General features: G+C 43.8%; 3 protein-coding genes across 3 annotated transcripts; all 3 read left to right on the top strand.

The window, feature by feature from the left end:
* The first annotated feature begins 32,355 nt into the window (after nucleotides 1–32,355).
* Nucleotides 32,356–58,720, top strand: LOC123728744 (RIMS-binding protein 2-like). The gene is given in 24 exon segments (XM_045701428.1): nucleotides 32,356–32,447; nucleotides 36,647–36,767; nucleotides 39,101–39,205; nucleotides 40,412–40,462; nucleotides 42,573–42,777; nucleotides 43,808–43,959; nucleotides 44,246–44,325; nucleotides 44,565–44,674; nucleotides 46,541–47,356; nucleotides 48,531–48,682; nucleotides 49,121–49,321; nucleotides 49,353–49,913; nucleotides 50,018–50,122; nucleotides 50,124–50,174; nucleotides 50,331–50,477; nucleotides 50,766–50,789; nucleotides 50,791–50,872; nucleotides 51,316–51,447; nucleotides 54,363–54,532; nucleotides 54,757–54,934; nucleotides 55,491–55,591; nucleotides 55,716–55,787; nucleotides 56,050–56,187; nucleotides 58,523–58,720. Coding segments are annotated over 22 exon segments (3,828 nt in total). The 5' UTR covers nucleotides 32,356–32,447; nucleotides 36,647–36,767; nucleotides 39,101–39,103.
* A 5,612-nt stretch (nucleotides 58,721–64,332) lies between these two features.
* LOC123726113 (F-box only protein 15) lies at nucleotides 64,333–70,612 on the top strand. Its single transcript, XM_045692581.1, has 12 exons — nucleotides 64,333–64,716; nucleotides 64,870–65,028; nucleotides 65,193–65,297; nucleotides 65,514–65,586; nucleotides 65,742–65,908; nucleotides 66,126–66,326; nucleotides 66,400–66,529; nucleotides 66,651–66,733; nucleotides 68,290–68,435; nucleotides 68,541–68,665; nucleotides 69,408–69,563; nucleotides 69,834–70,612. The coding sequence occupies exons 1-12, from the start codon at nucleotides 64,571–64,573 to the stop codon at nucleotides 69,942–69,944; spliced, it is 1,602 nt and encodes a 533-aa protein (XP_045548537.1). The 5' UTR covers nucleotides 64,333–64,570; the 3' UTR covers nucleotides 69,945–70,612.
* An 8,613-nt stretch (nucleotides 70,613–79,225) lies between these two features.
* LOC106566402 (transmembrane protein 132D-like) lies at nucleotides 79,226–139,139 on the top strand. The gene is made up of 10 exons (XM_045701402.1): nucleotides 79,226–79,362; nucleotides 85,173–86,079; nucleotides 127,030–127,173; nucleotides 129,634–129,805; nucleotides 131,092–131,235; nucleotides 133,976–134,184; nucleotides 134,972–135,031; nucleotides 135,097–135,268; nucleotides 135,348–135,539; nucleotides 136,705–139,139. Exons 1-10 carry the CDS (start codon nucleotides 79,296–79,298, stop codon nucleotides 138,160–138,162), a joined length of 3,525 nt encoding a protein of 1,174 aa, XP_045557358.1. The 5' UTR covers nucleotides 79,226–79,295; the 3' UTR covers nucleotides 138,163–139,139.
* Nucleotides 139,140–144,179: the final 5,040 nt, after the last annotated feature.

Genomic DNA, 144,179 nt, shown 5'->3' with positions numbered 1-144,179 from the left:
GGAACGTTGGCATCCATTGACGGTGCCATGTTGAAAGTCACTGAACTCTTTAGTAAGGCCATTCTACTGACAATGTTTGTCTATGGAGATTGCATGGATGTGTGCTTGATTTATACACCTGTTAGCAACGGGTGTGGCTGAAATAGCCAAATCCACAAATTTGAAGGGGTGTCCACATACTTTTGTATATATACAAACACTCAGTGTACAAACATTAAGAACACCTTCCTAATATTGGGTTGCACCCCCCCTTTTTTTGTCCTCGGAACGGCTTCAATTCGTCGGGTCGTGGACTCTACAATGCTTCAAAGCGTTCCACAGGGATGCTGGCCCATGTTGACTCCCACAGTTGTGTCAAGTTGGCTGGATGTCCTTTGGGGAGTGGACAATTCTTGATACACACAGGAAACTGTTGAGCGTGAAAAACCCAGCAGCGGTGCACTTCTTGACACAAACCGGTGTGCCTGGCACCTGCTACTATACCCTGTTCAAAGGCACTTAAATATTTTTGGAAAAAGAAGTGTCCTTAAGGTTTTGTACACTCAGTGTATGTAATTGTGAATAATGGTGTGTGAGAAAGTTAGACGCACAAATATCATACCCCCAAGATATGCTAACCTCTCATCATTATAATAACGGAAGGTTAGCATGTTATTGGGGGGGTGATATTTATGCCTCTAACTTTCTCACTCACCATTATTCAATATTCATTCAGGATTATCCGTAAGCATGGTAGCATCCACATTAATGTCGAAGTGTTTAGAAACATTCTATTCTTATTTACAATGAGAGTGACTCTAAAATGACACAATACATTATTTACCATTCATTTCTATTCAGCACAAACTAATCTGAAACACAACCAAACAGCAAATGCATACAATAAGTTTGCAGAGTCACAAGCTTGATGTAATTATTGCATGCCAAGAATATGGGACCAAATACTAAACGTTTGACTACTTTAATACACATATAAGTGAATTTGTCCCAATACTTTAGGTCCCCTAAAATGTAGGGACTATGTACAAAAAGTGCAGTAATTTCTAAACTGTTCATTAGATATAGATGAAAATACTCTCAAATTAAAGCTGACAGTCTGCACTTTAACCTCATAGTCATTGTATCTTTTCAAATACAAAGTGTTGGAGTACAGAGTACTGTCCCAATACTTTTGGAGCTCACTGTAGTTCAGTATTTTAATTATTTATTTTATACAGTCATTATTGCTCTTCTTTATCAAAGGTGGCAATGTCGGACCACACTGTATATGGATTGAATTTATATAGCAACTTTTTACCTGTCACGGGTGTCATAGAGTTTAGACCAAGACGCAGCGGGAAAATGTATACTCATCTTCTTTTATTAAGGAGATGTTTATCTTTCAAAGGGTGTAAAATAGTTGTATGTTTGAAAAATTTGAATTTTGCCATTTATTTGGATTCAAATTTGTCGCTCTTGAAATGCACCTGCTGTTGATGGAGTGCACCACGGGTGGGACGCTTGCGTCCCACCTAGCCCATAGAGGTTAAAGGACAAAGAATGAAAAAGCAAAACAAAGACGTATACAAAAAACACGACGACAAAGAACAGGCCGGTAAGGCACAAAGCTATATACAGCAACAATCTCCCACAAAATCCCATGACAAAAACACTCCTAAATATAGGACCTTCGGACAGAGGCAACGATAGACAGCTGCCTCCAATTGAAGGCCCCAATCCCCATTACCAAAACATAGAAATACAAACACCTAGAAAGAACATAGAAAAACTAACATAGAACAATAACCAAAACCCTGGACTAATAAATCAAATACCCCTCTACCTAAATACATAGACAAACACACCCTGAACCACATAAAACAAATACCCCCTGCCACGTCCTGACCAAACTATAATAACAAATAACCCCTATTACTGGTCAGGACGTGACACTACCTACTAACAGACTCAAAGTACTTTACATAGTAAGGGGCAAACTCACCTCATCCACCAATATGTGGCACTCACTTGGGTGATGCACAGCGACCATTTTGTGCCAGAACGCTCACCACACATCAGCTAACACAGTAGAGAGGTAAGGCGTGATATACAGTATATCTGTCTGTCTGTCTGTCTGTCTGTCTGTCTGTCTGTCTGTCTGTCTGTCTGTCTGTCTGTCTGTCTGTCTGTCTGTCTGTCTGTCTGTCTGTCTGTCTGTCTGTCTGTCTGTCTGTCTGTCTGTCTGTCTGTCTGTCTGTCTGTCTGTCTGTCTGTCTGTCTGTCTGTCTGTCTGTCTGTCTGTCTGTCTGTCTGTCTGTCTGTCTGTCTGTCTGTCTGTCTGTCTGTCTGTCTGTCTGTCTGTCTGTCTGTCTGTCTGTCTGTGTCGCGACGGACAGGGCATAGCAGGAAGAGACCCTGCATGAGGAATGACCTGTGTGTCTTTAAGGAGGGTCTCACTCCCGCTAGAAGGCTACAGCTGTCTCCCAGACACAGTCCCCATGGCAACCCCTCTTCTGTGCGAGCCCCGGCACAGCCCCCTCAATGATGGTCCTCATGGTGATAATAATAATATGGATGCTTACTGGAAAAACTGCAAATTAATAATAAAGTCTTATAACAGTGTAGTGCCAGGGTCATAATTAGTGTCAATAATGTGTGTTATTCATATGCATAAAGACATAATCACTGGTTTAACATATCCCAATAAAAAACCTTATATTGCAATTCTATTGAATCCAATCGCCCCCAGGAAATTAACATTGTTTTGGTGAATGCTTCCTAAAGTGATTTCGGTAGGGTCTGCATTGGCTGAGGTCTCCATCCTCCCTAATTGAATTTGACCCAGACAGAGCAGAGCTCTTTTAGCTCTCTCTCTCTCTCTCTCTCTCTCTCTCTCTCTCGCTCTCTCTCTCTCTCTCTCTCTCAGGCTGCCTTCATAACGCCATTATCCTCTCCAGGAGACTGCTAAAAGCACAGCACCATTTTCATAGAGGAAAAAATGTATAGGACCAACACGATTCCTCTATTCCACAATGAGATATACAGTAGCTGTATCGTGACAGAAAGGAACAGAAAAGGGGGTAACCCATGAATTATTGGGATATTTAAGCAATGGATTGAGTGCCTCCGAAGGCCCACCACTCTTCTACCAAGTCCTATGCAGTCTGGGTGTAGCCAGCCTGGGCACTGAGTTCAGCTAGATGCATGGTTTGTGTTGGCATTAATCAAAGCGGACTTGATCCAGATCTGAACGGGCTGAGCCAGCCCATAATCAAATCAGAGGCAGAGCAGAGAGCTCATTGCTGACACATAGGCTAAGTAATTGAAAGGTCAGTTGAAATATATAACCACCTACTTACTGTACCGACCTACTTGTGTGTGTTTGTGTGTGTGTGAATGTTTGTGTGTGCGTGCGTGCACATGTGCGTGTTCCTGTAATTAATACTATTTTGAAATAATTGATTTATATCTGATAAAAATGTTGTCCCGATTCACTTGCACCTGTCCAATAGCTTTCCCGGGTTTCCACTGTAAAGCCTGTCTTTTCCATATAAGTGTTTTATCTTCCATTTGTAAAATGGTTTAACCAACATATTGAAGTAGTTTCTAGGCTTTTTGAATGAAGACAGCTTTTAATAATGTAACTGATTTGGACAAGATCGTTTAGTGTTCCTCCAAAACTTTGGGGATGGAAAAATGCTTTCAGTGCAAACTTAAAATACTAAAACCAGATATATAGTATGTACAAAAAGTATGTAGATATTTGACCGATATTTGACCGATAGATTTTAAATTAATATAACCTTTGGGAACTAACAATCACCAAAATAAAGCCAGGGAGAGTAGAACATTCCCAAAACAATGAATTTAGCAGTAATTATGTTATTATTATGTTTGAGCAAAAGAACAGTATTAGCCATGGCAAAATGCAAAGAATTATAGGAAATTCGCTTTCAAACTGAAACGTGCTCTTAACTACATGGCAAAATGTGTAGAATAGCAGGAAATTAGCTTTAAAACTGCTCAAATGTATTTCTGCTACATAGAGAAATGTGCCGGGAATTGGCTTAAAAATGCTAACATTTCTCTACACCACTAAGATAGGGGCATCTACATTGTTCTCTAAAGTTTAGCCACGCCGACGGGCCAACCGCACACATCGCCACACCCCTGCCATGCCCACCACCTAAGCCCTTTTTGATCCAGAAAAAACCTGGCTTTTTAGCAAAGAAGTGGTAAATATCCCTAGCTTGATAAAGCAGAGAAAATTGAGGGTTGGGGGGGGTCGTTATGCTTTTCAGTGTATTACTTATGATAGTCAAATAATCCTTCTCTGTTGAGGTTTAAATAAATCAAAAGACAATGCACGTGCTGAGAGTTGTTTATCATTATGAAGCAAAATGATCTGGAAAACTGTAGATCTTTCATTTCCAAACGGATATACTGTAATTTTCTTATTGTGGAGTCTTGTTGTTATTGAGAAGTGAAAGGGTAAAATACTGTAGGCCTATGCAACACTGTATATATTACTCAGTGTCTAAGTCAATGAGAGCGAAATAACATTCTCAAAACAAGAAGTCACAGATTTTGCCCAGTAGCAATGCAAGGGTGACTAGTCAGTATACCCACATGGATGATGACGTCCATAGAAGGTTCAAAGGCCACAGCTAGCCAAATGAAGGGGCTATCCGAATTTAGAAAGCCTTTACTACTGCTTGTCCAAATAGCTGTGTTACACGGCCCACAAATCAACACAACTTAGGAAGTGTTGAGCTATTAATGACTGAAATGACCCCTCGAAGTGAGAGAGCTAGAAAAGCAGACCCATTTCAGTAATACCACCTGTTCTTTCAGTCAAATTCAGTAATACAAATGTCTTGTCTATTTTCTATAGAATCTCAGCTATATGAATCTTATAAGCCAGATCTAAAGCAAGGAGCAATATGTGCAAAATAAAATATGACACCATTGAAATGTAGGGCCTTCCTGGATTATTTCAAATCTGACTAACCAGATTAAGTCGTTTTGGACCCAACAGCACTGGGCACACACGCACACTGATTAAGGCATAGAATTATGAGAAGAAGAAGGTGTGTGTGTGTGTGTGTGTGTGTGTGTGTGTGTGTGTGTGTGTGTGTGTGTGTGTGTTTTTGCTCCAATTCAATTTGTGTTAAAACTGAGAAGATTACTAATTCAATTTGCCATCAGCAAGCATCAAAAAGCACAGCAAATTACTCAACTGATCCAGTATGTTTTAGGTTCGGGGTGCATCATAGCCATTGGTTCTTATATCATACTCTCTTATGACTTCATATTCTTTCTTATTTTCTTCCTCTCATTCCATCGTTCTCCTCCTTTGCCCCTCAGGATCTGGCTCAATGTTCAGGTGTGTGTTATCAGCATTTTTCACATTTCAAAAAAAGTAGTTTGTCTTGCGCGCACACACACACACACACACACACACACACACACACACACACACACACACACACACACACACACACACACACACACACACACACACACAGTGTATGCAGAGGAACGTAATCTGCATACACACAGACCCCAGCGTCAGAGCCCTGACAGACAGAGAACTGCAGTATGTGTCTACAATCAAACAGCCCATTCTGCAGTCACCGACAGCATACACTTTTAGCATTCTAGCAGTTAGCATTGTGTGCTTGCTTGCTTGTGTGTGTGACAGAGAGAGCAGCATCAATTAGCCCCACCCCATACACTATTCTGCTCCACAGGGAGCGGAGGAGGGGAGGAGGGGATCGGAGGAGGGGTCTATCCACCCTCAGACAAACCCCTCAGCAACTATCTCCAGCTTTCAGACAGTCAGTCAGGTAGTGAGGCAGTCAGTCAGGCAGCCCACTGGAAGCCCAGCCCCAGCAGACTGGCAAGCAGGGCAGCTTCCTCCTCGTAGGACTACTCCCGATGTTGCAGTACAGCCCTCTGGAACTCTACTGCTGCTGGTAGGAGATTAATTCAGCAAATAGGATTCTGGAGCTAGTTGCACAACCAGAGAAGCTGAGAGAGAGAGGAGGCAGAGAGAGAAAGACAGACAGAGAGAAGAGAGAGGAAGGCAGAGAGATAGAAAGACAGGAGAAAAAGGGGGACAGAGAGTCAGGGGTGGAGGAATGAGAGAGGAGGAAGAAGGGTGGAGAGACGTAGGCCCAGGCACCGCTGCTATTGCAGCCACCTGACATTTAGCCACCCAAGACAATAGGAAGGAAGGAACACTGGCAACATCTCAGTCACATTGCTACAATGCTACTGTAGCTAGCCAGCAGACACGGTAAATACTGCTCCTTATCACCACTTGGCCTCCCCCAACAACTGCATAGTATCTATCTTTCTCTCTCTTCTCATCTTCTCATCTCCTTCCCTCCCTCTCTCTATCCTCTGGGTGTCTGCCTGTGTTTGGTGCATGTGTGTGTGGCTATGCCTGTATGGCAGCCATGTGTGTAGGCTGCATGGTTTGTGGTTTTAATGTGGCGCATGCAGCTCTGTGGCTGGCTGAGGGAAGCTTCTCCCGTGTACTGTGCCGGAGGAGAGCTGGGAGATGGAGTGCAATCGTACATTAGAGACGCTGGGCACTCCAGCATTGTCAGCTCTGCCTCACTGTACGCTGCCACCTGTTTCTCATAGCTGTGTATGGTCTGTGTGGTCATTTAGGCCTGATGTCACCTACACTCAATTCAGTTCAATTCAAGGGGCTTTGTTGGCATGGGAAACATATGTTAATGTGAAACATTGCCAAAGCAAGTGAGGTAGATAAGCAAGGAGGGGAGCAGAGGAGGGGAGATTGGGTGGGGGGAAATGCAAATGAGAAAGTACTATAGAGACAATGGTGTCTTTTCCTGATTTTGGAGGTTGGTTGTGTGACATGAACCTCTCCCTTTTCCTGGCTGATGGGTTGGAGATGATGGGAATCTCCTCAGCAGAAATGTGCTCTTTGATCCTAGTACTGTGTCATAGATTTAGCTACAGGGTGTAGATTCCGCTTCTACAACATAGACTGATTGAATTCCTTGTAGAGGAAGAAGAAATCTGTGCAGCCCTGTGTAAGTCTATTTTTGGTGATAGGGAGGAGGCTTTTTGGAAATAGCCTAGCTCCACTTACTACATCATAGCTGCATTGATATGGGTCTCGACTACTGCTCTCTTCTCATGGTGAAGTTAGGTTCTAGAAACAAAGCTGAAACTAAATCACTTAGATCCACTGATTTTTATACTCTAGTTACAATTATATTGATAAAGAATGCGTGTGCAACTGTGTGTGTCTTCAGGCCTGAGTGTACCCTGTACATATATATGCCTATGTGTGGTTTGTGTGGGTGTGTGAAAGGGAGCAAGGGAAGACGAGAGTGTAGATGGGAAAGGAGGGAGGGAGGGGTATACAGCCTAAACTCCCACTCTGCAGTATTTCGACAGGCATGCTTCTCTGTCTGTCTGTCTGTCTGTCTGTCTGTCTGTCTGTCTGTCTGTCTGTCTGTCTGTCTGTCTGTCTTTCTCTCTTTCTAATTCTGTGGGTGTGAAACCTCAAACAGTAGAAGAAGCTGCAGCAGTGACAGGAGTGGCTCATGGGCACCCCTCGCCTCCTCTTCCTCATTATGTGCTTACTCCCTCTCTTCCTACTCCCTCTATTCTCTGCGCAGACTGGCAGCCAGTACCAGCTGAGCTCAGCCGGATGCCAGGGGATGAGAGGGGAGACAGGAGGGATGGAGGGAGAGAGGAGTGGGGAGGGGGTACCAAACTTCTATTTTGAATCCCCTGTCTGGCTGATTTACCTCCTCTTGCCTTGAGATTAGCGATGGAATAAGACAGCCTTAACTAATCTCAATGTTCCTGAGGACATAGAGCCAGGGGGAAGGCTCAGAGTAGTCACATACATGCGCAAAAAACATGCATGTTTGCATTCACTTACATGTGCAAACACATACACATACAGAGTCACATACATACACGTACACACACAGATTCACATACATACACACACACACACACACACACACACACACACACACTGAATCCCATCCATGATGCATTTGCGTGTCAGCGGAGCATGTACATGTGTTTTTGTGTGCGCACACATGCAGTGTGTGGCCACAGTACAGTACAGTGTGTAAGTGAGGTGTAAGTGTAACAGTGTAGATTCCGTCCCTCTCTTCGCCCCAACCCGGGCTCGAACCAGGGACCCTTGCACACATCAACAACTGACACCCCACGAAGCATCGTTACCCATCGCGCCACAAAAGCCACGGCCCTTGCAACGCAAGGGGCAACCCTACTTCAAGTCTCAGAGCGGGTGACGTCACCGATTGAAACACTATTAGCGCGCACCACCGCTAACTAACTAGCCATTTCACATCGGTTACACTCACCCCCCCTTTGACCTCCTCCTTTTCCGCAGCAACCAACAATCCGGGTCAACAGCATCAATGTAACAGTGTAGGTTCCGTCCCTCTCTTCACCCCAACCCGGGCTCGAACCAGGGACCCTTGCACGCATCAACAACTGACACCCACCGAAGCATCGTTACCCATCGCGCCACAAGATCCATGGCCCTAGCAACGCAAGGGGCAACCCTACTTCAAGTCTCAGAGCGGGTGACGTCACCGATTGAAACGCTATTAGCGCGCACCACCGCTAACTAACTAGCCATTTCACATCGGTTACATAAGCACAAGAAAACATCTCGTCTCTTCCCTCAGACCCTGTAGTGTGTATCTGTATCAGTGTTTGCAGGTGGGTCAGACCAGGTGACTCAATGTTCCCATGTAGACTGTGCGTCTTTGATGGATTCATTTGCTAATTTAATTCTGCCTGCCTGTTTGAATAACAGATTAAGTAAGGAGCCTTTGCTTACACTACTGTTCTGCTGGTTTAGAATACACATCTGACCTCCTGGGATTTGATAACGCTGACAGTGTAATATGGTGCAAATGAGGTTAGTATTTTACCTGGAATAGAGGGTTTCTATAGCAACCCCACAGACCCCCTCCCCCACCTCACATATGTGTGTGAGCATGTGTGTGTGCCGCATTGACTGGTCGCAAACGCACCATAAGCGTTAGTGTCATTAAGCCAGTGGGGCTGAAGAGAGTGGGGAGAGTTTCAGCCCCATGCATGGTAGTAGTACTACAGGTATTGAGCAGTTGCATTTTATAGTAGAAAGCTACAGTAGCTTCTTAGTCTAGGTTTGTTTGTAGTTTTTTGATCATTTGTAGTCTTTTGGTTGCTTTGACTTGAGCCTGGGCTTTTTATTTGATGTTTTACCTGCTGTCTTTTCAGTATCTACCCATCCCCCCCCTCTCTTCCCCTCATCCATCCTCTCACTCACTCTTATCTCCCATGAATCATTAGTCAGTGGAGGACTGAGCCACAGCAGGACTAAAGCCTGAGGCTGAGGAGAGCAGGCCATGTGGACAGCAGGGAGACTGTTTATGGTCCTGTTCAAACACAGCCAACATGACAGCCACTTCTACATAGGGCTGATCCAGTCACATGTGCCACCAAGCCAGGCTCTCTAGAGGAGGATGGTCCACAAGCCCAACTGACTGTACTGTAGAGTCAAACATATAGGCCTACAGGACCTAGTGGGATCCTCTTTTATGTGCATTACAGTACCATCACCATGGAAACAGTGGGCTAAGCAACGTGGCAGGGATGAAGGTTGAGGCTGTGCCGTTCAGTGTATTTCTAGCATGCATTTTAACTGTGCAATTGGGTCACCTTGAATTATTTAGCTGTTCTTCAGTCATATGTTTTGCTAGAGATTTGGATATTGTGTCACGTCCTGACCATAGTAAGTGGTTATTTTCTATGGTAGAGTAGGTCAGGGGCGTGACAGGGGTGTTTGTCTATGTTTTGTATTTCTATGTTCAGTTTCTAATTTTGTATTTCTAAGTTGGTTTTGTTTGGTATGATCTCCAATTAGAGGCAGCTGGTCGTCGTTGTCTCTAATTGTTTTTGTGGGTGATTATTTGTGAGTAGTGTTTGTTTCTCCTCTGCGTCACGGTTTGTTATTTTGTAGATTTCAGTTATTTGATGTATTGCATAGTTTTCACGGATTAAATAAATATGTGGAACGAAACACGCGCTGCACTTTGGTCCGATCCTTTCAACAGCCGTGACATATTGTGTGTTGTGTTGTGGGGGGAGTCCTAGTCAGACATGTGTAAGTCCCTGCCATGGGGATTCTTAGTCACCTTAAAGCTCTTATCCACCTAAGTGATATAAAAACCTTGGGAGGGATTTATTTGTATTTTTTCCTTTTGATATTCTCCAGTGTGACGAATAGGAACAATAGGTCCCAGTGATGTCAAATGTGATATGTCATCTGTTTGACTGGAAGCTCTTTTAGTCACGTCATCTGATGCGTGCTCTGCTCTCCCCTGACCCCTCTTTGCCAGAGTGGAACAGCCCACTTCCCTCACAGCCCCGGGGCCCGTTTGTTCTCGAGGGGCCAACGCATTTCACCCTGGCCCCAGCTGGATCCCTTCCATTATACACACAAAAATACACACACAACACAACCTAGGGAGGTTATGCACGGGAGAGGAGGATGTGGAGGAGGTGTATTATACAGTGGAGAAGTTAATTCTTCTTGACTAGGGCTGGCCTTTCTCTTGGCAGTGCTCTGCCCTGTCTCCTTAGTGAAAGCCTGGCTGAGACTCGTCCTGCTTTGTGGAGGCAGGTGATGGGGGTCTTTCCCTGTGCCTTCCACAAGCAGCCAGCTCAGGAGTAACAACCTTAGACGCAAGGTTTGTTCCTTAGACTGTCTGGTTGAGAGGCTGGCAATCTGCAGAAATATATAGATACACCGCACACAGTACCATCCCAATCCCCAAACTATGTTGCTTACATGTGTCCGATCCTCTCACCGCCTCATATATATATATATATAGAGGCTAGGAGGAGTTGTTCATTTCTAATTGGGCGTAAAACAAAACTAACACCACAAACCTCTCTGAGAATGTGTCCCCTAAAAGCAGTCTCTCTGGCCACCCCTTTTACATGTTGTTTCTCCGCTCATACATCTCCAGTAAAATATATTAACAATTCAGGAGCTGGGCATGATCACTTTACCCCGTCAAACCAGCCTCCTCCATTTGGACAGGACAAGGACAAACTCTAAAGTCTGGCCTGTGTTATGTTGGTGATTTAGAGGCTCATGCTGATTTTGTCATTTGGTCAAATAGCAAAGATGACAATGATGCGTAGCATGTATTTTTTTATAGCAAAGGTCCATTAATACATTTTTTTTCTTCTCTCGCACACCTCACACAGTGCAGGAGCGAGATGAATACATAGTACACACCCTAGACATGTCAGAGGCAAAAGACTGCTGTAGCATAGAGGTTGTGTCCCACCTGACACCCATTCCCTTTATACTGTGTTACTTTTGACCAGGGCCCATGGTCAAAAGTAGTGAACTATGTAGGGAATAAGATGCCATTCAGGATGTATCGATAGAGATTTCATGGCTGATGTTGGTTGAGATAGAAGTTGCCCTTCACCACAAGACTGGGTCATATTGTTTGTCTTATTGTTTAAATAGGTTAAGACTACGGTTGTAGAGACTGTTCCTGGACCAGAGCTTAGGGGCAGCCCCTCCCTAAAGCTGCTGGTTATGCACTGAGCCAGCTGTGTCCTGGCAGCAGAGTCCTTTTTTCAACCTGGCATTGTTTTAGAGATGCCCCACAGGCCTGCAACCACCCACATACACACACACTTACAAACACAGAGTTCATACACTCATGGCACGCAGTCATGCATGCTCGCAAGCACACACAAACACACAAAAACTGTATTAGCCCCACTCACTTGTGTTTCATGAATGAGCTACCTGTAGAGCACAAACAGAGAGAGGTGCGAGGAACATTGTTAAATAGAATCAGCTGAAAGCCCTATCATAGTACGACTGAAGGCACATGGCCTCCATCTCTGTTGCTGGGAGCTGGCTGGGAGTGACTCTTCCAGACCTCAGATGGTGCTGAAGAGACAGCTGATCTTTACATTTAGGTTATGGGCCATGTCATGTTCCCTTTGCCCTTTCGCTGTCCTACATCACCTACACCACACTGGACTAGCACAAAGTGGTAGTGTGGCTGGAGGGAATGGGGGTCAGAGTTACAAAAGATGGGCTATGTTCCAACATCCACCCTAGCGTATGACTTAAAGTGCATGCCCAATACATTGCTTCATTGTAAGTTGTGTGCTAGACTGGTGTTGACATTTAATCTAAACTGAACGTATTGACACGTTTAACATGCTTCAGAAAATACTGCAAGGCTCTCTATAAGGATATCTTCTACATTTGTTTTACATGGTGTCAGGTTGGTGGGTGTAGCTGGTGTATAAAGTCAGGCGTAGGAGAGCAGAGATGAGTGAAAATAACGCACTTTACTCGACAGCACAAAGTAAACAATTTACAAAGTGTAAAAAGAACGGTTGCCACAAAGCATGGGGGATAAACAGCACCCGGTACAAACCAGCCGGAACATACCGACCTGAACAAATAACAATCACACACAAAGACATGGGGGAAACAGAGGGTTAAATACATGACCAGTAACTGAGAAATGAAAACCAGGTGTGTGGGAAAACGAGACAAAACAAATGGAAAATGACAAATGGATCGGCGATGGCTAGATGACCGGTGACGTCGACCGCCGAACACCACCCGAACAAGGAGAGGCATCAACTTCGGCCAAAGTCATGACACATGGACTCTGATGCCCCTGATGATATAATGTTGTGCTATGGTATAGCTCCACCACTGCAGCGGTGTATCTCAGTGTGACCTGCCTGCCAGTAATCCCATCAGATACAGTATAGAGACACCTTAATAGAGGCATCCAGTCTCTCCCTACTGTTCCCAGGAACAAAGCTGCTCCCACATGACGTCTCATTAACGTAGGATATCCCCCCGGACGTTAAAGGGACCAGCGGGAAGCCACGGGCTCGAGATAAATTGATTTAGTCTGAAGAAACACACACACAGACACTCCTTAGTGCATGTCTAAGACATTTAGGAAAATAGCTGAATACATTTACACTGCACCCTCACCAAGACATCGCTACTGACGAAATAAGATGGGATTGGTAGACTGGCATTTATAGGCCTAGGAGATATTCAGTATGCTTTGTTTTTGTCATTGTATGGAATGATTGGATGCCTAGTCATTGTCTTTAATATCAGGTAACATTAGCATGGCACAGGAATGATGCCATGTCAGAAGACTGAACTTATCCATACATTGTTCTGACAGGTGCACAGCATCACACACCAAGCATAGGATGATGACATCATCACTGCAGCTGCCAAAGCACTGATGTTACCCTGAGAGGCTGAAGGGATTATGATACTCTGCATTCTGTGGCTGCAGGCAAGGGGAAACGCTGTCATAGCAACCACCTGGTGAAAAGAACACAAAAACAAGGAAAGAGAGAGCGAGAGATGAGAGAGAGAGAGAGAGAGAGACAGTGCTGAGGACATGTATAGATGTGCTTCTCTACTTGTGATTTACACATTGACTAAGGACTTCAAAGAGAGACTGGTTATACTTTATTTGGATAGTCCCATATACAGTCAGGTACAGAACAATTGCTTAGATAAAGTTTTAAAAAAAATATTATCCAAAAGATAGTGGTCAAAATTATTTGATCTAAATCTGAAATGTCATAGACTACAAATTGCAAGAACAGATAACTCAGGAGTAAAATTTTAACATAATGTGTAATTTAGACTATTAAACACAAAAACTATGTTTCAAGTGAGAATTAGGCAGGTCTGATGCTGAAAAAGAACGGAAATCTTGCCTACTTTACCCATATTTTCTGTTCTTTTTGCAAAGAAAAGTATAGGGTAGTTCCGGTAGTTAGCTACACCGCTACATGGCAACATACTCGTCACCAAACCCACTGGCTCCAGGTCATCTACAAGACCCTGCTAGGTAAAGTCCCCCCTTATCTCAGCTCACTGGTCACCATAGCAGCACCAACCTGTAGCACGTGCTCCAGCAGGTATATCTCTCTGGTCACCCCCAAAGCCAATTCCTCCTTTGGCCGTTTCTCCTTCCAGTTCTCTGCTGCCAATGACTGGAACGAACTACAAAAATCTCTGAAACTCGAAACACTTATCTCCCTCACTAACTTTAAGCACCAGCTGTCAGAGCAGCTCACAGATCACTGCACCTGTACATAGCCCTTCTATAATTTAGCCCATACAACTACCCCTTCCCCTACTGTATTTATTTATTTATTTATTTTGCTCCTTTGCACCCCATTACTTCTATTTCTACTTTGCACTTTCTTCCACTACAAATCTACCATTCCAGTGTTTGACTTGCTATATTGTATTTACTTTGCCACCATGGCCTTTTTTGCCTTTACCTCCCTTATCTCACCTCATTTGCTCACATTGTATATAGACTTATTTTTCTACTATTTTATTGACTTTGCCTAAGTTTGTTTTACTCCATGTGTAACTCTGTGTTGTTTTATGTGTCGAACTGCTTTGCTTTATCTTGGCCAGGTCGCAATTGTAAATGAGAACTTGTTCTCAATTTGCCTACCTGGTTAAATAAAGGTGAAATAAATAAATAAATCACTGGTGCTTGGGGTTTTTGTCTTGCTGGAAGATCTGACTTGGGGCCAAGCTTCAGCCTCCTGGCAGAGGCAACCAGGTTATTGCCTAAAATGTCTTTGTACTGGATACATTTCACGATGCCGTTAACCTTAATTAACAAAGTCCCCAGGAAAGTGGAAGCAAAATAGCCCCAGAACATCAAAGATCCACAACCATATTTGACAGTTGGTATGGGGTCCTTTTCTGCATAGTGCATTCAGTGCATTCTGAAAATATTCAGACCCATTGACTTTTTCCACATTTTGTTACGTTACAGCCATATTCTAAAATGCATTAAATAATTCTTTCCCTCATCAATCTACACACAATGCCCCATAATGACAAAGCAAAAACTTTACAAATTTTAGCAAAATGTATTAAATATGAAAAACAGAAATATCACATTTACAAAAGTATTCAGACCCTTTAGTCAGTACTTTGATGAAGCACCTTTGGCAGCAATTACAGCCTCAAGTCCTCTTGGGCATGACGCTACAAGATTGACACACCTGTATTTGGGGAGTTTTTCCCATTCTTCTCTGCAGATCCTATCAAGCTCTGTCAGGTTGGATGGGGAGCGTCGCTGTACAGCTATTTTCAGGTCTCTCCAGAGATGTTCGATCGGGTTCAAGTCCGGGCTCTGACTGGGCCACTGAAGGACATTCAGAGACGTGTCCTGAAGCCACTCATGCGTTGTCTTAGCTGTGTGCTTAGGGTCGTTGTCCTTCACCCCAGTCTGAGGTCCTGACCGCTCTGGAGCAGGTTTTCATCAAGGATCTCTCTGTACTTTGCTCTGTTCATGTTTCCTTTAATTCTGACTAGTCTCCCATTCCCTGCCACTGAAAAACATCCCCACAGTATGATGCTGTCACCACCATGCTTCACCGTAGGGATGGTGCCGGGTTTCCTCCAGACGTGACGCTTGAAGGTTCTCCCATCTCCACAGAGGACCTCTGGAGCTCTGTCAGAGTGACCATCAGGTTCTTGGTCACCTCCCTGACCAAGGCCCTTCTCCCCTGCATGCTCAGTTTGGCCAGCGGCCAGCTATAGGAAGAATGGTTCTAAACTTCTTCCATTTAAGAATGATGGAGGCCACTGTGTTCTTGGGGAACTTCAACGCTGCAGACATTTTTTGACACCCTTCCCCAGATCTGTGCCTCGACACAATCCTGTCTCGGAGCTCTACGGATAATTCCTTCTGTCTCATGGCTTGGTTTTTGCTCTGACATGCCTTTCCAAATCATGTCCAATCAATTCAATTTACCACAGGTGGACTCCGATCAAGTTGTAGAAACATCTTAACCTCTATGGGCTAGGTGGGACGCTTGCGTCCCACCTACGTAACAGCCACTGCCAGCCTGTGGCGCGATTTTCAAAACCTTAAAAATCCTATTACTTCAATTTCTCAAACATATGACTATTTTACAGCCATTTAAAGACAAGACTCTCGTTAATCTAACCACACTGTCCGATTTCAAAAAGGCTTTACAACGAAAGCAAAACATTAGATTATGTCAGCAGAGTACCAAGCCAGAAATAATCAGACACCCATTTTTCAAGCCAGCATATAATGTCACCAAAACCCAGAAGACAGCTAAATGCAGCACTCACCTTTGATGATCTTCATCAGATGACAACCCTAGGACATTATGTTATACAATACATGCATGTTTTGTTCAATCAAGTTCATATTTATATCAAAAACCAGCTTTTTACATTAGCATGTGACGTTCAGAACTAGCATACCCCCGCAAACTTCCGGGGAATTCGCTAACATTTTACTAAATTACTCACGATAAACGTTCACAAAAAGCATAACAATTATTTTAAGAATTATAGATACAGACCTCCTCTATGCACTCGATATGTCCGATTTTAAAATAGCTTTTTGGTGAAAGCACATTTTGCAATATTCTAAGTACATAGCCCAGGCATCACGGGCTCGCTATTTAGACACCCGGCAAGTTTAGCACTCACCATAATCATATTTACTATTATAAAAGTTTGATTACCTTTTGTTGTCTTCGTCAGAATGCACACCCAGGACTGCTACTTCAATAACAAATGTTGGTTTGGTCCAAAATAATCCATCGTTATATCCGAATAGCGGCGTTTTGTTCGTGCGTTCCAGACACTATCCGAAATAGTAAAGAAGTGTCGCGCGCATGGCGCAATTCGTGACAATAAAATTCTAAATATTCCATTACCGTACTTCGAACATTACCGTACATGTCAACCGCTGTTTAAAATCCATTTTTACGACATTTTTCTCGTAGAAAAGCGATAATATTCCGACAGGGAATCTCCTTTTCGGCAAACAGAGGAAAAAATCCCAAAGGCGGGGGCGGTCGGGGTCACGCGCATAAGCCCAGTGTCCCTTGATCGGCCACTTGAGAAAGGCGATAATGTGTTTCAGCCTGGGGCTGGAATGACGACATTCTGTTTTTTCCCGGGCTCTGAGCGCCTATGGACGACGTGGGAAGTGTCACGTTAGAGCAGAGATCCTTAGTAAATGATAGAGATGGAAAAGAAGTTCAAGAAATGGTCAGACAGGCCACTTCCTGTAAAGGAATCTCTCAGGTTTTGACCTGCCATTTGAGTTCTGTTATACTCACAGACACCATTCAAACAGTTTTAGAAAATTTAGGGTGTTTTCTATCCATATGTAATAAGTATATGCATATTCTAGTTACTGGGTAGGAGTGGTAACCAGATTAAATCGGGTATGTTTTTTATCCAGCCGTGTCAATACTGCCCCCCTAGCCCTAACAGGTTTTAAGGATGATCAATGGAAACAGGATGCAACTGCGCTCAATATCGAGTCTCATAGCAAAGGTTCTGAATACTTATGTAAGTAAGGTATTTCAGTTTTTAATTTTTAATACATTTGCTAAAATGTCTAAACCTGTTTTATCTTTGTCATTGTGGGATATTGTGTAACTCTGCCAAGCCTACAAGCAAAGATGAAATGGTGAAGGCCATTAAGATGTTTTGGCTTTAGAAACTGACGATACAACAACGCAGCAAATGCATTGATCATCTCAGCAAGATTTTACCCGTGGTTGTGGTGCTGGGTGTAAGTGCAACTAAAATGTAGCTGAGATGTACAGTAGGTGAAATAAACATCTACATTTTGAACGTATTTTTTTCATTATTTTATTAATGAAAGCATAAAGATGTTGATGAAGAAATACTGTATGCTTTATCCAACATTTTGCGGTCGCATGAGTTTTGGAGTTAGACATTTAAAACTTTAGGGTTCAAATACAGTGGGGCAAAAAAGTATTTAGTCAGCCACCAATTGTGCAAGTTCTCCCACTTAAAAAGATGAGAGAGGCCTGTAATTTTCATCATAGGTACACTTCAACTATGACAGACAAAATGAGAAAAAAAATCCAGAAAATCACATTGTAGGATTTTTAATGAAATTATTTACACGTTTTCACAAACTGCAAACATCTTACAAGGTAAGCTTCGATGTGGTCTGTGTTTGAGCTATAGCTACACTGGGTGGTATGAAATTAATCTTTACGTTGGTAGGAACAAATATTGCCTATTGCCACTGTTATCTGATGATATATGACTTAATGGCAACATCGAATGTCCACCGACTATATCTTTGCGCATCAAAAATATGATGTTGCCTGCTTACGCGCTGTAGGCATCCATTACACAGGGGATTGGCTACTATAGTCTTGTAGACAATGGGATAAGCTTTCCAGGGATATGCAGTTGATCTGGGTGGGACAAAGCATGGCCTAGAATCTTATATGTGTAATGCGAACGATTGCTACATGGCTCAGAGACTTGGAAACGTCCTGTGACCACACCTGACAGCACTTACTAAAACATCTTCCCATGTCTAGTTGTTAGGTCTATCAATCCTATATAATTTTTTCTGATATTGTTCACATGTTGTGGAATCCATCTGATGTGTTTCCAGCTCTAATCATCAATAATTAACTTATAGCTTGTCAATGAAAGATGAAAACAGTTATTTTGTGTGTTCTTGATCTTGGGCATATTGAACTATGTAACTCCTATCTCTCTTCTGATCATTTCCTCACAATCTCCCCAGATGTCTTCTTTCCAAATATACCACGTTTTTGCATGTCCGAAACATGCAATTACACATGAATAGCAGTTACTTTTGGGTATGTTGGTTTAGGTTGGAAATCTACATTTTGCCATTATATTTATGAGGTTAATGGAGGTATGAAGAGTCTATTTTCCTCCTAATAGCCCATCATTGAAACATTATTTGCAGAGTTCGAAACCTGCTACATTTGTGATGAACAAGTGTTTGAAAACATGTTTTCAAAATGCCTCCAGCTGTCCATCACTACTGTAAATAAAAACACGGCATCTGCAGTGGTACAAATATATTATTGAATTCAAAAAAAGAAAGCTACATTTGCCTCGGGATCCATCCCAGTTGGTATTCTGTGTCCACTCATGGTATCTCTCTTCGGTTACACATCCTTGGAATAGTAGAACAGTTTTGACTTACATTTGGTCAAGAATGCACAAATATCCCTGCAAATGAAAACAGTCTGATCTCCACTAAAGCATACCGAACTGAGAAATAAGTTTAGTTTTTATACTAACAAGTGGTTGCCATGGTGAATAATCCAATAATAATTGTTATGACACATAAAAGGAAACATCAAAGACTTTACTGGAATCTCTAAATTAACATAGTGGCAGATCAATAAAATGATATAAATTAATATCTAAGGGGCTTTTATACAATTATTAAGCAGGGTTAATAATACATGTATATGTTTTTAGGGTTTGATGTATTTTTGGTTAGGGCAAGTCTGGTCTGTGATATTGAGTTAGAAACCTTAGAGAGAAAAATATATACAGTACCTATTCTTAATTGATGGCATGGTTCCTTTTCAGCCAAATGTTGAATAGATATGCAGACAAATTAATTGATGCATGGAGGAAAAGAGGGATAATAGCCTACTGTATGTAGTCATTAAAACAATTAGGCTAAATAAATGTATATTCTTTTGTTGGGTAACCAATCGGCTCTCGGAACTCGTTAAGAGGCGGCTACTATATGAAAATACTGGCAGATCAATAAAATGTCCTTGTAGATCTAATTAAATCTAGAGGATTTGAGAATTCTAAATTAATATCTAAGGGGCTTTTACACAATTATAATGCAGGGTTAATAATAAATTAATATATTTGCAGGGGTTGATGCATTTTTTGTTAGGGAAAATCTGGTCTGTGATACTGAGTTAGAAATGTAAAACCTTAGTGTACTTAGATTTACATTGTGGTAATTTAATAGAATTTTTTTTAGGAATAATAGCCTACCGTCTGTAGTCATAAAAACATTTAGGCTAAATAAATTGATATTATTTTGTTGTGTAACGGATCGGCTCTTGGAACTCATTAAAAGGCGGCTTCTATCTTCAATATGATCATCATTCAGAAGGTTAAACCCATAGATTTTTAGGCCTGCAGTAAATTTAACCCTTGTGTTGTCTTAAGGGTCAAAAATTACCTGCCACTATGTTTAACAGCAAAGAAAACCTCCTAAATTATATTTTTTCGACTTGAAATTTGGACTTTTCCTAGAGTGACCCCAACATTAGAAAAAGTTAAACATCGCCTTTGTTCATATTTCCATGAAAGCTGTACACTACCAGGGTACAAAGATTGTCTTAGGGTCATTTTTGACCCTGCAGATATAAAATTATTTACACACCACAAAAACCACAAAGAACACACACACACACACACACACACACACACACACACACACACACACACACACACACACACACACACAATGAGACATTTAGATTATGTGTGCTACTGATTGAACTCAGACAAAACTAAAACTTTCTTGTGCATGTGCAGCATCTCCCCTCCACTACCCCACATATGACTCAACTTCACAGACAAAATAAACAGCATTTCAGACAAAATAAACCAAATTTCAGACAAAATAAACATTTCTTGAAAGCATTGTTTACAAATGCGGAATGCAGTCAGAGGCTATAAAGGTGCTGCAGATGACAGTCCCCCCAGTTCTCTCTTTGCTGAAGCTATGAGTGCACGTTTCAGTGCCCAACAGGTCGTAGATCAGATTTTTTCAGATGTCCAGGAGGAACAAGAGAACAGTGATTTAGAAGAGGAGGAGGTATCTGAAGAAGAAGATGGGAAAGAATACAACCCAGAGCATGATGCATCATCTTCAGATGAAGAAGAAATCGCCAAATCTGAAAGAGAGACATTTTTGTCAAAGAACAGTAAAATAATATACAGTGCCTTGCAAAGTATTCATCCCCCTTCGCATTTTTCCTATTTGGTTGCATCACCACCTGTAATTTAAATTGATTTTTATTTCAATTTCATGTAATGGACATAAATAGTCCAAATTGGTGAAGTGAAATGAAAAATATTACTTGTTTAAAAAAAATTCAAAACAGGAAAGTGGTGCATGCATATGTATTCACCCCCTTTGATATGAAGCCCCTAAATAAGATCTGGTGAAACCAATTACCTTCAGAAGTCACACAATTACGTAAATAAAGTCCACCTGTGTGCAATCTAAGTGTCACATGATCTCAGTATATATACACCTGTTCTGAAAGTCCCCAGAGTCTGCAACACCACTAAGCAAGGTGCACCACCAAGCAAGCGGCACCATGAAGACCAAGGAGCTCTCCAAACAGGTCACGGACAAAGTTGTGGAGAAGTACAGATCAGGGTTGGGTTATAAAAAATATCCGAAACTTTGAACATCCCAAGGAGCACCATTAAATCCATTATAAAAAATTGAAAGAATATGCCACTACAACAAACCTGCCAAGAGAGGGCCGCCCACCAAAACTCACGGATCAGGCAAGGAGGGCATTAATCAGAGAGGCAACAAAGAGGCCAAAGATAACCCTGAAGGAGCTGCAAAGCTCCACAGCGGAGATTGGAGTATCTGTCTATAGGACCACTTTAAGCTGTACACTCCACAGAGCTGGGCTTTACGGAAGAGTGGCCAGAAAAAGCTATTGCTTAAAGAAAAAAGAAACAAACACTTTTGGTGTTCGCCAAATGACACGTGGGAGACTCCCCAAACATATGGAAGAAGGTACTCTGCTCAGATGAGACTAAAATTTAGCTTTTTGGCCATCAAGGAAAATGCTATGTCTGGCGCAAACCCAACACCTCTCATCACCCCGAGGACACCATCCCCACAGTGAAGCATGGTGGTGGCAGCATCAGGGACTGGGAAACTGTTCAGAATGGAAGGAATGATGGATTGTGCTAAGTACAGGGAAATTCTTGAGGGAAGCCTGTTTCAGTCTTCCAGAGAATTGAGACTGGGACGGAGGTTCAACTTCCAGCAGGACAATGACTGTAAGCATACTGCTGAAGCAACACTTGAGTGGTTTAAGGGGAAACATTTAAATGTCTTGGAATGGCCTAGTCAAAAGCCCAGACCTCAATCCAATTAAGAATCTGTGGTATGACTTAAAGTTTGCTGTACACCAGCAGGAACCCATCCAACTTGAAGGAGTTGGAGCAGTTTTGCCTTGAAGAATGGGCAAAAATCCCAGTGGATAGATGTGCTAAGCTTATAGAGACAAACCCCAAGAGACTTGCAGCTGTAATTTCTGCAAAAGGTGGTGTCATGACGTTGGCCTCTTTGGGTACAGGAAGGACAGTTGACCCCGTCCCCTTCGTACCATCACCCAACCTACCTTCCCCCCAACCCAGGGTTGTAAAAAACCCTCTGAGGAGAATCTCCTACCCCATGTTTCATAGAGAGACAAAGGAAATTCTTCTAACTCATAGAATTGAAGAATCCAGCTACGAACTCATCCGCTTGGTACAATTTTGTGATACTCAGAAGAGACAATATAGCCATATTACCATAAAACTGTTTATATAATAGACTCAGTTTAAGACTTGCCTCATATGGGTGTATGGAATGTATTGATAAGGATAAAGCTTTTGTAAGACATTGAGATGCTATGTACTGATGTAATGTGATAGAATTGTATTTCTGTAACCAAATCTAACTCAGTCATAGGCACGCCCCAGGGACATATACAGGACCAGGCGTCATTTGACCAGCCTGTTCGATGGGCACTATAAAACACTCCCTGATTTACATTTCTCCAGACCAGGCCTACACTCCGTTGGCACATAGGTTCTACCTTCCAATTCCTCTACTGAAAGTGAACCATACCACGTGGTTAACTTTTAGACTATTGATACCGACAGAATAAGAACAAGTCTTTGATATTAATTATTAGTCTGCAGCTAAGTAAATTATATCATCGAACGCGAAGACCAACGAAACCACCATTCTATGACGACATTAATGAATGTCGCTCTGAAAGATTCATTCTAACCGAGAGAGAGAGAGAGAGAACGCGGACAAAACTCCCCAACAGAACTACTCTCCAACAAGAATCAGAACGACACACTGAGCGTAAATATATATATTGATTGCAATTGTTCCCGAATGAGTGAGCCTTCAATTGTCAATTGTTAATGAACTCTGTGTAAACTTCTCAGCTGACCATTTATGACCCATTGTTCAACAGGCCGACCAGGCTGTTTAGCCCACAAGGGCACATTCCGATACCAATCCTTTGTTGACGATAATTACTGTTTGTATGTTTTTCTGTTAATTACTTAGTGTAGTAAATAAATGATTTTAAGACAATTGATGTATGGATGATTTTAGTAAAGACTGGGTTCGTGCAGATACAACAATTTACGACGTTTTGGAATGAGACTGGACTAGAGGTAAATACACCATTTAAACTTAGAAGATAATCGACCTATACTATAATAGAATAGAATATTATAGTAAAGGAAAGTTATATTAGGAAAATTATAGCTTTGTAATCTGAATATTCTCCTTGGTGCCCCGACCTCCTAGTTAATTACAATTAAACGATTAATCAGTTTAATCGCGTGATAATAATTACAGGGAGCTAATTGATAAACATATCTTCAGTTTAATGGTACCCCCAAAGACACGACAGTGGCTATACAAAGTAATGTCTTTGGGGGGATGAATAGTTATGCATGCTAAAATTTTCTGTTTTTTTGTCTTATTTCTTGTTTGTTTCACATTAAAACATATTTTGCATCTTCAAAGAGGTAGGCATGTTGTGTGAATCAAATGATACAACCCCCCATGAATCCATTTTAATTCCAGGTTGTAAGGCAACAAAATAGGACAAATGCCAAGAGGGGTGAATACTTTCAAGCCACTGTACATAAATACAGTTGAAGTCGGAAGTGTACATACACCTTAGACAAAAACATTTAAACTCAGTTTTTCACAATTCCTGACATTTAATCCTAGTAAAAATTCCCTGTCTTAGGTCAGTTAGGATCACCACTTTATTTTTAAGAATATGAAATGCCAGAATAATAGTAGAGAGAATGATTTATTTCAGGTTTTATTTCTTTCATCACATTCCCAGTGGGTCAGAAGTTTACATACACTCAATTAGTATTTGGTAGCATTGCCTTTAAATTGTTTAACTTGGGTCAAACGTTTCGGGTAGCCTTCCACAAGCTTCCCACAATAAGTTGGGTGAATTTTGGCCCATTCCTCCTGTCAGAGCTGGTATAACTGAATCAAGTTTGTAGGCCTCCTTGCTCGCACATGCTTTTTCAGTTCTGCCCACACATTTTCTATAGGGTTGAGGTCAGGGCTTTGTGATGGCCACTCCAATACCTTGACTTTGTTGTCCTTAAGCCATTTTGCCACAACTTTGGAAGTCTGCTTGGGGTCATTGTCCATTTGCAACCAAGCTTTAACTTCCTGACTGATGTCTTGGGATGTTGCTTCAATATATCCCCATCCTTTTTCTACCTCATGATGCCATCTATTTTGTGAAGTGCACCAGTCCCTCCTGCAGCAAAGCACCCCCACAACATGATGCTGCCACCCCCGTGCTCCACGGTTGGGATGGTGTTCTTCGGCTTGCAATCCTCCCCATTTTTCCTCCAAACATAACGATGGTCATTATGGCCAAGCAGTTCTATTTTTGTTTCATCAGACCAGAGGACATTTCTCCAAAAAGTACGATCTTTGTCCCCATGTGCAGTTGCAAACCTATATATGGCGGTTTTGGAGCAGTGGCTTCTTCCTTACTGAGCGGCCTTTCAGGTTATGTTGATATAGGACTCGTTTTACTGTGGATATACAGTGGGCCAAAAAAGTATTTAGTCAGCCACCAATTGTGCAAGTTCTCCCACTTAAAAAGATGAGAGAGGCCTGTAATTTTCATCATAGGTACACGTCAACTATGACAGACAAAATGAGAAAAAAATCCAGAAAATCACATTGTAGGATTTTTTATGAATTTATTTGCAAATTATGGTGGAAAATAAGTATTTGGTCACCTACAAACAAGTAAGATTTCTGGCTCTCACAGACCTGTAACTTCTTCTTTAAGAGGCTCCTCTGTCCTCCACTCGTTACCTGTATTAATGGCACCTGTTTGAACTTGTTATCAGTATAAAAGACACCTGTCAACAACCTCAAACAGTCACACTCCAAACTCCACTATGGCCAAGACCAAAGAGCTGTCAAAGGACACCAGAAACAAAATTGTAGACCTGCACCAGGCTGGGAAGACTGAATCTGCAATAGGTAAGCAGCTTGGTTTGAAGAAATCAACTGTGGGAGCAATTATTAGGAAATGGAAGACATACAAGACCACTGATAATCTCCCTCGATCTGGGGCTCCACGCAATTCTCTCACCCCGTGGGGTCAAAATGATCACAAGAACGGTGAGTAAAAATCCCAGAACCACACGGGGGACCTAGTGAATGACCTGCAGAGAGCTGGGACCAAAGTAACAAAGCCTACTATCAGTAACACACTACGCCACCAGGGACTCAAATCCTGCAGTGCCAGACGTGTCCCCCTGCTTAAGCCAGTACATGTCCAGGCCCATCGGAAGTTTGCTAGAGAGCATTTGGATGATCCAGAAGAGGATTGGGAGAATGTCATATGGTCAGATGAAACCAAAATATAACTTTTTGGTAAAAACTCAACTCGTCGTGTTTGGAGAACAAAGAATGCTGAGTTGCATCCAAAGAACACCATACCTACTGTGAAGCATGGGGGTGGAAACATCATGCTTTGGGGCTGTTTTTCTGCAAAGGGACCAGGACGACTGATCCGTGTAAAGGAAAGAATGAATGGGGCCATGTATCGTGAGATTTTGAGTGAAAACCTCCTTCCATCAGCAAGGGCATTGAAGATGAAACGTGGCTGGGTCTTTCAGCATGACAATGATCCCAAACACACCGCCCGGGCAATGAAGGAGTGGCTTCGTAAGAAGCATTTCAAGGTCCTGGAGTGGCCTAGCCAGTCTCCAGATCTCAACCCCATAGAAAATCTTTGGAGGGGAGTTGAAAGTCCGTGTTGCCCAGCAACAGCCCCAAAACATCACTGCTCTAGAGGAGATCTGCATGGAGGAATGGGCGAAATACCAGCAACAGTGTGTGAAAACCTTGTGAAGACTTATAGAAAATGTTTGACCTGTGTCATTGCCAACAAAGGGTATATAACAAAGTATTGAGATAAACTTTTGTTCTTGACCAAATACTTATTTTCCACCATAATTTGCTAATAAATTCATTAAAAATCCTACAATGTGATTTTCTGGATTTTTTTTCCTCATTTTGTCTGTAATAGTTGAAGTGTACCTATGATGAAAATTACAGGCTTCTCTCATCTTTTTAAGTGGGAGAACTTGCACAATTGGTGGCTGACTAAATACTTTTTTGCCCCTCTGTAGATACTTTTGCACCTGTTTCCTCCAGCATCTTCACAAGGTCCTTTGCTGTTCTGGGATTGATTTTCACTTTTCGCACCAAAGTACTGTCACGTCCTGACCATAGTAAGTGGTTATTTTCTATGGTAGAGTAGGTCAGGGCGTGACAGGGGGTGTTTGTCTATGTTTTGTATTTCTATGTTCAGTTTCTAGTTTTGTATTTCTATGTTGGTTTTGTTTGGTATGATCTCCAATTAGAGGCAGCTGGTCGTCGTTGTCTCTAATTGGAGGTCATATTTAAGTTGATGTTTGTCCCACCTGTTTTTGTGGGTGATTATATTTTGAGTAGTGTCACCCACCAAAAAAGGATCAAGCAGCATGTTAAGGAGTATCTGGAGGAATGGACTTCGGAGGAGATTTTGGATGGTAAAGGACCCTGGAGGCAGGCTGGGGAGTATCGTCGCCCGAGGGAGGAAATCGAAGCAGCAAAAAGGGAGCGACGATACTACGAGGCTCTATATGCACCGAGAGGCAAGGCTGAGAGGCAGCCCCAAAAAATGTTTTGGGGGGGCACACGGGGAGTTTGGCGATGTCAGGGGGAGACCTGATCTAACTTCCCGTGCTTATTGGAGAGAGCTGTGGAGGGAACCGGAGGCAGTCAAGGAGTCAAGCATGGAGCTCGACGCAAGATTCCGGAGAGAGGTACTGGCATCGAGAGCACTGAGGAGCGGGCGTGCTGAGGAGAGAGTGGATGAACCAGCAATGGGTTATGGTGTGATGCGCACTATATCGCCCATACGCACTCACAGCCCGGTGCGGTCGGTGCAAGCTCCTCACCGGTGTTGGGCGAAGATGGTCATTCAGCCAGGAAGGAGTAGGCCTGCTCAGCATGCCTGGTCTCCAGTTCGCCTCCATAGTCCGGTACGTCCTGAGCCTCCTTCCCACACTTGCCCTGAGGTGCGTGTTACCAGTCTGGCGCCACCTAGGCCAGTCCTAGGCATCAGACCTCCAGTGCGCATGCCCAGTCCGGAGTGTCCTGTTCCTGCTCCCTGCACTCGTCCTGAGGTGGGGGTTACTAGTCTGGCACCACCCATGCCAATACCACGCATCAGGATTCCAGTGCACATTCCCAGTCCAGAGCTTCCGGCAACAGTTCCCCGTCCAGAGCTTCTGGCGACAGTTCCCCGTCCAGAGCTTCTGGCGACAGTTCCCCGTCCAGAGCTTCTGGCGACAGTTCCCCGTCCAGAGCTTCTGGCGACAGTTCCCCGTCCAGAGCTTCCGGCAACAGTTCCCAGTCCAGAGCTTCCGGCGATGTTTTTCAGTCCGGAACCTACTGAGACAGCCTACAGTCCGGAACCTTCTGAGACAGCCTACAGTCCGGAACCTTCTGAGACGGCCTACAGTCCGGAACCTTCTGAGACGGCCTACAGTCCGGAACCTTCTGAGACGGCCTACAGTCCGGAACCTTCTGAGACGGCCTACAGTCCGGAACCTACTGAGACGGCCTACATTTTACATGACATTTTAGTCATTTAGCAGACACTCTTATCCAGAGCGACTTACAGTAGTGAATGCATAGATACATTTTTTTCTGTACTGGTCCCCCGTGGGAATCGAACCCACAACCCTGCCGTTGCAAACACCATGCTCTACCAACTGAGCCACACGGGACCACAGTCCTACAGTCCGGAACCTACTGAGACGGCCTACAGTCCGGAACCTACTGAGACGGCCTACAGTCCGGAACCTAATGAGACGGCCTACAGTCCGGAACATACTGAGACGGCCTACAGTCCGGAACCTATTGAGAAGGATCTTAGCCCGGAACCTCCAGCGACGCTCCCTAGTCCAGAGCCTCCAGCGACGCCTCCCAGTCCGGAGCCTCCAGCGACGCTCCCTAGTCCGGAGCCTCCAGCGACGCCTCCCAGTCCGGAGCCTCCAGCGACGCTCCCCAGTCCGGAGCCTCCAGCGACGCCTCCCAGTCCGGAGCCTCCAGCGACGCCTCCCAGTCCGGAGCCTCCAGCGACGCCTCCCCAGTCCAGAGCCTTCAGCAGCGCTCCCGAGTCCGGAGCCTTCAGCAGCGGACCGCAGCCCGGAGCCTTCAGCGGCGGTCTGCAGCCCAGAACCTTCAGCGGCGGCCTGCAGCCCAGAGCCTCCAGTGGCGGCCTACAGCCCAGAACCTCTAGCAATGATCTACAGTCCGGTTCTTTCGACGATGATCCACGGTCAGGTAGTAAAGAAGCAGAGGGATCAGTGGGTGGAGTGGGGGTTACGCCCGAACCCGAGCCGCTGGATAAGAAGGTTCTGGGTACTGCATATGAGCCGCCATAGACATTAGTCGCCCACCCTACTCTCCCTTTGTGTTTTGTTGTTGGGGGTTTGTTGTGTGGGGGGGTTGTTGTTGGGGGGGTTATTTTTATTTTTTAGGTGCGGTCGGATTCTGCACCTTTGGGGGGGTATGGTCACGTCCTGACCATAGTAAGTGGTTATTTTCTATGGTAGAGTAGGTCAGGGCATGACAGGGGGTGTTTGTCTATGTTTTGTATTTCTATGTTCAGTTTCTAGTTTTGTATTTCTATGTTGGTTTTGTTTGGTATGATCTCCAATTAGAGGCAGCTGGTCTTCGTTGTCTCTAATTGGAGATGATATTTAAGTTGATGTTTGTTCCACCTGTTTTTGTGGGTGATTATATTTTGAGTAGTGTGTTTTCTCCTCTGCGTCACGGTTTGTTGTTTTTGTTAGTTCAAGTATTTAATGTATTGCATTACGTTTCACAAATAAATAAAGATGTGGAACTACAAACACGCAGAATTTTGGTCCGATCCTTCAAACAGCCGTGACAAGTACATTCATCTCTAGGAGACAGAACGCGTCTCCTTCCTGAGCGGTATGACGGCTGCGTGGTCCCATAGTGTTTATACTTGTGTACTATTGTTTGTACAGATGAACGTGGTACCTTCAGGCATTTGGAAATTGCTCCCAAGGATGAACCAGACTTGTGGAGGTCTACAATTTTTTTCTGAGGTCTTGGCTGATTTCTTTTGATTTTCCCATGATGTCAAGCAAAGAGGCACTGAGTTTGAAGGTAGGCCTTGAAATACATCCACAGGTACACCTCCAATTGACTCAAATAATGTCAATTAGCATATCAGAAGCTTCTAAAGCCATTACATAATTTTCTGGAATTTTCCAAGCTGTTTAAAGGCATAGTCAACTTACTGTATGTAAACATTTGACCCACTGGAATTGTGATACAGTGAAATAATCTGTCTAAACAATTGTTGGAAAAATTACTTGTGTCATGCACAAAGTAGATGTCCTAACCGACTTGCCAAAACTATAGTTTGATCAATTTGTGGAGTGGTTGAAAAACGAGTTTTAATAATCTTAGGGATAGGCGTCCCGCTAATGGGACACCAGCCGACAACATCCATTGAAATTCAAATAAATAATCGTAACATTAAACATTCATGAACATACAAGTATCTTATATCATTTAAAAGCTTAAATTCTTGTTAATCTAACTGCGTTGTCTGGTTTACAATAGGCTTTACGGCGAAAGCATAACATGCGATTGTTTGAGGACGGCGCCCCAAATCAACATGTTTTTCAACCAGCACAGGCTTCATAAAATCACAAATAGCGATTAAATAAATCACTTACTTTTGAAGATCTTCCTCTGTTTGCAATCCTAATGGTCCCAGCTACAACATGAATGGTTGTTTTGTTAGATAAAATCCTTATATCCCATATTTATATATATTTATATCCCAAAAAGTCAGTTTAGTTGGCGCCATCGATTTCAGTAATCCACTCGTTCAACATGCAGACAAAGGAGTCCAAAAAGCTACCTCTAAACTTCCTCCAAACAAGTCAAACGATGTTTCTATTTAATCCTCAGGTACTCTAAAATGTACATAAACTATAATATTTCAGACGGAAAGTAGTACGTTCAATAGGAAAGCTAAATTAGTTAGCGAGCGCCCTCTCTCTCACTCTATGAAAGACTGATATTGTTCCGGTGCTCTCCTAACCAAAACTCAACATTTTTCAAAAAACAAGCCGGAAACCTTTAATAAAGACTGTTGACATCTAGTGGAAACCATCGGAATTGCAATCTGGGAGACGGAATTACATAACAACAATAGGTTTCCATTATAAGAGCCTGGGACCTAAAAAAAAAAAATTATGTTTGGTTTTTCTTCGGATTTTCACCTGCCATATCAAATCTGTTATAGTCTCAGACATTAGTGTAACAGTTTTAGAAACTTCAAAGTGTTTTCTATCCAATGCTACCACTTATATGCATATCTTGGCTTCTGGTCCTGAGTAACAGGCAGTTTACTTTGGGCACGTCAGTCAGGCAGAAATTCAGGAAACTAGACCCTATCCCAAACAAGATTTATTTTAATGACTCCAACCTAAGTGTATGTAAACTTCCGACTTCAACTGTATATATATTTCTATCACTCTCCCCTCCCTCCCTCTCTTCTCTAGTCTCTCCCCCCTAAATTCTGTCTGTGTGTGACAAACAGTGGTGTTGACACAGAGGCCGTGTTCAGTCCTCAAAGTGGATCTGTCACCTGAAGTGCGCTAACATCAGGATTAGTGTGTGACAAACAGTGGTGTTGACACAGAGGCCGTGTTCAGTCCTCAAAGTGGATCTGTCACCTGAAGTGCGCTAACATCAGGATTAGCTACGTAGGAGAGGTATCTCCACAGCCAGTGTGTGGTACAGTACAGTAGATTACAATGTAGGGAGAGAGGAAGGGATGGGGAGAATGTGTTACACAATCAGATTATAAATGCACCCCTCATACACACCGCTCTAAGCCGGCACCTTAACATCTACAAAAACACTCCGGCGCGCGCACACACACGCTTACGCACTCACAGTGGCAGTCTATTGTTTATTTGATGATAGGGAGCCTGCTGAGGCTTTACCCTCCCCACAAACCCTCCATCCACCCTGGGTCAAGAGCTGGCATCCACCCTCACGGCACTCTCTGTCTCTTCGTCTCTCTCTCACACTCTCAGTCTCTCTCTCTCTCTCTGTCTTCCTCTCTCACTGTCTCTCTCTCCTCTCTCTCGCTGTATCTCTGTTCAGGACTTAAGCCTGTTACATAATTGTATTAAAGCATGAGTCACTTCACACCTCTTTCACTGTGTGAGATTTGGCATTATCCTCCCCAGATCTGGCAGAGGGAAGACCGCCTCTCAACTCCTTTTTGACAAATGGCACCCCATTCCCAATGTAGTGCACTAATTTTGACCAGGGCCATAGAGTCATTTGGGATGCACACATTGAGCAGAGTTGATCATCAACATGAGGTTGACTACTCTATCATATGCTGATTAATCTCCTGGATCATTGGAGAACTCAAGGCGGCACTGTTAATGGTGTTGGCCTCACTAAATAGAGGGTGGCAACGTGCAGCTGTGTATTCTGCCTTCTAGATCAGTGGTTCTCAATCCTGGTCCCGGGGACACATTTTACTTTTGCCCTAGCTCTACACACCTGATTCAAACCATCAAAGCCTGCTTTTTGTCAGCGGTGTAGTGCTAGGGCTAAAATAATAATGTGCACCCCCTTGGGTCTCCAGGATTGAGAACCACTGATGTATATAAGGGGGGGGTTTGTGTGCTGGTGAACCACTTCGGCCCACACAAGGTACGACAACCTGAGACGAATGTCTCTCTGTTGTATAACTACATATTTGCAGGTGGAGTTACTGTACAACGTGCATTGTAGCTCATTGCAGCCTATTGCTGTCCTGTACACACTATTACAATGCACCAATATCACCATTCAATGAATGTACTGTCACATTGAGACTAATTATCTATTCCCCCCCTCTTTCTGTCTATCTATCTGTCTCTCTCTCTCTTTCTCTCTCTCTGTGTCTCTGTGTCTCTCTCCTGCATCTATTCTGCCCCCATCCTCTCTTTCCCTCCACAGAAGACTCAGCCTTTGGATGCGTTGCAGGAGAAAGATCGCCTGATCCTTGAGTTGTCCAGCAACAACCTGAAGGCATCCAAATATGACCAGGTAGGTAAAAGACCCAGTCTGCATCCCAAATAGCACCCTATTCCCTACACAGTGTACTACTGTGTAGAGAATAGGGTACCATTTGGGACCTAGCCTCAACCTCATCATATAGCTCAGCCCAGTACTGTGCTTATATCACTTGATCAATGGGCAGATATCATATTGGCCTGTCATGGCCCCAGGGGTGTCTCTCACAGAGGAGGCTCTACATTACACTAACTGATGGAATCTGTGATCCATCTCTGATAGATCGATAGCTACTGAAAGCCCCTTGCACAATTTCACTCTGTCTCCATAAGGAGATGATGCTTGTTGTGGTTAAGTGGAATTGTATACATTAGATGAGGAGTGTATTGTGTATCATGGATGCTGGGACATTTGTTAGCTGTAACAGAATGTGCTGGACAGTGATAACAGACAGGCTACCATATGGACGTTGTAGAGTTTTGGAGTTGAAGTGCATTCCCGATGGAGGTGGAGAGGCCATGCTCATAGCACATAGGCCAGTCATAATGTCAATGCCCACACTAAAGGCTTTACTATTCTCTAAACACTGTTATCTGGGAAACAAAACCAACACACCAGAATGGCACAAACATCACAGCATCACTTCCCAGCCTCTGTGTGTAAATCTATCTCTATCTCATCCCTATCCCTATCCAGCAGGCCCCACAGACACAGACGGACGCGCGCACACATAAACACACACACAGACTGGGAGTGTGAGTGAGCGACCGTCTGCAGCAGGGGGGCGGCTACCGCTAATGGTGTCACTTTCCCGGGGCCAGCTTTGACACGTGTCCAGAGAACAGAACAGCTCGGCACTTTGCTCCATCCTAATCCCCTATCCGGCTCCTCACGCATGCCGCCCGCATGCCATGGCCAACAGAAAGGAGCCATCTGTCAGCCTTTGAAATGAAAGAGGGGAGGGGGGGGGCAGAGTAGTGCGGTGCCCAGGTACCTGAGCCTGGGTTTGACGCTACTACCTGAGAGGACATGGTTAGCGTTAGCATCAGAGGCAGTGATCAAAGGAAGAGTTAGCGTAGCGCCGGGCTCTAGCCGAGGTGCTTGCCTCTCACTTTCTGGGTGTGAATGAGATTGTGGAGACTCAGTAAATAACATGGGAGAGAGAAAGGCGCCTCTGTCTACCCCTCGCATCAGAGGGACGATTTCTCAAAGCAGATGACGTAAGATCGATGGGAGATGCGAGCAGAGCGGCCTTCCAATATCAGAGGCGGGGGGGGCATATAGACAAGAGGAGAGGGGGGAGTGAATGAGTGCTGAGAGGAATGTGCCAGGGCTGTCTGGTTGATGGGAGGGAAGGCGAGGGACTCGTTGCTGTGGGTGATTTAAGCCAATCAGTCTGGTGTTTGTCGTTATCATTTTCTCTTCATGGTCGATCCCCTCATGATCCCCAGATGAACAGTAACTGACCCCTGTGTAGAGAAAGGATTTTATCACATCTAGGTGCAGTTGTCAGAATACTGGAATTATGTGGAGATATATAATAGATTAAATTTCATATCAGAACAGAGGATCTTGTCACAATCTTTACCCACAACCCAAAATTATCATGGATTATTTCAGTTGAGGGTATGGCTGAAATAATTTGTTTCAGCAAACAAGTACAACATTGTGAATAACTGGTGCGGTACGATTTCATGGGGTCCACAAGTTACCTTGAACGAGCTGATCTAATTATATTAATTAATTAGAGACTTAAGCGGTTGGAAGGTGAACCTTCGCCCCAGTCTGAGTTCCTGAGCACTCTGGAGCAAGTTTTCATCAAAGATCTCTCTGTACTTTGCTCCGTTCATCTTTGCCTCTCCTAGTCCCTGCCGCTAAAAAACATCCCCACAGCATGATTCTGCCACCACCATGCTTTTGCCATGTTTCCTCCAGACGTGACTATTGGCATTCAGGCCAAACAGTTCAATCTTGCTTTCATCAGACAAGACAATCTTGTTTCTCATGGTCTGAGAGTCTTTAGGCAAACTCCAAGCGGGCTGTCATTTGCCTTTTACTAAGGATTGGCTTCTGTCTGGCCACTCTACCATAAATGCCTGATTGGTGGAGAGCTGCAGAGATGGTTGTCCTTCTGGAAGGTTCTCCCATCTCCACAGAGGAACTCTAGAGCTCTATCAGAATGACTATCAGGTTATTGGTCACCTCCCTGACCAAGGCCCTTCTCCCTCAATTGCTGAGTTTGGCTTGGTGGCCAGCTCTAGGAAGAGTCTTGGTGGTTCCCAACTTCTTCCATTTTTTTTAACTAGGCAAGTCAGTTAAGAACAAATTCTTATTTTCAATGAAGGCCTAGGAACAGTGGGTTAACTGTCTTGTTCAGGGGCAGAACGACAAATGTTTACCTTGTCAGCTCTGGGATTTGATCTTGCAACCTTTCAGTTACAAGTCCAACGCTCTAACCACTAGGCTACCTGCCGCCCCAAGCATTAAGAAATTAAGAATGATGGAGGCCACTGTGGCCAATTCTGCTGAAATGTTTTGGTACCCTTCCCCAGATCTGTGCCTCGACCTTATACAGACAGGTGTGTGCCTTTCCAAATAATGTCCAATCAATTGAATTTACCACAAGTGGACTCCAATTAAGTTGTAGAAACATCTCAAGGATGAACAATGGAAACAGAATGCATCTGAGCTCAATTTCAAGTCTCATAGCAAAGGGTCTGAATACCTACTATGTAAGTAAGATATTTCTGTTTTTTATTTTTAATACATTTGCAAACATTTCTAAAAACATGTTTTATCTTTGTCATTATGGGGTATTGTGTGTAGATTGCTGAGGAGTTTCTTTTATTCAATCAATTTGTAATGTAACAAGATGTGGAAAAAGTCAAGGGGTCTGAATACTTTCTGAAGGCAATGTAAATTAAAAAGGACAGGTAAATTGATGGAAGAACAAAATTATATTTTTTCTCTTCTCACTCACTCCATATATACTTCATGGCCAAAAGTATGTGGACACCTGCTAGTCGAACATCTCATTCCAACATCATGGTCATTAATATGTAGTTGGTCACACGTTTGCTGCTATAACAGTCTCCACTCTTCTGGGAAGGCATTCCACTAGATGGAACATTGCTGCGGGGCTTGATTCCATTCAGCCACAAGAGCATTAGTGAGGTCAGGCACTGATGTTGGGCGATTAGGCCTGGTTCGCAGTCCGTGTTACACTTCATCCCAAAGGTGTTCAATGGGGTTGAGGTCAGGGCTCTGTGCAAGCCTGTCAAGTTCTTCCACATCGATCTCGACAAACCATTTCTGTATGGACCTCGCATTGTGCACAGGGGCATTGTCGTGCTGAAACAGGAAAGGAACTTGACTGGCCTGCACAGAGCCCTCAAGAGCCACAAAGTTGGAAGCACAGAATCATCTAAATCAAATTTTATTTGTCACAAACACATGGTTAGCAGATGTTAATGCGAGTGTAGCAAAATGTTTGTTCTTCTAGTTCCGAAAGTGCAGCAATATCTAACATGTTAATGACATTTAGCATGTTATTGTATGCTGTAGTGTTGATATTTCCCTTCACTGGATCTAAGAAGCCTTTACCACGAACCATGAAAAACAGCTCCAGACCATTATTTCTCCTCCACCAAACTTTACAGTTGGCACTAGGCATTAGGGCTGGTAGCGTTATCCTGGCATCCGCCAAACCCAGATATGTCCGTCGGACTGCCAACTGGTGAAGTGTGATTCATCACTCCAAAGAACGCGTTTCCACTGCTCCAGAGTCCTATGGCAACGAGATTTACACCCCTCCAGCCGACTCTTGGCATTGCACATGGTGATCTTGGGCTTGTGTGCGGCTGCGTGGCCATGCAAACCCATTTCATGAAGCTCTCGACGAACAGTTCCTGTGCTGACGTTGCTTCCAGAAGCAGTTTGGAACTCGGTAGTGAGTGTTTTTACGAGCCGTTGTTGCTCCTAGACATTTCAGCATCACAAACTCAAACTTCTATGACAGTGCCAAGTTGATAGTCACTGAGCGCTTCAGTACGGGCCATTCTACTGCCAATGTTTTCCTATGGAGATTTCATGGCTGTGTGCTCAATTTTAAATAGCTGAATCCACTAATTTGATGGGGTGTCCACATACTTTTGGCCTTGTAGTGTATATTTCTTCACCCTGACTCACTCTTCCCCTAACTTGATTTCTGTCTTTATTTTATTTTTCTCTAGGTAAGGTCAGACTATGAGCAGCTCAGACACACCTACAGTGCTGTGAGTTAGGAGAGAGACAGCCCAACAGGAGAGGAAACGGCTCCAAGGCAAACTGGAGAACCTCGAGCAGGTCCTCAAGGTGAGAATTCATCCGTCCGTCCATCCATCCATCAGTCCTAGCTCTCCTACATTCACTGCTACTGTTTTTTCAACTCAACAGTAAGCTCTGTCAGCCAATCATGAGATATGGATTAAACTTCAGAGACAGGGTTCTATAAGACCTTTGCAATCTGATTGGGTTAGGTTAAGGTAAGGCTAGATCACTAGATCAATATTTTCTGAAAACCCGATTGGACAATTGCATATATCTACAAAGTCTATCCTATGAGTTATAGAATACATCTTACTTCCCAATAAAAGTGTGTGAGTTTTGTCATTTGTTTTACAGGAAACGCTTTTTCATTAGACTCTTGTATGCCAATAGCAATCAGCAGCAGTCTCATAGCAGTGTGAAATATGCTCTCATTACAAATCACTGCTTCCCTCCATTCAATATTGATTGTCTGTTTGTAAGGAGTGGCTATATTTGAGAGAGAAATGTACCCATCTGAGGAAATTGACTCCTGCTCCTAAAAAATAAAAGAAGTGCATGTTACTTTCTCATTGCCTATTGATTTGTACGGATGTGGAGATTGCATGTTGGAGAATATTATGGAGAGAGATGAGGATGGAGAAAGCAGAGAAAGACTGAAAAGGGAGAAGGAAAAAAATATAAGTGAGAGATTTCCTGAAGTGGAGCACTCTCCTTCGTTTCCAGTGTGCTCAATTTTTCAGGGATAATAGTTGGTACTTTTTCACCATTGCATAACCATGTTACCAAGATTGTGCTATACCTCAGCAATTTCAGAGAGAGATATTCACTGACATAATATTGCCATAAAGTTGGCTAATCTGAATAAGTGGAGTCTCAAACTGAGAAGTTGCATCTTTGTTGCTGTGGATGAGGATGATGATGATGACGATAACGATACCGATGACGACGATTATAAGAATCAGTTAGCTGTAGGCTAGCGTCTGATCACTGTGTATGAGAGCCAGAGGTCTATCGGGCCAGTCCATTTTGGAGCTTTGAATGACCACAACCACATCTGACAGAGTGAGCCAAGTGACAGTCCCTCAGTCACTGGAGTCTCCTGCGTCTCCAGTAGAGCTTAAGACTCCTTTGTGATTATGCAAAGCAGTGCCAGCTCAGGACACCTCTGAGCATCTCTGGAGCTTTCCTTCTCCCAGAGAGAAAAAGATGAATGTCAAGAGTTTATAAGCTGCTTTATGTTTTTAAGCTCCAAGAAACATCTTATGTCCCTAACTCCAAGTCCTACCGGTGGCAGCTGCTCTTAACTCTGGAGATACAGTCATAATAACTCATTTGGGAGTGGGTGACTATACACTGAGTGTACAAAACGTTAGGAACATTTTCCTAATATTGAGTTGCACCACCTTTTGCCCTCAGAATATGCTCAATTCATCTGGGCATGGACTCTACAAGTTGTCGAAAGTATTCCACAGGGATGCTGGCCCATGTGGACTCCAATGCTTCCCACAGTTGTTTCAAGTTGGCTGGATGTCTTTTGGGTGGTGGTGGAGCATTCTTGATACACACAGGAATCTGTTGAGCGTGAAAAACCCAGCAGCGTTGCAGTTCTTGACAAACTCAAACTGATGCGCCTGATGCAGGTGTTCCTAATATTTTGTACACTAAGTGTATGTGATTGATCATAAGAATCAGTGAGTCGGACTAGATATGGCGTCAACAGAGGTAGACAAACTTCATACCATTTGAATGGAAAATGACAGCATTCTTGTTTCTTTTGCCTTTGACTTTTTATGTATTAATCTGGTATTATGGGTGCTGTAAAAGTGTTTGGACTGTGTTGTAACCATTCAAGGCATAGTTACCACACTATGACCATGTATTGACCATGTTGTGACCTGGTCTCCCCAGCATATGAACATGTGTTGACTGCGTTGTTTGTGACCTGGTCTCCCCAGCATATGAACATGTGTTGACTGCGTTGTTTGTGACCTGGTCTCCCCAGCATATGAACATGTATTGACTGCGTTGTTTGTGACCTGGTCTCCCCAGCATATGAACATGTATTGACTGCGTTGTTTGTGACCTGGTCTCCCCAGCATATGAACATGTATTGACTGCGTTGTTTGTGACCTGGTCTCCCCAGCATATGAACATGTATTGACTGCGTTGTTTGTGACCTGGTCTCCCCAGCATATGAACATGTATTGACTGCGTTGTTTGTGACCTGGTCTCCCCAGCATATGAACATGTATTGACTGCGTTGTTTGTGACCTGGTCTCCGCAGCATATGAACATGTATTGACTGCGTTGTTTGTGACCTGGTCTCCGCAGCATATGAACATGTATTGACTGCGTTGTTTGTGACCTGGTCTCCCCAGCATATGCGAGAGGCTGCTGAGAGGAGGCAGCAGTTGGATGAAGAGCATGAGCAGGCCCTGGCTGCCCTCACCACCAAGCAGCAGAAGATCCACCTTCTGCATAAGGTAAGCCCATAACACCCCACCTCGCCTCCGCCCTAGACTCCAACCATCACCACAGTGGTCACTAAAGACAATGCATCATGATAACAGTGGTCAAGTATGTGTGCATTGATTAGAGAGACTGGTATTGTGCAACTATTATGCAATGTTCCCCCAAACACTGTAACTCATGACTCATGAAAAACAACAACATTCTACCATAGTGAGGGTTCTGCGTGTGTCTGCTCTAGCACTAACAGTTCCTCTTGAGTTGTTGTTCAACTCAGACTGTGGATATGAAATATGATGGGAATGTAAAAGGGGCCATATAATCAGTAGTCTCCTGTGATTGTGTGTCTGTCTGCATTGGCAGCAGTCATCTGAGCTCCTAGAGAGCTGTGTGAATCCCTGTGTGTTCTGTTTAGAGAGGAGCCATGACAGACACATAGCAATTAGAGCAGACCACAAGCACAGCACAGATCAGACTCCCCAGAGACACTGCCTAAAGTTAACCAAGCACGTCACTTTAGGGAGACGGGAATGAGTGTGTGATTGTGTGTGTGTGTGTGTTATTGAGAGTTGAATGAGGATGTTTGCTTTTGAGTATTGGTGTGTGTTTGTCAGTGTGCACGCCTATCTGCGTTTCAATCGGTGTGCTTGTATGCATCTGCCTCAGCGTGCTCCTTTGAGGCCTCGTCCTTTGTCTGTTTTGTCCTTTACCTAATTTATTGCGCTGCGATTCCATTTAATTAGCAATCGCACAGATTATATATCACTGGAGTAGAACAGCATTTCGTCCTTCAGATATCAAAGCCAATCTAGATGAAACAGCTTGATATTATGAGGCTTTTCTGATGCACCTTAGTTGCAGGTTTTTAAATTGGAAGTCATAGCACCCATTCCGTTTCGCCTAGTCTCCCCTGTCCTCAGATACCCCACAGCTGTGAGGCATTCATTGCCTTTGTACTGTAGTCCGTAAACTTGTCTCTTTAAGACTATTTCTCCTGCTCATGCTGTGCAGAGCTGACACCACTGAGGGTTCTGCATGTGTCTGCTCTTGCACTGACAGTTCCTCTTGAGTTGTTGTTCAGCTCAGACTGTCTCTTCTATGTGTGCAGTGTACCAAGAGCTGTGCCAAGTGTATGCTTGATGTATTACTGACAGAGAGAGAATGTGCAGTGCTCACTGTGTCACCTGCAGGTCCTATATAACTGTGTTTGTGTTCTCCAGGCTCAGGTTGAAGCTGAGAGAGAGCATGAGGGAGCGGTCCACCTGTTAGAGGTAAGTGGACATGGAGGTCCGGTGGGCAATGTGAGGATGGCTTCCGTGGCTGTTTTCAAAATGTTTGTGTATGCAAGACACATTGATGCATAAGAAAAATACCTTGTTTTAAATCCACCAAATCTGTATTGCCTTTCATTAAGAGCTAGAGTTTTGAGGTAAACCTGGTTAATCCCAGGTGATACTCTATACTGTATTTGTATTGCTTTTGGAGGCTTTTGTTGAGTGGGGAGCTGAGCACTGATGAGCCTGGAATACCCAGAGAGTTGGGTCCGCAAAACCTCAACCTGCCCATAACTCTCTCTTTTACGACTCAGTTAGACCGCTGAACTCTGCCGTTGCTCAGGCTAAGTTCAGAAGCTCTTATCCCAGCCACGGCACTAATGGCTCTCGAGAAACCTCTTTTACAGAAAAATCAACAGGAGTTCAGGGGGAAACCATCCAGATGATGAAATATCTACAGTGCAGAGGAGCTGCATTAGGACTGGCACTGTGCACAGAGAACTCCAACAGCATGTTCAGTTAACCCAGAGATGAGATGGCTCTAAGATGAACTAGGCATAATGTTCATTTCCCTCATTTCTGGTTTTCAGCACTGTCGTGGTTATGATTTGGGGTGTTTTCTTTTGGAATATTAATTGTACATGATATTCCCCATAGGGGACTCGTCGTACCTACTTGTTTTGTAATGGTTCTCTTTTCTAATTTATTGACATGATTTTGCACGGATTACTGTATTACATATACATTGATTGCATACGGTGTAACAGTTTGATTTGGGTGTTTGTTTTCTTTCATCTTTATTCAATGTCATTGTGTGTTTCTATATGTTTCTTCTGTGTCTGAACAGAACCATTTGGACAGAATGCAGATAATTATGTTTCTCACCCTGAAACATCTAGTTACCCAGTGTTCATCATCTCCATGGTCACTTCCTTCCTATAGCCTTTAAAAAGTCTCAGTGAATCACTTGGGCTCTAATTCACATCAGTGCATATGTTATGGTAATTAGGCAATCATACATATGCTAATATTGAACTAGATTGAATTATATCAGTTGAACAGAGCCTGTGTTGGTACTGGATCACACTATAGATCCTCTTCTGCCTCTGTACTGTAGTCCAAAATTGTGTCCCAAATGGCACCCTATTCCCTATATAGTGCACTACTTATGACCAGGACCTTTAGGGCTCTGGTCAATGGTAGTGCACTGTATGGTAGTAGTGCACTATATAGGGAATAGGGTGCCATTTGGTACACCTCCCAGATGTTCTGTAACATCAAAATACACTTGATTTCCTTGTTTCCATTTGAAAACGATGGCTGTTCATTCATCCTCAGTTATTGTATCTCAGCCCATCTTGCAGCCCAGTGTTCTGACTCTGAAACATCTAGTTTTATTGCTGGGTAAAACCAACTTTCCCCTTGGCTAGGACCCTGGCTTGTCTTATCTCTTACCCAGCAAGCCATGGGGTTTGAGCCTTCTAGCTTTCAGAGAAAACCCAACGGTTGTTAACTCAAGGCTCTAATTATCGTCTCGGAGCTGCTTAGATAATGTCTTTAATGTAAATACTTTTATAAGCCTCTTAACTCTTCACAGTCCTTGGCTTTGGTTATCAAAGTGTATCAGCGTTGCACAGCCTCTTCTTCCATATACTGTACATTGATTACTTGGCAGGCAGTGTTTTTGATATGAAATGGCTCTTTTGGGATCCCGTGCCGTAATTGGTTTGGCTTGATATCTGCAGCACCAGAAAAGGATTTAAGCCATTGATAAGTTGAACTCATAGTCATGTAGAGGTATTACGTACATGTTATTAACATAAAACATGCATTGCTTTGTAATAGATCCCTTGTGGCTCAGTTGGTAGAGCATGGCGCTTGCAACGCCAGGGTTGTGGGTTTGATTCCTACGGGGGACCAGTATGAAAATGTATGTAAGTTGCTCTGGATAAGAGCGTCTGATAAATGACTAAAATATGAATGTAATACAGTGTATCCCCTTCTAAAGATTTGCTACATAAGAACACAGAAACCTTCCTTCCATTGATTGATTCTGTCTCTCTCTCTCTCTCTCCTCCCCTCTATGTCAAATCCTTGTCCATGGAAGGCCAAGGTTCGCGACCTGGAGCAGAAATGCAGGTCACAGACTAAACAGTTTGGCCAGTTGTCCAAGAGCCTGGAAGATTTCAGTCTGGAGGCAGATACTGTGGACATCTTCAGCACTGAGCCTTTCTCCAAACAAAAAATTCCCCTTTCCCTGGAAAATAAACTCTCCCAAATCCTCAACGGACTGGCAGTGCAGGCAGGGAAAGGTGAGAGCTCCCAACCCTGCCCTCTGTAAGAGCATTGTGCAGTCAGAAGACATACATATGAAGCAGAAAAGAGCCTAGCCTTAGAGAGTCATAGTACATGCATCATATCTGGCATTTGTTTCAAACTGTGTATCTCATCCATCAAAACCAGTGGACGGTTCTGAAAGTCTATGTATACAATCTTGTTTGTGCTCCAGATGAGGCTCTGTCAGTCATTATGCGTGGGTAATTAATTTATTCAAAATGGAACAAGACAGTAATTTAATCTAGTTATCACAACAGTGACCTTTACTAGAAGCCGGCTGGAGTGAGGTTGGGAGAGTGGCAGATAGAGAAGGTAAATTGGCAGATAAACTGTCTGGTGTGAGTCAGAGTAAGGTCCTGCTTCTCTCTTCAGCCCATCTCAACGGTAGGCTACAAGGAAGATTTGGACCACTGTGGAAATGGGCGAAATGCTGCTATATTCATGATCAATAACACAGCTCATTGATCAGAGGGTTGATATATGACATCTGCTAATGAGAGCCAACACATTAGTATTCTAACCCCACATACTGTAACCTGCCAGCTAATACATACAGCAGAATCAGCAATGCAGATACCATAGATTAGAAGGCTCTGAGATATTGCTCTAGATATCCTCTACTGTCACTTTACTGCAGTGAAAATGCTACTGTATGGTTGTAACTGGTGGTGTGATGAAACAAATCCAACCACCAATAATTTTAATTCCATCTTTTTGTTTAAAATGTGAAATTACCTAGGTTTGGTGTTGTGTAGGGGTGTGTTGACGAGAACTCTGTGATGGCTGTGTCCTGGTCCCTGTCATCTGTGTCTTTCAAGAGTGTTAAGCATCAGGGAAATGCATTGCAGATGCATCAGGCAGAAAGAGCACAGCCAGGTCCTGGCCATATACTGTAGAGTGTTTGCTGTGTACTCCCCTGAACAGGAAATCAATAGCTGTACCATGAATGAAAGCAGAAGGAATGACAGATGCTCTTTACTTGGTGTGGAAATCAATGTTTCCCAGGCAATGAGAGCTCGGCAAACACTCCACTGATATCGAAGTTCCTCCGCTCACTGCAGATCGGAGACAGAGACAGGCCAGAGCTGCTATCTGTCAATCCCACCACCGTGACAACGAGCTGCCCCAGCAGCCCACAACGGGCGACCCTCTCAGAGGTGGGTACCGCCCCTCTTCTCTTCCCATTCAGAGACAGTCTCAAGGCAAAAGCATGAGGGTGCTTTATCTCTGCTCTTACCAAGAGATGGGCTATTCTTGGAACAGCTGTATAATAGCACATGACAGCAGTCAACTGAGATATAGCTGTATAACCTATGGGTTTAACACCGGACAGAAACATGACTCTCCAGTGACAACTGTCAGAGAAGTAGAACTAGAGAGTATAAGGGTGGAAGTATTTAGATGCAACTCTATGATTGCTCCTCTGCCCCTGTGTTCCTGCAGATGGAGGATGAGGTCAGCCCTGCGCCCCGGTCCAAGCCTTGCTACACTGGCACGGTCCGTCTCTGCACCGCCCGCTACAGGTGGGACTGTTCAGTTTGTCACACAACACCTGGGACAGCTGGATCAGATAGGACTCTGGTCCAGGGCGTTATGTCAGTGTGAGCAAGCCGCATGTTACACCCTGGACCAGAGTTAGATTAACAAGTACATCAACCTGCAGATCGGAAGCACTCTTTTCACCATAAAAATCTTGCAGTATATCTTGTGGTCAGGAGCACATCAATATGTTGAACTCCCCCTCCTCTCTCTTGTTGTGTAGTTACAACCCTTACGATGGGCCAAACGAGCACCCAGAGGCAGAGCTCCCCCTGGTGGCTGGGAAGTACCTATACGTGTACGGCACCATGGACGACGACGGTTTCTACCAAGGTGAGAGTGAATCCAGGGCTACTACTTTGACTTTGCTGCTAACTTCTTTATTGAGGAAAAATGTACTTACTCCAACTGTGATATATGTTTGTCTCACCAAGCTATCTTAAGATGAATGCACTGACTAAGTCGCTCTGGATAAGAGCATCTGCTAAATGGCTAAAATGTAAATGTACTACTACACACATTCCACACACACACTTCACCATTGGCATCAGTATCAACAGGGCCCGCGTCACATCTAATCTCATAAGACTTATGAAGGCTTTTTCATCCATGGCTACGCTAATCCTCCTAGCATCCCTGGCCCAGACTTCAGCCTGCATCAGCAGCTCTGGTGAGTCATCACTTGCAGCCATGGGCGGTGGTGTTGGTGGTGGTGGGTGATAATGCCTAGATTTAGCCTAGCTACTGCCTGCCTGGCTGGCTGCATGGAGGAGGAAGTGGTTTGTATTTACCACAGGGATACTGGTGCTCAGAACAAGCTGTTGTCAAGATGCAGCCTGAGCCATGTAGCTCGACGGCTAATCCAGCAAGGCTCTGATTAATCACAGACATATCCCTCTGCAGAAGGAGAGCTAGGGCCTCCCAGCCTCACTACTGTACTGACTGGAATGATGAGATAGAGAGGGAGAGGACAGTCAGGATCTCTGTCACGTCCTGACCAGTAAAAGGGGTTGTTTGTTATTGTAGTTTGGTCAGGGCATGGCAGGGGGTGTTTGTTTAGTGTGTTTCGGGGTTTTTGGGCAATGTTCTATGTTAGTATATTTCTATGGCTGTGTCTATTTAGTCTATTTCTATGTTCAGAGTTTTGGTTTGGCCTTCAATTAGAAGCAACTGTTCTTCGTTGCTTCTAATTGGAGGTCATATTTAAGTAGGGGTTTTTGTCACTGTGTTTGTGGGTAGTTGTTTCCTGTTCCGTGTATAGCGTTTAGCCTTACAGGACTGTCGTCGTCGTCGTCGTCGTCGTCGTTGTTTATTTTGTATAAGTATTTTGTTTGTGTTTTTTCCTTCTAATAAAGAAGATGAGTATACACGTTCCCGCTGCGTTTTGGTCCACTCAATAAGATGAACGTTACAATCTCTTTGAAAAGCAAGTACAGTACTGATGAGAGAAAGAGGTTGGTGGTCACTAAGTCACTATAGTGAATTGGGTGCCATTTCAGACACACCCTTAGTTCCATCCACTGTGCAGGAATAGGTTTTTAACCCACCGTACATCTTGGAGAAAGTGATGATGGCATCATAGCCCTATCCTTCCTTCTCTGTCAGATCCGAGAGAACAGTCCCTACCTTGAGGATGAGCACCACAGGGTCATGTTGGCCTGGGAAAATAGTGCTCAAAACACGAGAGTCACAAGGGCTCTCGTTATTATTTTCCTTTCTCTTTTTACACTGATGAGATGGTCTATTTTTTAGCTGATGTTAACATTTGCAGCAGGCATCATTAAAGGCTTGAGCATGCCATAGATTCCCCCTGAGACGGCCGTGTGTGAATGGTATCTATCATCAGGCTACTGTGTGTCAGAACAGAACAGGGTTCCTGGAAGGTGTTACTGTGTCTGACTGAATAATCGCTCTAATTAAATCTTCACAGCCAAAAAATCCTGGGTGATACTACATGTTACTCCCAACAGAAATATCCATATTCTGCTCAACTCTTTTGATCCATTCTTTACATACCAGATTCCCATATAAATATTAATTCCTTTATACATTCTAAAGGTCCTTTTTCATGGAATTGTTTGGAATAACGTGTTTGGGGACAAGATTTGTAGAGGAATTTGCAGAAGAGAGATGGTTGTGGGTTTATATTTTGTTGATAATAAGCATCTCTCTCTCTCTGTCTGTCTCTGTGTGCTCCAGGTGAGCTGCTGGACGGCCAGCGAGGGCTGGTCCCGTCCAACTTTGTGGAGTTTGTCCAAGACAAGGAGAAACCATCCATCCAACTAGGGGACGGAGAGGAGGACCTGGGCTCTCTGGACCATATCACCCTTGGCCTGATGGGGGTGGATGGAGGGGCCCCTCAGGATGGGCTACTGGGTTCCAGCAACCCCCTGGGCCCCTGCAGCAACGGCACAGGGCCCCTGGACCCTGAGGATCTGGTCGATGACATTGTGCCTTACCCCCGGAGGATCACCCTGATCAAGCAGTTGGCCCGTAGCGTCATTGTGGCCTGGGAGCCCCCCATGGTGCCCCTGGGATGGGGAAAAATCAGCTGCTACAACGTGCTGGTGGATGGCGAGGTGCGTGCCAGCATACCCTACGGCGACAGGACCAAGTCGTTGTTGGAGAAGCTGGATCTGGACACGTATACGCACCGCGTGTCCGTGCAGAGTGTGACAGACAGGGGCCTGTCGGATGAGCTGCGCTGCACCCTGATGGTGGGAGCCAACGTGGTGGTGGCACCGTATGGACTGCGTGTGGACGACATCCTGCGCGACTCAGCCGAGCTCTCATGGTTGCCCAGCAACAGTAACTATGGGCACACAGTGTTCCTGGACGGGGCAGAGCATGCAGTGGTGAAGCCTGGGTGGTACAGGCTGCGCTTTGTTAACCTCAAGGCCATGACGGTATACAAGGTGAGGGTGGTGGCCCGGCCACACCAGGTGCCATGGCAACTGCTCATGGAACAGAGGGAGAAGAAGGAGGCTGCTGTGGAGTTCTGTACACAAGCTGCTGGTGAGGCCGGTTTGATCTTTTCTTAAGTCTAAGTGTTTTATGTACATATATTTGTTCATATGTCATCTATGTTTTCTAGAAAGTTTGGATAAACGTCCATAGATATATAGATGACTCACGTCCTTACGTGTGCTATGTATGTCTGTTATGTTTTGTCCAGGTCCAGGACCATATTCCAGATCAGGTCAGAATGAAGACCAGTTGGGTTATGGTGGTTATGGGAAAAGTAGGAAGTAGCTTTTGATTGGCATGTGCAACTGACACATCGAATGGAAACAAGCTAACAGCACTTAAAAACCTAGGAAACAACTATGAGTAACTTCCTCAGCTTTTCCCTCCCTTTGGCTCAATGCTAATATACCTCATAGATTAAAGTTATGTCCCAAATGGCACCATATTCCTTATATAGCGCACTATGTGGGATGCAACCTAAATCTGCTTAAGTAACTCTCTCCCACTCTATCCTTCACTGAAATGACCACATCAGGATCTGTTTGCATTTCCCTCTGCCTGAGCTGTGACATCACTGTGATGTCCTGCATGGTGTACCTAGTGAACCAGGAAAGAACAGGCTGTACTCATTCAACCCACACTGACGCCTTTCACACACAAGAGACACACAGACACACGGACACACAGACAGACAAACATAGACAGACTATACGGACACACACACACACACACACACACACACACACACACACACACACACACACACACACACACACACACCTCCCTTTGTTCCTTTCAGCCTTCTACTTTCACTTTTTCATCATACAATACATTGCTAGAACATTCCAAATTGCTTTTAAATACTATATTGATAAATACATATCTGTTTGAGTGTGATTAGACTGATTACAAAGCTAAAGAGTTGGATGTTAATCAGATAAGATGTTTAGGATGCATTTAGGATTCACATTTAAAATAATCCCCCCAAAATTGCCTGGATATTACATAACATTTACATCGTGATTCCTTAGGTCTATGCAACCAACATTGGAAAAGGGAAAGGGGATTTGTGTATCACGTAATTTCACAACAAAAAGAGATAGGATGAAACAAGTAACAGCATGAATGCTCTACTCATGAATGCTCCACTCACCTCCACTCCCTCACCGTTTGTGTGTGTAAAACCTATGTAGATAGTATCTCATGTGTCATCCCCCTCCAGGCCCCCCATTACCACCTCAGGAGGTGCAGGTGCAGTGTGGCCAGGCACCAGGGGTCCTGCAGGTGCGCTGGAAGCCCCCTATCCTCTCATCCAGTGGAACCTCCAATGGAGCCTGCGTCATCGGATACGCAGTCTGCACTAAAGGACAAAAGGTGAGTCAGTAACTGTGTGCCAAAGGACAGAAGGTGAGTAAGGGTATACCCCAAGTGACAGCGAAGTATGTGAGAGTGAGTGAAATACCGAGTGTTAGAGTATGTGATATGTGTGTGTAATTGTGTCATTACATCACTGCTGGCTTTAGTGCTCAGCAGTGCTACCTAGACTGCTCTCACTGTCAGTGCTAGTATTCTCTGTATACAAGGGCCTGTGAAAACCCTAGAAAGCACTCTCACTCTCTCTGCTGGTGAACATTAAATATGGACATCCTCCCTTTGTAGAGTTGCACAGGGTCTGTATTAGGCAAACTGTCTATACTAGTGGACGTTGCTCTGAATTTAAGAGCAAATCAGTTGAAAAGCAGTTGAAAGGAATGCAACAATGAACTGAATGTCAACTGTGTCCAACCCGAGGTGTGTGTTGTTTCCTGTCAGATAGCAGAGGTGTTGTACCCTCTGGCTGACTATGTGACAGTGGAGCTGAACAGGATCCAGTGTCTGGAGGCCAGGGAGGTCATCGTCAGGACGTTATCAGCACAGGGAGAGTCCCAGGACTCCCACGTTGCCCCCATTCCAAACAACCTACTGTTGCCGCCTCCTCACCCTGCCCCTGTGCCCCCTCAGCAACCACACGCAGTGCCCCTCTACCTCACTCCCACGCCCCCCACCCCACCTCCAGTCACCTCACCTCCACCACCCCCAACTACCCCTGCCTCACCTCCAGCCTCCCTCACCCCTGCCTCACAGACAACCCTTCCCTAACCACAGTCCTCAAACCCAGCCACACCTCCAACCCCTGCCCCCTCATCTTGTTCCCCAGCCTCACCGACAGCCTCAACCCGCTCACCCTGGTGGTCCTCCACAGCCCTTGCACCTCCAGTCTCATCCTCCCCATACAATTTCCCAGCACCGCCTACCCCTGCTGCCCCACCCACCCCCCCAGCTCCACCAGAGACCAGTAAGTGCCAGAGACCTGGAAGCCAAAGAGCAGGTGGTCCAGCATGGGGGCGTCCCAAGCCAGCCCTGGGACCCTACCCACTCCCCCTCCGCCCAGCCTCCTCCTGCCCCCATGTACGGGCACACCCTGGAGGCGCCCCTTTCTGCCAACCACCGCTCGCCCTCTCCCCAAAGGATCCTGCCACAGCCCAGGGGCACCCCCATCCCAGACCAAATGGCCAAAGCCATCGCCCGCGAGGCAGCACAGAGGGTGGCTGCAGAGAGTGGCAGAGTGAGTCATTCATACATAAAGCCAATCAATGTTGCCCTGGTTAAAGCTCTAGTCTGATCATTTGTTTGTTGAAGTTACATATATCTGCCTATGGATTGTGTTAGATGGAGAGGAGAGTCGTCTACAATGAGCAGGGCCAGGCCTTCCACCAACAGAACTCAGACGAGGAAGAGGAGGATGAGGAAGGGTATGGTCACGGCCGCAGGAGACAGGGGGGCCTCAGTAGATGAATTCCTCAGAGGGTCCGAGCTGGGCAGGCCGGTAAAGACAGAATTTAATAGGGTACATATTCACATCCAATGGTTTTGTCCAGGTGCTGGATATCCTAGTATGATTTCACACGTGTGTGTGTGTGTGTGTGTGTGTGTGTGTGTGTGTGTGTGTGTGTGTGTGTGTGTGTGTGTGTGTGTGTGTCAGGCCCACTACAGCCACAGTGAGGAGTACCACAGTGATAGCAGCCGGGGCTCTGACCTTTCTGACATCATGGAAGAGGATGAGGAGGAGCTCTACTCTGAAATGCAGCTGGAGGAGGGACGACGACGCAACTCCCATAATGCACTCAAGGTAGGAATACCACTCGTGTAGTCTCTCATCAAAGCTTAACATTGAAATATTAAAATCGAGTAAACTGATTTGGTTCTGATTACCACTTGTACAATGGAAAAAATCAAGTACGCAAACCACTTTATCGCAGTTGGATGATATGGCCCCTGTGTCCAGCAATGTGTCTACAGTAGAATACTTCCTCTATCTTGTTTGATTGGTTGACCTTTTATTTGAAGCAATAGTCATTGGAAGTAATTTTGCTAGTTGTGGGGAGATTTAGATATTTTTATGTGTGATCTTTTTAAGACTGGGAACACCCCCTCTGGGGGGTCGGCTGGATCGGGAGACGGGGAGAAGAATGCCTCGGGACGGCCCGCAGCCCCAGAGACACCCTCTTATGGTGCCCTCCATTGGTCAGTCGGGTCACATTAGCCCAGAGAGGAGTCTGGGAGTTGTATTGTTTTTGTGCATTGATGTTCTCTGTACCCTAGTAGATGTTCTGCTTCCTGTTTTAATCGTCCATGAGCTTCTCTGTGTACAGATCACCTCTGTGTCTTTGAACCATGCTCATGCCTTCACAGTACTGACAGCTTACTTACAGTCAATGTACAGTATTATCAGTTACTAGAACGTTCCCTGGCTGCTACGGTGACAAGGTACACAGACACATATTTCACCATAACAAATGTAGCTGAATATTTCAGTTATTAAGAACTGCTTTTGAGCTCTCTGTTTATGGCCAGCGATATGTTAGGATTATCAAAGGTTATGCCAGGAAGAGACCTCCGAACCAACCAACCAATGAGTAGCATGCGCACTTTATTAACCACCACCGTCTGATTGGTGTTTCCTGTAGAGATAACCACAGAGAGTAACAGTGATGGGAACCTCTCCCCCGTCACGGAAGATGTTTACTATGGCAGTGTAGCACGGCACAGGACGTGGTCGTCCAGCCGACGCCCCACAGGCGCCAAGCCTTCCTATAATGGTACGTGCTGTGGTTTATCCCTCGCTCCTTCACCAAAGCACAGCCAAAAGCCACCAGCCCTAGTTGAGAGGAGAGTAGTGATGCCAACGACTGCCTTAATATGTCTCAGAACACCTAGCATGATCCACTGCACTGCACCAATATGGAAGCTTGCTGAGCCACACTGGGCCCAAGATGGCCGCCCACTGTTGCGGATTGGAATGACTGCTGCTCAAATTATGCTTCTCCCTCCCTCCCTTGCACTGAACTCCATCAGATGCCTGCTAAACCCTTCCCCCTCTCAATTTAACCCCACTCACCACACCTTTACTGGGGTTACTATGCATGACTGATTGGAAGGAGTCAGGGTTTTTTAAGAATTATATAGCATCGCTGTCCTTGCTGAGAACTCAATGACTGTTATAGAAAGTTCTACTAAAATGTTCCTATTACATCTTACATATAAATACATATTTATCAGTTTGTTTGGGTTTTCATATGTTCACTATGCTGATGGTCTGATCTTATTTTATCGTTTCTAAGCAAGGAGTCAACTAAAGGACAGACAGAGTTTTCTTTGGCCCACTGTACTTTAGTGGAGCCTAATACAATAGTCAGATCAGTACCACTACGTCAGGGTTCAGCAGTATGCATGTTTAACTCGTGTGTGTGTGTGTGTGTGTGTGTGTGTGTGTGTGTTGTGTGTGTGTGTGTGTGTGTGTGTGTGTGTGTGTGTGTGTGTGTGTGTGTGTGTGTGTGTGTGTGTGTGTGTGTGTGTGTCAACCATGTTCGTGTAACCCATCATGTCTGGTTTGCTCTCCAATCTCTATCCATCTGTAACCTGGCCATAAGTTCATATGTGGTGTCAAATTGATGTACATTACATTATTACATTATTTACTCTTGTCTCTGTGCTGATACTGGGACCAATTGATGGATTGACCACAGAATTCTGCTTGCACGGTACAAAATTAAGTGTTGGTTTGATGAGCAAGCTCAATCCATTATATACAGTAGTACTGCACAGTCACCTACATGGTTTGGCTCTCTCACTTGTAAATCACTTGTAAACAACACACCTGTTTATATATGCCTCCTCCCTTCTTTCGTCCATGCATAATAGCATGCGCAACATGACTCACAACTACACACTAGTGTTACTGAGTGGCCAAATTCAGTCAAAAAAATTGTTTCTCTCATGCTATAGATATGAATCCAGAATCAATGTAACATAATGCCATAGACTGTGACCCATTACAACTGTAGTGGATCCTAGTGGACCTATAGTTGAAGTCGGAAGTTTACATACACCTTAGCCAAATACATTTAAACAGTTTTTCACAATTCCTGACATTTAATCCTAGTAAAGATTATAGTCTTAGGTCAGTTAGGATCACCACTTTATTTTAAGAATGTGAAATGTCAGAATAATAGTAGAGAGAATTATTTTTTTCAGCTTTTATTCATTTCATCACATTCCCAGTGGGTCAGAAGTTTACATACACTCAATTAGTATTTGGTAGCATTGCCTTTAAATTGTTTCACTTGGGTCAAACATTGCAGGTAGCCTTCCACAAGCTTCTCACAATAAGTTGGGTGAATTGTGGCCCATTCCTCCTGACAGAGCTGGTGTAACTGAGTCAGGTTTGTAGGCCTTCTTGCTCGCACAAGCTTTATCAGTTCTACCCACAAATGTTCTATAGACTTGAAGTCAGGGCTTTGTGATGGCCACTCCAATACCTTGACTTTGTTGTCCTTAAGCCATTTTGCCACAACTTTGGAAGTATGCTTGGGGTCATTGCCCATTTGAAAGACCCATTTGCAACCAAGCTTTAACTTCCTGACTGATGTCTTGAGATGTTGCTTCAATATATCCACATCATTTTCCTACCTCATGATGCCATCTATTTTGTGAAGAGCACAACATGATGTCGCCAACCCCGTGCTTCAAGGTTGGGATGGTAGTCTTCGGCTTGCAAGCATCCCCCTTTTTCCTCCAAACATAAAGATGGTCATTATGGCCAAACAGTTCTATTTTTGTTTCATCAGACCAGAGGACATTTCTCCAAAAAGTACGATCTTTGTCCCCATGTGCAGTTGCAAACCGCAATCTGGATTTTTTATGGCGGTTTTGGAGCAGTGGCTTCTTTCTTGCTGAGCAGCCTTTCAGGTTATGTCGATATAGAACTCGTTATACTGTGGATATAGACACTTTTGTGCCTGTTTCCTCCAGCATCTTCACAAGGTCCTTTGCTGTTGTTCTGGGATTGATTTGCACTTTTCGCACCAAAGTACATTCATCTCTTGGAGACAGAACGCGTCTCCTTCCTGAGCGGTATGATGGCTGCGTGGTCCCATAGTGTTTATACTTGTGTACTATTGTTTGTACTGATGAACGTGGTACCTTCAGGCATTTGGAAATTGCTCCCAAGGATGAACCAGACTTGTGGAGGTCTACCATTTTTTCTGAGGTCTTGGTGATTTCTTTTGATTTTTCCATGACGTCAAGCAAGGAGGCACTGAGTTTGAAGGTAGGTCTTGAAATACATCTACAGGTGCACCTCCAATTGACTCAAATTATGTCAATTAGTCCATCAGAAGCTTCTAAAGCCATGACATCATTTTCTAGAATTTCCCAAGTTGTTTAAAGGCACAGTCAACTTAGTGTATGTAAACTTCTGACCCACTGGAATTCTGATACAGTTAGTTATAAGTGAAATAATCTGTCTGTTAACAATTGTTGGAAAAATTACTTGAGTCATGCACAAAGTAGATGTCCTAACCGACCTTCTAAAACTATAGTTTGTTAACAAGAAATTTGTGGAGTGGTTGAAAAACAAGTTTTAATGACTCCAACCTAAGTGTATGTAATCTTCCGACTTCAACTGTATATTGAGATGCAGGTGGATGTGATCTCTTTCTCGCCCGTGTTTAAGAGGGATACAGGGACAGGGAACGCCGCTCCCCTCCTAACTACGATGAGTCAGAACCTGAAGAATCATTCCGGATCTTTGTGGCTCTGTTTGACTACGACCCCCTGTCCATGTCTCCCAACCCGGACGCAGCAGATGAGGAACTGCCCTTTAAAGAGGGCCAGATCATCAGGGTGGGTGTCACACACAGGGCTAGGCCATACGAGGAGATATATTGTGCTTGTGTTTTAAAACAATGAGGTACAATATGAAACATCATTGAAAATAGACTTTTCCTTCTGCCATTTGTTTCGTTTTGCTTCCAATCACTCTTGTTCCATTTTTCTCTCTCTCCCTCCCCTCTCACTCTCCCTTGCTTTCTCTCTCTCGCTCGCTCACTCTCGCTCTCTCTTTCCAGGTATATGGTGATAAGGACACTGATGGTTTCTACCGAGGGGAGATCAGGGGAGGCAGGATGGGGCTCCTGCCCTGCAACATGGTGTCAGAGATCAGGGCTGAGGATGAGGAGACCATGGACCAGCTCATCAAGCAGGGCTTCCTCCCACTCAACACACCAGTGGATAAAGTTGGAATAGGTAACCACAGAACTATAAGGAGTAGAACTGTAACGTTCGTAAAGAGAAGTCGACCAAGGTGCAGCGTGGAATATGTTCATCTTGTGATTTATTTACTCAGAACACGATAAAAGTAATGAACAAAGAAAATACGACCGTCACGTTCTGTAGGCACACAAAGCAATACAAAAATAAGATCCCACAAACACAGGTGGAAAAAAGGCTGCCTAAGTATGGTTCCTAATCAGAGACAACGATAGACAGCTGCCTCTGGTTAGGAACCATAATCGGCCCAACACAAAGAAATACAAAACATAGAATGCCCACCCCACACCCTGACCTAACCACATAGAGAAACAAACCCTCTCTCTCGGGTCAGGGCGTGACAAGAACAGACATCCTCATTCAAGTCAATGATTCCATAACGGGTGGACTGGTAGCCATTTTGACTGTACCCATTTCATATTTTTCTAGGTAACATACTGGGCAGGGCACACGAATCTCTCTATGACACCACATATACATCTGTCACTATATCACCTCCTGTCCTGGCGTGTCCTCTTGTTTCCTCTCACAGGGCAGGACAGACGAGGCCTCTGCCAGCACCAGGCCACCAGGAGGATGGTGGCCCTCTATGATTATGACCCCAGAGAGAGCTCCCCCAACGTGGACGTGGAGGTATTGACACACACACACACACACACACACACACACACACTGTACATACACACACACTGTACATACATGTAACCAGATAGACAGACATTGTAAGGGTATTAATGACATCTCTGTTTCCTGATAGGCTGAGTTGACTTTCTGTGCTGGTGACATACTCGCTGTATTTGGAGAGATTGATGAAGACGGGTTCTACTATGTGAGTATGCCTCTTTTCTGGGTTCCGTGATGTTACTAGTAGAATTATTATTATTATTATATAGGGCAATTCAAAGGTTGTAAAAGTCAGATGTTTTAGTTATGCATTTTTAAGAAATACCATTGGCTCAACAGCCTGCTCATACACATAGTATGTCCTTTTGCACAGGAGAGGGCTCTTTCCCTCAGGTTTGACCATCAGAGTTCAATGGGTCTAGCCATGGTTCTCATCCCCACTGCACACTCCTCTCCTCTCTCTGCAGGGTGAAATCAATGGCCACCGTGGCCTCGTCCCCTCCAACTTTCTGGAAGAAGTGCCTGACGATGTGGAGGTGTACCTGACGGACACTCCATCCCGCTACGCCCAGGATGAACATGCCAACCGGGCCGAGGCTAAAAGGGTACATCGCCGCTCTCAGCGCTAGTCCCTCTGTCCATCCATCCTCCGTCTCTCTTGATTTACGCCTCGCTTCCTCCACTTGCCGTCTGTGTTCTGTGTGTGTGTGTGTTGTCCGTGTGTGACAGTGACAGTGGTGACTATACAAACCTTAGCCCCGGCCGGCGAAAGGGACAAACGCAGTCAAACCTTTCTGAGAGTTAGAAAGGAAGAAGCAAAGCCTGATGTGGACAGAGAGATTGAACACTTGAACTGTGCCCGTACGGGGTGGGTGATATTCACAGACCAGTGACATAAGGGAGTGCAGATTTGAAATAGGCTAAAGTCATTCCTACACAGGAATATAGAAGGATCATTAGGTAACCTCTTTGCACCGAAACACCAAACCCAACTCTGGATCTTGTGTCTATTAATAAGTGCTTTAGGAACACCTCTGAAACTTTCCTGATTTCTACCAGTTGTACCCAAATGGACAGAAAGGATTTGAGTAAACTGTAGGGTTGGTAATATAGCAAAGCATGCCTTTTTCAAAAACAAACTCGATACCTTTTATATAATAGTAGACTTTGGCCCAACTGCTGTATTTCCTGGGAGAGGCTTTGTTTCTTTTTGTATACTGCACACACTTCAAAAAATATATATATTTTTCAGGCCTGATGAAAGTTGATAGATATGCCATGTTTAATCTAACCAGAAGAAATAACAGCCACAGTGATACATCCATACTGTAATGGTACAATGGAACAATAAAAGCAGCAATAATTTTCATTTGCGACCTGTGTTCATGTGCGTATTCTTGTTGTTTTTCTTTTCTGTTCTCATAGTCGTGTGTGGGTTGTACTGAAAATGAAACGTCACCACATCTGATTTACTTTTTTTCCTCACCTGCTTGGCAAATACAAACAGAAGAAGATTGTTCATTTCACGTCATAAATGGCTCTGTCTGCCTTGTACAGTATGTGAGCAACTAGAGATACCAGACTGACAGATCTAATGCTGGGTATTGTGATTACACTTATGTTAAATGGTTCATTTGTAGCCAGTAAACATTCTTCTTACACAGTCATAAGTTTATAGCAACATGGTTATTCATGCGTGCACATTAAAGTTTTATATACTAATCCACGTAATTAGGAAAGTGTTTCCCCTTACTTTTTAGTGTAACCAGAATGCTAATTTTCAGCATAAATTAGAAAAATTGTTACAAATACATTTTTGTAACAATTTATTGGAGTGATTTAATGCCTGCAAAGTAGTGGACTACTAATTATCTGTGAGATAGTGCTCTATTTTGCTAACTTAAAAGTTCCCTATATCTGTAGTTGTTGAAAAACCATTACTAATGAGAGCTGCAAATCCCCATTTGATTCAACAATTATTCCTCTTTATCTTTGAGAGACCATTTTAAAGGTCCTAGATTAACTGTATGATAGCATACCATACTTTGATCGGTTGCCAGTCCAGTACATTAGGCAAGAGGGATGGTATCTACAGTTGTGTCCCTGAGTGTTGTATATTACTGTTGGTGTCCCTCATGATCGATGGACCTATCAGAATCTGTGGTGTTGCGATGTCGTGCTCTATGTTTGATGGCTTCCTCCTCAGTGTTTGTATGTGTGAAACCTCAGCAGCCCCACCAATGTCTTCAGTCCCCATCAACAGAAGGAGAGGGAGGTATTAAGGAATGATTTCAATAATAGCCCAAAAGGCAATACCTCATCCTTATTCTGAACCACTTTTATAAACATTATGGGCTTGTTTCCCGGACACTAGTCCTGAACTAAAAACCTATTCCAATGGCAAATTTTTATTGAGCAAGCATTTGAGGCTAAATCTTTGTCCGGGAAACCAGCCCTATTTGAAAGATAAACGTTACATAGGTATTTGACACACATTTAGTGGAAAACCTACAGTAAGTATAATGGTCTGCATTGACACTGTTCTTTTTCCTAGGACTTTATACAGAGTTATGTTTTCATACTTGTCTATATTGACAGCTAATGCTGAGAAGTCTCAAGGTCAGCACACATAACATCAAATTCAAATATTGTTGGAAATTGAATTAGACTGTAGAAATATTTGGCATACCCAACCCTTCACTCTATTTAACACAACGTATTTTAAAGTCCCATTGGATATATAGCTTTACTGTAGATGGATAGGGCTACTCAGGTGACAGTGGGGTGATAAAGTGTTGAGGGACACAATGCTGACTGTTGACTGTGTGTACTATTGTAGCCCTACCTCAGACAGAGAAAGGGTAGGCCACAGTGGACTACTGATTTCTTTGTAATGCACTGCCCCTACCCCCCACCACCCTCCATGGCATCTCTCTTCAGGTAACTACGGATACCACAGAGAGCACGACCCCGCCTGTCCGAGCAGCATCCCCCATGGTGCGTCCCGTGTGTCCCCCAGGCACCATGCGGCCCATCAGCCCCACCAGGGGGCCCCAGGGACCTCCGAGACAACAAAAAGAAAAAGGACTGCTCTCCAAGGGGAAGAAACTGCTCAAGAGACTCTCTCCGGTTAAATAAACTGTTCCCAGCTGAGCCCAGAACAGATACTGGGCCCAGTACTGCACATCACATACAGCACATGCAATCAAATCAGCTGATCGTACGCACACAACTACAATTGCAACATATGTGTGTATGTATTACAGGACAATATATGTGAGCCTAATCTAATATTTTCAGTGATACATGTTCTAATGATTAATACACATACTTACATGTACTTCGTGCCAAATTCAATGAGACCTTTGCTCACACATACTGTATAACTGTGATGTATTTGAGGTAGAGGGAAAAAAGGAGTACAAACTAGGATTTTCATGACATGGATTTTAATTTCCACTGTTATCTTTAATCAAATGGAGATCAGGACGATGCTGCTAAACCATTTGTGTGCATTTGTTTCAAGCAGGGTAACAACAGAGTAGTCTATTCTTTTTTGTTACAAATCTAACATTTCCAGATGGTTTCCATAGCAATTGTGCAATTATAAGGTCTCTAACAGACATGACGTGGCAAAAAACATCAATGTTGTGACAGTGAGATGTTGATGCTAGGAGAGAGACCATACTCCTGGAACACTGGAGCAACAACTCAACTATTGATGGCATTCTGTCAGTAATGCTGGCTGCTAATACAGAGGCTTTATTCAGTGCAATATATCACAGACAGGATGGTGACAAAGGGTTGAATCACTCACAGAACCTAGAAGTCTATAGGGTAGTTGGACACAGGGCATTACAGACAGGAGAAGGAGCTGCATTGGATAATACATTTGAACCATCTCAGTGGCCTTTATGAAAGCAATTCTAGCATGACTTTCCTCATTTTCTATGGTTGAACAAGGTTGTTTTTAGACTTACACAAGTCTTTGCCAAGAACCCCTAGTGCATCTCTGCAGCTTTGTTTGATATTGCTGTCCAACTGTCATGAAACGCCTAGTTAAAGACAACCTTCTGTGTTTGCCTTCCAATTGCACAAAGGTGTGTTTTGTCTGATGAATGGAAAATAAGTCGTTCTCGGTGTGTATGGATGTGTTGAGGGTGTAGGCTATGTGTGTGAGTTTGTGTGCTCAGTGTGCATTCATGTCTGTGCATCCTTTTTTTAAAAGAGGACAAGTAGTTGAGTCATGTGATCTTAGTGGTGTGCTGCTAACTAATATTCAGTTCTGTTGTCTGTCGAAGAGGGCCATTTTCTCCACTCAGCCATTTCAGTAAAGATGTCTAGGTGTGCTCAAGATTCTGCACCGTTTACTTGTTTACACTCTTATAGACCTCGTGACAACCTATTTTTGAAGTCAAGGGAAAGGGAGGGATGACCTACATACTGTACCTACAACCTCTAAACCAGTAGTCATATGGCTTATGAGATAAATGAGTGCTAGGATGCATCCAGCTGATCCATTGATTGGAGAGGCTGTCATAGCCTTTAGACAAACATTGTCCTGTATTTTGACACCTTTCAGAACCCTATATTAACCCATTTTCATAAACCATGATCCTATTCTGTAATAGTTTAACATCACTTCCGTTGCTGTACAGCCACAGTTTGATGGACATAATCATAATGGACAATATGTCAATCCATGACTCAAAATGACAGTGTTTTATTCTGACAGGGTCCTCTAATTCCCATCAGCTAAGATATCTGAGTCAAGCGTAGTACCCTGCTGTATAATGATTACAGGGTTCTTTTATGTTTATTAAAAAAGAGAGAAAATCAAATGATGGATTGCCAAAAAGGAATGTACGAAATGTTCAGCGGGCAATATAGTACACATTTTATTATTTGTCCAACATTATGCATTATGTTATGCATCCATTTGTCAAAAGATGTTAGTCATAATACCAAATCCTTTATTTGTAAATGGGTGTAGTGTCTATACTGTTGCTCTTTTGTACTTTCCTCCATTTATAGATCATTTCTAAATGTTTATACTTGATTTTCAGACTGCCTTTTTTAGTGTATTGAGATTTATTCTTACTGTAAACAGTGCAAGCATTCTCCATGGTGTCCTCAAGATAAGATGTTTAAGTCTGCGGTTATGTGCTTGCTCTGTGAATCAAAGATACAAAACAAATATATAAATCATTATTTATGGTGTGTGTGTGCATGTGCAAAAAAAATACATTTTTTAATCAAAAATAAATTTGATATTTTGTAGAATATTGTGTTTGGATTACTTTGGTGTATATTTACATTTTAGTCATTTAGCAGACGCTCTTATACAGAGCGATTTACAGTTAGTGCATTCATCTTAAGATAGCCTTCCCTGTAGCTCAGTTGGTAGAGCATGGTGTTTGCAACGCCAGGGTTGTGGGTTTGATTCCCACGGGGGGCCAGCACAGGAAAAAAAAATGTATGAAATTGTATGAAATGTATGCATTCACTACTGTAAGTTGCTCTGGATAAGAGTGTCTGCTAAATGACTAAAATGTAAATGTAAATGATAGCCAGGTGGGACAACCACATATCTCAGTCAATAAAGTAGCTATCAGCAAAGTTAGTGCTAGTAATGGGGAAAATGTAATGTGCGAGTGTTAGTTTGAAGAGGTAGGGTTTAAGATGTTTTCGGAAGATGGGCAGGGACTCTGCTGTCCTAGCTCCAGGGGGAAGCTGGTTCCACCACTGGGGTGCCAGGACAAAGAGGCATTTTGACTGGGCTGAGAGGAAGCTGCCCTCCAGCAGGGTTGGGAGGGCCAAGAGACCAGAGGTGGCAGAACGGAGTACTCGAGTTGGGGTATAAGGTTTGAGTATAGCCTGAAGGTAGGGAGGGGCAGTTCCTCTGGCTGCTCCATAGGCAAGTACCATGGTCTTGTAGTGGATCTGAGCTTTGACTGGAAGCCAGTGGAGTGTGTGGAGGAGTGGGGTGACATGGGAGAAGTTGGGAAGATTGAACACCAAGTGGAGAAAGAGCAGCTCTGTCTTTTCGAGGTTGAGCTTGAGGTGGAGAGCCAACATCCAAGCACAGATATCTGCCAGGCACACAGAAATGCGTGTCGCCACCTGGGTGTCAGAAGGGGGCAAGGAGAAAAGTAATTGAGTGTCATCCGCATAGCAATGACAGGAGAGACCATGTGAGGATATGACAGAGCTGAGTGACTTGGTGTATAGTGAGAAGAGGAGAGGGTCTAGAACTGAACCCTGGGGGACACCAGTAGTTACAGTATATGGTGCAGATACAGATCCTGCCCACATCACCTAGTAGGAGTGTCCTGCCAGGTAGGATGCAATCCAAGAGTGTGCAGAGCCTGAGACACCCAGCCCTGAGAGGGTAGAGAGGAGGATCTGATGGTTCACGTGTCAAAAGCGGCGGATAGATCAAGGAGGATGAGAACAGAAGAGAGAGAGTCAGCTATGACAGTGCGGAGAGCCTCCGTGACACAGAGGAGAGCAGTCTCAGTTGAGTGACCCATCTTGAAGCCTGACTGGTTAGGGTCAAGACGATCGTTCTGAGAGAGAATGCGAGAGAGTTGCTCAGAGACAGCACATTTAAGTACACTGCTCAAAAAAATAAAGGGAACACTTAAACAACACAATGTAACTCCAAGTCAATCACACTTCTGTGAAATCAAACTGTCCACTTAGGAAGCAACACTGATTGACAATTAATTTCACATGCTGTTGTGCAAATGGAATAGACAACAGGTGGAAATTATAGGCAATTAGCAAGACACCCCCAATAAAGGAGTGGTTCTGCAGGTGGGGACCACAGACCACTTCTCAGTTCCTATGCTTCCTGGCTGATGTTTTGGTCACTTTTGAATGCTGGCGGTGCTTTCACTCTAGTGGCAGCATGAGACGGAGTCTACAACCCACACAAGTGGCTCAGGTAGTGCAGCTCATCCAGGATGGCACATCAATGCGAGCTGTGGCAAGAAGGTTTGCTGTGTCTGTCAGCGTAGTGTCCAGAGCATGGAGGCGCTACCAGGAGACAGGCCAGTACATCAGGAGACGTGGAGGAGGCCGTAGGAGGGCAACAACCCAGCAGCAGGACCGCTACCTCCGCCTTTGTGCAAGGAGGAGCAGGAGAAGCACTGCCAGAGCCCTGCAAAATGACCTCCAGCAGGCCACAAATGTGCATGTGTCTGCTCAAATGGTCAGAAACAGACTCCATGAGGGTGGTATGAGGGCCCGATGTCCACAGGTGGGGGTTGTGCTTACAGCCCATCACTGTGCAGGACGTTTGGCATTTGCCAGAGAACACCAAGATTGGCAAATTCGCCACTGGCGCCCTGTGCTCTTCACAGATGAAAGCATGTTCACACTGAGCACATGTGACAGACGTGACAGAGTCTGGAGACGCCGTGGAGAACGTTCTGCTGCCTGCAACATCCTCCAGCATGACCGGTTTGGCGGTGGGTCAGTCATGGTGTGGGGTGGCATTTCTTTGGGGGGCCGCACAGCCCTCCATGTGCTCGTCAGAGGTAGCCTGACTGCCATTAGGTACCGAGATGAGATCCTCAGACCCCTTGTGAGACCATATGCTGGTGCGGTTGGCCCTGGGTTCCTCCTAATGCAAGACAATGCTAGACCTCATGTGGCTGGAGTGTGTCAGCAGTTCCTGCAAGAGGAAGGCATTGATGCTATGGACTGGCCCGCCCGTTCCCCAGACCTGAATCCAATTGAGCACATCTGGGACATCATGTCTCGCTCCATCCACCAACGCCACGTTGCACCACAGACTGTCCAGGAGTTGGCGGATGCTTTAGTCCAGGTCTGGGAGGAGATCCCTCAGGAGACCATCATCCACCTCATCAGGAGCATGCTCAGGCGTTGTAGGGAGGTCATACAGGCACGTGGAGGCCACACACACTACTGAGCCTCATTTTGACTTGTTTTAAGGACATTACATCAAAGTTGGATCAGCCTGTAGTGTGGTTTTCCACTTTAATTTTGAGTGTGACTCCAAATCCAGACCTCCATGGGTTGATAAATTGGATTTCCATTGATTATTTTTGTGTGATTTTGTTGTCAGCACATTCAACTATGTAAAGAAAAAAGTATTTAATAAGATTATTTCTTTCATTCAGATCTAGGATGTGTTATTTTAGTGTTCCCTTTATTTTTTTGAGCAGTATATTTTGGAATGAAAAGAAAGAAGAGATACCGGTTTCTAGTTTTTGACATCAGAGGGGTTGAGTGTTGGTTTCTTGAGGAGGGGAGAAACTTTGGCCATATTAAAGTCAGAAGCGACGCAGCCAGTGGTCAGGGATGAGTTGATAAGGGAAGTGAGGAATGGGAGAAGGTCTCCAGAGATGGTCTGGAAAAGGGAGGAGGGGATGGGGTCGAGCGGGCAGCTTGTCGGGCAGCCAGACCTCACTAGTAACAGGATTTTATCTGAAGAGAGAGGGGAGAAAGAGGTCAAGGCGTAGGGTACTTCTGTGTGAGTGGGACCAGTGGACTTTTTAGGCATGTTCGTGATTTCCCTTTTATATCTCAATGACCTGACTAATAAATGATTTCTAAGCCATATTGCATGAACTAAAACTACTACTAATAATAACATAACTGAATATGGATTTTGCAGCATAGCCTTGCTACCACAGATGAAAGGGTCTCCTTCAATCCGTGCTATTACACTTTATATCCTCTGGATGGCAGCAGTGATCTTTACTTCACCATTTGCAGACCTTATCAAACGTGAAAAAGGACCATTTAAATTTGATAACAACAATAACAAACACTCACGTGTTAGGAGAACGTAGAAATGGCAATTCTGCGTGCTTTTGCAGACTTGAAGGCAGAGGGTTTGTTTCAATAGTGTCATTACAGGTTTGCAAAGTGTGCCTAGTTAGACAGAGCTTTCTCACAACTTAAACTTGACAGCATCTGTAGCTTCTCCTGTTGTAGGTAGCTAGCTAGCTAGCTATGGCTATTGGCCGCGGACAACTTTTCCGCAGTTTCAGAGAGGGTTTGTTGAAGAATGCCCCGCCAACAGAGGGTCGAGGACCGACAGGCAAAGAGAATAGCAGACTCTGCGAGAAAATGACAGGATTTTCCCCGGGCACTCAAAGGTATGAGTTGTGGGATGTCATCAACTCCTGTTGCATAGTGTGCACTGAGCACCAATAAGCTGGTTTGTAGCTGACTAACTTCAGCTAGCCACTGACTTTTGTTGACTGCACAATTGTGTTGCATCTCTGTCTTTCTCTATGCTCGACTACAAGTGTGGAACCACAAACACTGCCACAAAAGAAGAAGAGGAAAAAGAAGGCGGCAAAGGCTACTGTACCCTGTCAGCCAGTTGTACCACTGCCAAGGGTACCTACAAAGTCTATTGGACATGCTGGCAAGCCAGCTGAGTGCACTCCGAATCACATAGAGAGGTAAAAGTGGGTTGCTGTGGAACCCACTTGACACTGATAAAAGGGTTGCATATGTTATTGGTTCTATGTCCTGCAATCTGATTACTCGATTGTGTTTGCACTAGATGGGAAAGATCAAGCATTCCAATAAACGTTTTAATCATGTCTAATTGGTGTTTTATTAGGATGCCACCGGAGATCCTTCTGAAGATCCTGTCGTACCTGGATGCCCTCTCTCTCTTCTCCATCGGCTTCATCAACAAGCGATTCTATGAGATGGCCCACAGCAAGTAAGGAGTGAAGTACTGGTCACATTGTAGGCTATTCTTCCTCCCTCAGTAGCATACAGAGGCTCCAATGCTACTGTAATATTGTCAAAACCTACTCACTGGGCCAGAGTCAATTCAATTGTCCGCAACTATATTTACATAGTTACTTTAATGCATTTTGTTCTCCTCTCCTCTGGTTTTACATGATCATTTTTGACCCACAGTATTTTCTTGCAGTGGAATGTGGCACAAGATGTATTCTGCAGAGTATGGACACAGTATGAAGTGGAGGCCCAAGCGTTTGGACGAGGTTCAGTGCAATTCATATTTCATAACACTCCTTTTTACTTATCACACCAGGGACATTTTTTATGAGCGTTATGTGCTTGCATGCACAGTACTTTTTGTATTATTATTATTATTATTATTATTATTATTATTATTATTGGTGTTTTCCTCCACCAGGTGCTGGATAAGCTGAGTACGGTGGTGGTCCAGGAGAGACCAGAGGGCTACTGGAGAAGACTGTACTTCAGGACCATGGCTGGCTTCAATGAGACCAAGTGGAGGAAGGAGTTGAAAGACATCAACCCTTTCACAGGCTTGCCCAGTCAGACTGAAAGAATCCTCAGGTTAGACAGTTTCTGCAGTTAGTGCTAAAGTTGTACTGCCTCTGTTGTTCAGGCCCATGTATAAAACATACCATTTATAAAGTGCACACATACAGAGGCTCCAATGCTACTGTAATATTGTCAAAACCTACTCACTGGGCCAGAGTCAATTAAATTGTCCGCAACTATATTTACATAGTTACTTTAATGCATTTTGTTCTCCTCTCCCCTGCCTCAGGAGCCAGCGTGTGACCTGGGAGATCACAGTGTCTGACAAGTGGGGGTTGGAGGGGACGTTTGAGCAGAGCCGTGCCTACTTCTCTGACTCGTCCGTGACGGTGTGCTGGAGCAGCGGCCGCTGGCCCTCCTTCCACCAGCTCTCTACCTTACAGCTAGATGGTGTCAAAAGACAAGCTCTCAGCTCCCCTAACATCAATAAGTGAGTGCCTCTCTTTCTCTCTTGTCTCTTCTTGCCTCTGAGTGAAATGCCTGCTCCCCTCTTCTCCCCTCAGGCCTGGCTGGCGGTCTCTGATGGCTAAGTTTGACAGGGACACCATCTCTAAGAGTGGCCAGGTCATCGGTAGAGACCAACTAGTCACCCTGGTACTCTTTTCGCCTAGCATCGTCATTGGCGTCTGGAGGGTATGTCATCTAAATCACATCATTAGAAAATTGATGGGCTAACCCACAGTGTGCTGATGAGTTAGTTTGTTTCCTGATAAAAATGGTTTAATGTTTGGGATTTCCCTGTGTCAATCCACAGGGCCGGTGGTCCATTGCCTTTGTGATGGCCAGCTTCCACTACCACAGGCTGGTGGAGAGGAGTCTCTTGGGCACCTCGATGTGGTATGCAGCGCCCCTGACTCCGGAACGGGCTAGGGTTGAACAAATTGGTTTGACTGGATTCTGTTTTTTATACACTGCTCAAAAGAATTAAGAGAACACTAAAATAACACATCCTAGATCTGAATGAATGAAATAATCTTATACTTTTTTCTATACATAGTTGAATGTGCTGACAACAAAATCACACAAAAATAATCAATGGAAATCCAATTTATCAACCCATGGAGGTCTGGATTTGGAGTCAAACACAAAATTAAAGTGGAAAACCACACTACAGGCTGATCCAACTTTGATGTAATGTCCTTAAAACAAGTCAAAATGAGGCTCAGTAGTGTGTGTGGCCTCCACGTGCCTCTATGACCTCCCTACAATGCCTGGGCATGCTCCCGATGAGGTGGCGGATGGTCTCCTGAGGGATCTCCTCCCAGACCTGGACTAAAGCATCTGCCAACTCCTGGACAGTCTGTGGTGCAACGTGGCGTTGGTGGATGGAGCGAGACATGATGTCCCAGATGTGCTCAATTTATTCAGGTCTGGGGAACGGGTGGGCCAGTCCATAGCATCAATGCCTTCCTCTTGCAGGAACTACTGACACACTCCAGCCACATGAGGTCTAGCATTGTCTTGCATTAGGAGGAACCCAGGGCCAACCGCACCAGCATATGGTCTCACAAGGGGTCTGAGGATCTCATCTCGGTACCTAATGGCAGTCAGGCTACCTCTGGCGAGCACATGGAGGGCTGTGTGGCCCCCCAAAGAAATGCCACCCCACACCATGACTGACCCACCGCCAAACCGGTCATGCTGGAGGATGTTGCAGGCAGCAGAACGTTCTCCACGGCGTCTCCAGACTGTCACGTCTGTCACGTGCTCAGTGTGAACCTGCTTTCATCTGTGAAGAGCACAGGGCGCCAGTGGCGAATTTGCCAATCTTTGTGTTCTCTGGCAAATGCCAAACGTCCTGCACGGTGTTGGGCTGTAAGCACAACCCCCACCTGTGGACATCGGGCCCTCATACCACCCTCATGGAGTCTGTTTCTGACCGTTTGAGCAGACACATGCACATTTGTGACCTGCTGGATGTCATTTTGCAGGGCTCTGGCAGTGCTCCTCCTGCTCCTCCTTGCCCAAAGGTGGAGGTAGCGGTCCTGCTGCTGGGTTGTTGCCCTCCTATGGCCTCCTCCACGTCTCCTGATGTACTGGCCTGTCTCCTGGTATCGCCTCCATGCTCTGGACACTACACTGACAGACACAGCAAACCTTCTTGCCGCAACTCGCACAACTCGCATTGATGTGTAATTTCCACCTGTTGTCTATTCCATTTGCACAACAGCATGTGAAATTTATTGTCAATCAGTGTTGCTTCCTAAGTGGACAGTTTGATTTCACAGAAGTGTGATTGACTTGGAGTTACATTGTGTTGTTTAAGTGTTCCCTTTATTTTTTTGAGCAGTATATTTCAGCAGAAAAGGATGTTGCATGCATGTTCAATTAAATAACTAAATCATTCAGTCATTCATTCTCTCTCTCTCTCTCTCTCTCTCTCTCATTCCCAGCCCCTATTCCATACCAGAGAACAAGCCTCCTTTCGACGACGCAGACCCTGACTCCGGCCTCCATGGCTACACGCTCCGCATTATACTACACAACACTGTGACCCAGATCATGGCCGGCCACTTCTCTCAACTCTACTGTAGCAAAAGTAATGAAACCAGTACCCAGGAGGTTTCTCTTTCAGAACCACGTTGGGCCGCTGTACGATACCGCAGTCTGTAGTTGACTTTGGTTGTGTGTTGTGGTTGTCCAGGTCAGGTCCATGGTGGTTTCATCCAGCTGAATGTCATCAACAGGGGAAGCCTGTCCCAGCACACCCCTCTCTCTGGCAGGATCAGCCTGCCCTGGAAGTGTGAGGCTCTAGAGGGCACCGTGGAGGTACTGTAGGGGAACACTGACTCCGACTGGTTTAGGTTACACTTTACTGGAACCACCAGCGCTACATGATGGGGTCATTGTAATAACAGAACAGCTGACATATAGACTTTGGCGCTCCCTCTCTCTCTGTCTATTTATCTCTATTTCTCTCTCTCGCTAGCTTTCCATTCAATTGGCAACAGATTTTCATGCGAATATTGTAAAATCTGCATAAAGAAAATATGTGCATTTTCCCAGCAGTGGGGTTTCCACCAAACTGACTTGTGGATAAAAATGAGTGTGATGACATAGTGCAGACAAGTTTTTTGTCAATGTGCCTACTCTGGTCTTGGCATGTGCGCTCTAGTCAACAGCTCACAGATACAGTATGTGTAGGCCCAAGATTACCCACCATGTCGAACGAACAAATTATCTGTCTGCATTTATAAAATTGTTTCGAAACTTTATGTTTCCATCACAGCTGTTTTTTGTCATTGTCGGAAAGGGCCCGTAAGTAAGCGTTTCACTGTTAGGCTACACCTGTTATTTGGAAGCATGTGACGAATAAAAATGGATTTGATTTGAAAACATGTCTGTCTGTCTCTGTGTGTGTGTGTGTGTGTGTGTGTGTGTGTGTGTGTGTGTGTGTGTGTGTGTGTGTGTGTGTGTGTGTGTGTGTGTGTGTGTGTGTGTGTGTGTGTGTGTGTGTGTGTGTGTGTGTGTGTGTGTGTGTGTGTGTGTGTGTGTGTGTGTGTGTGTGTAGAACTGCTGCATGATGAGCCTGACCCTGATGGATGAGTACCAGAACCCCTTCTGGTGTGTCAGCACACCCGTGTCTATGGCGCTGAACAATAAGGAGCCCTCCAATGACTACGAGGGTCAGCACTTCCTGATCAAGTACCAGGATGCAGAAGGCAAGGTAAACCAACCCCACATGACTCACACGTCAGAGGATAGATTACCTTTGAGCAGAGCTGTGCCTACTTGTTTTTTGTTGGGTTAGTTTATTTGACAAGGACCATGTCAGTGGAAACATTGTATCTGTACTGTATATATTTACATGTTACATTATCACCCATAACTTTTAATGTAAGTAAATGATCACATATGGGGAGCAGCAACTAGTGAGTGGACATCTGATTTTTTTTCTTTACAATAACAGTAATGTATGAGTTCTTTATTATTGTAGGTGAGGATGGACCTTGTGTGGCTGGAAGAGCAGAGACAGTACTTCCTGATCAATCTGGTAGTCTTCATCACCACGGCCAAAGTCAACAAGCACTTTGGGAGAGCCTACTGACGCTGCATGTAGAGGTGGCGCTGTACTACAAGCCTCTATCCTAAGGCCTTCATAATGATGACAAAGTGGTGACATAAACAGTCATGACAGCTGACAACTGTTTATGACACCTGTTATGTTGTTATTATGCGGTATAATGTAGGCCTTATGATAGAAGCTTGAAGTAAAGTGTTGAGCCTGTATACACTATGTCAATTGATGATGTAGTTTAGTTGTGTTTTGTTCTGAGTAAGTTTGAAGTAGTTCAAGTTTGAGGGTTTGCCCCGGCAAGTTTTCATTATTTCTGTATATTTATATAGTTTTATGCATTGTTTTGTGAATCATTAGTACACATTGGTAAAATGTAATCCTACTTTTTTGAAGTATGTCTCGCCATATTATAAAGAGCATACCACGTGTGAAATGTGTTAACAGAGTTGAACTATTTTGGTTTTGTAAGCTTTCTGTTACAGATGGACTATCTGATTCTAGATAAATATTCTGATTTATATATTTCAGTGTTATTTTTTACTCCGCCATAGTGCATTCTTTAAAAGCTAAGTGAAACTGGAGGGATCAGCCTGTGTTCTACTGTATTACACTTTACATTCTCAGGATGGCAGCAGTGATCTTTATCCCCAATAGCACTATTTTCAGTCCCAGCAAAACACAAGTGCTCCCTCACAGCCCTGGCCATGATTGCTTTTTTTTTTCTAAGCCAAGTGAAGACTTATTGTGTATACTGCCTCACTGTTCAAACCTAATCAGGACAACTGCTGATGCCAACTGTCTAAGCATCAATATTATTATTTCTACATAGTGACTCCAAATGGCAAAAACATTTCCAAGCCTTCATTTATACAAATATTGTTCAATACAGTAGCTAGTTACAGTAAAGAGTTATTGATTGAGTGGAAAGAACTGCTGCGATTCACTGCTTTGGTTCATTGAGCCAATGCTTCAGTACATTTGGCACAGGGGCCCTGTGTATGTTCTGAACCAGAAGACGAAAAAGTGAGAGAGTGGAGATTACACTCATACATCACAGCATCCTGGTCCCACCCCGCCGCCTTCTCCAGATCCTGAGTGAGCTGTAACGCTCCCCTAGGGCCCTGGGGCCATCGGATGTTTAAAATTCTCAACGACTGACCTCTCCATCCAAGCATCCATCTTCGGGTGGCCTTTTCAGATAATTATATTTCACAGGTCCTAATAGTGCTGACCCCTCAACAGACAGCAGAGATCACTACAAACGATAAAGATTATACAGATCAGGTAGATGTGTTTAAATCCCTCAGTTATTTTGACTGCTTACTTTTGTCTTGAGAATGTGTTCCTGTTTAAAGAAGCTTTACCAACATAGTCAGTCGCCAGTTTATTAGGTATACCCATCTGGTACCGGTCAGACTCCCCTTTGCCTTCAGAACACATTGAATTCTTCAGGGCATTTAAACGTTGCTCAATTGGTATCGAGGGACCTAACATGTGCCAGGACAACTTTCCCCACACCATTACACCCCTGCCACCACCCTGTAACATAGACACCAGGCAGGTTTGGGCCATGGACTCATGCTGCTTACGCCAAATCCTGACTCTGCCATCAGCTTGACGCAATAGAAACTGGGATTCATCGGACCAGACAATGTTTTTCCACTCCAATTTTGGTGACAGTTAATGTACCTAATTAACCTGCTCCTGAGTATATACCGTGTGTTTGCGTTTGTGTGTGTTCGTATGTGTGTTAGAGTCCTGAGTTGATGTCATTACAAGTGATGCTATAAAAAAGCACATATCCCTAAGTCAGCGCAGGTGGGAAATAGTCAAATAAAAAGTGAGATCACATAGAAGACCAATACCATTTACCATTTCAACCTTGCAGGATGTAGCAAGAGTCAGGACTGTGGCCTCCCCTTCATTAGTCTGTGAGAGCAGATACCGGTTGGAGGACACGTACTCTAGCGGTTCAGAGTGTTGGGCCAGTACCCAAAAGGTTGCTGGTTCGAATCCCCGAGCTGACTAGGTAAAAAATAACTTGATGTGCCCTTGAGCAATGCACATAAACCTAATTGCTCCTGTAAGTTGCTCTGGATAAGAGCGTCAGCTAAATGACAAAAAAAAAAATCCACTTGGCCTGTAACTCATCCCAGTCTCTTGCGGAGTGATGTGTATGGTGGCCATGCTCTGAGAGCCACTTTCATTTGTCATCCTGTGACACTGAGAGAAGGAAGCTCAGCCTGGCCCCAGCCATTCATCTTTGTCTGTGCTGTTCACAGTGGGCTAGCCACGGGGCAATGCCTCCCATCACTGCGGCTCTGAAGAGCTCCCAGAGCTACCTCACAAACTCTCTGGACCATATTCTTGAGCTGCCTATAAGGACTGACTGCTGGACTGAACCTGCATTATTGTCAGTCAGTCCATATAGGCAGCTCAAGAGTATGGTCCAGATTTCTCTAGAGGTTGCCTGGAGGCCATGATAACAACAACGTACAGGGCTTCAGAAATTATATAATGGTTCTTACTGTCTTAACAACTTGTATGAGCTAATGATAAGTCATGAGATTTCCTATAGCCTACATCACTGTACCGGGTATATTTGATTTACACTAATTCTCTCAACTCAGATTTGATGGATACAATGAAGTCAATGAACAGCATTCTCACATAGGTGTTCCTTTTGTCCAGGTGAGAAAGGCCAGTGTGGAGTGCGATTGAGATTGTGTCATCTCTGGATCTGTTGGGGTGGTATGCGAATTGGAGTGGGTCTAGGGTGTCCAGGATGTTGCTGTTGATGTGAGCCATGACCAGCCTTTCAAAGCACTTCATGGCTATCGACGTGAGTGCCACGGGGCAGTAATCATTTAGGCAGGTTACCTTTGCTTCCTTGGGCACAGGGACTATGGTGGTCTGCTTGAAACATGTAGGTATTACAAATTCGGTCAGGGAGAGGTTGAAAATGTCAGTGAAGACACTTGACAGCTGGTCCGCGCATGCTTTGAGTACACGTCCTGGTAATCCGTCTGGCCCAGCGGCTTTGTGAATGTTGACCTGTTTAAAGGTTTTGTTCACATTGGCTACCAAGAGCGTTATCACACAGTCATGCAGAACAGCTGGTGCTCTCGTGCATGCTTCAGTGTTGCTTGTCTCGAAGCGAGCATAAAAGGCATTTAGCTCATCTGGTAGGCTCGCGTCACTAGTGTCATGACGTGGCCTTTTCTGGATATAGATCGTGGCATCCCCCCTCTCTCTCTCCTACACCCAGGTTCTGTTATCTCAGGTCGTAAATTCCTGGAGGAGACTCTCTCCCCCTGGCCATGCAGAAAGAGACACAGAGACAATAAAGGATTTCACATGACAAACTCCTAAATCCCCAAAATGGGGATTTGATACAAAAGGTCCACTTGTGGGAATGGTCCATGGACAATGTACTTTGGTGTGAATAGTGCAAATCAATCCCAGAACAACAGCAAAGGACCTTGTGAAGATGCTGGAGGGAATTTGTGGCAAAATGGCTTAAGGACAACAAAGTCAAGGTATTGGAGTGGCCATCACAAAGCCCTGACCTCAATCGCATAGAAAATTTGTGGGCAGAACTGAAAAAGCGTGTGTGAGCAAGGAGGCCTACACACCTGACTCAATTACATCAGCTCTGTCAGGACAAATGGGCCAAAATTCACCCAACTTATTGTGGGAAGCTTGTGGAAGGCTACCTGAAACGTTTGACCCAAGTTAAACAATTTAAAGGCAATGCTACCAAATACTAATTGAGTGTATGTAAACTTCTGACCCACTGGGAATGTGATGAAAGAAATAAAATCTGAAATAAATCATTCTCTCTACTATTATTCTGACATTTCACATTCTTAAAATAAAGTGGTGATCCTAACTGACTTAATACAGGGAATTTTTACAATGACTAAATTACAGGAATTGTGAAAAACTGAGTTTAAATGTATTTGGCTAAAGTATGTAAACTTCCGACTTCAACTGTAACTATATCTCTGAATATGTAGATTTCTCAATTCTTGTATAAAATGAATGAGTAAAGATGAAACCATTTGTGAAATGATGTAAGGTGATGTTAAACCTTTATTGAAAGAGAATTGTATTCCCTTGAACGTTTAACCAAGTCATTAGCCCGCCCCCGTGAGCACAGACATGATCAGGCGTCATGGAACAGCCCTTTTCTACTGTTACGAATGAAACCCCCTCCTGAGGAAATCCTCTTCAGACCACGCGTACCTCGGTCAGCTGAGGGGGCAAAGGTTTGAGTTTAGACTAAGCAAACCCACAGCGTGAGCCGTGATTGCGAATAGTTATTGAATTCCTAACCATACCATGTGGAGCATTGGCAACACAGCTGGAAATGGTTAAACTCTGAGACTATCGATCCCTACAGAATAAGAGGAAATCTTAGATACTAATTACTAGTCTGCAGCTAGAAATTATGTCAACCTGGGATGCGAAGACCGACAACCGCCGAAACATCTATTCTATGAGAACATTTCTGAATGGTACTCTGAATTATCCATTTTAAACACGAAAGACTTGATCTTCAGGGAAACAGAGAGAGAGAGACTCGGAAGAACTCTCCAACAGAAGGACTGATGATTCTGAGATCACGACGACACACTGCGCGTAAATATATATTGATTGCAATTATTCCCGAACGAGTGAGCGTTCATGTGCAAAGGGTTAGCATTTCAATGGATATAATTATCAACAGTGTAGTGACTCCTGTTCTTTCCCGCCTTTTCAGTCCACACCCACTTCCCTTTGTCCACCAAGCCGTCATATCTTTGTCCACTAGGTAACCTCCCCTATTATTTCCTTGTAACCATATCTACTGTTTGTATGTTTATGCATTTCTGTGATTATTTAGTTAGTTAGTAAATAAATGATTAAGACAATTGGTGTATGGATGATTCATAGTAAAGGCTGGGTTCGTGCAGATAACCAACAACTTACGACGTTTGGAATGAGACTAACGTGACGTAAAGTATAATTTATTAATTAGAAGACTAATTGATTAAAAATATCTTTAGAGTTATATTAGGAAAATTATAACTTTGTAATCTGAAGATTTTCCTTTGTGCCCTGACTTCCTAGTTAATTACATTTACATGATGAGTTTAATCACATAATAATAATTACAGAGAATTGATTTGATAAAATAACAGTCTTCACTTTAATGATGCCAAAGACACGACACTGGGCAGCTCGCGTCTGGGTTTCCCTTTGTCGTCCGTAATAGTTTTCAAGCCCTGCCACATCCAACAAGCGTCAGAGCCGGTGTAGTAGGATTTAATGTTAATCCGGTATTGACGATTTGCTTGTTTGATGGTTCGTCTGAGGGCATAGCGGGATTTCTTATAAGCGTCCGGATTAGTCTCCCACTCCTTGAAAGCGGCAGCTCTAGCCTTTAGCTCAATGCGGATGTTGCCTGTAATCCATGGCTTCTGGTTGGGATATGTACGTACAGTCACTCTGGGGACGACGTCATCGATGCACTTATTGATGAAGCCGATGACTGAGGTGGTGTATTCCTCAATGCCATTGGATGAATCCCTGAACATATTCCAGTCTGTGCTAGCCTCTTTGGGATAGGCGTACCGCTAGCGCCCGGCCTCGACAACATCTGGTGAAATTGCAGAGCGCGAATTCAAAATACAAAATTCGTAATATTAAACATTCATGAAAATACAAGTGTCTTACATCGTTTAAAAGCTTAACTTCTTGTTAATCCAGCCGCTTTGTCAGATTTCAAAAAGGCTTTACGGCAAAAAGCACACCATGCGATTATCTGAGGACAGCGCCCGCACACAAAAGCATTACTTTTATTTTCCAACCAACCAGAGGTGTCACGAAAGTCAGAAATAGCGATAAAATAAATCACTTACCTTTGAAGATCTTCATTTGGTTGCAATCACAAGGGTCCCAGCTACATAACAAATGGTCCTTTTGTTCAATAAAGTCCTTTATATCCCAAAAAGGTCAGTTTAGTTGGCACGCTTGACTCAGTAATCCACCAGTTTCCCTTGTTCAAAATGCATACAAATGAATCCCGAAAGTTACCAATAAACTTCGTCCAAACAAGTCAAACAACGTTTCTAATCAATCCTCAGGTACCCTAATATGTAAATAAACTATAAAATTTAAGACGGAGAATAGTATGTTCATTACTGGAGATAAATAACGAAGTGTGCGCCCTCACCGGAGCGCGCTACAAACACTACAGCCAAAATGGGAGCCACTTACAAATTCTAACTCATTTTTCAAAAGACAAGCCTGAAACGCTTTCTAAAGACTGTTGACATCTACTGGAAGCCCTAGGAACTGCAATCTGGGAGATATTCCCATAGACAGCCATTATAATTAGTGGTGAGCCCAACAACAAAAAATTCCCGTATGGATTCTCCTCAGGTTTTCACCTACTATATCAGTTCTGTTATACTCACAGACATTGTTTTAACAGGTTTGGAAACTTTGGAGTGTGTTCTATCCAATACTACCAATTATATGCACATCCTAGCTTCTGGGCCTGAGAAACAGGTAGTTTACTTTGGGCACCTCATTCATCCAAACTTCCGAATACTGCCCCCTAGCCCGAAGAATCAAAACAGTCCTTTTGCCTTCAAGTTTACTATTTTTCCAAAACTGAATCAATGGCATTATTTAGGATGCTTAAGATAGAAGCGTATACTATATCAAACAAATCATTTGAACAGTGCAGAAAGAACAATTTTCAAATGAGTGTGCCTTCAAAGGGATATGACCTCATACCTTCCCATCCCTGAATGTTCCATAATGCCCTCCTCTTGCTGCTATGCTACCGGTCAGATGAAAGTTTTATACAAAATCCTAACTATATTTTAAGTACAGTGCCAAGTAGCGGTCAATGTTTGAAAAAGCATGTGATCAAAAGAAGCTTCGGACGTCATTGTTGACGTACTTCTGATTAAGTGAAATACGCAACGGCACACTGCTTTGAAGTTAGCTGCCTAGCGATTTTGACGCATGCCTTGGAGCTCCGGTATCAACATCACTACTGTCTGCCTGCTTTATATAGCAAGCCACAGCCAGTTGACTCACTGTCTGTAGTACTGAACCTTTTTCGTGAATGGGTGGTATACCTAATAAACTAGCCACTCAGTGTATATCCTAAGGCCTTTCTTTGAGAGTTATACCCTAACACCTGGTTTACAAGCCACATTAGGCCTGTAAGTCAGATAATGTTGGTGTTTAAAGAAATGTGTAATTCCTATTGGAATCCAGACAGAGGTAGGATATCCCAAAATATAATTTTTTAATCACCTACAACCTTAATTTAAAAGGACTGCCAGAATAGGAATGATAGATGATTGAGAATACCTAAACCATGTAAACTGGAACAACTATCTCTGTTATGGGTGCAATAAATCCAACTACTAACACATTCAATTAGTTGAGAAAAATTGATGTTATTTATCTTTGTTTAGCATCAGTGCAATCAAACACAGATATTGAAACAATCAATTCTAAAAATCAACCTGCTATAGAGCATTCTGGGAAATATGATAATGATGGGTGTGGTTGTGAGGGTTCTACTCTACATAGAGTAAAGATGACACAATCACACTTACCTCTATTCACCAGCACTGGCCGGGGTTCTTTTTGTCACGTCCTGACCAGTAAAGGGGGTTATTTGTTATTGTAGTTTGGTCAGAGCGTGGCAGGGGCTGTTTGTTTTATGTGTTTCGGGGTTTTTGGTTTATGTTCTATGTTAGTATATGCATATGTTTGTTCTAGTGTGTCTATTTCTAAGTTTCTTGGGTTGACCTTCAATTGGAGGCAGCTGTTCCTCGAAGCTTCTAATTGAAGGTCCTATTTAGTAGGGGTGTTTTTCCATGGGTTTTGTGGGTAGTTGTTTCCATGTATTGTCAGTGTACATTACAGGACTGTTTTTGTTGTTTGTTTAGTATAAGTATAAGTGTTTTTGTTTTTGTTTTCTTCAATAAAAGAAGATGAGCATACATATACCGCTGCGTTTTGGTCCACTCACCGCTGCGTTTTTGGTCCACTCACCACTCACCACTCACTCGCTTATGACACTTTTACACCACTGAGTGTTAATTTACCTATTTTTTACACTGAAAGTTACACTGAAAAATCAACACTAGGTAACACAGTTTGCTGGGTACAAATATTCTCATATAGGTACAGTTTAAAACATTCTCACATCAATCTTTTTAAAATGTTAAATGATTAAGTTTAAACACTGAGGTAAACACGAATGGTCAAGGCACTATTTTAAAAAATGAGAAAAAAATACATCTTATTCAGATTCAGAACGGTTCTCTTTAGAATGTCCTTTGCCTTCCAAACAATCATCAAAGAACACTTTCTTCCAAAAACGGTTCTTAGAATGAAAAAGGTTCTAGGTAGAACCCTTTGCCCTACAAAGAACCCTCATCTTCCAAAAAGGGGTCTTCGGGTGAAAATGGTTCTTGGTAGAACCCTATCTATCCATCTGCTAAGAACCCTTTTGGAACCCTTTTTTCTAAGAGTGTATACGCAATGCCCACTGAAAAGGTGGGTATACGGCGTCTACCTTTATATAGCCCCCACTACACCACTGTCAAATGGCTACAAAAACAAGTACAAAATAACAATAGATTAAAAATAGCATAGTTATTACGTCAAATAAAATATATAGACATGTAGGCCTACAAAGTATTTATTGGTCTTTTGTGAATTGTAGCCTATATACTAGTAGCGCAACATATTCCAAATGGGACAGCCTTTAATAAATCGTGGATGGAGAAATCATTAGATCCCATTGACCTCTCGTGCGTTTAATTTCCTCGCAGCCCTTTCCCCCACGGCGATTACGCACGAGAGTCGTTAATCTGACGAAATATGGGCACAGCGCTCAGCCTGATTTTTACTCATTCTATATGCAGGCCAGGACAGGATATAACATATCCGCAGTCTACTCAGTGAAGTTTGCTATTAGTTGAGTTCACAATAAACGGTGAATGTAAAAGAATACCACAACTTGGACCTTTGTTCTACAATTTGGCGATCCACAAGCGAAAGTCAATTTTACGCAGAAAAATTAGACGGAGGCAAGGTGTAGAAAGTAGCGTAATGTGGATACCCAAACTGGTGGACCTAAACAACACTTCAGTTATTACTTGGAACAGGAATCTACCGTTGCATCTGTTATTAACATAGAGTTATATATTTTCATTACAGCTCTTTACTTTGTTGGGGACTGAAAAAATGTAAATTACCATAGATGTGTGTCAATTGAGAGCAGAAAGTCAGACGCTGTTCTCTTGGTACGTTGTTAGAGCGCTCCTGTAGATAATCAGGACTGTCCAACTTGCCAAGATGCTATATTTGCCTCTCTTTTGGATGTTGCCAATTGTCCCAGTATTAGTTTTCAAACTTCTAACAGGTAAGGATCCACTTTGCTGTGATAGATGGTGATAATGAAATGGTTTGAGGTCAATACTTTTTTCATTTTGTCCATTGTAACTTATTTTGATTCTCCCAATTGATCAACAGATAAAAAATACAGCTTGACAGTTGGAAACACATTTAAAGGAATAGCTTATTTTATTACAGTAGGCCCATACATTGATGTAGACTAGAGGCATTCATTTATTGAATACATGGCCTTTCCTATTTACATACTACATAAAAAAATATATCTAAACAAAAAAAAACATGCTTTTCACCTTGTGATGATCCGAAAAGAGCATGCATGATATAATGAGTTAATGCTTTAAGATTCCATAGGCCTATGTTTGCTCGAAAGTATTCTGGCATGACTACTGTTTATTCATTCATTCATATTTTCCCATGCATTACAGAGTTAAAGAGTCTAGTAAACTTGTAATCTTTAGTTTTCATGAGCGTTATACATTTGAGATCTCCCTAAAAATATGACAACTACTGTATACCCTCTGTGATATTTGTACTAATGAAAATCACCTGAGGAATGATGGGTCAACAGAAACCTCTCAGGTAACATCAGGTAATAGATTAATGTTGTGCATACAGATGTAGGATCTTCATTTGATCCCCCTGTTGCAGGACAACTTTCCTGCAATGCAGGAAATGGAAGACTTTTAGTGTATTTGTTGTTTAAAAAGGCTTCAGAAGTTTGTAATTTCCACTGTGAAATTTCCGACTTGATTTTCCCTTACGAAAAATGTACCAACCCTACAAAAAATGTCCATTAATTATAATTCACATAATAATGAACATTTCCTGTTGCTGTAGGATTCTTTTCCTGCTGTAGCAAACTGGTTCAAATTAAGATCCTACACTAAAACCTTAGCATTTACATTTACATTTGAGTAATTTAGCAGATTGTAATCAGTGTACTTGAACCCCCTTGTGTGGACAGTACCACTCTTTCACCAAGCAGTCCAGCAAATATGGGGTGGTGCAAGTACAGTCACATGTGGTGGGGGCAGTTGCAGACATGATTTGTTCATTAGACGTGTGTGTTTTGGGGGCAGTTTGGCCAGATGATGTGATGCAAGCGTGGAAATCATCATCAGAGAAAGAGGCTGGATGTCAGGAAACAGCCACTGTGTTTGTTTGGAGATAACCTGTCCTGCATTATAGAAGATGAGGCAATGCTGTCTGTCTTCTGTTGATAACCATTTCAGACTGCTGTTTGGTGTGTGTCTGTGTCTGAGTGACTGTGCCTTCTCATCCATCTACTTGTGCAGGTGTAGCCTGTAGAGAGATTAGAAAGTCAAGAAGCATTAATATTTGCTTTGTGCACAATTTCACATTTTGACCCTCCACAAACCCGGTTTATCCTTGGAAATGAATATGTGATTTTATTTGACCCTCTCTGTGAGAGAACGGTCACATAGGTTGAGCCATGAAGGGCAGCACTACCCTTCCATTTCCCCAATACTAATTGGCTAGCAATTGCTTACTCCCTTCTAACGAAATGCTAATGGTTTGTCATTAATATTCTGCATGGCTGATCAGTGCGATCAGTGGTACATGAGGGTGTTTGGCCTCCCTGTGGAACTGTATCATTATGTTCTTGTTGTCTAAAGCCATCTCATTGAGAACAGAACAACACGTTCAGGTGTTTGAGGCTTGACTTGCAGAACGCCTTTTGACAAATTACTTCAAAGATGCACGGCATGTCCAGATCAACCTTCAATTTCCGCCGTTGCACATTAACGATGGCGGCCGTGTAGGCTTAGGAAGAGGAAGCTGGTGGGTCTGTCAGCGAAAGAAAGGTTAAGTGTCTGCCAGCTGCTGCTGCATACCAGAGTTCTGACACATTGTGTCTTGTATGGACAGACAGTCATCCAACAGAGCCTCACAGTGCTGGTCGCTCGTTTTCTCAGATACATGAAGAGATAGCTACAGTATCTTCTGGCATTGCAGAGGTGGGAGGGTTTCTATTGAGATAAACACTGAGTATACAAAACATTAGGAATACCTTCCTAATATTGCCTTCTTTTGCCCTCAGAACAGCCTCATTTTATTGGGGAATGGATTCTATAAAGTGTCAAAAGCATTCCACACGTCATGTCCTGACCAGTAAAAGGGGTTATTTGTCATTGTAGTTTGGTCAGGGCGTGGCAGGGGGTGTTTGTTTTGTGTGTTTTGGTGTTTTTGGTTTGGGTTCTATGTTTTCTATTTCTATGTTTAAATCTAGTTTTCTATTTCTATGTTGGGTTTTTGGTAGGACCTCCAATTAGAGACAGCTGGTTGTCGTTATCTCTAATTGGAGGCCATATTTAGTTGAGGTTTGTTTCACTTGTGTTTTGTGGGTGGTTATTTTCTGTATAGTCACACCTTATGGGACTGTTTCGTTGTTTGTTTCTTTTGTTTAAGTGTTATTTCTAATAAATTAAGAAGATCAGCACTTTACCCGCTGCGCCTTGGTCCAATCCTTACGACGCCTGTGACACCACAAGGATGCTGGCCAATGTTGACTACAATGCTTCCCACAGTTTTGTCAAGTTGGCTGGATGTCCTTTGGGTGGTGGATCATTCTTTATGCACACAGGAAACTTTTGAGTGTGAAAAACCCATCACCGTTGCAGTTCTTGACACAAACCTGTGCACTTGGCACCTTCTACCATACCGTGTTCAAAAGCACTTAAATATTTTGTCTTGCCCATTCAGCCTCTGAATGGCATTCACACACAATATAATTGAACAGAACAGAATAGAATAGAATAGAATAAAACATTATTGTCCATCCAGGATGGCCACCTTACATTAAAAGGATCACATACATTCTCACATCACACACATTTAAACCAGTCCATCATACTGCATACAGTAAAAACATAGAGGACATTGATACATTCACTCACAACTGACCGCTGCCCCAACTACACTGGATAGATAAAATTGACCAATACAATTTTTTTAAACATAAAATAATTTATCTTTCGTCTATCTGTGTTTTCATAATTTTCATAAAGAGTATGACATTGTTGCCGCACGTAGCATTGAATGCAAGGGAAGCCAGAGAGCATTTGGCCTCCCCCCAAAAAAACATGAATAAAATAATAGCCAATCAGGGTTGAGCTAAGCTGAGTGAACTCAACTGTGAATGCTCCTGGCGCACCAAAAAAAAAGTATCAAGGGAAGCCAGTTTGGATTTGGCTTCACTCCTATCACAGATAAATAAGTAATTGATAGAAACAACTTGAATTGTTGCATCTTGTTATGTTGTTGTCCTCTGGTGGCTAGCTAGCTAAAATTGTCCCTTTCCTAAATTAGCCATGGATGGAGATATGGATTTGGACTTGTGGTTTTACTTAATTCTCCGTACTGGCCAATGGACTGAGAGGATGGAAGTTCAATATGTAACTATATGTAGTAGGCTAATATTAAATAGCTAACGTTGCCCATGAAAGGAAGTTAGGCTAGCGAGCAAGCATTTTAGCCAGGTAGCATAGGACAACAAAAAATTAAAGCATGTACTGTATGACAGAGTCATAGACCATTTCGCCCCGTAACACTCACTTCTGTCATCATGAAGTGCTTTGAAAGACTAGTCAAGGATCATATTACCTCCACTCTACCTGATACCCTAGACCCACTCCAATTTGCTTACCGCCCCAATAGGTCCACAGACGACGCAATCGCCATCACACCGCACACTACCCTATCCCATCTGGAGAAGAGGAATACCTATGTAAGAATGCCGTTCATTGACTACAGCTCAGCATTTAACACCATAGTACCCTCCAAACTCGTTATTAAGCTCGAGACCCTAGTCTCGACCCCGCCCTGTGCAACTGGGTCCTGGACTTTCTGACGGGCCGCCCCCAAGTGGTGAGGGTAGGAAGCATCTCCAACCCGCTGATCCTCAACACTGCGGCCCCACAAGGGTGCGTTCTCAGCCCTCTCCTGTACTCCCTGTTCACCCATGACTGCGTGGCCGTGCACCCCTCCAACTCAATCATCAAGTTTGCAGACAACACTACAATGGTAGGCTTGATTACCAACAATGACGAGATGGCCTACAGGGTGGAGGTGAGAGCCCTCGGAGTGTGATGTCAGGAAAATAACCTCTCACTCAACGTCAACATATCAAAGGAGATGATCGTGGACAGTAGTGGAGAAGGTGGAAAGCTTTACATTCCTCGGCGTACACATCATGGACAAACTGAAATGGTCCACCCACACAGACAGCGCTTGACTTCAACCTCAGGAGGCTGAAAAAATGTGGCTTGTCACCTAAAACACTCACAAACTTTTACAGATGCACAATAGAGAGTATCCTGTCGGGCTGTATCACCGCCTGGTACGGATTTGGGGATGCGGTCACAAATTTGTTCACATTCGTCTTTAAAATCGACAGTGTCAAATCTTCCATAACAGCAGTTAAGGTCGTTTACAGTCAGAAATTGTATTGTTCTTTCTTTTACTCTCTCTTCCCATCATTGCATTAAGCCCTTCCCAAGCTTGTCTTAGATTGCCTGTACACAATCCATGTCTCAATTGTCTTAACAAAAGTCCTTCTTTAACCTGTTTTCTCCCCTTCACCTACACTGATTGATGTGGATTTGACATCAATTAGGGATCATAGCATTCACCTGGCCAGTCTATGTCATGGAAAGAGAAAGTGTTCCTAATGTTTTGTACACTCAGTGTATAATAAGGCTGTGTATCCCATGGGCTTTCATATTGTATGTGTATTATTGAAAGCAGGATATGTATTGTGTACATCCACAGCGTTTAAGGATGTTAAACTCCTGCTGGAGCATGTATTTGTCACAACATTGTCTAACAGGTTAGATGTTATACAGTTGTTGCATGTTATGTATTTTAACAACTGTTGCCATTCTCTTCTTCAACAGCATGTATTTTGTAATTACCGTGTAATGTAGTTACCCTGTAGTTTTCTGAAGACCACTGTGCAATGTAGGGCTATCTCAGGTACAATAGCCTATATATTACATCAGGATTCAACATATACGGACCAATGAAGTTGTGGCAGAAAAATACTTCCTAGATAAATGTGTTTCATACTTTGCCTAGTTATTGTAGCGCTCTGCTGTTAAGCTGCAAACCTGTTCTTGTTGATGTTTACAATGAAAGGGATTGTGCTGGATTTGCTGGATTTGTATTTTCCGCATGCACCGAACTCAACGGGTGTAGACTTTACTCTGAAATGCTCGTTTACGAGCCCTTCCCAACAATGCAGATTTTAATAAAATAAAATACACATAAATTAAGCTATATACAGGGAGTACCAGTACAATGTGCAGAGGTTCAAGGTATTTTAGGTAAATATGTATATGAAGGCAGGGTAAAGTGACTAGGCATCAGGATAGGTAATAATATGAGTAAATAAGAACAGAGTAGCAGCAGCAAATGATGAGTGTAAAAGTGTGTGAGTGTGTGTGGACTGTGTATGTATGTGTGTATGTGTTGTGTCGGTCTGCGTGTGTGTATTATGTGTGGCTGTGTCATGATGGACTGTATAGTGAGGCAGGAGGGCAGTGAATATTGGCTTTCAGCAAACCTTCCCTGAAAAGTTTGGTAATCTCTTCTAGAATTCCGCTGAATTCACTGAATTAACACAGGTCACTGTGCATTAGAATGGCTTCTTATATCCACCATTATTCAACTTTTAAACCAAATGTTCAGAAAATTCATTCTATAATAATGCTACTATATACTTTGAACAGACATACATTTGCTATGTGCTTTCTTTTGCTCTATGCAAACAGCTGTATTTCATATCTCACCCTCTAGGTGTGCACTGCCAGGAACTGTCCAAGGACACCAAGAACCAAGGTCCCTTCCCTGTCTACCCCTCAGTTGGCTACCAGATCCTCAACGCAGACCACCTGCTGTTGAGGGAGAACAGCCAGGAGCTTCTGGGGAACTCCAGCCTGCAAGCCCAGAGGCAGGCCTTCCTCATTACCAACCCCAGGGCGGGCCTCCTGCAGCCGGCCGTCAATGTCACCTTCGGCTTCCTGTCTGTGGAGAGACCCATCGGCCCAGAGCTGCTCCTTGGCCGTCGCAGGATCCTCCCTGTCATCCTGGCCCGCCAGGTCCTCTCCTCTGCCCCAATTATCAGGATCCTCTTTCACATGCCCAGTATGGCCAGTGGAAGTGACGCTGGAGGGGGCAGGGCTGGGGAGGGGGTGGAGGTGGGTAGTGGTGGGAGGAAGGGAATGGAGGAGGGGGCCCACTGTGTGACGGTGTACGCCTTCTGTGAGACGCAGGAGGTGCGGGGGGCATGCCTGCTGTCCCCAGGGGGGTTCTGTGTTGCCCAGTTGAAGCCCGACCCGGCCTGGTTCAGCCCCGCCAGCTGCTCCTCCAGCTCCGACAGCAGGGATAGACAGGGAGAGGTGCAGGGGATTCCCGTGGAGATCTACTTCCAGAGCCGACGGGACTGGACAGGCCAGTGTGTACCACAGGACAGCCTGCAGCATGTGGGGGGGAGGGGCGGCCCAGTGGGGTCTGGTATACCCATGAGGAGGGTAGGGAGTGTCAACATCCTAAAGGCACCACCTGGAAACCCTACGTTCCTGCGTCTGAGGTTAGGGGGAGCCGTGGTGGTCCAGACCTCCTCCAAACCACTGAGGACCACCGACATGGCCACCTTCTATGTGTTCCTGTCCAGTGTATCTGCTGTGGAGAGCTTCACTCTTAGGTAAGAGTAGGGCTGCACGATATGGGAAAAAATAGAATTGTGATTTTTTTTATCAAATATTGCAGTTGTGATTTGACTTGCGATTTAGATCAAAACATATGGTTGGACAGTTGAAATAATAGAAATAGAATGATTTATATTAAAACGCAAAAGTTAAAGCAGCATCGTTCTTATTTGGAACAATCTGTTGACTGCAATTGATCGAACTGAACAGCATGCAAACTTATAGTCGATCTAACAGTGAGAGGTAACTGCAGGGTTTGAGTGATGGGACGGGGCTTGGTATGTGTGGGATGCAGCCACAAGAGGAGAAAAAAACGGAGTAAACTATAAAAACTGACATTACACGCAGCGTTTTAAAACATTGCGTGCGATATGAGATTGTCAAAATATAGCATGCTAAATGAATCTCTTGCGATTTGGATATTGCACATGTCAATATTGCAATTTCTATGTGAATTCAATTAATTGTACAGCCCTAGGTAAGATCACTGCTTGGATATACTGTCTGTCTGTGTGCCTCTCTCAGTCCATAGCTAGAATATCCAGGTCACAATCAGATAGTCTGATACATTAGCTGTGAAGTTTGCACATAATGGTGTTGATATGACCTTACTTTGTCTATATATTGTATTGTAAAGTTTTGTGTTGTCTAAACGTGCTGAACATATTCTGCATGCACTGATACACTCTAACTCACTAATGGATCCGTTCTACATCCTATTTGCTTAATGTAAGTTTAGGTTTATATGTTGTGGTCATACTAATGCATCATTACTTTTATCACTAAGTCTTACTGTGCCTTCTGTTACCTTGACGCATGCTACCATAATGTGCTGGCCCTTGGCTCAGAACATAAATTCATAAATAATAGAAAATTAAGAAATAGGATTTATGTGTGGATAATGAAAACATTTTCAGAAAACATAGCAAATGTTAACCTCTTTTCCTGTTAAAAAGATGTTTAGTGTATATGAGGACAAAATAATATTGTGAGTAGTCAGAAATTAGAGACAGAATGGTTTTTATTTCCATTTTAGGCCTTGTGTAAAAAGTCTATCACCATGATGTATAAGAGGGGCTCTTCTCAAAGGATAAGTTCCATGCATTTAAATTGTAACTTAAGGCCACTTGAATGGCGCCAGGGCGTGTCACCAAGGCCGTGATGTGGGACGGTTGAACGCTGGTGTGGCTGGAAGTCGTCTTGCTGTTCCACTCCCTACACAGATTACAGACTTGTCGTGTGCCAGTCCCAGTCTACTTCACTCCCGACTGGAAGAAGTTCAGAAGGCAGTCTTCCATAGACAAGGAAATAATTGGGAAATGGATTCGGCAGCCTTCATATCTTAACATCCCATTAACGTTTGAACAGGGATCTCTGGATATTTTAGTTCATAAATAATGCATACATTTAATGGAGCAAGAAAACAAATAACTAACAACTGCCTGACTCCTTATGGTGAAAATTAACTTATTACGCAGGCAGCTTTATCGCTCCAAAACACACAATTCAGTCTGTTTTGCAAAGACTCTACTCGCTGCCTTGAATGCACATCACAGAGCAGAATAAAATTGCTTTTATTGGAATGTTTTAGATCAGTATACCTTAAAGTAATTTTAATCGGCGGAAGTTTGCATTTTCCACTCGTTTTGTTTGAAGAAAAAGCTGAAAAGCTTCCGGTACATTGATATCCCAAAGCGTAGGGGACAAAGTAAGACACCCATTTTCTCAGATAACATAGAAGATAGAATGACATGGTGAAGTCAGCACGTTCCTAATGCGGAGGACGAGCTCCTAGCAAAAAAAACTGCCCAGTCTGACCATGTTTCGCCTAGTTATAAAAAAAAAAAGTGGTTTTGAGCAATGTAAGTAAAAAAAGGACCTAGAAGTTTTTTTCGGTTGTAGTTGTGTTTAGTTGTTTAAGGTTCCGAATGTATGTCATTTTATTAACCCTTCTAGGGCCGGTTTCGCAGACACAGATGAAGCTTAATCCTAGACCAAATTGCACTTTTAAACTGGACTAACTGAAATGCCATTTCTCAGACATGGTTTAAAATTGTCTCAGACTTGCCCTAGTCTACATTTAAAAAATCTGATTTCCAGAAGGACGTTTAGAGTTCATCTAGATCTAAGTGAAGGCTTAAATTAAACCTGGCCTAGAGGCAGGTTTAACTTCCGATTAATGGATGTTGGCCCCAATGTTGACCTTGGCAAAGGAGGAAAATGGATTACCTGGACTAAAATCTATTTCTGTGACCATTTCCATATGTACAAAGAAAATGCAGCTGGCATAATAATTCTTGAGCCAAAGCTTTATCTGAGTCTCGTAGGGTAAAGCCCATCCCTCCTTCCTTGCAAGTACTGATCACCTTGAGGTTTTTGGCATCTGAAACCTTCCATTATGAAACAGGAGACTTGTGTGGTGTAAGTGAACCGCCTATATGCAGAATAGTCCACAAAGTCTGCAATGCTATATGTGAACTGAAAGACAATTATACCAAGTTCCCAGATGCTGCTGACTGAGCCAACTACAAGGTAGAGTTCTGTGAATATGGGAACTTCCCTGGAGTCATTGGCGTTATAGATGGATGTCATATTCCTATCAAGTTTCCCTCTACAGCAGATGCTGAGGAGTACAGGAATCGTAAAAACTGGTTCTCAATAAATGTAAAAAGTGTGTCCAGTTCTCCAACATTGTTGCATGTTGGAAAGGTGCAACTCATGACTCAAGGATTTAGCAGAACTCCTCTTTGTATGCTCAGCTTGAAGGTGGACAACATAATGGAATCTTACTTGGTGACAGTGGGTATGCACAGACCAAGTTCTTGTTCAGTCCCTATCTTCATGCAATAGGACCTGAGCAACAATGGTACAACCAAGCTCATATCCGCACCAGAGGTATATTGGAGCACATGTTTGGTGTATGGAAGAGTAATTTCCAGTGTCTCAGAAGCACATTACGCTTTTAACCAAGATGATGCTGCATTGTAATAATTGCAACAGCAGTGCTTCACAATTACCTCAAACAGCATGCTGCCTAGATCCTTGCATTGAAGATGAGGATGACCCAGATGTTCCAATGGTTGATGCAGACAATGACAGAAATGGACTAGCCTGCAGAGATGCTTTTGCTATGCAGCACTTCTCACAACAAAGATAGTTCAAGTGATTGAAGCAAACAGTAGCCATGGATTGGTAACAAAAAGGTTTTTAATTCACAAATGGAAATATCGGGACCCCGAACTGGTGCTGGTTTGAGAAGAACATTGGTACTGCTGCTGCTTCCTGTTTCTCTCCTCCTCATTCATAACCAACAAAACATGAAGGATTTGTGTCTTCATATTATGCTCTTCTTTTAAATACATTAGTTTGCGCTCATGAAATTCCATGGTCAGTTTCTCATGCATGCTCAGCCTCTTTGTCTTTGTCCTCCGGCCTGAGTTAGTGACACAATCTTCCCCTCCTGGCTGCTGCAGATGTAGTGGGCTGACCTTCATCCTGTATTATCCCCTCTAAGCTATGGTGATCATCTGCCTCTAGAAAATGATTGCATTGCTGCATTAGAGAACATTATTTATTCAAGAGTTGAGTTCATTACATAATTGTTATTATGGGAGTGCAAGAGACAACTGACAACATTACATGTTCCCTGGAGTCCGGGAATTGCACATGTTGAATGAATGCGTCCTACCAAATGAGGATTGGAACAGTCCCCCATCTGAACTGTCCAAATTGTCATCATCGAGGATACCTTCCAGGGGTTGCTGGTTCAACATTTCCCCCAGCTCATCTGTCTCTGGGCCTCCTGGGGGTCCATCACCAGTCTTGAAAGGCTCCCTATGAGCAGTGGTGGAAAAAGTACCCAACTGTCATACTTAAGTAAAAGTAAAGATACCTTAATAGAAAATGACTCAAGTAAAAGTGAAAGTCACACAGTACAATACTACTTGAGTAAAAGTGTAAAAGTATTTGGTTTTAAATATACTTAAGTATCAAAAGTAAGTGTAATTGCTAAAATATACTTAAGTATCAAAAGTAAGAGTTAAAGTACAATAATTTCAAATTCCTTATATCAGGTATTCCCAAACAGGGGCACGTACAATGCCGTCAGGGGTAAGCAAAATAAAAATGTGATTCACATTTAAAAAAAAAATATATTTAATAAAATGTTACTTAAAAAATAAAAATGAATGTTCTTCACATTTTCTAACTGTCCATTTAGTAAGGCCTGCATACATAGAGACACATATCAGCTCTACTGGTAGTGCTGCTAGTTTTTATTTTTATTGAACCCTCCGAGATCCCCCCCCCAACAGTTCCCCAATAGCTGTCCCTCAAACATTCGAGTGGAAGACCGCATTTAGTACCACATCTGGCCATTATGAGTACATTTTACATTTACATTTTAGTCATTTAGCAGACGCTCTTATCCAGAGCGACTTACAAATTGGTGCATTCACCTATAATATCCAGTGGAACAACCACTTTACAATAGTGCATCTAAATCTTTTAAGGGGGGGGGTTAGAAGGATTACTTTATCCTATCCCAGGTATTCCTTGAAGAGGTGGGGTTTCAGGTGTCTCCGGAAGGTGGTGATTGACTCCGCTGTCCTGGCGTCGTGAGGGAGCTTGTTCCACCATTGGGGTGCCAGAGCAGCGAACAGTTTTGACTGGGCTGAGCGGGAACTGTGCTTCCTCAAAGGTAGGGAGGCGAGCAGGCCAGAGGTGGATGAACGGAGTGCCCTTGTTTGGGTGTAGGGCCTGATCAGAGCCTGAAGGTACGGAGGTGCCGTTCCCCTCACAGCTCCGTAGGCTAGCACCATGGTCTTGTAGCGGATGCGAGCTTCGACTGGAAGCCAGTGGAGAGAGCGGAGGAGCGGGGTGACGTGAGAGAACTTGGGAAGGTTGAACACCAGACGGGCTGCGGCGTTCTGGATGAGTTGTAGGGGTTTAATGGCACAGGCAGGGAGCCCAGCCAACAGCGAGTTGCAGTAATCCAGACGGGAGATGACAAGTGCCTGGATTAGGACCTGCGCCGCTTCCTGTGTGAGGCAGGGTCGTACTCTGCGAATGTTGTAGAGCATGAACCTACAGGATCGGGTCACCGCCTTGATGTTGGTGGAGAACGACAGGGTGTTGTCCAGGGTCACGCCAAGGCTCTTAGCACTCTGGGAGGAGGACACAAGGGAGTTGTCAACCGTGATGGCGAGATCATGGAACGGGCAGTCCTTCCCCGGGAGGAAGAGCAGCTCCGTCTTGCCGAGGTTCAGCTTGAGGTGGTGATCCGTCATCCACACTGATATGTCTGCCAGACATGCAGAGATGCGATTCGCCACCTGGTTGTCAGAAGGGGGAAAGGAGAAGATTAATTGTGTGTCGTCTGCATAGCAATGATATGAGAGAGCATGTGAGGATATGACAGAGCCAAGTGACTTGGTGTATAGCGAGAATAGGAGTGGGCCAAGAACAGAGCCCTGGGGGACACCAGTGGTGAGAGCACGTGGTGCGGAGACAGATTCTCGCCACGCCACCTGGTAGGAGCGACCTGTCAGGTAGGACGCAATCCAAGCGTGCGCGGTGCCGGAGATGCCCAGCTCGGAGAGGGTGGAGAGGAGGATCTGATGGTTCACGGTATCAAAGGCAGCAGATAGGTCTAGAAGGATGAGAGCAGAGGAGAGAGAGTTAGCTTTAGCAGTGCGGAGAGCCTCCGTGACACAGAGAAGAGCAGTCTCAGTTGAATGCCCAGTCTTGAAACCTGACTGATTAGGATCAAGAAGGTCATTCTGAGAGAGATAGCAAGAGAGCTGGCCAAGCACGGCGCGTTCAAGAGTTTTGGAGAGAAAGGAAAGAAGGGATACTGGCCTGTAGTTGTTGACATCGGAGGGATCGAGTGTAGGTTTTTTCAGAAGGGGTGCAACTCTCGCTCTCTTGAAGACGGAAGGGACGTAGCCAGCGGTCAAGGATGCGTTGATGAGCGAGGTGAGGTAGGGGAGAAGGTCTCCGGAAATGGTCTGGAGAAGAGAGGAGGGGATAGGGTCAAGTGGGCAGGTTGTTGGGCGGCCGGCCGTCACAAGACGCGAGAGTTCATCTGGAGAGAGAGGGGAGAAAGAGGTCAAAGCACAGGGTAGGGCAGTGTGAGCAGGACCAGCAGTGTCGTTTGACTTAGCAACGAGGATCGGATGTCGTCAACCTTCTTTTCAAAATGGTTGACGAAGTCATCCGCAGAGAGGGAGGAGGGGGGAGGGGGAGGAGGATTAAGGAGGGAGGAGAAGGTAGCAAAGAGCTTCCTAGGGTTAGAGGCAGATGCTTGGAGTTTAGAGTGGTAGAAAGTGGCTTTAGCAGCAGAGACAGAAGAGGAAAATGTAGAGAGGAGGGAGTGAAAGGATGCCAGGTCCGCAGGGGAGGCGAGTTTTCCTCCATTTCCGCTCAGCTGCCCGGAGCCCTGTTCTGTGAGCTCGCAGTGAGTCGTCGAGCCACGGAGCAGGAGGGGAGGACCGAGCCGGCCTGGAGGATAGGGGACAGAGGAAATCAAAGGATGCAGAGAGGGAGGAGAGGAGGGTTGAGGAGGCAGAATCAGGAGATAGGTTGGAGAAGGTTTGAGCAGAGGGAAGAGATGATAGGATGGAAGAGGAGAGAGTAGCGGGAGAGAGAGAGCGAAGGTTGGGACGGCGCAATACCATCCGAGTAGGGGGAGAGTGAGAAGTGTTGGATGAGAGCGAGAGGGAAAAGGATACAAGGTAGTGGTCGGAGACTTGGAGGGGAGTTGCAATGAGATTAGTGGAAGAACAGCATCTAGTAAAGATGAGGTCAAGCGTATTGCCTGCCTTGTGAGTAGGGGGGGAAGGTGAGAGGGTGAGGTCGAAAGAGGAGAGGAGTGGAAAGAAGGAGGCAGAGAGGAATGAGTCGAAGGTAGACGTGGGGAGGTTAAAGTCACCCAGAACTGTGAGAGGTGAGCCATCCTCAGGAAAGGAACTTATCAAGGCGTCAAGCTCATTGATGAACTCTCCAAGGGAACCTGGAGGGCGATAAATGATAAGGATGTTAAGCTTGAAAGGGCTGGTAACTGTGACAGCATGGAATTCAAATGAGGAGATAGACAGATGGGTCAGGGGAGAAAGAGAGAATGTCCACTTGGGAGAGATGAGGATTCCAGTGCCACCACCCCGCTGGCTCGATGCTCTAGGGGTATGCGAGAACACGTAGTCAGACGAGGAGAGAGCAGTAGGAGTAGCAGTGTTATCTGTGGTGATCCATGTTTCCGTCAGCGCCAGGAAGTCTAGGGACTGGAGGGTAGCATAGGCTGAGATGAACTCAGCCTTGTTGGCCGCAGACCGGCAGTTCCAGAGGCTGCCGGGTCGTGCGCGCTGGGACCACCAGGTTAGAGCGGCAGCGGCCACGCGGTGTGGAGCGTTTGTATGGCCTGTGCAGAGGAGAGAGAACAGGGATAGGCGGACACATAGTAGACAAGCTACAGAAGAGGCTACGCTAATGCAAATGAGATTGGAGTGACAAGTGGACTACACGTCTCGAATGTTCAGGAAGTTAAGCTTACGTTGCAAAAATGTTATTGACTAAAATGATACAGTACTGCTGGCTGGGGAGTAGGCTAGCTAGCAGTGGCTGCGTTGTTGACTTTGAACGTGTAGCTGGCTAGGTAACCTCGGTAGTTTCAGTACTACACCTTGTCATGATACAAAGCAACTTTGTAGCTAGCTAGCTAACATAACACTAATCAAGACGTTCCTTGTAGTGTATTTAGTTTCAACAATGCTGCTCGTCGGTAATAGTTGGCTAGGTTAGGAAAAATGGCGTCGCGGGGACGGAAATAGCTGGCTAGCTAACCTCGATGGCTGGCTAGCTAACAATTATCAATTAACAATTATCAAGCTATGACAAAGACAACTAGGTAGCTCGCTAGGTAACACTGCACTAGTCAAATCGTTCCGTTGTGAAGTATTAGTAACTACAGCGCTGCTAGTCGGTAACGGATGGCTATCTGGCAGTGGGTTAATGATGACTAGGTGTGTTGAGTAAGTCTGGCGCCGCGTCGCGGCTGGCTAGCACACCTCGATAATACTCAAACTCAAACTACACAATTATCTTAGATACAGAGACAGCACAGACAACTATGTAGCTGGCTAACTAACACTAACACCACACTAATCAAGTCGTTGCGTTGTAATGTAATAGTTTGCGGTGCTGTTAGTCGGGTAGAAGTTGGCTAGCTAACAGTGATGACTAGCTAGCTAGCAGCTAGCAGTGTTGACTACGTTAGGAGGACGAAGATAGCTAGCCTCGATAATTACTCAGTTACTCTAAACTACACAATTATCTTTGATACAAAGACGGCTATGTAGCTAGCTAAGAAGAATTGCTCAGATCAAACAAATCAAGCCGTTGTAATGTAGCGAAGTGGAATATTACCTGTGGAGCGAAGCGTGGTGCGACTGCTCGCTCCAAACCGGAAGTCACTTTATGAGTACCTCGTCATGCCGTATGGGTTGAAGAATGCTCCAGCCGTTTTCCTATCCTTTGTAGACGAGATTCTCAGGGACCTGCATGGGCAGGGTGTGGTGGTGTACATTGATGACATTCTGATCTAATCCGCCACACGCGCCGCGCATGTGTCTCTGGTGCCCAGGGTACTTGGGCGACTGTTGGAGCATGACCTGTACGTCAAGGCCGAGAAATGTGTGTTCTCCAAACAAGCCGTCTCTTTCCTGGGGTATCGCATTTCCACATCTGGGGTGGTGATGGAGTTTGACCGCATGGCGGCCGTGCGTAATTAGCCGACTCCGACCACGGTAAAAGCGGTGCAGCGGTTTTTAGGGTTTGCCAATTACTACCGGAGGCTTATCCAGGGTTTTGGGCAGGTGCCTGCTCCCATTACCTCACTGCTGAAGGGGGGGCCGGTGCGTTTGCGGTGGTCAGCGGAGGTGGACAGAACTTTTGGTCGTCTGAAGGCTCTGTTTACCGATGCTCCCGTGCTGGCGCATCCGGACCCCTCTTTGCCATTCATAGTGGAGGTGGACGTGTCCGAGGCTGGTGTTGGAGCCGTGCTATCACAGCGCTCGGGCACGCCCCTGAAGCTTCGCCCCTGCGCTTTTTATTCAAGGAAGCTCAGTCCGGCGGAGCGAAACTGTGATGTGGGGGACAGGGATTTGCTGGCTGTGGTAAAAGCTCTGAAGGTGTGGAGACATTGGCTTGAGGGGGCGCAACACTCTTTTATTATCTGGACTGACCACCGTAATCTGGAATTCATCCGGGCGGCGAGGAGACTGAATCCTCGTCAGGCAAGGTGGGCGATGTTTTTCACCAGATTCCGTTTCACCATCTCATATAGACCAGGTTCCCGTAACGCCAAGGCCGATGCACTGTCCCGTCTCTATGATACCGAGGAGCGGTCCATCGATCCCACCACCATACTTCCGGTCTCTTGTCTGGTGGCACCGGTGGTATGGGAGGTAGACGCGGACATTGAGCAGGCGTCATGGTTAGAACCTACTCCACCACAGTGTCCAGCTGGTCGGAGGTACGTCCCACTTGGTGTTCGCGATAGATTTATCAGGTGGGCTCACACGCTACCCTCCTCTGGTCATCCGGGTATTGAGTGGACGGTGCGGGGTCTTAGAGGGAAATACTGGTGGCCCACGTTGGCAAGGGATGTGAGGGTTTATGTCTCCTCCTGTTCGGTGTGTGCCCAGTGTACGGCTCCTAGACACCTGCCTAGAGGGAAGTTACAGCCCCTCCCCGTTCCACAGCGGCCTTGGTCCCATCTGTCGGTGGACTTCCTCACCGATCTTCCGCCGTCACAGGGGAACACTACGATCCTGGTCATTGTGGATCGGTTTTCTAAGTCCTGCCATCTCCTCCCTTTGCCCAGTCTTCCTAAGGCCCTACAGACCGCGGAGGCCCTGTTTACACACGTCTTCCGGCACTACGGTTGCCTGAGGACATAGTTTCTGATCGGGGTCCTGGGTTTGGAGGGTGTTTATGGAGCGTCTGGGGGTCTCGATCAGCCTGACCTCAGGTTTTCACCCCGAGAGTAATGGGCAGGTGGAGAGAGTGAATCAGGATGTGGGCAGGTTTCTGTGGTCATATTGCCAGCACCGGCCAGGAGAGTGGCCGAGGTTTGTCCCATGGGCCAAGATGGCTCAAAATTCACTCCGCCACTCCTCCACGAACCTGTCGCCATTTCAGTGCGTGTTGGGTTACCAGCCGGTCCTGGTACCATGGCATCAGAGCCAGATCGAGGCTCCTGCGGTGGAGGAATGGGTGCAACGCTCAAAGGAGACCTGGAGAGCCGTCCAGGAATCCCTGAAACGGGCCGGTGGGCGGCAGCAGGAAAGCGCTGACCGCCACCGCAGTGAGGCCCCCGTGTTCACGCCGGGGGACCGGGTCTGGCTCTCGACCCGAAACCTGTCCCTCCGCCTGCCTTGCCAGAAGCTGGGCCCACGGTTTGTGGGGCCATTTAAAGTCCCTAGGAGAATAAACGAGGTGTGTTATAGGTTACAGCTTCCCCCTTACTATCGTATTAACCCCTCATTTCAAGTGTCTCTCCTCAGGCCGGTGGTAGCTGGTCCACTGCAGGACGTTGAGGTGCGGGAGGTCCCTCCGCTCCCACTGGACATCGAGGGGGCCCCGGTGTACACAGTCCGTCCCATCTTGGACTCTAGGCATCGGGTGGGGGGCCTGCAGTACCTCGTGGATTGGGAGGGGTACGGTCCGGAGGAGAGGTGCTGGGTACCGGTGGGGGACATCTTGGACCCATCCCTGCTGGGTGAGTTCCACAGCCTCCATCCGGATCGCCCTGTGCCTTGCCCTCCGGGTCGTCCTCGAGGCTGTAGTCGGCGCGCTGCGGGAGTCGCACGTCAGGGGGGGTACTGTCACGACTTTTACCGAAGGTGGCTCCTCTCCCTGTTCGGGCGGCGCTCGGCGGATGTCGTTGCCGGTCTACTAGCTGCCACCGATCCCTTTTTCTTTTCGTTTGGTTTTGTCTGTCTTGTGTGTCACCTGTTTCGAGTTGAGGTTCATTAGTGGGGGTCCTTAATCTCGCCTTACCAGTTTGGGTTCGTGCGGGATTGTTTTGTTTTTCCTGTCGTAGGTTTGGGTGGTGGTTTATTGTTTGGCTCTATTAGACAGGTGTATTTTCTGGACTGTGTTCCAGATAATTTTGTGGACTGCTTATTCTGGTCCTGTGCCTGTTCATTTTTGAAGGAATAAATGCCTTCTCTGTTATTTCGTCTCCTGCACCTGACTTCACCCCACCTCTCCTAGGGAGTATTGACAATAATAAAGTGCTGCTCTGCCTTTTTAACCTCTATGGGCTAGGTGGGACGCTTGCGTCCCACCTACTCAACAGCCAGTGTAATCCCGTGGCGCGTTATTCAAATACCTCAAAAATGCAAAAACTTCAATTTTTCAAACATATGACTATTTTACACCATTTTAAAGACAAGACTCTCGTTAATCTAACCACACTGTCCGATTTCAAAAAGTCTTTACAGCGAAAGCAAAACATTAGATTATGTCAGCAGAGTACCCAGCTAGAAATAATCAGACACCCATTTTTCAAGCTAGCATATAATGTCACATAAACCCAAACCACAGCTAAATGTAGCACTAACCTTTGATGATCTTCATCAGATGACAACCCTAGGACATTATGTTATACAATACATGCATGTTTTGTTCAATCAAGTTCATATTTATATCAAAAACCCGCTTTTTACATTAGCATGTGACTAGCATGTGACTAGCATTCCCACCGAACACTGCCGGTGAATTTACTAAATTACTCACGATAAACGTTCACAAAAAGCATAACAATTATTTTAAGAATTATAGATACAGAACTCCTCTATGCACTCGATATGTCCGATTTTAAAATAGCTTTTCGGTGAAAGCACATTTTGCAATATTCTCAGTAGATAGCCCGGCATCACAGGGCTGGCTATTTAGACACCCACCAAGTTTAGCACTCACCAAAGTCAGATTTACTATAAGTAAAATGTTATTACCTTTGCTGTCTTCGTCAGAATGCACTCCCAGGACTTCTACTTCAATAACAACTGTTGGTTTGGTCCCAAATAATCCATTGTTATATCCAAATAGCGGCGTTTTGTTCGTGCATTCAAGACACTATCCGAAAGGGTAAAGAAGGGTGACGAGCATGGCGCAATTCGTGACAAAAAATTCTAAATATTCCATTACCGTACTTCGAAGCATGTCAACCGCTGTTTAAAATCAATTTTTATGCCATTTTTCTCATAAAAAAGCGATAATATTCCGACCGGGAATCTGCATTTAGGTAAACAGACGAAAGAAAATAAAGCATGGGGTCGACTCGGGCATGCGCCTAAGCCCATAGTACTCTGATCGGCCACTTGCCAAAAGCGATAATGTGTTTCAGCCAGAGGCTGCCTCGATATCGTTCAGCTTTTTCCCGGGCTCTGAGAGCCTATGGGAGCCGTAGGAAGTGTCACGTTATAGCAAAGATCCTCAGTCTTCAATAAAAAGAGCCAAGATGAAACACAACTTGTCAGACAGGCCACTTCCTGCATGGAATCTTCTCAGGTTTGGGCCTGCCATATGAGTTCTGTTATACTCACAGACACCATTCAAACAGTTTTAGAAACTTTAGGGTGTTTTCTATCCAAAGCCAATAATTATATGCATATTCTAGTTACTGGGCAGGAGTAGTAACCAGATTAAATCGGGTACGTTTTTTATCCGGCCGTGTCAATACTGCCCCCTAGCCCTAACAGGTTAAAACCTCTTACATCAAGACGTTCCGCTAGCGGAACACCTGCTCCAATATCCAATGATGGGCGTGGCGCGAAATACAAACTCCTCTAAAATCCGAAAACTTCCATTTTTCAAACATATGACTATTTTACAGCATTTTAAAGACAAGACTCTCGTTAATCTAACCACACTGTCAAAAAGGCTTTACAGCGAAAGCAAAACATTAGATTATGTCAGCAGAGTACCCAGCTAGAAATAATCAAGTTCATATTTATATCAAAAACCAGCTTTTTTACATTAGCATGTGACGTTCAGAACTAGCATACCCCCCGCAAACATCCGGTGAATTTACTAAATTACTCACGATAAACGTTCACAAAAAACATAACAATTATTTTAAGAATTATAGATACAGAACTCCTCTATGCACTCGATATGTCCGATTTTAAAATAGCTTTTCGGTGAAAGCACATTTTGCAATATTCTCAGTAGATAGCCCAGCCATCACGGCTAGCCATTTAGACACCGACCAAGTTTAGCCCTGACCAAACTCCGATTTACTATTACAAAAGTTTGATTACCTTTGTTGTCTTCGTCAGAATGCACTTCCAGGACTGCTACTTCAATAACAAATGTTGGTTTGGTCCAAAATAATCCATCGTTATATCCAAATAGCGGCGTTTTGTTCGCGCGTTCAAGACACTATCCGAAGTGTAAATAAGGGTCACGAGCATGGCGCAATTCGTGACAAAAGATTTCTAAATATTCCATTACCGTACTTCGAAGCATGTCAACCGCTGTTTAAAATCAATTTTTATGCCATTTTTCTCGTAAAAAAGCGATAATATTCCGACCGGGAATCTGCGTTTAGGTAAGCAGACGATGCGGGCACGAGCCTGAGTCTCACAGTACTGTAACCAGCCACTACCCAAACGCGCTACTTTTTTTCAACCAGAGCCTGCAAAGCCACGATTCAGCTTTTTGCCGCCTTCTGAGAGCCCATGGGAGCCGTAGGAAGTGTCATGTAACAGCAGAGATCCTCTGTAATGGATAGAGATAATCAAGAAGGGCAAGAAATTGTCAGACAGGCCACTTCCTGCATGGAATCTTCTCAGGTTTTGGCCTGCCAAATGAGTTCTGTTATACTCACAGACACCATTCAAACAGTTTTAGAAACTTTGGAGTGTTTTCTATCCAAAGCTAATAATTATATGCATATTCTAGTTTCTGGGCAGGAGTAATAATCAGATTAAATCGGGTACATTTTTTATCCGGCTGTGAAAATACTGCCCCCTAGCCATAACAGGTTAACAGTCTGATGGCCTTGAGATAGAAGCTGTTTTTCAGTCTCTCGGTAACAACTTTGTTGCACTGGGTGAACAGGCCGTGGCTCAGGTGGTTGATGTCCTTGATGATCTTTTTGGCCTTCCTGTGACATCAGGCAGTGTGCCCCCAGTGATGCGTTGGGCAGACAGCACAACCCTCTGGTGAGCCCAGCGGTTGTGGGCGGTGCAGTTGCCATACCAGGCGGTGATATAGCCCGACAGGATGCTCTCAATTGTGCATCGGTAAAAGTTTGTGAGGGTCTTAGGGACCAGGCCAAATTTCTTCAGCCTGCTGAGGTTGAAGAGGAGCTGTTGCGCCTTCTTCACCACAATGTCTGTGTGGGTGGACCATTTCAGATTGTCAGTGATGAGGAACTTGAAGCTTTTCACCTTCTCCACTGCGGTCCCGTCGGTGTGGATAGGGGCGTGCTCCCTCTGCTGTCTCCTGAATTCCACGATCCGCTCATTCATTTTGTTAACATTGAGGGAGAGGATATTTTCCTGGCACCGCCCCGCCAGGGCCCCCACCTCCTTCTGTAAACTGTCTCGTCATTGTTGGTAATCAGGCGTAATACTGTTGTGTCGTCTGCAAACTTGATGATTGAGTTGAAGGCGTGCGTGGCCACACAGTCATGGGTGAACAGGGAATACACACCCTTGTGGATGTGGCTAGGAATCCCATCTGTGCCAGCAGCCCTGCGAGGGTTAACATGCTTAAATGTCTGACTCACGTTGGCCACAGAGAATGAGAGCCCACAGTCCTTGGAAGCGGGCCGAGTCCGTGGCAATGTGTTACCCTCAAAGCGGGCAAAAAAAGTGTTTAGCTTGTCTGGGAGCAAGACGTCTGTGTTCGCGACTGGGCTGGTGAAAATGCTGCCATCTATTCACGTTTTTTGGTTTGGGTAGGTTTTAATAGTCACAGTGGGAACAACATCCCCTATACACTTTGTGACGGTGTATACCTCAATGATATTCTCAGAGGCAATCCAGAACATTTCCTAGTCCGCGTGACCATAACAATCTTGAAGCATGGATTCCGATTGGTAAGACCAGCGTTAAACAGAACTTAGCACGGGTACTTCCTGTTTGAGTTTCTGCCTATAGGAATGGAGGAGCAGAATGTAGTCGTGTTCTGATTTGCCAAAGGGAGGGCGGTGGAGAGCTTTGTAGCCATCCCGGAGTGGGAGTAATAATGGTAGAGAGTTTTTGAAGTACAAGTACTACAGGCAATGTGTTGATAGAACTTTTGTAGCGTTTTTCTCAAATTTGCTTTGTTAATTCTTCAGGCTAGGGTAATTGTTTTCACAATTTCTGCCTGACTGACGTGCCCAAAGTAAACTGCCTGTTACTCAGGCCCTGAAGCCAGGATATGCATATGATTGGTACCATTGGATAGAAAGACTTTGAAGTTTGCAGAAATGTTAAAATAATGTATGAGATTATAACACAATAGATATGGTAGTAGAAAATCCAAAGAAAAACCAACCATAATCTTTTTGTGGGAGAGCCCATACTTTTACAATGGAAAGTATAGGGGCATATCCAAATCCAGCTCGCAGATTGCAATTCCAATGGCTTCCACTAGATGTCAACAGTCTTTGTTCAAGGTTTCAGGCTTGTTTCCTCCAAAACGAGGAAGAATAATGAGTTTCAGAACTGGGATACAGACTTGGAAATTAGTGTATGCATGTGTGAGGAAGAGGATAAACACCTGCTAATATTGGTTTCCTATTGAACATACTTATTTCCGTATGAAATATTATAGTTTAATTACATTTTAGGGTATCTGAGCTTTTTGGATTCCTTTCTCTGCATGATGAGCGAGTGGATTACTCAAATCGATGGTGCCAACTAAACACACTTTTGGGATATAAAGAAGGATTTTATCTAACAAAACGACACTACATGTTGTAGCTGGGACCCTTTGGATGACAAATCAGAGGAAGATTTTCAAAAAATAAGTGAATATTTAATCGCTATTTGTGAATTTATGAAACCTGTGCTGGTGGAAAAATAGTGGGGCGCCATCCTCAAACAATCGCATGGCATGCTTTTGCTGTAAAGCCTATAGTAAATCGGACAGTGCAGTTAGATTAACATGAATTTAAGCTTTTAACCGATATAAGACCGGAATACTCATACTTGAATTTATTATTTAAAGTGAGTAACGGGAAAAACAAGAAATAGAATGACAGCTAACAGATTTGCAGGCTAGACAAACAGCAGTGCAAATACAACTACCCACAAAAACCCAAACCAAACACACACCTATATATAGGACACTCAATCAGAGGCAACTAGAAACACCTGCCTCCAATTGAGAGTCCAACACCCAAACCTAAACATAGAAAAACTAAACTAGACAGAACGTAGAAATACATACAAAACACAAACCCTCTGCCACGTCCTGACCAAAACTAATACAATTACTCCCTCTGCTGGTCAGGACGTGACAAATATACATAATTGTTATGATTATTTAATTGAATTGCGCACCCTCCAGTTTCACCGGAAGTTAGCAGATGCCTAGCCAGCTACTATAAATGCTGCCTCAGGATATGTGGTTTCCAGTTTGCACAAAGTCCAGTGTCGTTCCTTGAGGGCCATCGTGGTATCGGCTTGGGGGGGAATATACACGACTGTGACTCTGACCGAAGATTATTCTCTCGGGAAGTAATACGGTCGGCATTTGATAGTTAGGCATTCTAGGTCGGGTGAACAAAAGGACTTGAGTTCTTGTACATTATCACAATCACACCATGAGTAGATAATCATGAAACATACACTACCGCCTTTTTTCTTCACTGAGAGTTCTTTATTCCTGTCTGTGCGATGTACTGAGAACCCAGCTGGCGGTTTGGTCGCGGACAGTATATCCGGAGAGAGCCATGATTCCGTGAAACAGAGTATGTTACAGTCCCTGATGTCTCTCTGGAAGGAGATCCTCACCCTGAGCTCATCTACTTTATTGTCCAGGGACTGAACATTAGCGAGTAATACACACGGCACTGGTGGATGGTGTGCACGCCTCCTGAGTCGGACTAGAAGTTCACTCCAATTTCCCTGGGGGTACAAACAAAGGATCCAATTCGGGAAAGTCGTATTTCTGGTCGTAATGCTGGTGAGCTACCGCCGCTCTGATATCCAAAAGTTATTTCCGGCTGAATGTACTAACACAAAAAACGCTCTAGGCTAATAATGTCAGAAATAACACACACAAAAAAACACTGCAAAGTTGCTTAAGAGCTAGAAGCAGAGCTGCTATGTCTGTCAGCACCATCTTCCGTGAATTGTGTGGTCAGGTGCCACAAAGAAGAACTTAGGAAATGTACAATTTGCTCAGAACAGGGCATCATGGCTGGCCCTTAAATGTACACAGAAAGCTAACATTAATAATATCCATGTCTGTCTCTCATGTCTCAAAGTGGAGGAGAGACTGACTTCATCACTACTTGTTTTTGTAAGAAGTGTTGACAAGCTGAATGCACTGAGCTGTCTGTTTAATCTACTAGCACACAGCTCAGACACTTATGCATAACCCTCAAGACATGCCACCAGAGGTCTCTTCTCAATCCCCAAGTTCAGAATAGACTATGGGAGGCGCACAGTACTACATAGAGCCTTGACTACATGGAACTCTATTCCATATCAGGTAACTGATGCAAGCAATAGAATCAGATTTTGAAAAACATATATACAGTGCATTCGGAAAGTATTCAGACCTCTTGACTTTATCAACAATTTGTTAAGTTACAGCCTTATTCTTAAATGGATTAAATAGTTCCCCCCTCATCAATCTACACACAATACCCCATAATGACAAAGCAAAGAAATTTAAAGATCACATTTACATAAGTATTCAGAACCTTTACTCAGTACTTTATTGAAGCACCTTTGGCAGCGATTACAGCCTTGAGTCTTCTTGGGTATGACGCTACAAGCTTGGCACACCTGTATTTGGGGAGTTTCTCCCATTCTTCTCTGCAGATCTTCTCAGGCTCTGTCAGGTTGGATGGGGAGCATCGCTGCACAGCTATTTTCAGGTCTCTCCAGAGATGTTCGATTGGGTTCAAGTCCTGGCTCTGGCTGGGCCACTCAAGGATATTCAGAGACTTGTCCCGAAGCCACTTCTGTGTTGTCTTGGCTGTGTGCTGTCATGACGTTGGCCTGTGGGTAAGGTTGATGACCCCCCATAAATACCGTTTTCCCTTCCCTCTCTCTCTGACTCTACTGAAGAACTCTTGAATAGCCTTTGTTAAACATAGAGAGTCTGGGAACATCAAACAAGTGGGGGGAAAGGAACTACATTTCGGTAATAGAACCAGTTGAAAATATGTGTTGGTACTTAATGATGTCAGTTCGGTTGTCATCTGAGACATTATGACATAAACTGTATCTGGGAAAGTCTACACATTCTAGTTATCAGATTCACATGGAATTGTTGTGCAAATTAAATGTTTGAATATGACACTATTTGTGATAACATTAAATTTAATTTTAGCTTCCAAATGAGAGAATTGGGTTTTCATAAGGTTAGAGCCCTGCTCAATCAGTGGCCCGCCCCTGTGAAGAGACATGACTTATAAACTATGAAACACACCCTTCTCTCCCACCACTATATAAGCCCTTGACGAAAATGTAACCTCCTGTTCCGAGGACGATAGGACGACGGTCCATACGTTAAAAAGGACTAACATGTCAACTATAGAACTGAGCCAACCTCAGCGTGAGCTTTGGTTGTGAATGGTATGAACTTTGATCTCTTATTCACTAAAGAAGTGAGACCTCCTAGCCATTGAGTTAGCAACAGCAGCTGTAAACGTTGGGCTTGGAAAGGACGGACGACGTATCCAGTCTAACACACAACGAAGATACTACAACATATCCAATTTACCACCAGAGACATTCTTCCGAGAACAGGAAGATCTCTGTTGGCCAACACGGCCAGCATCTACAACCAACCTACCGAAGCGCAGCTCAGAGTAAATATTTATTGCATTTTCCTTTTCCAAATGGGTGGTAATTTAGAATGCATAAGATACTGTATTTACGATAGCACAGCTTCTCCCTTTGTTCCTTAGTCTTCCCGCTCTTTCATTCAAGCCCAACCCCCTCTCTTTGTGTAACAAGCCATCATACAGGTTCTGTCCACCAGGGACGTTTTCTGTATGACATAATTTGCATTCTGTGTATATGTAATTCTGTGTGATTAGTTAGGTATTTAGGAAATAAGTAATTAAACCCAATTTTGTATTGCTGATTCAACTTGTTAGCCAGGGTTCGTGAAGATAACCAAGAATTTACAACTTTCAGATGAGACTGAAATAAGGTGACGATTAATATTGACTGCTATTGATGTAAAATATTACTAGGTCTTTCAGAGTTTATTCGGAAGATAACAGCTCAATAAACACTCTATCGTGGTGCCCCGACTTTCTAGTTTATTACATTTACATGATTAGCTCAATCAGGTAATACTAATTACAGAGAAAGGATTTTATAGAATAGCATGTCATATCACTTAATCCGGCATAGCCAAAGACACGACATTGCTTAGTCTCGTTGTCCTGTTGGAAGGAGAACCTTCACCCCAGTCTGAGGTCCTGAGCGCTCTGGAGCAGGTTTTCATCAAGGATCTCTCTGTACATTGCTCCATTCATCTTGCCCTCGATCCTGACTAGTCTCCCAGTGTCTGACGCTGAAAAACATCCCCACAGCATGATGCTGCCACCACCGTACTTCACCGTAGGGATGGTGCCAGGCTTCCTCCAAACGTGACACTTGGCATTCCTGGTTTCATCAGAACAGAGAATCTTGTATCTCATGGTCTGAAAGTCTTTAGGTGCCTTTTGGCAAACTCCAAGCTGGCTGTCATGTGCCTTTTACAGAGGAGTGGCTTCCGTCTGGCCACTCTACCGTAAAGGCCTGATTGGTGCAGTGCTGCAGAGATGGTTGTCCTTCTGGATGGTTCTCCCATCTCCACAGCGGAACTCTGGAGCTCTGTCAGAGTGACCATGGGTTCTTGGTCACCTCCCTGACCAAGGCCCTTCTCCCCCGATTGCTCAGTTTGGCGGGCAGACCTTTAAAGCTGAAGAAATGTTTTAGTACACTTCCACAGATCTGTGCCTTAACACAATCCTGTCTCGGAGCTCTACGGACAATTCCTTCGACCTCATGGCTTTGTTTTTACTCTGACATGCAATGTCAACTGTGGGACCTTATACAGACAGGGGTGTGCCTTTCCAAATCATGTCCAATCAATTGAATTTACAACAGATGGACTCCAATCAAGTTGTAGAAACATCTCAAGAATGATCAATTGAAACAGGATGCACCTGAGCTCAATTTCAAGTCTCATAGCAAAGGGTTTGAATAGTTATGTAAATAAGGTATTTCTGTTTTTAAATTTTTATACATTTGCAAAAACTATAAAAACCTGTTTTCTCTTTGTCGTTATGGGGTATTGTGTGTAGATTGATGAGGAAAAACATTAATTTAATACATTTTTGAATAAGGCTGTAACATATTAAAATGTGGAAAAAGTTGAGGGGTCTGAATACTTTCCGAATGCACTGTAAATACACCTTGCCTTGTGGAACAGCGGGGACTGTGAAGAGACACACTCAGGTACAGACACACACATACGCACACACACACTAGCACATGCACTCTTACACACACACATTGTAATATTGTTGTATGGTGGTATAATACATTTTTGTATTGTAGATATATAGTGGTGTAATAATGTTATATGATGTACTGTTGTTTTGCGTGTGATGTATGTGCCTTAATGTGTTTGGACCCCAGGAAGAGTAACTGCTGCCTTGGGAGTAGCTAATGGGGACCCCTAATAAAAAAAAAAAATATATATATAAAACAGACCTGGATTAGCATTGAGGAGACTTTGGTGAAAGACTCTTAAACTCTCATGGCCTTGATATTATATTTATTTGAGAGATTCATCTCTATGCCACCTGAACTTCCCAAATCCATTGACCCACTACAGATGCTTTTAGGCCTCTGTGCTTGAGCCCCATTGTAAATCATAGCCCCATACTGAGATTTAGAAAGGGGAGAGGACTGAAGGGACTGAGCCCAGTGTTTAAGGCCATGTGGAGGCTGGCCTGGCCTGGCCTGGCTTGGTTTGGCTCAGAGATGAGTGAATCTTCCTGGGGGAAAAGCCCTGCTCTACTTCACTCCTCCAGGCCCAATATTGAGTACAAACCCCCAGGTTTATGACAGATAATCCCTGTCCTGATTGAAAATGACTCGAGAGGTTAACCCTTTGGTTGAGAGATGATCTGACCATGGCTCCATTACTGCCTCCTGGACTTTTATGTGAGTTTGTGTGTGTGCGTGTGTGCGTGTGTGCGTGCGGCCATACGTGAGTGAGTGTGTGCATGTGTGTTTGACGGTGGTCCCAGTCCCACAGTCATTGGAACAAGGCTCCCACTTACAGTAAGCATCTTTGCTCCTCTACCTCAGAGCCAGTGCTCAGAGACCATCCATTTCCAGTCTGTCCAAAGGGGCCGTCCCTGTCAGTCTTTCCTTCTATGAAAAATCCCACTGTACAATATCAGCATATACAGCATATATCAGCATATAATATTAAATTTAAAATGACTTGTGGAAAAAAAAGTGGGACTGTTGCATGGCTGTTCATTTTACGCAAGTCATTTAATTTGCCCCACAGTATTGCGGGTAATTTAAGGACATTTCAGGCAGCCCTGTCTTTTGCCTGAACAAATATGATTGGTTGATCCAAACAAATTAATACTTTGTCAAATTCAGGCCAGGGGATGATAACTTTCTGTATTTTCAAAAGTGGTATTTTGATGATGAGTTTGTGCTGTGCTTGAGAGGAGGATCAGGAGGTCTCCGGCAGGCAGTCTATTTAGCTGATAGCCTGTTGGCTGTTCCCCACTAAATATATTGTAAAGGTGTGAGATGTGAAGGTAGTAGATGAAGAGGGGAGCTGTAAAGGATTACGAATGAAATGATGATGAGTTGACTTTGAGGAAGTCACACAGACAAGTCTCTCTTCATATTCCCCCTTTTCAACGTGATCTCAGGCAAGGATTTATTTAATCAACCTCCTCTTTGACTTTTATTTTCCTTTCCCCTTCCTGATCTCATACTTGGACTGTTTACTAATCCAACCAGGCTGAAAATAGACTGTTGTCATCGGGCTTTGCTCCTCATCGCGATTCTCCTCCTCAGGCAAATTAATCACTGCTGGTCTGAATTACTTCTCGTTCCTGATACTGGCCCATTAAATTGAGATAAAAAAGGTCCTCATTTATCTTAGCAGGAGTAACGATATGTTTGGTTGGTGGATTGCTTGGCTCTAATGCTGGCCTTGCCTCAGTGAACCTAGCTGAGAGTGATTTAGTCTGGCTCCTGACCCAGAACTCGATCCAGATCTGCCTGGGTTAATATTGATCAGACTGTCAGCTGTCACTGAGCACCAGTCTCTGTGTGTATGACTGAATCACACGCCCCAGCAGTTAGACAGGACAAGGGGAGAGTGTGTTGTGTGTGTGTGTGTGTGTGTGTGTGTGTGTGTGTGTGTGTGTGTGTGTGTGTGTGTGTGTGTGTGTGTGTGTGTGTGTGTGTGTGTGTGTGTGTGTGTGTGTGTGTGTGTGTGTGTGTGTGTGTGTGTGTGTGTGTGTGTGTGTGTGTGCCTCTGTAACGGATTTAAGTTCACACCACAGCTAGCTTGAAATGTCGCCGAAATTCGATAGCTCAAACAGTTGGTACGTTGTCAAGGAGAGCGGTCACGTGTGCTAGCAAGGAAGAGGTCCTGTTTTTCTTGCCTTGTGTGAGCTGAATCAGGAGGAAGCAGTAATCGCTAAACAATCAGTGTGACGTCCGTAACACCTGCGTGCAAACACGTGTGTGTGTGTTTGTGTGTGTGTGTATCTAATCCACTGCACTGAAATCTCTGTTATTATATTTATAAAGATTCCTTGTCGGTGTGTGTGTGTGTGTGTGTGTGTGGAGATTAAGAGTTGTCTGTATGGAAGTGTGGTGGGACTTTAAGACACTGGGTTATCACTTTATAGCGACTCTCATTATTCTGATGTTGTCCCCCATCATCATCATCTGAATGTTGTCCCGCCATTATCATCTGAATGTTGTCCCCCATCATTATCATTTGAATGTTGTCCTCCCCTCATCATCATCATCTGAATGCTGTCCCCCTCATCATCATTATCTGAATGTTGTTCCCCTCATCATCATCATCTGAATGCTGTCCCCTCATCATCATCATCTGAATGCTGTCCCCCTCATCATCATCATCTGAATGCTGTCCCCCTCATCATCATCATCATCTGAATGTTGTCCCCCTGTCATCATCATCTGAATGTTGTCCCCACCATCATCATCATCTGAATGTTGTCCCCATCATCATATGAATGTTGTCCCCCATCATCATCATCATCATCTGAATGTCGTCCTCCATCATCATCATCTGAATGTTGTCCCCCCATTAACATTATATGAATGTTGTCCCCCATCATCATCATCATCATCTGAATGTCGTCCCCCATCATCATCATCTGAATGTTGTCCCGCCATTATCATCTGAATGTTGTCCCCCATCATTATCATTTGAATGTTGTCCTCCCCTCATCATCATCATCTGAATGCTGTCCCCCTCATCATCCTCAACTGAATGTTGTCCCCCCTGTCATCATCACCTGAATGTTGTCCCCCGTTATCATCATCTGAATGTTGTCCCACATCATCATCGTCAACTAAATGTTGTCCCCCCGTCATCATCATCTGAATGTTGTCCATCCATCATCATCATCATCATCTGAATGTCGTCCTCCATCATCATCATCTGAATGTTGTCCCCCCATTAACATTATATGAATGTTGTTCCACATCATCAACATCTGATTGTTGTCCCCCAGTCATCATCATTTCAACATTGTCCCCCATCATCAGTATCATCTGAATGTTGTCCCCCATCATCATCATCATCTGAATGTTGTCCCCCATAAACATTATATGAAAGTTGTTCCACATCATCAACATCTGATTGTTGTCCCCCAGTCATCATGATCTGAATGTTGTCCCCCATCATCAACAGCATCATCTGAATGTTGTCCCCCCATCATCAGTATCATCTGAATGTTGTCCCCATCATCATCATCATCTGAATGTTATCCCCATCATCATCATCATCATCTGAATGTTGCCCCATCATCATTCGAATGTTGTCCCCTATAATCATCATCTGAATTTTGTCCCCATCATCATCATCTGAATGTCGTCCTCACATCATCATCATCATCATCATCATCATCTGAATGTCGTCCTCACATCATCATCATCATCATCATCATCATCATCATCATCTGAATGTTGTCCCACCATCATCATCATTGTCTGAATGTTTTCCCCCATGTCATAATCATCTGAATGTTTTCCCGCCATAATCATCATCTGAATGTTGTCCCCCATTATCATAATCTGAATGTTGTCCCCAATCAACATCATCTGAATGTTGTCCCCCATCATTATCATCTGAATTTCCCCCATCATCATCATCTGAATGTCCCCCCATCTTCTTCATCAACATCTGAATGTTGTTTCCCCCATCATAATCATCATCTCAATGTTGTCCCCCATCATTATAATCTGAATGTTGGCCCCTATCATCACCAACTGGATGTTGTCCCCGCATCATCAACATCTGAAAGTTGTCCCTAATCATCATCATCTGAATGTTGTCCCCCATCAGCATCATCATCTGATTGTTGTCCCCCCGTCATCATCATCTGAATGTTGTCTCTCCATTATCATCATCTGAATTGTGTCCCCCCATCATCTGAATGTTGTCCCCATCATCATCATCATCATCATCATCTGAATGTTGTCCCCCATCATCATCATCATCATCTGAATGTTGTCCCCAGTCATCATCATCATCTGAATGTTGTCCCCCGTCATCATCATCTCAATGTTGTCCCCCATCATCATCATCATCTGAATGTTGTCCCCCATCATCATCATCTGAATGTTGTCCCCATCATCATCATCATCATCTGAATGTTGTCCCCCATCATCATCGTCAACTGAATGTTGTCCCCATCATCATCATCATCTGAATGTTGTCCCCCATCATCATCATCATCTGAATGTTGTCCCCGTCATCATCATCATTTGAATGTTGTCCCCCATCATCATCATCATCTGAATGCTGTCCCCCCATCATCATCATCTGAATGTTGTCCCCCTTCATCATCATCTGATTGTTGTCCCCATAATCATCATCTGAATGTTGTCCCCCATCATCATCATCATCTGTATGTTGTCCCCCCATCATCATCATCTGAATGTTGTCCCCCATCATCATCATCTGAATGTTGTCCCCCCATCATCATCATCTGAATGTTGTCCCCCATCATCATCATCTGAATGTTGTCCCCATCATCATCATCTGAATGTTGTCCCCCTTCATCATCATCTGAATGTTTCCCCCCATCATCATCATCTGAATGTTGTCCCCCCATCATCATCATCTGAATGTTGTCCCCATCATCATCATCTGAATGTTGTCCCCCCATCATCATCTGAATGTTGTCCAATCATCATCATCTGAATATTGTCCCCCATCATCATCATCTGAATATTGTCCCCCATCATCATCATCTGAATGTTGTCCCCCATCATCATCATCTGAATATTGTCCCCCATCATCATCATCTGAATGTTGTCCACCATCATCATCATCATCTTAATGTTGTCCCCCATCATCATCATCTGAATGTTGTCCACCATCATCATCATCATCTTAATGTTGTCCCCCATCATCATCATCTGAATGTTGTCCACCATCATCATCATCATCTTAATGTTGTCCCCCATCATCATCATCTGAATATTGTCCCCCATCATCATCATCTGAATGTTGTCCACCATCATCATCATCATCTTAATGTTGTCCCCCATCATCATCATCTGAATGTTGTCCCCCATCATCATCATCTGAATGTTGTCCACCATCATCATCATCATCTGAATGTTGTCACACCATCATCATCTGAATGTTGTCCCCCATCATCATCATCTGAATGATGTCCCCCCATCAGCATCATCATCTGATTGTTGTCCCCCCGTCATCATCATCTGAATGTTGTCCCTCTATTATCATCATCTGAATGATGTCCCCCCTTCAGCATCATCATCTGATTGTTGTCCCCCCGTCATCATCATTTGAATGTTGTCCCCCATAATCATCATCTGAATGTTGTCCCCCATCATCATCATCTGAATATTGTCCCCCATTAACATCATCTGAATATTGTCCCCCATCATCATCATCTGAATGTTGTCCCCATCATCATCATCTGAATATTGTCCCCCATCATCATCATCTGAATATTGTCCCCATCATCATCATCTGAATGTTGTCCCCCATCATCATCATCTGAATATTGTCCCCATCATCATCATCTGAATATTGTCCCCCATCATCATCATCTGAATGTTGTCCCCATCATCATCATCTGAATGTTGTCCCCCATCATAATCATCATCTGAATGTTGTCACACCATCATCATCATCTGAATGTTGTCCCCCATCATCATCATCTGAATGATGTCCCCCTTCAGCATCATCATCTGATTGTTGTCCCCCGTCATCATCATCTGAATGTTGTCCCTCTATTATCATCATCTGAATTTTGTCCCCATCATCATCATCTGAATGTTCCCCCATCATCATCATCTGAATGTTGTCCCCCATCATCATCATCTGAATGTTGTCCCCATCATCATCATCATCATCTGAATACTGTCCCCCATCATCATCATCTGAATGTTGTCCCCCATAATCATCATCTGTATGTTGTCCCCCCATAATCATCATCTGTATGTTGTCCCCCCATCATCATCATCTGATTGTTGTCCCCCTTCATCATCATCTGAATGTTGCCCCCCTCTGCATCATCATCTGTATATTGTCCCCCCATCATCATCATCTGAATGTTGTCCCCATCATCATCATCTGAATATTGTCCCCCATCATCATCTGAATGTTGTCCCATCATCATCATCTGAATGTTGTCCCATCATTATCATCTGAATATTGTCCCTCATCATCATCATCTGAATGTTGTCCCCATCATCATCATCTGAATATTGTCCCCCATCATCATCATCATCTGAATATTGTCCCCCATCATCATCATCTGAATATTGTCCCCCATCATCATCATCTGAATATTGTCCCCCATCATCATCATCTGAATGTTGTCCCATCATTATCATCTGAATATTGTCCCTCATCATCATCATCTGAATGTTGTCCCCCATCATCATCATCTGAATATTGTCCCCCATCATCATCATCTGAATGTTGTCCCCATCATCATCATCTGAATATTGTCCCCCATCATCATCATCTGAATGTTGTCCCCATCATCATCATCTGAATGTTGTCCCCCATCATAATCATCATCTGAATGTTGTCACACCATCATCATCATCTGAATGTTGTCCCCCATCATCATCATCTGAATGATGTCCCCCCTTCAGCATCATCATCTGATTGTTGTCCCCCCGTCATCATCATCTGAATGTTGTCCCTCTATTATCATCATCTGAATTTTGTCCCCATCATCATCATCTGAATGTTTCCCCATCATCATCATCTGAATGTTGTCCCCCATCATCATCATCTGAATGTTGTCCCCATCATCATCATCATCATCTGAATACTGTCCCCCATCATCATCATCTGAATGTTGTCCCCCATAATCATCATCTGTATGTTGTCCCCCATAATCATCATCTGTATGTTGTCCCCCATCATCATCATCTGATTGTTGTCCCCTTCATCATCATCTGAATGTTGCCCCCCTCTGCATCATCATCTGTATATTGTCCCCCCATCATCATCATCTGAATGTTGTCCCCATCATCATCATCTGAATATTGTCCCCCATCATCATCTGAATGTTGTCCCATCATCATCATCTGAATGTTGTCCCATCATTATCATCTGAATATTGTCCCTCATCATCATCATCTGAATGTTGTCCCCATCATCATCATCTGAATATTGTCCCCCATCATCATCATCATCTGAATATTGTCCCCCATCATCATCATCTGAATATTGTCCCCCATCATCATCATCTGAATATTGTCCCCCATCATCATCATCTGAATGTTGTCCCATCATTATCATCTAAATATTGTCCCTCATCATCATCATCTGAATGTTGTCCCCCATCATCATCATCTGAATATTGTCCCCCATCATCATCATCTGAATGTTGTCCCCATCATCATCATCTGAATATTGTCCCCATCATAATCATCATCTGAATGTTGTCCCCCATCATCATCATCTGAATGTTGTCCCCCATCATAATCATCATCTGAATGTTGTCACACCATCATCATCATCATCTGAATGTTGTCCCCATCATCATCATCTGAATGATGTCCCCCCTTCAGCATCATCATCTGATTGTTGTCCCCCCGTCATCATCATCTGAATGTTGTCCCTCTATTATCATCATCTGAATTTTGTCCCCATCATCATCATCTGTATGTTCCCCCATCATCATCATCTGAATGTTGTCCCCCATCATCATCATCTGAATGTTGTCCCCATCATCATCATCATCATCTGAATATTGTCCCCCATCATCATCATCATTTGAATGTTGTCCCCCATAATCATCATCTCAATGTTGTCCCCCATCATCATCATCATCATCTGAATATTGTCCCCCATCATCATCATCTGAATGTTGTCCCCCATCATCATCATCATCATCTGAATATTGTCCCCCATAATCATCATCTGTATGTTGTCCCCCATCATCATCATCTGAATGTTGTCCCCCATCTTCATCATCTGATTGTTGTCCCCCTTCATCATCATCTGAATGTTGCCCCCCTCTGCATCATCATCTGTATATTGTCCCCCCATCATCATCATCTGAATGTTGTCCCCATCATCATCATCTGAATATTGTCCCCCATCATCATCTGAATGTTGTCCCATCATCATCATCTGAATGTTGTCCCATCATTATCATCTGAATATTGTCCCTCATCATCATCATCTGAATGTTGTCCCCATCATCATCATCTGAATATTGTCCCCATCATCATCATCATCTGAATATTGTCCCCCATCATCATCATCCGAATATTGTCCCCATCATCATCATCTGAATGTTGTCCCATCATTATCATCTGAATATTGTCCCTCATCATCATCATCTGAATGTTGTCCCCCATCATCATCATGATCTGAATGTTGTCCCCCATCATCATCATCATCTGAATGTTGTCCCCATCATCATCATCTGAATATTGTCCCCCATCATCATCATCATCTGAATATTGTCCCCCATCATCATCATCATCTGAATATTGTCCCCCATCATCATCATCTGAATATTGTCCCCATCATCATCATCTGAATATTGTCCCCCATCATCATCATCTGAATGTTGTCCCATCATTATCATCTGAATATTGTCCCTCATCATCATCATCTGAATGTTGTCCCCATCATCATCATCTGAATATTGTCCCCCATCATCATCATCATCTGAATATTGTCCCCCATCATCATCATCTGAATATTGTCCCCCATCATCATCATCTGAATATTGTCCCCATCATCATCATCTGAATGTTGTCCCATCATTATCATCTGAATATTGTCCCTCATCATCATCATCTGAATGTTGTCCCCCATCATCATCATCATCTGAATGTTGTCCCCCATCATCATCATCATCTGAATGTTGTCCCCCCATCATCATCATCTGAATGTTGTCACACCATCATCATCATCTGAATGTTGTTCCCTCCAAAAGCAATCTCTGAAGCTGTAACAGACCTCATGGAGGAGGATTTCTTTCTTTGATCCTGTTTGTGATGTTTCAAACAGGTAGTCAGCTAAGATGAAATAGTAATGAGACGTTTGTATGTTATAAGACAATGCCCTGCTAAGCAATTAATATTCCAATTCAAAGACCTACAGTACCTATGAGAGCAAATACACTGAGTATACAAACCATTCGGAACTCCTTCGTAATATTGAGTTGCACCCCCTTTTCCCTCAGAACAGCCTCAATTCGTCTGGGCATGGACTCTACAAGACGTTGAAAGCATTCCACAGGGATGCTGGCCCATGTTGACTCCAATGCTTCCCACAGTTATGTCAAGTTGCCTGGATATCCTTTGGGTGGTGGACATTCTTGATACACGGGAAACTGTTGAGCGTGAAAAACCCAGCAGCGTTTCAGTTATTGACACACCAGTGCACCTGACACCTTCTACCATACCCCGTTTAAAGGCACTTAAATATTTTGTGTCAAGGCTTAAAAATCCTTATTTAGCCTGTCTCCTCCCCTTCGTCTTAACAAGTGACATTAATAAGACCTCTAGCAGACAGCTATATAATTATTAATTAGTTAGACATTTGCTGCTGCTCCCTCTGTTATTGTCTATGCATAGTCGCTTTAATAACTCTACCTACATGTACATTTTACCTCAATTAACCTTGAGCCCCGCACATTGACTCTGTACCGGTACCCCATGTATATAGCCTCGCTATTGTTATTTTACTGCTGCTCTTTAATTATTTCTTACTTTTTTAGGTATTTTCTTAAAACTGCATTGTTGGTTAAGGGCTTGTAAGTAAGCATTTCACTGTAAGGTCTACACCTGTTGTATTCGGCGCATATGACAAATACAATTTTATTGGATTTTATTGGATTTTTTGGGCACAGTTAGGTAACCATGAAAACTGGCATAACTGGCACGCAGATCTTTAGAAATAGTAGGATCAATTGTAAATTGACACTCCGCATGAAAAAGTTTGCCGAATCCCCTGCTATAGACTATATGAAGCCACCTATGACAGTGTCATTGTCTCCTGCACTTCCCACCAACATTGTTGCCTGCGCTTCCCACAAATGTTTATATTTGCCCGGGCCAACTTGTTGCTGTCTGATGCTATTGTGTTGCCTGTGCAGTAGTTACACTATCTTGGTGATAATTATATATATTTTTGAAACATCCCTACATCCACACTATAGCTAAATAACTTAGCATTATTTAATGATGCTTTTCCAGCAAGATTGATGTGTTGAATATCTCATTTTAATTGAGGAAGATGAACACACAAACTGATAGAGTGAGAGGTGGAAATGCATTATACCAGAGGCAGGTAGGCTTCAGGTAGGGATTAGGGATGTAGAAGATGATGATGATGAAGTAGGCCTAAAGCAAGAAGTTAAGAAGTTAGGTAATCATAAATTATTTGCATTATCTCAATTATCATTCTGTCACTGCATTACAATGTACATTTGTTTTAGCCAACAATTGGTATTGTCTTTGAAGCAAAAAACATGACATGTATTTTGGGGAAATGCTCTAAATAGCATGTTGTTCAGTTGTGTTTATTTTCATACCAAAACATGAAACCAAAATTGCGCTAGCCTACTGGGTAAATTAATAATATTATCTATTAGGCCTACAGCTATCACAACCTATATTTTAAAAGCAATAAAATAGGTTTTGGGTTTAAATGATCACCAAAAAGGAGGGCTACCTCACCTCCCAATTCCCAATTCAATGAACCCCTGGCTATCAGATTACAACAAGGTTTACAAGGCTGAGTTAAAATGCCGATATTAAATTCAAAGCAATCGGCACACTGCCTAAACGGCTGACTTGCAAAGCAAACTGGTACTGTCTCTGCTTTCTAAAAGTGAGAGAAAAGGGTGCAGGCTGGCAGCTGCTCTCCGAGCGATGCTCTGCATGGTCCTAAAGACAGCCAAGAATCCGGACTCAAATTATTTGAGCAATCATAGAGATCCTATTAAATTAATAGAGAGGCTGTCATAAACCCTCAAAGTTACAGAATGGAGTGAAATTGGCAGACATTATGGTGAGGGAGAAATCCAAACCAGTCAAATTGGAATGAATAGCCGTAGAGGCATAATCCTGATTTTACTTATGCAGGGGAAAAAGACTTGTGATATATCAGAAAATGTGTAATAGAATTATTGTCAACCTAAAATATTGTCATATAATCATAAAAACAGTTTATATGGGGTTTCATACCAATTTTCTGTATAACGTCTCTACAATATATGTAAACACAGACCATAAATGTCTCAAATGTATTTTCTTGGAAAGCTGAGAGTGTTATTATATAATTCAATATCAGTACTTGTTGCATTTGCAACTTGTCTAAGTCCTATCATCAACTGATTGGATTGGCTGCATTGATTGAATGGAATGTTGGCATATTGGCAGTTCATTTGAAACAATTATGGAATAATTCCTCTAAAACTGGCTGGCTAGCTACAGTAGCTAACAAACACACAGTGCAGATAAATTCTTCAAATTCATTATTTTACACAATATCTTATCACATCACTGGCAAACCATGGTTGACCAACTCCCTGACCAAAATGGCTGACCTTTAAATCAAATCAAACCAAGCTTTATTTATACAGCACATTTCAAACATGGAATGCAACGCAATGTGCTTTACAGGAAAATAACAAATAAAAACAATGAAAATAAAAGCTGAAATATTTACTGCACTACAAACATAAGATAAAAAACTAAAGAATTACACAAACCGAACGACTAAAAAGCACCCTAAGGAAAAGCTAAGCAAAAAATATGTGTTTTAAGATATCTTTTAAATATGTACACAGTTTCGGTCCCCCTCAGGTTCTCTGGCAGGCTATTCCAGAGACTCGGGGCATAATAACTAAAGGCTGCCCCTCCATGCCTCTTGGTCCTAGGTTTTGGGATAGTTAAAAGACCAGATAACTTGAGGGACCTACTGGGTACATAACTTAAAAGCATGTCTGACATGTATTGGGGTGCACAATTGTGGATTGATTTAAAACCAATCATCTGAAAATGAATTCTAAAACTCACAGGCAGCCAGTGCATAGACCTTAAAACCGGTGTAATGTGTGCTCTCCGTCTGGTCTTGGTCAGTACCCATGCTGCAGCATTCTGTATGTTTTGCAGTTGAAAAGTCTTTCTTGGGTAGACCAGACAGGAGAGCTTTACAGTAGTCAAGTCTGCTTGTAATAAAAGCATGGATGAGTCTCTCTGTATCAACCTGAGATAAACGGACGCACCTTGGCAATGTTCCTCAGGTGGTAAAAAGCTATTTCAGTCACTTCCTTATGAGGAATTTAGGAATTTAGTTCAGAATCTGAAACAACACCTAGGTTTTTTACCTGGTGTTTTATCTTTAATGCCAGTGAATTCAAATGTGCGGCTAGATTCTCTCTCTGTGCTTTGGCTTCAACAATATGTACCTCAGTCTTGTCTTGATTTTGCTGGAGAAAGTTGTGAGCCATCCAAGTATTTAAATAACTATTACGGTTTAATAATATATCCATGGACCTAAAATCATCTAGTGACACTGAAATGTAAAGTTGTATATCATTTGCGTAGCAGTGAAAATTAATGCTGCGCTTTCTGACAATGCTGCCAAGGCGTAACACACAGTATATACTGTAAACTGAACAGTACCAGACCCAAAATCGAACCTTGTGGAATGCCACATGTGATATGTATTTTCTCTGAGTTATGTTCACCAAGGGTGACAAAAAATCTTTACCGGTTAAATAGGTCCTAAGCCAATTTAGGAACTGGACCGGAGAGGCCAACCCACCTCTCTACTCTGTCCAGAAGGACATCATGGTCAACAGTGTTGAATGCAGCACTTAAATCCAAGAGTACAAAGACAGAGAACTGTTTGGCATCTGTGTTGGTTCGAAAATAATTTACAAGTTTAACTAAGGCTGTCTCTGTGCTGTGGTGGGCACGAAAACTAGATTGGATTTTTTCAAAAATAGAGTTGGCACTTAAAAAATCATTTAGCTGTTTGAACACCAATTTCTCCAGAATTTTGCTTAAGAATGGAAGGTTGGAGATTTCCCAGAAATTGTGAAGAGCTGAAGAATCTAGATTACTTTTATTCAGAAGGGGTTTCACCACAGCAGTTTTTAGTGCAGTGAGAAATTGCCTGGGAACAGGGAATGATTAACAGCTTGCACTTTTTCAGATATTCATTTAAAACTGTTTTGAAGAAGGTGGTGGGGATAGGATCAAGAAGGCAGGTAGAAGGCTTAAGTTGTGATATCACTTTCCTGAGCATGTCTGTGTCAACCAGGTAAAACAAGTACATAATGCCTTTGCGTGGTAGGCTAGGGCACATATCATCAAACTTCTCATCAGGTCTTGCTTGACTGATACCCAGCCTAATGTTGGTTATCTCTGAAATATGCCGCAAACACATCACATTCCCAGTGGGTCAGAAGTTTACATACACTCAATTAGTATTTGATAGCATTGCCTTTAAATTGTTTAACTTGGGTCAAATGTTTCAGGTAGCCTTCCACAAGCTTCCCACAATAAGTTGGGTGAATTTTGGCCCATTCCTCCTGACAGAGCTGGTGTAACTGAGCCAGGTATGTAGGCCTCCTTGCTCCCACACACTTTTTCAGTTCTGTCCACAAATGTTCTATAGGATTAAGGTCAGGGCTTTGTGATGGCCTCTCCAATACCTTGACTTTGTTGTCCTTAAGACATTTTGCCACAACTTTGGAAGTATGCTTGGGGTCATTGTCCAGTTGGAAGACCCATTTGTGACCAAGCTTTAACTTCCTGACTGATGTCTTGAGAAGTTCCTTCAATATATCCACAAAATTTCCCCTCCTCATGATGCCATCTATTTTGTGAAGTGCACCAGGTCCTCCTGCAGCAAAGCACTCCCACAACATGATGCTGCCACACCCGTGCTTCACGGTTGGGATGGTGTTCTTTGGCTTGCAAGCCTCCCCCTTTTTCCTCCAAACATAAAGATGGTCATTATGGCCAAACAGTTCTATTTCTGTTTCATCAGACCAGAGGACATTTCTCCAAAAAGTACGATCTTTGTCCCCATGTGCAGTTGCAAACCGTAGTTTGCAGTTTGCTTTTTTATGGTGGTTTTGGAGCAGTGGCTTCTTCCTTGCTGAGCAGCCTTTCAGGTTATGTCAATATAGGACTCGTTTTACTCTGGATATAGATACTTTTGTACCTGTTTCAACCAGCATCTTCACAAGGTCCTTTGCTGTTGTTCTGGGATTGATTTGCACTTTTTGCACCAAAGTACGTTCATCTCTAGGAGACAGAACGTGTCTCCTTCCTGAGCGATATGATGGCTGCGTGGTCCCATGGTGTTTATACTTGCGTATTATTATTTGTACAGATGAATGTGGTACATTCAGGCTTTTGGAAATTGCTCCCAAGAATGAACCAGACTTGTGGAGGTCTACAATTCTTTTTCTGAGGACTTGGCTGATTTATTTTGATTTTCCCATGATTTCAAGCAAAGAGACACTGAGTTTGAAGATAGATCTTGAAATACATCCACAGGTACACCTCCAATTGCCTCAAATGATGTCAATTAGCCTATCAGAATCTTATCAAGACATGACATCATTTTCTAGAATTTTCCAAGCTGTTTAAAGGCAAGTCAACTTAGTGTATGTAGACATCTGACCCACTGGAGTTGTGATACAGTGAATTATAAGTGAAATAATCTGTCTGTTAACAGTTGTTGGGAAAAATTACTTGTGTCATTGTCATAAAGTTCGTCGTCTGAGGAGGAGAAATCATCGGACCAATATGCAGCGGTTAAGGTGCTCATCTTCTTTTTATTTAGAAGGAAAAAACAACAAAACAAATGACGAAAAACAGTCCCGTAAGGTGCTCAGACTATACAAGGAACAACTACCCACAAAACCCATGAAGAAAAACCCCTACTTAAATATGATCTCTAATCAGAGGCAACGAGGATTAGCTGCCTCCAATTAGAGATCAACCCAAACATACACAACAGAAATAGAAGAACTAGAAAGGAAAACTTAGAAATAGATAACATAGATCAAACCCAACATCCCAAAACACACAAAACAAACACCCCCCTGCCACTCCCTGACCATACTATAATAACAAAATAACCTCTTTACTGGTCAGGACATGACAGTACCCCCCCAAAGGTGCAGACCCCGAATGCACCTCAAAAACAACAACCCACAAAAAGAAACCCAAACATAAAGGGAGGGAAGGGAGGGTGGCCACCGTCACCGACGGTTCTTGTGCTACACCCCCCCCCCCTTCCCAATACTCCCCCCTACGGAGGTGGCTCTGGCTCCGGGCTTAGTTCCCAATCTAACCTGCCCACCCCGCAGAAGACTCTGGGTTGCATACCACTGCTGTAGGCTCTGGATCGCAGGGCGACTCTGGCAGCTCTGGACTGAAGGGCGACTCTGGCAGCTCCGGACTGGAGGGCGACTCTGGCAGCTCCGGACTGGAGGGCGACTCTGGCAGCTCCGGACTGGAGGGCGACTCTGGCAGCTCTGGACTGGAGGGCGACTCTGGCAGCTCCGGACTAGAGGGTGACTCTGGCTTCCTGGATGGATTGTCCTCGGGGTTTCGCTTGCCAAATCAGTTCTGTTATACTCACAGACATTATTTTAACAGTTTTAGAAACTTTTGAGTGTTTCCTATCCAATACTACCATGCATATGCATATCCTAGCTTCTGGGCCTGAGTAACAGGCAGTTTACTTTGGGCACCTCAGTCATCCAAACTTCCGAATACTGCCCCCTAGCCTTAAAAAGTTAAAGAACACCCTCTGTGTTCTGTTAGACAAGTAACTCTTTATCCACATTATAGCAGGGAGTGTAAAGCCATAACACATACATTTGTCCAGCAGCAGACTATGTTCAATGATGTCAAAAGCTGCACAGAAGTCTAAGACAGACCCCACAATCATTTTATCATCAATTTCTCTCAGCCAATCATCAGTTATTTGTGTAAGTACTGTGCTTGTTGAATGTCCTTCCCTGTAATCATGCTGAAATTCTGTTGTCAGTTTGTTTACTGTAAAATGGCATTGTATCTGGTCAAACACAATTTTTCAGAAGTTTACTAAGGGTTGGTAACAGGCTGATTGGTCAGCTATTTGAGCCAGTAAAGGGGGTTTTACTATTCTTGGGTAGCGGAATGACTTTAGCTTTCCTCCAGGCCTGAGGGCTCACGCTCTCTTGGAGGCTTAATAGGAGTGGCAAAATCGTCTGCTATTATCCTCAGTAATTTTCCATCTAGATTGTCAGACCCTGATGACTTGTCATTGTTGACAAACAACAATAATTTTTTCACCTCTTCCACACTGACTTTACGGAATTCAAAAGTACAATTCTTGTCTTTCAAAATTTGATCCGATATACTTGGATGTGTAGTGTCAGCGTTTGTTGCTGGCATGTCATCCCTAAGTTTGCTTATCTTGCCAATGAAAAAGTCATTAAAGTAGTTTGCAATATCAGTGGGCTTTTTGATGAATGAGCCATCTGATTCAACAAATGAAGGAGCCTAGTTGGAGTTTTTTTTCCAAAATTTCATTTAAGTTGCCCCAAAGCTTTTTACTATCATTCTTTATATAATTTATCTTTGTTTCCTAGTGTAGTTTATTTTTCTTTTATTTAATTTAGTCACATTATTTCTTAATTTGCAATATGTTTGCCAGTTGGGCTGCCAGACAGTTGGGCATGCCAGACTTAATTGCCATACCTTTTACCTCATCCCTCTCAACCAGACAATTTTTCAATTCCTCAAGGGGATTTAACAGTTTTTACAGTGATTTTCTTAATCGGTGCGTGCTTATTAGTAACTGGAATAAGTAGTTTCATAAATGCATCAAGTGCAGCATCTGGTTGCTCCTCATTACACACCACAGACCAGCAAATATTCTTTACATCATCAACATATGAATCACTACAAAACTTATTGGATGACCTCTTATAAACTACATTAGTCCCAGCCTTTGGAACTTTGGTTTTCTTAGATATGGCTATTATATTGTGATCACTACATCCTATGGATTTGGATACTGCTGTAAAGCAAATATCTGCAACGTTAGTAAAAATGTGATCAATACATGTTGAGGATTTAATTCCTGTGCTGTTTGTAACTACCCTGGTAGGTTGACTGACAACCTGATCCAAGTTGCAGGTACTGGTTACAGTTTGAAGTTTTTTCCTGAGTAGGCAGCTTGATGACAGCTAGTCAATATTTAAATCACCCAGAAAATGTACTTCTCTGTTGATATCACATACATTATCAGGCATTTCACACATATTAGATACAGATACAGACTGTTAGCACTTGGTGGTCTATAGCAGCTTCCCACAAGTATGGGCTTCAGGTGAGGCAGATTAACCTGTAGCCATATTACATCAACAGTATTTAACATTAGATCATCTCTAAGCTTTACAGGAATCTGGTTCTGAATATAGACCGCAACACCGCCTCCGTTGGCATTTCTGTCTTTTCGGTAGATGTTATAACCTTGTCACAGGATGTACCCGTGACAAGGTCTATTCAACGCTGGTCTGACACTCTGTGAAAAGGGTTCTACATGGAATCCAAAAGGGTTCTACCTGGAACGAAACGGGTTCTACCAGGAACCTAAAAGGGTTCTTCGAAGGGTTCTATGGGGACAGCCGAAGAACCCTTTAAGGTTCTAGATAGCACCTTTTTTTCTAAGATTGTACAGGCATACTGGTAGAAGGAACATGTAGAGCTTCCTCTAGGTTGATTTTTGACCAACCACTGCATGTTTTGATGTGAATGTGTGTTATGTGAGAGTTTGCCTGAAGGCAGCTTTAGAATCTGAGCCTTGTGCTGACTATGTCAGGCTGCTATCATTATCTGAGGCTCTCAGGTGATCCTTAGATAGCTTCACCTCACCTGCAGCAGTCAATCATGGTTCAATAACACTCAAAAATATTATGCTGTTGAGATCACCTCAAGTGTTCCCCTTAAGTAGCCTGTGAATTTATGTGTGTGTTAACTGACCTGTGTGTGTGTGTGTGTGTGTGTGTGTGTGTGTGTGTGTGTGTGTGTGTGTGTGTGTGTGTGTGTGTGTGTAACTGACCTGTGTGTGTTAACTGACCTGTGTGTGTGTATTAACTTCTCTAGGGCCAGTGGGACGATTTCATGCCACCTACGTAATAGCCAGTGGAATCCCGTGGCGCGTTATTCAAATACCTTAGAAATGCTATTACTTCAATTTCTCAAACATATGACTATTTTACACCATTTTAAAGACAAGACTCTCGTTAACTTCTCTAGGGCCAGTGGGACGATTTCGTCCCACCTACGTAACAGCCAGTGGAATCCCGTGGCGCGTTATTCAAATACCTTAGAAATGCTATTACTTCAATTTCTCAAACATATTACTATTTTGCACCATTTTAAAGACAAGACTCTCGTTAATCTAACCACACTGTCCGATTTCAAAAAGGCTTTACAACGAAAGCAAAACATTAGATTATGTCAGCAGAGTACCCAGCCAGAAATAATCAGACACCCATTTTTCAAGCTAGCATATAATGTCACATAAACCCAAACCACAGCTAAATGCAGCACTAACCTTTGATGATCTTCATCAGATGACAATCTTAGGACATTATGTTATACAATACATGCATGTTTTGTTCAATCAAGTTCATATTTATATCAAAAAACAGCTTTTTACATTAGCATGTGACGTTCAGAACTAGCATACCCCCGCAAACTTCCGGTGAATTTACTAAATTACTCACGATAAACGTTCACAAAAAACATAACAATTATTTTAAGAATTATAGATACAGAACTCCTCTATGCACTCGCTATGTCCGATTTTAAAATAGCTTTTCGGTGAAAGCACATTTTGCAATATTCTAAGTAGATAGCCCGGCATCACAGGGCTAGCTATTTAGACACCCACCAAGTTTAGCCCTCACCAAAGTCAGATTTACTATAAGAAAAATGTTATTACCTTTGCAGTTCTTCGTCAGAATGCACTCCCAGGACTTCTACTTCAATAACAAATGTTGGTTTGGTTCAAAATAATCCATAGTTATATCCAAATAGCGGCGTTTTGTTCGTGCGTTCAAGACACTATCCGAAAGGGTAAAGAAGGGTGACGCGCCCGACGCGTTTCGTGACAAAAAAATTCTAAATATTCCATTACCGTACTTCGAAGCATGTCAACCGCTGTTTAAAATCAATTTTTATGCCATTTTTCTCGTAAAAAAGCGATAATATTCCGACCGGGAATCTGTGTTTTAGTACAAAGAGAGAGAAAATAAAAACATGTGGTCGCCTCGTGCACGCGCCTCAGTCTCATTGTCCTCTGATAGACCACTTACTAAAGGCGCCAATGTTTTTCAGCCAGGGGCTGGAATTACATCATTCAGCTTTTTCCCGGGTTCTGAGACTTTAACTATAGATTCATGTACATACTACCTCAATTGTCCCGACCAACCAGTGCTCCCGCACATTGGCTAACCGGGCTATCTGTGTTGTGTCCCACCAACCGCCAACCCCTCTTTTTACGCTACTGCTACTCTCTGTTCATCATATATGCATAGTCACTTTAACCATACCCACATGTACATACTACCTCAATAAGGCTGACTAACCGGTGTCTGTATATAGCCTTGCTACTCTTATTTTCAAATGTCTTTTTACTGTTGTTTTATTTATTTACTTACCTACACACACACACACACACATACCTTTTTTTTCGCACTATTGGTTAGAGCCTGTAAGTAAGCATTTCACTGTAAGGTCTACACCTGTTGTATTCGGCGCACGTGACAAATAAACTTTGATTTGATTATTAACTGATCTGTGTGTGTGTATGTGTGTGTTAACTGACCTGTGTGTGTGTATGTGTGTGTTAACTGACCTGTGTTTGTGTATGTGTGTGTTAACTGACCTGTCTGTGTCTATGTGTTCCAGAGCCACAGTGAGGAAGGGCATGTCGTTCAGTACAGCGAGGCCCAGTGACTCAGCCTTATGGGACATCGCCCTGGAGCCTGGCAGAAGGGGCGCAAACACCATCTCTGTTGTGTGTCAGAGGAAGACCACCAATCCCGGGAAAAGGTGTATAGCCCTTCATTTTCCTCAAACATCTTGAGTTTTGTAGGCTCTCTTAAATCTTAATAATGGCCTTCCTTTGTCATGTTCTTACTGGTATGAGAAGTGTGAGATTATTGATGTACAGCATTTGTCCGAAGAGAAAGGTAGAAGAAACAAACAGGTTGTTTCTTATAGCTTTCCAGATTCTTAGAATTATCTTCGTTAAAATGTCAGGAAGAAGAACAGATTGCAATTCTAGGACTTGATCGAGGGAAAAAAAACTAATTAATTTAATCAGTTGCCTTGTTGGTGTGGTCCCGGCAGCTGTGCAGACAGCCGTTTATTGTGTGGAGCAGATCTCTGTTACATTGTGGTTAATCACTCTCCTTGTAAATAGACTGAAGTGACTATTCAGTACTTTTTGAACTGATAGATGTGGCACAGCTGCACTGATATTTGCTTAAGGCACTTATTTCCCTGGTTTCTATAAGATATGTTATCGTAAATTGGGCCCAGAGTTTTCCCTGGTCAGGTCATGTGATCAGGAAAACTCTGGGCCCTAGTTATAATCTCACGGAATATGGGCCAGTTTCCAGGACAGAGATCAAGCCTAGTCCTGGACTAAAAAGCATTCCACAATGGAGAAATAGACTGTAGCACTAATCTGTGTCTGGGAAACCTGCTCTGTAACTACAAGGAATAACATACAGTAGATGACAATGTCAATCAGTTGTTTGTAAGGCTCTTTGAGATTATCATGATATCAGTAATAACATTAGTAATCCTCCTGTCTATCGCAGTGGGGGAGGGATCAACTGTGTTGATATGAACAGTTTAAAATATTTCTCCATGATGTCACTGACGGGATGGTGACAGGTTAACAACCTCTCCCTCAACATCAGCAAAACAAAGGAGCACGCCCCCATCCTTATCAACGGGGCCGCCGCGGAGACGATCAAAAACTTAAAGTTCCTCGGTGTACACATCTCCGAGGAGGTGAAATGGCCAAACCACACAGCACCTCAAGATGCTGAAGAAATCTGGCCTGTCCTCGAGGGCCATAACAGTGTTCTACAGGAGCACCATCGAGAGCATAGTGTCGGGCTGCATCACAGCCTTGTACGGCAACTCTACCGCCAGTGACCAAAAGGCGCTAAAGAGGGTGGTACGCTCAGCCGAATGCACCATTGGATGCACACTGCCTGCCCTCCACGACACCTACAACACCTCATGTTGCAGGAAGGCCAAGAAGATCATCAGGTACCCCAGCCACCCGAGCCATGCCCTGTTCTTCCCGTTTCCATCACTTAGACGTGGGCAGTATGGGAACATCATGGCAAAAACTGTAAGACTGGCCAAAAGCTTCTACCCCCAGACCATCAGGCTGCTGAATAGCCACCACTAGTCAGCACAGCGTCAATTATGTCAACATGAACAATTATGTGGTGCTATCATAACACTTCCTGATCCAGATGGAAAAACACACCTCTGCCCAGCAACCTCCTAGAACATACCATCCCCCTCAGACAAACACACACACACACACACTCCAACCCGGCTCAGCGCGCCGCCTGTCCGGCCCACTTATCTGTAATCATCAGTAATCCTCAGGGCGTTATCCGGGCTTAACCACTGGCTGGCACATTCCGGGCAAGATAAGGAGCCCAGATATTTCAAGTCCTGGTTGCGGTATTAACCAGTGAACAGACCAGTGAACGCCCAGAGGGGTGGACAGAAGTTACCCCCCTACCCACCCTAGCACTCTGAAACTGATGATAAGACCACAGATTTACAAGCTACGACCCCCAAAGCCCCCAGAGAGGGTTTCCAGGAAAAGAGTGGAATCATGGTGAAAATGTTCCCCATAGAATCCTGTCCAATCTCTTTTATTGATGAATAAGTATATGTAGAGCAAAGCTATCTCGAGGTCTAAGCTGAAGAGGCTGTAAAAGTTGGGGGAGGGGGATTGATCTGCGGGCCTGATCTGAGAATGAAAGAGAGATGGAGAAGAGATGGAGGAGACAAATGGACAGATGACGAAGGAGGGAGATATTGAGGAGAGAAGATGAAGAGAGCAGGAGGGAGGGAGACAGTGAGTAATACAACACAGTAAACCAACACAGTATCCTACTGACAGCACCAAGGACAACCACTAAGGACATCCACACATCTGTTGTCTAGCAACTGCTTGACCAAACAGAGTGCTCTGAACACCCACCCCCTCCCTCGCCACCAGTTGCCCATCTCTGTATTACATACACTATAAGCAAGGTTTAGGTTAGAATATGATCATTTTATAATAACACTGGGGGTTTGAATGTGCATGTTAGAAATAAGAGGGTCTTGTTGTTCTTGATTGCAGCATACATCTTGATGATTGCAGTATTCATGTCCATTCATGAGCTGTGACACATTGTATTGAATGCTACAGTGAATATCAGTAGGATGCAGAATGTGAATGTAACTGTATTTCTGGATTGACAGGGGTCTGTTGGAGGTCTTGCAGCTTGACTTTGAGACCAAGGAGTTGACTGAGCAACAATTAGAGAGCCAGATGATCACATGGCGTTTGGAAACAGGACACATCAAGGATGTTGGCGTCATGAGGATCTATACCACCCAGAGAGACTACGTAGGCCTGACACCACTGGTCATGGTGAGGAGCATGTGTGCGTGCCTTTTATCTGTGTGCACGTGTGGCATTTTATTTGTATGCGTGCATGCACCTGTGTGCAGATGCACCTGGGTTTGTATGGCACAGCAGTAGTTGCATTAACAGTAACACCACCACTTTATTCTCCCTGCAGCGTGACAGTAAGTTGAATTACAGTCATGCTGGATGTGCAATTAAGTACTGTGTGGGTCTACCGTAAATGTATGTCTATTGCACTCTCATCTGGTTTGATGTTTTATGGAGGAGATGTTGGCTATAAAATAACAATAAAATGTGTGTGTACACGATTGAGAGAGCCCTGGAGAGGGGGATGTCAGGGGGGTGTCGATGTGGTCATTGTTGTACAGCTGAGTGCCAGCTGTATTGGCCTCTAGCTTTGATAACATCAGGGCTGTTCTGGCCCAGGTCACACTCTCCTTCAATGTTAAAGCAGTTGACGTTCATTGAGGATCAAACAGCCCCCGATAGGGAGGAATGAAACATCTTCATAACGAAGCCACAATGCTTTATACAATTTTTCCAAATGTACAAGTACAAGGTATAGATCTGGTTTGTCAGAAGATGGTATTACCACCTGTGTACTTGTGACAGGAATTAATCCCTTTTTCAAAGCGGTGTTGGTACTACAAATCCCATAGGGATTGCTTCAGTACAGTAGGTCTGTACAATACAATACAACTTTATTGTACTGGTAGTCAGTTTGGGTGACTTTCTGAATTGCGGTCAGCAGCTGTTGTGCTGTGCTGCTGAGTTCAGAATGACTTACAGGCTGCCCTGCAACATCTGTCGAGAGCTGCGATTAAATCTACATCAGCTGGGCCATACAGTCATCAGCCACTGTATCAGCCCCCTCGCCTTCTAGATTAGAACAAATATTATTAGAGAGTATCATGGCCAGAAAACACTTTAAAACCCATGTTCAACGAGGGGTTATAGAGCTATAAGAGAGATCTTATCAGCTGTAGACCAACCTTGATTTGTCTATTTATGTTTAGGAGGTAAGCAGTTAAACATATGCACAGACTTAACTGTATAAGGAAGTGCGTGAGTGCGTGTTCATGTAATTGTATTATTGTGCATTTGTGTGTGCGTTCATGCGAGTGTGTGTACATGTGCATGCCAATCTTTGTGTAAATGTGTGTGGGTGTGTATGTGTGTGTGTGTTCTTGTGTGCATGCATGCTTACATGTGAAGGCCCATTTTTGAATGTGAGTGTGTGGTTATATGCCTGCCTCACACGGTCACTCTGTCCCGTCTGTCCCCTGTAGGACAGTGATGTGCTGAACACAGCTGTTCTGACTGGTAAGAAAGTGTCTGCCCCAGTCAGGACTCTGGCTGTGGAGGCTGACGGCACTGTCACCGATGTCACCAACTATACCAACTGCAGGTCCACTGACGAGAACGTGCTGAAGGTACAGCTTTGGAAGCCCTGTTTCAATATTCACTTTTTCTCTACAGGTGTAGGATCTTAATTTGATCACCTTGTTGCAGGAGAACTTTGCTGCAATGCAGGACATTTAAAACTTGTAGTGTATTTGAGGTTTAAAAGGCTGCTGAAGTTTATAATTTCCACTTTGAAATTTCAGACTTGATTTTCCCTTATGAAAAATGTATCAACCCCTACAAAAATGTCCATGAATTATAATCCACATGATAATTAACATGTCCTGTTGCTGCAGGATTATTTTCCTGCTGCAGCAAACTGGCTCAAATTGAGATTCTATATCTACGTATCTGTATGTTGTAAGAGAACAAGACAAACGTCCTTATGACAATCATATTCAGAATCATTCAGAGACCATAATAAAAATCATACTTGCATGTGAAATGCATGTTATTCGAGCAGATCTCGTGGAGCCAATGGCATAGGGACTTTACTCAATTAAGAGAGAGAGAGACGGAGAGATGAAAAGAGACAGCGAGGGGGCGAGACAGACAGAGACAGACAGAGAGAGGGTGACAGAGAGAGAGACAGAGGGAAACAGAGAGAGAGAGAGAACATTCACCCAGCAAATTTTGAAAAAGCTAGATAAAGAGCAGGAGTGCAAGTGAGGAAATTATATTATAGCCTAGCATTTTCCATTAAGAGGTTACTCACTTGAGCTAATCTTTTCAAGGTAAGGGTGGGTTTGTATTTCTGTATTATCACTTATGAAGACTGTAGAAATGTTTCCAGTTATTATATCACTCTCTCTTCCCAGTCAGTGACCCCTCTTAGAGCAAAGGGCCTCACTGGGTTAGGGTAAAGGATCATCCGGTCTCCCGAGCATGGATATATTTCTATACACATACACACAGATCAGGGGCGAAAATCTGATATCCACTTTGGAGGGGACAATTACATGAAATTTTCTCAAGAGCAATTCCTGAGGGGGACACCAAAAGTAGTGCTGTAACACATAGCCTACATTGTAATATGGTAAATGTATATTGAGGAACCAAAGAAATAAGGTGTTTGCCGTACTCCTAACTACCGGTACCCAAAACTACACAACTAATCACAACAGCAATACCATTGCCTTTAACAAATCTTAGTTCAGTCACCAGTTTAAGTTGAGAGTGGGGGTATCCATGGCATTTTCCAATTATGTTCCGATTTTACAAGTCAAAAAAATTGAGAACCTTTCATAATGTTGCCAAACAAAGACTCAACAAACTTACCTGAGACTCCCTGTCTCTGCCAGTCTGTCCCTGCATATCTGTCCCCAACTCTGCTGTCTGTGTGCTATCTGTTCCCTGCTCTACCTAATGACATCATTGTGAAACATTTCCATTAGAATTTGATTTCTTTCTTATGAACATTTTATCAACTAGTCTTTGAGATATTAGGCTACTAGGGTTCTTACTATGCGTTTTGGTGTATTGAAAAAATACTCTGATGTCCGTCTTTATTTTTCTGCCATTTTTCTACCTGGCTGGCTACACACACAGTGTGTAGGTTATTTACAGTAGGAGATGGGCTTCTATCATCTTCAATCATTCTATATGGGCTTCGATCTAAAAGGTAGCTAGCAAATGTGAAACGGATTAAAATGACAAGAGTTGACAGCTGTATGAGTTCACCATTTACACAACATATGCTGCAACCTTTTGTAATTTTAATAGTTTGTTTCATATTGGCTGGCTTCCAACAATAGCTGAATTTGCAAAGCTAGCGAGCACCAATTCAGTTTCAGTGGTGTTTGCTATAATCTTTTGCTACCCGGGTTAAATAAAGGTGAAATAAAATAAATAAATAAAAGTTCCCTTGCGACAATTTAGCTTTTGCAACGAGACCATTAAATATACTTAAGACAATGGTAGATGTTTGGACTTCAGTTTATCGCTAACCTTATCACAGGGACTTTGAAGCACTGACTTACATCATCTGCATGCTGATTCCATCTTTGACGACGCCACATAAATGGAATAGGTACTAGCTAGCTTAATAGTTAATATTTGTGCGCTAGCTCTGCATATTCAGCTAGTGTGTGTGTGCGCGATTGACTGGATGAACCTCACGGTAGTTACGTAGCAAGCTAAGGAACAGGCAGTGGATCAAACCATTGTGAGGCAAAAGGGCGGGGGGGTCGCAATCTTTTGAAACTTAAAAACCCGCTTATTAAGTGTCTATAATCAGCACAATTGCTTTCATTGCGTATTATTAATATTATTTAAATTACATAGTTATGTTTTAGTGATATATTGGGGGGGACAACTCCTATTTTTCCCAGGAAGGGGTCGTGTCCCCCGTTCCCCCGGGATTTCCGCCCCTGACACAGATATAATATGATGGTTCCACAGCATGCTCTTTCTTTCTTCTGTCTCTGTCAGCACTTAGATTTATAAACCTTAGATGGCTAAGGGCTAGATCAAATCCGGACTGCATAAGATCTGCGTTATAACACAATTGAACATTTTACAGTAATTTCCGATTGAACAGACATATGCAGTGGAAACATTTTAATCGCGCTATAATGTGGATACTCGGTGGCCCAGATTGAATCTAACCAAAGCCTATGTGACAATGGGCACAGGAACCTCAAATGACATAGAAATTAATGGGCTAGTACATTATGGGCAAATAGACTTCAGCTTGCTATCCATGTCACATAACTCCTCATGAAGAGGTTGTGTTCTTTAATAGCTCAGCATCCCCCTGTGTCCCCCCAGGTGTCGGATCGTTGTGACTATGTGTTTGTTAATGGGAAGGAGAAAAGGGGGAGGATGAGGATGGTGCTCAACTTCACCTACAGCTACCTGAGTGCCCAACTGGAGATGAGTGTGTGGATGCCCCGCCTCCCCCTGCTTATCGACATAGCCAACCCCGAACTCAGCCAGATCAAGGGCTGGAGAGTCCCCGTGGCCGCTGGCAACAAGAGGTATGGTTTTGCTTTTAATAACAACTCTCCAGATACCAATGTTGGCCACATATCAATGTAAGACTTTGTCAATACTATTTAGAAATCCACAGAGAGAGCTGATGAGAGAGCTGATGCCAAGACCTGCTGCAGCAAGGCTGGAGTTTGGCATTCGTGAAGGATTCAAAGAAGGATTTGATTGACAGTTTGTTTGCACAAAACTTAATAACAAATCATCACAAGAGCCACTAGTAGTGACCCACTGCATAGTGACAAAGGATGAAATCCAATACCATTATTTGACAAATCTAAGTAGGAGTCCTAAAGCCTGTTTGTTTAGAAGTCTCATAGACAAGAGCTGTGCTGTTCAAACAGATAGATGATTCCAATAATACAGTAAGTACTATGAGAGAGAGGGTAGGGAATAGAAATCTTCCAGCTTATCAGCCTTGACTAATGCATATTGCTGTACTCTATAATAATAATCTATCATCACATCACTGTTAGTTACATTAGTGTGTTATTCCCCGTAGAAGGGCCATAGACTTGCTCTCAGAAAACAGGTCAGTAGGGTCTCACTCAATACTGAATGTCTTACCGCTGCCTGGTTCTTACTCAATACACTGAGGTGGATGGATGGATTGTGTAGGGTGTTGTTGTTTTCTCTGGAGCTACACTCTATGTTTACATGGTTATGGTTGGTGTCAGAGCTAGCTACCCAAACCCATTCAACTCTCAGATTTTTCTTGAACCTCTTCCATCTGACAGTTTTCTCGTAAGAGATTACAATTAAGTGTTGTTTTCTCAGGACCAGCTGGGACAGTGAGGAAGAGGAGGAGATGAGGAAGAGCAGAGGCTGCATGCTACAGTACCAACACACTGTGGTCAGGGTGCTCACACCCTTTGTGGCCGAGCCGTCGGACCCATCTCCAGACCCCATGGTAGGGGATTGGGAGGGTCTCTGGAGACTTTCCTGGGGCCAGACTGGCAGGTGGATGTCACCAGGCTGGTGCGCTACTCTCTCAGGGTAGGAGACCAATCTATAGCCAGACTACAGGCTGGGACTGTACTGCAGGGACGCGCTGCAGGGACCACCACTCTACAGGTAATGTGTGTATGTTTGTGTGTGTGCATGTGTGTGTGTGTGTGTGTGTGTATACTAATGTGTGTGTATAATGTTGCAGGTGATGTCTCCTCTGTCTGACTCGATCCTGGCTGAGCGGATGGTCAGGGTTCTGGAAGACAAAGTGAGTGTGACAGAGCTGGGAGTGCAACTGGTCTCTGGCCTCTCTCTGTCCCTCCAGCTCAGCCCAGGGAGAAACATGGCCATCTTTGCCACGGCTACAATACAGGAAGTCATGCAGAGACCCAAACAGGTAAATAAACAAATTATGTTATATCAAACCTCATTCAAAACTATTATACAAAATAAAGTACATCCAAAGAACAAGCCCCAACTTCACATTGTGCCATTCTGAAGCTGAGGGGGGGGGGGACGGGGACGATTAGCAATAGTGGAAAACCTGTACCCTCAAAGCTCTTCACAGATATTCAGCAAGAAAATAATACATTTCACAGTGAATAACAGTAACCTGCTAGCCTAGCAGCATGTGGTTTGTCCCTGTGATTCCTGTGTGTGTGAGTTAATAGTGTCCACAGCTCAGGATTGTAGTACTGTGGCCACGCTGTGAGCCAGACAGAGTGCATGGACGCAGTTTAACAGCTCACACATTAGCCATGGCAGCATGCCCATTCAAAAACACTTCCCAAACTGTGAGTGGGGATACCATTAGGCCAGCACTATGACAGCCCTGTGCTGCCAGGGGCCTGGCCAATCGCTAACTTGACTCAGTCAATACTCAACCTATTAGAACGGAGTTAGTGCACATGCTCATTTGTTTCTATGATGGGCCATGTAAAGTACAATTCCAATCTATGCAAATGTATTTCACCTCAGAATATAGGCCATGCCTCTGGCTCCAATCGTTCATTATCAGCTAACAGCTCTATGGTTCTATTGAACTGACTGTGGTGGGAGTAATTCATTTACATTGCGCCCTCTGGTGGCTAGTGCTAATGGTTTGTATTCTCCATCTATACTGATATTGATCCCCTGTGGTTAAATTGAGTTTCATGCCATGATGTGATAGGACTGTGGTCTGTGATACAATAGCCCCCAATCTAATTATAGTGAGATTAACAGAGACAATTCTTAGATACCGACAAAATTAGGGATTAGCTATCATGTCAACCCAACGGACAAAACGCTAATGCAGGAATTGAAATAACTGTGCAATTGTGAATCACTGGGTTGCATGAGAATTCTGTGGAAAGATGCAAAATCAGCTCCTGCTTTACCACCTACTCTTATGCATTGACACATCTATTTATGAGAGTGAATATTTGGAAATGAATTGATGTTCTGTATGTCTGACACTCTGCACATGGGGGAGAATATTGATTTCCTGATTGTATTTTGACCTATTTTAGATAATTCCAAGCCCTCTCCTTATCCTGTCTCTGTGTTATTTCCATGTTAAGGAGGCACTGGTCAGCTGCTGGATCCAGTTCAGCGACGGCTCAGTGACCCCTCTGGACCTCTTTGACCGCAGCGTCTACTCCCTGACTGTGACCTCCGGGGACAAGAGTGTGGGGACCGTGCGCCGGACCCCCCAGTCAGCATTTGTGGTGGCGGAGGGTGAGGGTCAGGGGGTGCTGGTGAAAGCTGAGCTGAGGATCTGTGAGGAGTGCCAGAAGTCTAAGAGGAAGAGCAAGCTGGTGGTGGGCAATGGGCTTCTTAGGGTCACTTTCCAGAAAGGCAGCAGGATGGACGGAGGGGTCACTGGTGGTGGTGCTACTGGCTATGGCAGTGAAGGTTCAGAGTCAGAGGTAGAGCCTGAGCCAGTCATGACATCACCACGGGAACTCACGCCAGTTGTGACCTCACCACGGGCTCTGACCGAGGGAGACGGAGACAGACGCTCGTTCAGGAGCACCGTGCCAGACTGCCAGGACAGCACTGTAACTGATGTCACCACGTCAACAGCCAGGGATCAGAAAGTGGCTGGAGGTGGCATCTCTACCATCAGAGAGGGCATCAGCAGCACCACCACCAACACTGATAGTAGTACCACCATCAGGGGAAAACCTGGCATGGACAAACCTCAGGTGTCTGGCAGACCTGGCAGAGACAGAAGCCTGGGCAGAGGACAGGGGCTGAGGAGAGACTGGGGGAACCTGGTGGAAAACCCCAACCAGAAGAAAGAGATGCCCAAAGCAGAGGCACCACCCCAGAAAGAGCAGCCCAAGCCACCCCAGGTGGTGGAGAGTGACCTGGTGAAGACGTTCAAAGCCATGTCAGACCTGGAGATTGGCATCTTTGCGCTGGTGGGAGTCTCTGTCCTGGCCATCCTGGCCTTCCTACTCAACTGCGCCTCCTATAATCTCTGCTTCCGGGTCAACAAGACCCCTGCCCAGGGCAACCCAGACCCCAACGGCCCCAAGGAGCATAGGCACGACTGGGTGTGGCTGGGGACCAGCACAGGGCCAGCGCCGCACAACCCACCCCAGGTCTCCACCATCAAACGGGAGAACCACGGCTCTATTGAGTCCCACTGCAGCCTGCAGAGACAATGCTCCACAGATAGCCACCGGGCTCTGGAGAGCAGCCTGAGTATGAGTGCTATCCCAGAGAGGACTGCCACCTTGGGTAGGAGGAGCAGCTCCCAGCAGGTTCCCACCCTGGACCCCATGGCTCAGGGTTCAGCCACCCTCCTAGCCAAGCCAACCCGCAGCGATCCACTCCACTCCCCCACCAGCAAGAGGAATCAGGTCCAGTTCACCACCTTCACCACACTGGACATTAAGCACTTGGCTGCCCTGAAGAGGAACGGAGTGGACTTTAACTGGGCCAGTCAGGCTGGGGGAGCTGGGGAGCCTAAGGGGCCACTACCTGACATGCTATGGCCTGTAGTCACACCCCTGGGCCAACCACAGTGATACTCCACATGGGTTCGTGTGTGTGTGTGTGTGTGTGTGTGTGTGTGTGTGTGTGTGTGTGTGTGCGTTTGTGTGTTCTGAACCTGTTTAAGTGTTTAAATGTGTACAACTTAGTGAGGATACACTTTCTAGTACACATGGAGTATACACATATTAATAGGTGTAAGGTCTCTTCCTTTCCATTAAGTCACACACATGACCAAATTACCAAATTAATGACCAGACCTCATTAATACGGGATGGTGAAAAGTGTTGTATGCTTATAACTGCAAATAATGTACTGTATATTTCTACAGATTATTGTTTACACATTTCTAACTGTTTAAATGCATTTAATTACTGTTTCATTTCATGTCACTTTTGAACATTTGTATGGGAAAATGCATCATGATATATTTGTATGTGGTTATACACTTTCCAGGCTTTGTATATTTCTATGACTCCTCAACAGAATAGCTTTAGAGTTTGTTCAATTTGTCAGAGAAAATGCAATATTTATAAAATATATTATTGTAAAGTTATTTTATGCATACCCCCCTTTTCAGTGGATATTTATTCAAATTGTATGTGTTATACAAATACAGTTCAGAGTTTGAATTTAATATTTGCACCAAACAAACAATTAAGTTACCTCTGCTACAAGACTTCCCTTGGGAGAAAGAGTTTTTCCATTTGTAAAAAAAGGTCTAATCTTGTCCTCAGCACAGAGTAATACATTTTAAAAGAGATAATTCATTTTATCATGTGTAAATGAAGACAAATGGTGCTCTGTCTGTGCAATACTGTTGCCTTTTTTAGGTTGAAAAGGGATGTTAAATTCCTATGAGATTTATAGTGGAACTGAAAGCATTTTAGCAAAATCAAATCTTATTTAAAATCTGTTCATAAAAAGGAACAGGCCTTCCTGTGCCATCGGGTGCTGTAGGTGGCCTGGAGGGCGGGTAGTTTGCCCCCGGTAATGGGTTGGGCAGACCACACCACCCTCTGGAGAACCTTGCGGATGCAGGTGGTACAGTTGCCATACCAGCCCAACAATATGCTTTCAATTGTGCATCTGTAAAAATTTGTGAGGGTTTTAGGTGACAAGCCACATTTCTTTAGCCTCCTGAGGTTGAAGAGGCTCTGTTCGCCTTCTTCACCACGCTGTCTGTGTGGGTGGTCCATTTCAGTTTGTCAGTGATGTGTACGCCAAGGAACTTGAAGCTTTCCACCTTCTCCACTGCGGCTCCGTCGATGTAGATGGGGGCTACACCCTCTGCTGTTTCCTGAAGTCCACGATCATCTTCTTTGTTTCGTTGAAATTGAGTGAGAGGTTGTTTTCCTGGCGTCACACTCCCAGATCCCTCACCTCCTCCCTGTAGGCTGTCTCATCATCGTTGGTAATCAAGCCTACTACTGTTGTGTCATCTGCAAACGTGATGATTGAGATGGATGCGTGCTTGGCCACGCAGTCATGGGTGAACAGGGAGTACAGGAGGGAGTTGAGCAAGCACCCAGTGTTGAGGATCAGCGGAGTGGACGTGTTGTTTCCTACCTTCACCACCTGGGGGCGGCCTGTCAGAAAGTCCAGGACCCAGTTGCACAGGGCAAAGTTCAAAACCAGGGCCTGAAGCTTAATGATGAGCTTGGAGGGTACTATGGTGTTGAATGCTGAGCTATAGTCAATAAACAGCCTTCTTACATAGGTGTTCCTCTTGTCCCGGATAGGGAAGTGTGCATAGTGATGGTGATTGCATCGTCTGTGGATCTATTGGGACAGTAAGAAAATTGAAGTGAGTCTAGGGTGGCAGGTAAGGTAGAGGTGATATGATCCTTTATTCGTCTCTCAAAGCACTTCATGATGACAGAGGTGAGTGCTACGGGGTGATAGTCATTAAGTTCAGTTATCTTTGCCTTCTTGGGTACAGGAACAATGGTGGCCATCTTGAAGCATGTGGGGACAGCAGACTGGGATAGGGAGAGATTGTATATGCCCGTAAACACACCAGCCAGCTGGTCTGCGCATGCTCTGAGGACGCGGCTAGGGATGCTGTCTGGGCCGGCAGCCTTGCGAAGGTTAACACATTTAAATGTTTTGCTCACGTCAACTACGGAGAAGGAGCAGGTAGCAGGCTGCATCGGGGTCACTGTGTTATCCTCAAAACATGCGAAGAATGTGTTTAGCCTGTCCAGAAGCAAAACGTTGGTCTCGGCGACATGGCTGGTTTTGCTTTTGTAGTCCGTGATTGTCTGTAGTCCCTGCCACATATGTCTCGTGTCTGAGCTGTTGAATTGCAACTCCACTTTATCTCTATACTGATGTTTATCTTGTTTGATTGCCTTGTGGAGTGAATAACTCCACTGTTTATATTCTGCCATATTACCAGTCGCCTTGCCATGGTTATTTAAATGCGATGGTTCGCGCTTTCAGTTTTGCGCGAATGCTACCATCTATCCATGGTTTCTGGTTAGGGTAGATTTTAATAGTCACAGTGGGTACTACATCTCCTATACACTTCCTTATGAACTCACACACCGTATCCTCGTATGCGTCTAGATTATTTTCAAAAAGCTACCCGGGTACATATCCCAGTCCACGTGATAAAAACAATCCTGAAGCGTGGATTCTGATTGGTCAGACCAGCGTTGAATAGTACAGGCACTTCCTGTTTGAGTTTCTGCCTATAGGACGGGAGGAGCAAGATGGAGTTGGTCAGATTTGCCAAAAGAGATTTTCTTTGTTAAAACCCCCAGCTACAATAAATGCACCCTCAGGATATGTTGTTTCCAGTTTGCATAAAGTCCAGTGAAGTTCTTTGAGGGCCGTCGAGGTCTCTGCTTGAGGTGGGATGTAAACTGCCGGAGGAGAATTCTCTTGGGAGATAATATGGTCAGCATTTAATTGTGAGGTATTCTAGGTTGGGTGTACAAAATGACTTGAGTTACTGTATGTTCCTAGAATTACACAATGAGTCGTTAATCATGAAACACACCCCTCTGCCCTTCTGCTTCTCGGAGAGATATTTATTTCTCTCTGCGCGATGTACTGAGAATCCTGCTGGCTTTACTGACTCTGACAGAGTATCCCAAGAGAGCCATGTTCCGTGAAACAAAGTATGTTACAGGCCCCGATGTCTCTCTGGAAAGAAATCCTTTGCTCGAAGCTCATCAACTTTGTTATCCTGTTAGGGCTAGGGGGCAGTATTAACACGGCCGGATAAAAAACGTACCCGATTTAATCTGGTTACTACTCCTGCCCAGTAACTAGAATATGCATATAATTATTGGCTTTGGATAGAAAACACCCTAAAGTTTCTAAAACTGTTTGAATGGTGTCTGTGAGTATAACAGAACTCAAATGGCAGGCCAAAACCTGAGAAGATTCCATGCAGAAAGTGGCCTGTCTGACAAGTTGTGTTTCATCTTGGCTCTTTTTATTGAAGACTGAGGATCTTTGCTCTAACGTGACACTTCCTACGGCTCCCATAGGCTCTCAGAGCCCGGGAAAAAGCTGAACGATATCGAGGCAGGCTCTGGCTGAAACACTTTATCGCTTTTGGCAAGTGGCCGATCAGAGTACTATGGGCTTAGGCGCGTGCCCGAGTCGAACCCCATGCTTTATTTTCTTTCGTCTGTTTACCTAAATGCAGATACCCGGTCGGAATATTATCGCTTTTTTATGAGAAAAATGGCATAAAAATTGATTTTAAACAGCGGTTGACATGCTTCGAAGTACGGTAATGGAATATTTAGAATTATTTTGTCACGAATTGCGCCATGCTCGTCACCCTTATTTACCCTTTCGGATAGTGTCTTGAACGCATCGAACAAAACGCCGCTGTTTGGATATAACTATGTATTATTTTGAACCAAACCAACATTTGTTATTGAAGTAGAAGTCCTGGGAGTGCATTCTGACGAAGACAGCAAAGGTAATAACATTTTTCTTATAGTAAATCTGACTTTGGTGAGTGCTAAACTTGCTGGGTGTCTAAATAGCTAGCCCTGTGATGCCGGGCTATCTACTGAGAATATTGCAAAATGTGCTTTCACCGAGAAGCTATTTTAAAATCGGACATATCGAGTGCATAGAGGAGTTCTGTATCTATAATTCTTAAAATAATTGTTATGCTTTTTGTGAACGTTTATCGTGAGTAATTTAGTAAATTCACCGGCAGTGTTCGGTGGGAATGCTAGTCACATGCTAGTCACATGCTAATGTAAAAAGCTGTTTTTTGATATAAATATGAACTTGATTGAACAAAACATGCATGTATTGTATAACATAATGTCCTAGGGTTGTCATCTGATGAAGATCATCAAAGGTTAGTGCTGCATTTAGCTGTGGTTTTGTTTTTTGTGACATTATATGCTAGCTTGAAAAATGGGTGTCTGATTATTTCTGGCTGGGTACTCTGCTGACATAATCTAATGTTTTGCTTTCGCTGTAAAGCCTTTTTGAAATCGGACAGTGTGGTTAGATAAAGGAGAGTCTTGTCTTTAAAATGCTGTAAAATAGTCATATGTTTGAAAAATGGAAGTTTTTGTATTTTTGAGGAATTTGAATAACGCGCCACGGGATTACACTGGCTGTTACGTAGGTGGGACGATTTGGTGCCACCTACCCTAGAGAGGTTATCCAAAGACTGAACATTAGTGAGTAATATACTCGGAACGGCTGGGTGGTGTGCACGCCTCCTAAGTTGAACCAGCAAGCCACCGCGAGTGCCTTTCCTCCGCCGGCAATGTTTTGGGTCGGCCCCTGGAATAAGTTAAATTGCTCTGGGGAGAGTGAACAAAGGATCTTCTCCAGGGATGTCATATTCCTGGTCGTAATGCTGGTAGTTCTGGTGAGTTACCGCCGCCTTAATATCCAATAGTTCTTTCCAGCTGTATGTAATGACACAAAACATTTCCTCAGCTAATAATGTAAAAAATAGTACATAAAAAACTAAATACTGCAAAGTTTTTCAAGAGCTAGTCTTGATGCTGCCATCTCCATCGGCGCCATCTTGCCCTGATACACTAGCCTATTAGTCACATTATGACTGAATTGTGATCATTGCCCTTGTGTAACTAACTTCACATAGCCCCCCAGAAGTAAGGCACATGGACACCCACACTTCAGGTTGACTCGGTTTTTATCTGCAGTAAAAGATATCAAACAGTGATGAAAGGCATTGACAGGACGATCACAGCCACACGTTCACTACTCTCAGAATATCTCTCTCAGACTCAATCTACAAAGTGATTGTATAGTATACATGCGTTGTGTTTAGAAAATAACAAAAATACAGAAAAGCATACCTGCAGTAAAAGATATCAAACAGTGATGACAGGCATTGACAGGACGGTCACAGCCACACGTTGTCACGACTTCCACCGAAGTCGGTCCCTCTCCTTGTTCGGGCGGCGTTCGATGTCACCGGTCTTCTAGCCATCGCCGCTCCACCTTTCATTTCCACTTGTTTTGTCTTGGTTTTCAGCACACCTGGTTCACATTCCCTCATCTGACTAAATGTATATTACCCTCTGTTCCCCCCATGTCTGTGTGTGGAATTGTTTGTTTGTTATGTGTGGTTCGCATCAGGCTGGTTTGTGCCGGGTATGTGTTTGACTTGTGTGTTTTGTTTATTGTACCGTTTGTGTACTTTGGGCGTAATCGCTGCTTTCCTTGGGCATGAATAAAGTGCGCCTGTTATCACCCATCTCTGCTCTCCTGCACCTGACTTACCTTCAACCAGTTGCGCACATCATGACACACGTTCACTGGTTAGGTAGGATACAATATATCTTTTAGATAGGAGCAACAGTAGTGATACATACCCTCAATGTGAAGTGATATTAATCCATAAATACAGAGCACAAGTACAACCCTTTTATAGAAACCTTTTAAGGTAGTAAGAAAATAAACATTCACTTAATATTTCAATAAATCCCCTGCTGGCAATAGCTAGCCTGACATTGTAGTGCAGTGACCAACGGTGCTAGTTCGCTCGTCATTAACATGGCTAGCTAAGCCAGCAAAAACTTTGTTA

This window comes from Salmo salar, chromosome ssa01 (assembly GCF_905237065.1).
Source record: "Salmo salar chromosome ssa01, Ssal_v3.1, whole genome shotgun sequence".
Taxonomy (NCBI): Eukaryota; Metazoa; Chordata; class Actinopteri; order Salmoniformes; family Salmonidae; genus Salmo; species Salmo salar.
This window is presented reverse-complemented; position numbering and strand designations above follow the sequence as displayed.

Excerpts from the sequence above, each read along its gene's own strand:
- LOC123726113 (XM_045692581.1), top strand. The coding sequence starts at position 64,571 with ATGGCTATTGGCCGCGGACAACTTTTCCGCAGTTTCAGAGAGGGTTTG. Across the intron at positions 65,909-66,125 it reads CAGACTGAAAGAATCCTCAG|GAGCCAGCGTGTGACCTGGG; the intron begins GTTAGACAGTTT and ends CCCCTGCCTCAG. Across the intron at positions 68,666-69,407 it reads CTCTAGAGGGCACCGTGGAG|AACTGCTGCATGATGAGCCT; the intron begins GTACTGTAGGGG and ends GTGTGTGTGTAG.
- LOC106566402 (XM_045701402.1), top strand. The coding sequence starts at position 79,296 with ATGCTATATTTGCCTCTCTTTTGGATGTTGCCAATTGTCCCAGTATTA. Across the intron at positions 134,185-134,971 it reads GTGGCCGCTGGCAACAAGAG|GACCAGCTGGGACAGTGAGG; the intron begins GTATGGTTTTGC and ends TTGTTTTCTCAG. Across the intron at positions 135,269-135,347 it reads CAGGGACCACCACTCTACAG|GTGATGTCTCCTCTGTCTGA; the intron begins GTAATGTGTGTA and ends ATAATGTTGCAG.